We start from the raw sequence: 132,777 nt of genomic DNA, 5'->3' as shown, positions 1-132,777 counted from the left end.
TAAGGAAAGCCCCAGGTTTGTAGAAACATGTGAAATCTTTTAAAAAAAAACCACTAAGGGGGTTGAAACCCCTCAAAAATAATAGAAGCGCTGCCTGTTTCTTTAAGAAACACATGCTCCCAGTGGCTGTTGCTATGCAACCATAACATTTCCAACTGAAACCTTGGTTTCACTCAGTAAAAAACAGTGGGTGGGGCAGGGCCCTTTCCAGGGCTCTTTTAGCTTTTGAGGAAGGACTCACTGGGACCAGATTTGACAGCAACCGCTAGGTTACTTGACACCATGACTCAGTTCCAGATGCCAATTATTGCTGAAGAGCAGCCCCACCACAAAAGCCAGTGTGGTGCAGTGGTTAGATTTTCTCATTAGGATCTAGGAGACTCAGATTCAAATCCCCATTCTGTCATGAAAGAGGCTAGTGGAGTTTTCTGGGAAGAAAAAGAGGAAATAGTAAGAAGAACATTAGATGCCATTCACAAGTCCTTGCAGGTCTTCCATTTGTTACATTTAATGTAATTTGATGATGATGATGATGATGATGATGATGATGATGATGATGATAATAATAATAATAATAAGCCTTTATTTGGCATAACAATAATCATAACACAATAAAAAAACTGAGATAAAAGGTACACAAATACAAAGGTTTAAGATAGAATATAAATTACTGATTGATATTTAGTTGTCATATGGCCCAAATCCCATCCCTTAACGTGCCATCCCAACACCATCTGAGCCTGAGGGATATTGTTTGTTTTTTTTGTTCCTGGACTGCTCTCTTTACAAAACCATTCATGAAATTCCTGCATCTCTGTCTCTAAATACACAATGGCCACACTTCTAAAATTACATTTCAGTTAAATTAAATATGCTTCTAAATGATCATCTCGTTTTCTCTGCATGTTCCTTTTTCCATTTGCCCGTCCAAAATGTCTGCAAGGAACCATGGAAAATTGGCTGAGAGAAGAGAGAGTTTGCGCTAGGGAGAATGATGCCTCTTTTCATTGAATGCACAGTAAATTGGTCTAAGGCAGAAAGAAAACAGATTTCTTAGTGGCCCTTGACCAAAACACAGGGATCAGGATTCCACTGAAGACACAAGAAACTGTCTAACTGCAACAGCTGTTGAGCAATGGCAGAAGTTTATAAAGTGAGGTAGACACATTGGGTTGGATCCAGGCAGCTTTTTTCCAGGGAAAAGAAAGGAGACCCATTTTATCACCAAATGCATAGATGAAAGCCATGAGGGAAAGGAACTGTAATAAGGAAAATAATAGGTAAACGCTGGCTGGACCAAAATGTGCATCAGTTCAGATTCCTACAAATATTTTCTTCTGAATGCTTTGGTTTAGTGAATGCTATACGCTGGGCTGTATATGAATGCCTAAGAAAATGGTAGAGAACGATTAAGAAAAAAAATGTGGTCTGTGAGACTCTGTTACGTCACTTTTGGGGAAAACTCTGAAGCGATGTCCTGCCAGTCTTGGAACGGCTAGAAACTCTATGAGCTTCTGCTGATTCCTAGAGCAGTATGAAGCCATTTCCAGGTTCTCCCTGTAAGTGATGTAATGCCACTGTGCTGACTACACCTCTGTGTCAGCCCTCCAGTTTGTTGCCAACCCTAACTAGGACAGACATATCTTATGGACCGTCTCTCCCCATTCATCTTTATGTACCAACTATGGTCCTTAGGTTTCCACTTTCCAGCTGTGCTTAAGGCAGTAGCCTGTTATCTACCCAAATCCACACCTTTCCTAAGGAAACTCCCCCTGAAACAGGTTAAAAGATATGCTACATGCACAGAACATGAGAACCAGTATGGTGTAATGGTTAAGAGCAGGTGGATTCTAATCTGGAGAGCCATGTTTGATTCCCTCACTCCTCCACCTGAGTGGCAGAGGCTTATCTGGTGAACCAGATGTGTTTCTGCGCTCCTACATTCCTGCTGGGTAACATTGGGCTAGTCACAGTTCCCTCAGAACTCTCTCAGCCCCACCTACCTCAAAAGATGTCTGTTGTGGGGAGAGGAAGGGAAAGGAGCTTGCGAGCAGAGTCTCCATACAGGAGAGAAAGGTAGGGTATAAATCCAAACTCTTCTTCTTCTTCAGATGATGTTTTTACCCACCAGCAATAATTAAATTGGAGAAATTCTTGTTTGCGGAGGTAGTAACAACTAGGAGCTTAGATGTTTTTAAAAGGGGATTATACAGAGTCTCAGAGGAGAAGTCCATAAGTGGCTGCTAGCCATGGTAATTAAAGAGAATCTCCCTGATCAGAGGCAGTAAATACTTGCTAGAAGGCAACGTCAGTGGGAGTCCTTGGCTTCTTTGTCATGTTTATCAGCCGTCCAGGACAAATGATTTGCCACTGTGTGATGCTGCACTAGATGGACCACTGGACTGCTCATGCATTCAGTATATTTAAAATGGGACCCAGTTGCCAGCCAATTGCCAGTCAATGGTGTGTGTGGTGTATGTATGTCTTGCAAAATGTCACATATGAATAAAACTCTTTGCATATTTGTGTTCATAGACCTTTAATGGTGGACAAGGCGGGCTAAAAGAAACACTGTTTGAATATAACAACAGAAGAAATATGTATGTTGTATGCAGTGGTGGGATCCAAAAATTTTAGTAACAGGTTCCCTTGCCAGCCCCTCCTAAGCAAAGGGGGCAGAGGCGTACCTAGGCAAACCTGAGCCCTGGGCAAAACCTGAGTTGGATGCCCCCCCACATGGGCAGCCACCCCACCACGACCCCCCAATTTTTTTTGCACCAGGTCATTTCTAAATCATCATCACATTATAGAAAATGCCCCAACTCACAAATCTGAGCACAGCAATGGTGAAACACACAGGTTCTTTGATAGAGACTGGTGAGATAAAAGGTACGAAAGGCTGAGAATCAATGAATTGCAGTACCTGAAAGGGATTAATCCAGTTCAGGGAGTTACATTATTCGTCGCAATTGCTATATGGAACCTTCACGCAGGATGCCTCTCGGGGAGGCGAGGACGTGGAGGTGGAAAAGCGGACCCAATTAGTAACCCCCTCTCAGCACACACAAATAATTAGTAACCCACTCTCGGGAACTGGTGAGAACCTGCTGGATCCCACCTCTGGTTGTATGATAACAGGCAAGAACCCTCTCCCCAACCTTCCAGATAGCACTTAATACCAAAATATTGGAATTTTCAACATATTCTTTACCAATGTAGATCAGGAAGGTGGTTTTAGTATTGAGATGGTTCAATACTGCTATCAGTCACCACAATTTTAATATTTTAAAATTTGGTCTTAATAACTGGCAATGTGCAATTTCAATGTGCAGACGTGAGCCAGAGGAGAAAACAGTCTGTAGGAAACTTCAGCAACTGGCAGACAGCACAGAGAATCACAAGTGGCACAAAATGGCGGGTTCAGTGGAAATGAAAGTAAGAGCTTCTAAATCGGGCAGGAAAAATAAAACATTTCCCAGACTCTGCACAGAGAAGAGGAAACATTTTCAAAACATTTTCAGTTAAAAAAAAGTCCCTATATTTATGGTTTTCGAAATAAAACATTTTCAGGAAAGATAAAACATTTCCAAACATTTTTTGGGGAAAAACTGTGTGGAATTCCACCCCAAAATGTTTTATTTTGTGACCTGAAAATGTTTTATTTGTGTCAATGTTGTGCATGACAGTAGCTTGACTTGAGTTGGACGCAAACGTTGTTTGGTATGGTGCTATGGGTGAACTATCACAATCATTCACTTTCTGATTGTATTGTCCATGTCCATAGCTGAATCTCCATCCCCCCCAGACATTGCTTTGCATAAACAACAAATTAGTGTATTTAGGTAGCAGCTTCCTACTTCACATCTAACATTCCAGATCATCTAAGTGGGTCTTCAACAATCCCCTTAAGAAGTAGAGCGGATCAAGCATTCTTTTATAATCCACAAATCTCTTTCTCTACCACTTGCCTCTGCTGTTCTTTGACCTTACTCATCTGTTTCTTTCAGATTTTTTTTTTAAAGCATCCTTTTGCTAAACACTCGGACATTGTGTTCCACTGAGCTGGAAAGACACAGCAAGAGAAATTTCAAAACATGCTCCAGGGCTTGCTTGCCTGTTCCAACTTTTAAGAACATTCTCCTTTTCCTGTAATTGAGAGAACAACACACATGACTTTGATTCAAGAGGCTGCAGACCGATTCGCCAGGTTTTGAAAAGAGCAAGACCGAGTACATCTGATCCTGCCATGTTTCACCTCCTGGGCGGGACCTGGGAACCTGGTTCTATTCAGAGGGTGAAACATGGCAGGATCGAACAGGGCTGAGGTTCCCCCAGTTTTGAAAACCCCCATCTCTCCAGTGCTTCCAGTATTTAATCCACAATGATAGCAGACGAAAACAAGAGGGGAGTTTATCGGTGCATTCAATTAAATCAGTCCTATGACTGAGAGTGGAGCTTTACGTAGGAGTGGCGTAGGAGGTTAAGAGCTCGTGTATCTAATCTGGAGGAACCAGGTTTGATTCCCAGCTCTGCCGCCTGAGCTGTGGAGGCTTATCTGGGGAATTCAGATTAGCCTGTACACTCCCACACACGCCAGCTGGGTGACTTTGGGCTAGTCACAGCTTCTTGGAGCTCTCTCAGCCCCACCCACCTCACAGGGTGTTTGTTGCGAGGGGGGAACGGCAAGGAGATTGTAAGCCCCTTTGAGTCTCCTACAGGAGAGAAAGGGGGGATATAAATCCAAACTCCTCCTCCTCCTCCTCCTCCTCCTCCTCTTCTTCTTCTTCTTCTTCTTCTTCTTCTTCTTCTTCTTCTTCTTCTTCTACTACTACTACTACTACTACTACTACTACTACTACTACTACTACTACTACTACTACTACTACCTTGGTGAGAAAACATATGCTCATCAGGCTGGAGGTCCAATTTTCAATTTCCAACCTCTCTAGTTAAAAGGATCTGGTCGAAGTCGAATGTGAAGGACCTCTGAGGCCATTGAAACTAGCTGCTTCCAGTCAGAGTAGCTTTCCGGTGTTGGGATGGATCTAGCCAGATTTCTAATTCAAAATGGCTCTTCTCCTTATTACTGCCCCCTGCCCCGCATAGCTGTAGTCCACACAACATTTCCAATCCCCCCATCAAAGTCTTTTTGAGAGATGAAAGGGGACCCCTCTGTTATAACCTCTAATCCAGCCCCTTCGGTTTTTATATTTAACCCCCCCTAAACCAAGTCTGTCAAGCTGGAAGGATTTTAGATAACCTTACCATGCATACCCTGTTATTATATTAAAATGTCTTCCTTGAGTATGAGGCAAAGTGAATTTTATTTACTTTTATGTTTTCTTTACACGGGGTCACTAAATCCTTAAAACAGAGAACACAGCTGATACCAATCAGAACCATTATTTTCTGGATTCTGTAGAGTCTGTGGTGGGCTACATTTGTTGAGTCAAGTATAGCAAATGCACTTAAGTTGGTTTACATTGTAAGCGAGGCCCTTAATTCCTTCTCGCTATAGTATGATAGATGACACAAGTTACAAGAGCTGGGAGATGCCCTATGCTTGATTGTGACCGAAAAATTACAATTTTGTTGGGTTAAATCAACGGGTCCAAATAAAGAAAACTGAATGCAGTAGAAGCAAAGTCTTTCTTAAGTGATCAAGATCAGGGAATGTGTCTAATCCTACAAGAGTTCAAGAAATTCCACCAGGACTTACCCACACTGCTATTTGCAATTTGGGAGAAAGGGTGGGGCAGGGGAGAGGAATTGTACTCTCCTGGCTGCTGCACGGTGCCCTCAGTAAGCCAGCATGGCCACAGGGAGTGGGTGAGGCTATGGAGCCCATGGGGATTTAAAAGCAGGCTCGCACATGGTCTCACTTCCATCTAGAAGACAATGGCTACCCCTAACCTTGCTGTGTTTGGACAGTATTTGTTGTGTAGACGGTGTTGTCATTTTCTTTTCTGTCACCTCGATGAGCTGGGCATCAGGACAGATCCTTTTTGGGGGAGGTTGTTCCTGCACGCCTGTCTCCCCATTGTTGGGAGCTCCAATAAGAGGTGTTGGGTAGCCACTTAGCCGCACGCCCAGGTGGGGGCAGCCAGCAGGCATACAACTCCAGGTGGCAAGGGGCCACGGACAGGCTGACCCCAGCATGGCTCCCAGTTACTTGACATTCCACGGGTTTCCCCCTGTAGGCAGACTTGGGAGGCGATTCATCAGGAGGCAGGTGGGATGCCCAATGCCACAATCTATTCCCATGCTGCACCTCTGCTCCTTTGCCTGGATTTAATACACAAGCTGCAGCCAGCAAATATTTACCAAAAAGAGAATTGGTTTACCACCTATCCCTCCTTGAACCTGCAAAGTGAATCCATTTCTTTGTCCAAACTGAACACTTACAGCAAGTTACATATCAGACGAATACATAAACATGCACCAATAGCTCCAGGCTGCTAGAGACCTTGCAGAGGTTATCATCCAATCCTGGCCAAAAAACTCTTTGGCCTCCAGGTCTGTTGGCAGCAGTGCTTTGCATAACTTCTGCACATTCTGCTTACTGTTAAATTTCAGAATGCTACAACCTTGTCTACATGCTACGTGTGCCACTAGAACTTAAAAGGAACATTTTTCATCACTGACAGACTTTCCGCTAACTTTCTCCGTAGTTGCCTTACAGGCTCCTTGGTGCAAAATAGTTTACATAAATCTCATTCAGCCGTGGAAAGTTTGTAGCCCTTGGGCAGAGGCGCCTCCAAGACGGTGACACGTCTTGAGACTCTGTCAGCAGCTGACAAGTTTATTAAGGGGTTGATTACGACAGAAGATAAGAAAACTAAGCAAAGAGACAAGTTGGATGGTCTCTTTCTCTGCTCATATGTCTGGAAATTGACAGCTTAGAAATATTTGCAGAAGTTTGGGTTTGGTCAGGCAAGGTGCGCTCACTACGGAGACCCCGTGTGGTACTAAAAGGCCTCCTTGTTTGTTGATTTTGAAACCCAAGTTTAAGTAAAGGAGGAAAACAGATATGAGGGGATGGAGGGAATTCTCAAGCATATGCTCTTAATTGTTGAATACTTTCTAAGGAAACAATCTGGGCACAGAGGAGCTGTAGCTAAATGCCTGGATTGCACGTTGGCCGTCCTAATCCAGTTCTGACTAAACAGAGTTTAGGTATCAGTGCTGGGAAAAGGCCACAGTCTGAATTCTTGGAAGCGGCTGCCAATTAGGTCTGCTGACTAGACAGAAGGAGGCCAAGATCTATGAGGTGGGGCCACAACTCAACTACGGAGCATCTGATTTGCTTGCAGATCATCCCAGGATCATTCCCCGGGATCTCCAGTAAAAACAATCAGGTTATAAGCAATGAGAAGGGTCCTCTAAACTGAGACTTCAGAAAGCCACTTCTAGTTAGACAATGGCCGAATCCTCACTACCGCCTTAGCCAGGTTTCAGAACACAAACTAACCAGGTTTGAGGGAAGGCCTCCCCATTGCTTGCGTGGCAGATTCTGTTTCTGGTGCTAGTTCTCCTCGTTAATCTGCGTTCCAGCAGGACCTGGTTGCAAGTGGCATAGACCCCATTAACACGGTTCAGAGCTGATCCGAGGGGAGGGATGAGGGTTGAAACCCTGACTCGTTTCCAGCCCTGGAGTGTGACGCGGAATTGGGGCAACCGATCAGTGCTGCGATGCGCGTGCAGCCTCTCCTTGGTTTCAGCTTTCTGCTTTTGCGATCGGCCAGCAGAAGGGGACACAAACGTTAAACAGTCAAACGTGTAACTTTGAATCGTTCATGGTTTGCACAGGTAACAATTAACTGTTTGCACAGTTAAACAGTTAAACGTTAAACTTTTACACACTGGTTTTTTTGATCACACCCCTACAAATGTAATGCTCACAAGAGTGGGGAAAAAGGTCCTCGCCCCATCAAGGCATCACGCCAGCCAATCAGGGAGACCGGGCGGCATGCAGTGTAAACCTCCCCATGCCCAGGAATGGGTTGGCCCAGAAATGGGTTGGACCCAGTAAGGGGTGGAGACTCGGAGCAGCAGAGAGGCTGAAAGAGCTCTTTTGCAGAAGAACAAGGCTACCAGACTCGGACCTTGATTTCTATAAGCCCTTAACACCTTGTTAAGGGTTTCTTTTGTGGTTGTAATGGGTGAGAGTTCTCCTGGAGACCTTCATCATGTTGCAACCTGTTCATCAAGCCCTTGGAGTCTTCAGGAGCCAGCCAACTTGCAAAGAAGATTTGGACTTGGCAATATCAGTAGACTGTAAATAGAAGGACTTGAAATGCAACCTGAACAGGACCTTGAATTGTAACGTTAAATGTTGATGTTTTAAAAGTGTTAATTGTAAAGAAAAGTAAACCATTTTGTTGTTTAAATTTGGTTCTTTGCAACTCATTCCAGGTTCTGCCCCACAGAACCCACAGAAGGAGGTTACACGAGCTCGCCTGGTAATGGGGATTGCTAAGAGTTCTGCAACCAGGGCTCATTCTGCACATGCAGAATAATGCACTTTCAAACTGCTTTCAGTGCTCTTTGAAGCTGTGCGGAATGGCAAAATCCACTTGCAAACAGTTGTGAAACTGGTTTGAAAACGCATTATTTTGCGTGTGCGGAAGGGGCCAACGTGTGTCTGCTGTGTGCTCGCTGTGGTGGGGAGGGAGAAACTCCGATGAAGAGGACATGGTTTCACAACAAACAGGTTTGGATCTGCATGCAAATTTCAAGTGGGGATTCGACCAATAGTGACCCTGGATGGGTCCATCATCTAAGCCAGTAAAAGGCAGTTTCATTTATGTGCATGAAGCTGATTGAATTATATCAAATAATGTTGGAAATTATGTACATTTTATGGGAAAATGTGGAGTGTGGAAACAAAAGAATGTGTGAGATTCAATTTGGACAGAGCAGAAACGAAACCAACATGTGAATTTTCATTTTGAAAGCCGCAGGGATAAGAATTTTGAAACCATATATGCAAGGAACTCTGGGAGATGTCACTAGATTCCCATTTTAACTTCAAGAATAATAAGGATTTTATTTTTTAATTTAAATATAAAGCATTGACACAGCAAATGAAGCAGAATCTAGGAAAAAATCATTACATCTACCATACGCAAAATGCTAAATTGGCTGTGCCATTTCCAATGAGAAGTAATTGAACAAGCTGATTATAAATAAAGATGTCACCAATTCTACTTCTCTGTTATTAACATTTATACCATTATAATTTCAACATGCCACTACACTTAAAAATGTTGCACAATTGTAAAAATCAATTGAAATATTTAATTGGTTCTGGAGAAAATTCTACAAAGGTAGTCAGAAAACTAAGAAAAATAGGGCCACATTTTGATTCCAAAATGACTGCCTGAACTAACATTCTTGGGTTCAGGCAGTCTTTAAAGGATTATAGCAGCAAATTCAGAAACCAACCTTTTGCATGTTCATTCCTATGCATTTGAATGCAGAATTCCTATACTTGGTTCGAACAAGCCAGCTGGATCAGATCAGACCAGAGTCCATCTAGTCCAGCTCTCTGCTACTCACAGTGGCCCACTAGGTGCCATTGGGAGCTCACATGCAGGATGTGAAAGCAATGGCCTTCTGCGGCTGGTGCTCCCGATCACCTGGACTGTTAAGGCGTTTGCAATCTCAGATCAAAGAGGATCAAGATTGGTAGCCATAAATCGACTTCTCCTCCATAAATCTGTCCAAGCCCCTTTTAAAGCTATCCAGGTTAGTGGCCATCACCACCTCCTGTGGCAGCATATTCCAAACACCAATCACAGGGTTGGTGACATCTATAGTTGCATCCACGGGCATTGGCCAACTTAGCCAAACATTAGAAAGTAACAGGTTTTCATCGTAATGGCCTCTGTGCAGTCCCATGAGGCTTCACACCCATAAGACTTTTTGTCACACAAAAATGGCCTTTCTGGCGGCCATTACCTCTGCATACAAAATAAGTGACTTAAGGGTACTAAGTTATGTCCCTCCACTCACACGGACAAAGTAGACCTGGACAAAATTTTCCTGGACAAAGCACACCCGAGTGGTGGGCTACAACTCTGGCTTCCTTATTTACCCATGTAAATAACACGGGCCGCATCCCAAAGATGTGGCTGGCGTCTATAGTTGTCCCAATCTACAAAAAGGGTGATAATACAAATCCTTCAAACTATCGTCCTATAAGCCTATTATCTGTAATTGGCAAACTATATGCAAAACTACTCCTTAGGAGAGTGGAAGATTGGGTCAAGCAAGCAGAAGTAATAGGACCGGAGCAAATTGGATTCACTAAAAATAAATCAACACGGATCATGTAACAGTTTTAGCACACTTAGCTAACAAAAGTATAACTCATAATAACCGTAAACTGTTTGCAGCCTTCCTGGATTTAAAAGGGGCATTTGACTCCATATCTAGAGCCCTACTGTGGAGAAAATTGACGCATGCTACACATGGACCCTAGACTACTGTTTCTTATAAACAGCTACACACTTGCACTAGCTGCAGAATAAGAGCCGCAACAAAAGGACCGCCACAGAAAATATCATCACAACCAGAGGGTCAAACAAGGCTGTACATTGGCCCCCACTTTGTTCAATATATTCCTTAGTGATCTAGTGCCAACCCTCCAGAAGGCCAATGGGCATGTTCCCAACCAAGCACTAAACACGTCTGCTAAGCATATGCTGACGACACCGCTCTTCTTTCCCACACTAAAGTTGGTCTCACTCGTCTCTTAAATTGCTGTGCTGAATATTGTAAGAGGAACGAACTGGTAATTAACTATGAAAAAACCAAAATAATGGTCTTCGCTAGAAGACCCCTAGTCATACATGGACCATCAATAACAGACCCATAGAACAAGTTAACCAGTTCAAATATTTGGGCATAACTCTTACTAGCAACCTTAATTGGGCAGTACATAGGAAATTAGCACTCGCTGCAGCTAACAACAGTGCCCTAGCAATTCAGCCGCTTTTCACTGTGGGCCACCAGTATATACCATCCGCATTGAAGGTGTTCAATGCTAAATGCGGCTCTCAGCTCCTCTATGGAGCACCTATTTGATGCGGAGCTATAAACAAAAATATAAACACCACCCACTCCCGCTTCCTCCACAAAATTATGGGCTTACCAAATTGTGCTTCATATGCAGCCCTATGTTTAGAACTCGGCAAATATCATATGCCACGATGGTCTGGCTGAGAACTGTCAGATACTGGCTACGTATCCACTATCTGCAGGATCACTCCAGTTTGTTACACCTCATGCTTTCCGACTATGCAAATTCTAGGTGGCTGAAACTAGTTGAGGGAAAAATCAACACTCTTGGCTTTTCATTAGAGTCATAGTCCCTCTTTCCCTATCAGAAGCATATAGCTGCTTGAAAACTAAGCTATTAGAACAAGAGTATCGGGATATGATAACAGCTGCGGGGAAAACGTGTTCCCCCCTGACCCTGCTTATTCCAATTGAACAAGGACACATGGCCAATTATTTACAGTGGATCACCAACCCTAAATTAAGAAGAGCTTTAACACTGGCCAGATTCAATCTAATGCCTTCTATGCTGCTCTATGGCAGATATCAACAAATTGATAAACAGAGGAGGCTATGTCCATGCAATATGGGTCAGGTGGAGACACTCGATCATACCCTCTTTCATTGTGTAAGGTTTGCAAAATCAGAATGTCACAATCTGCACTTATCCCATTTCTGTATAACAATCTAACTGATGCTCTTAAGATACCTATGCTTTTGAACAACATGGATCCCACAGTGTGTGAGAATGTAGCAAAATTTCTGCTAACAATAATAGACGTAAGTCTAGATGAATACCAACCACTGTCTATGTATTATGACCACATATAGCCAGCAGTAATTTTGCTAGCTTCTGTCAGTATCCGATGACGTTTAAGTGAGTTAACTTAGCTGAAGGAATGTCCTATAGTTACAGAAGGACCATGTATATATTTTAGTATTTAGTATTTTAGTACCAGTGTCTATAATTGTGAGCAATAATGGGCAAATTTTGTATGCTGATTTTGTATGTTTATTTTATGCCAATAAAGGCTTGTGACTCCTGGACAAAGCAGACCTAAGGCCTGGCCTTGAACATTTACCTAAGAGGTGCTCCAGTACCTCTCACAAGATGTGGTCCTGCCAGTGTTTTTTCAGCACCCTCAGTGTCAGGAAGACAAGGCTACGCACGCCCTGGATACGCACCGAGCTCTCTCTCTTATACATTGACAGAACAATAAGTCCATTCAGACAAACACTACATTGCTGGGATGTTTCAAAGGATCCAAGAAGGGCTCCATTGTGTCTGTGACAGGACATCCCTTTGGGATGAACGCTACATTGTGTGTGCGTTTCGGAGGACCCAAGAAGGGGTCTGTTGTTTCTGTCACCATTTTATATTGTTGGGAGACATTTGCAATTAAATTGGCTTACTGCAAGGCTAAGGGTCCTTGTCCAATTGCCATCAGGGCATACCACTAGAGCCCTAGTCATTTCTACAGCTTGGAATCACAGGTGGACCTTAATGACAGATGGAGAACTCCTAAGAATCATCCTTCTAGTGCCTACATGCACCCTCCATGTCAAGACTAGATCTTGTCTCACAGCAAATGGCAACACAACTGTCTGTTCAAAAGACCTTTCATTATCATCTATCAACCACCATCCTTCCAGCCCCTCTCCCATTAGGTGGGGATTTTCCTTCGATTGTCTCCCTTTTATAGAGGACGTCTGAGCTCCTTGTAAGTAGATGCCAGTCATCTGAGTTGATCAGGACAGAGCAGGAGGTCTATGGGGCTATCAAGAAGAGACTTTTTGATAGAGAGTTTCAACAGATGCTAGAGCAGGGGTAGGGAACCTGCGGCTCTCCAGATGTTCAGGAACTACAATTCCCATCAGCCCCTACCAGCATGGCCAATTGGCCATGCTGACAGAGGCTGATGGGAATTGTAGTTCCTGAACATCTGGAGAGCCGCAGGTTCCCTACCCCTGTGCTAGAGGAAGCTAATAAAACCTGTTCCCCGATCTCTCTGGGAATACCTGTGGATAGATTAATTGTAGCCTGGTACCTTTATCTCCTGGTTGAGGCCCGGTGGCATAGAGCAATCACCCGGTGGCATAGAGCAATCACCTTAGCATAGAGCAGGTAATGTCCTGCCTTCTTCCTTTAGCCTTGGACGCCACCTTGGAATTCCACATAAAGAAAGGAAATGCCCATGTGGCATGGGTTCTGTGGAAACAGTATCTCATATGCTGTTGAATTATCCTTTTTATGAGATAGATAGGAAGAAGCACATAGTCCCCTTCCTGCATGGAAGTGAAGGCATTACAGATAAACAGAAGATTATATATCTTTTAAACAGCCACAACTAAGAGCTGTTGGAAGCGGTGGCTAAATTTTTAAATGGTGTTATTTTAACTCGTCAGAAGTTGAAAATGGCTGTTATTGTCTTGCAATGTTAATGTTAAACTATTTATATGCCATTAAAGGTATTCGAAATCGAATCGAGTTGATCAGAAAACATAGATTTTTAAATTGATCCATTGTTTTTAGGTTTACGTTATTGAATTTTATCTCATTTCATGAACTGCTGTAAATTGCCCTGAGTCCGAAAGTGGTGGTGTGGTGAAGAAATCGAATCAAATAAACAAACAAATAAGTAAGTAAGTAAATAAATAAATAATTAAATAAGCTGAAATGTGACTCCTCAGGCAATTAGCAGCAATATGTTTGCCAACTAAGTAGCCCGAAACTCTCTTGCCGCTGGAAAGCCCTATAATAATTCCACCTAAACATCAGGAAAAACCTCCGAACAGTAAGGGTTGTTCAACAGTGGAATGCACTATTTGGGAGTGTGGCGGGGTCTCCTTCTTTGGATGTTTTTAAAGAGAGGCTGGATGACCATCTGTCAGGAGTGCTTTCATTATGTGTTTCTGCATTGCAGGGGGTTGGACTTGATGGCCCTTGGGGTCTCTTCCACCTCTATGATTCTATGATTCTTTAAATAGAAATAGGAAGGGAAACAAACGTTCAGCTATGATCTTCTGGCAGCTATATTCTCACAATCCCACTCCCTGTATACATTCTCCAATATTATTTGTGGTCACTAAATCACCATTCTACAATAATGTGTCTCGCAAATATAAATGACGCGCAATTGTATGTATACATTGTATGTATATCTATTTAAAAATCCTGAACAACAGGCAGAATTAGGGCAAACAAATCTGGACATCCAACAGTGAAAAGCTGAGAAGCAAAACTGTTGACAAAAATAGAAACAAATATAAATAAAAAATGAAGCAGCAAACAGTCACTTATGACTAACTTGTGATAAGACTGGTTCTGCTCAGTGGGTCGGCCACGTTCCTCCCCTCCCTCCTTATCTGTAGCTCTCCCGGGTTCTTTTTCTGTCTAGGAAGCTCCATAGCTGTCTCTCAAGACAGCCTAGAGGTAAAAGCTGGGCAGGGTTCTGAGGTGTCCTGTCATGTCCTACTGCTCCAGGACAAAAGAATTCTTGAGCAAGGCAACGTTCATCAGATTATATCTCACTTAAGCTGTCCCAGCCTGGAAACGATGGATGCAGTTTCAGCGTTCTGAGGAGCAGCAGAAACATTTCAGGGGCGAGAGTGGTAAGTTGCAATCAGCATACCTTTTCTTTCCAAAATGTGTTTCTCTCAGTTTTCATCCCATCCTTCCTCTATGAAAACCTGGGTGGCCTATATAGCTGTCTATCTTCCCAGCAACCTTGTGGAATAGGTTAGGGTGAACAGGGGTGGACTGGCCATTTAACTGATAATGAAATTTCCTGGTGGGTCAATGCCTTACAAGGCTGCTAGCCTCCAGGAATAAGCAAAGTTAAGTTCCAGCAACTCTTCCAGTGCCTCTGGGGCCACGGCTCAGATCTGCAGCAGTATTCTCCATAGGAGTCTCTCAGCTTCACTTGTTTCAGGGCTATTTTCACAACTTGGTCCACCCTTGAGAATGATAACAAAAAGGACCGACATATAACAAGAAACAATGAGTATGGAACTTTTACAAAGAGGAGACAGACAAACAGAACATAGAATGGTGTTCCAGAACTTCAGAACAGCAACCAGCAGACAGTGTAGAGTATTGGTTATGGTGTTACTATATTAGATTAGGGTCTGGGAGAACCAGGTTCAAATCCCCTGTCTGCCATGGAATCTTGCCGGGTGATTTTGGGTTAGTCGGTCTCAGCTTGACTTAACCTGACAGGGCTGTTGATGTTACAATAGAATGGTGGATGGGAGAAGGATGCTGTCAGTTGTCCCTATTACGGGGAACCCCCCCCCCCAGATATAAATAAAAATAAACAAAACACTGATGTGAGAGGTGAATCCAAATAAACACATGGGGACCTTTCTGTGATGCCTATTTTCACCCTGACAAGGATGTGCTTTATATCAGCATGGACTCTCGGGAGCTGGTATGTAAAGAGGGTGTTCTTGTTTACCGTTTTTTTTTCTTGAGAGCAGTGTTAATTTTTTAATTTTATTGTATTTGTACCCTGCCCATTCTGGACCACACTCAGGCTCAGATATCGGCTCAGATTACTCTCAGATATCGATCAGGCTCAGATATCGACTGAACTTTGCTGCTAGATGAAGATACTGGGCAATATAGGAGCATGAGGCAGCAGGCGGCATCTCCACAAAAGGAAGGAGGGTCTTTGTAAACGATGGTAGCTGCTGTCCCTTTGTATAGCCGCTACAGTCGCCTGGGAGAGTCTGATCATGCACAGCCAGTCCTAGATAAATAAATCTGACCTTTTGCTGACCTTATTATCATATCAGGACCAACTGGAAGGCATCTTCCTGTCACACCTTGTATGTCAGGGTTTTATTGCTTGAAGGGCAGTTCATGCAACCCAAGCATAGTGGCTGGTGAACCCAATAACCTTAGTGCTCCCTCCCAAACATGTAATAGTAAGAAGCTCTTCATGCCTAGAAGCCTAAGCGTGTTTACATGCGACAAGAGGCTTCAAAGATTTCCCAAGTAATCCCTTCATAGCAGAATAAATGCAAAGTTGTGACTAATTTGGGGGCGAGGACCCAGAGCAATTAACACCAGTTAATATTCTCGTTTTGGGATTATCCCATCTTCCAGACATTTTAAGCCAAGATTTCAGTGGCAGAACCAAGGCTCTGTAAACAGAAGGTCTCAGGTTCCCTACATTTTCAGCTTGCCTTTCTCAAAAAAAGAGCTATTTTTGTACATGGGTATCTTCTCTCCCCTCCACGTTACCCGTGCATATGTGCACACCGATAAAGCACAACAAAGGAGCTGTTTTGATATTATCTCAGGCATCATTGCATCGACATTTGTTTTGTGTGGCATTTTACTGAACGTGCATATGTCCATACCAGTAAATACGAAACAAAGAATCTGAATACAGTCTTCTGTCACAGAATATTTGCTCTTTTGTAGTGTTCATGCACACAAGCGCCCCTCCCGCACATGCAGAATAATGCACTTTCAATTCACTGTCACAATTGTGGATTTTGCTAGTCGGCACAGTAAAATCCAGATGCAAAATGCATTGAAAGTGGGTCCAAAGATATCAGCGAGGGACCAAAAATATCAGAGAGGCAAAACGAATCAAATTCAAGGAGCTAAAATCAGTGGTTGGTAGCATGTGCACAGTGTTAAATACCAAACGGGCAAACTGAAAATAAAATGAAAGGTTTCTGAGGCCCCTTCCGCACACGCAAAATAATGCGTTTTCAAACCACTTTCACAACTGTTTGCAAGTGGATTTTGCTATTCTGCACAGCTTCAAAGAGCACTGAAAGCAGTTTGAAAGTGCATTATTCTGCATGTGCGGAATGAGCCTGACATTTTGGTTCTACCCCAGAAGCCAGCTAAGATAATTTAGACACACACATATACATTTCATGCTTTCAGACTAGCATATGAGAGTCAAATGTGAGATTTGTCTGAAGAGAAGCTGCTGCTGGTTACACCCTTATAGTCAAGTCAGATAGAATTGTATAATTTTTTTAACAACAGTGTCCCTTTTCTGACTCACAGCAATTCTCCCCACCTTCTGCTACCAGTAAATCATCCCACATCAAACTAAATTACACAGCGACTAATTCCCCCCTTCCATTTCTTGCCTAACAAAAGAGAGTTAAAGAATGCCACCTACATCAACAAACGGGTTGGATCAGGAAGTTTTTTAATGGATCTATTGTTTCTTGAGATGAGGGTTATTTGATATCTCTTAAGGGTGACATGACTGGAACGCCTCGTCTCTTTGAGATCTATCAAAGAGACAAGCGTGTATTGAGGGCATGACCATGTAGGATACTCCCAACCTCTTGTTTGGAGCTTTATCTAGACATTCCGGATGCTGGATCTGGAAGAGGTGTGTCTGACATGCAGAAGTGATCAGAGTGTTAGGCTCATTCCGCACATGCAGAATAATGCACTTTCAAACTGCTTTCAGGGCTCTTTTGAAGCTGTGCGGAATAGCAAAATCCACTTGCAAACAGTTGTGAAAGTGGTTTGAAAATGCATTATTTTGCGTGTGCGGAAGGGGCCATAGACTAGGTGCTGGGAGACTTAGGTTTGAATTCCCACTCAGCCATGGAAGCTTGCTATTTGACCCTGGGCCAGTCATACGCTTTCCGTTTAACCATCTCACAGGTGTGATGTTTTGAACTTAAAATGGAGAGACAGAATGACGTTGTAGGCTGCTTTGGGTTCCCAGTGGGGCATAAATATCTACATAAATAATTCGTGCCTTCATATCCATTCTTCTCCCATGCAAATTTCATCAGTGGTTCGCAGTAGTCTCTCTAAGCATTCCCCGGTGTTGTGCGGAAGTCTCCCGGAGCTGCGTAGAACTCTCGTGGGAACTGAGCCACCCGGGAGAGCTCTCCCTGCTGGGTGGCCCCTTATCTGCGCGGCACCGATACAATGGTTGTGCATGTCCACAATTTACAGATAATGTTGCCGGTATGTCTGTAACTGGTTCCTCCAGGTCAGAGTGCAGAGTGCACCTGCTCTTAGCCACTGCTCTTAGCCACTGCTCTTAGCCACTACGCCACTGCTGCTCCCCTGGGTTTCTTTCCCCTGCTTAGGTGACCTTAGGCTAGGCAGAGTTCTCTTTGAACTCTCTCAGCCCCACCTGCTTCACAAGGGGCTTGTTGTGGGGATGGGAAGCCACTTTGAGACTCCATACAGGAGAGGAAAGTGGGGTATAATAACAAAATCTTGTTGTTGTTGTTGTTGCTCTTCTTCTTCTTCTTCTTCTTCTTCTTCTTCTTCTTCTTCTTCTTCTTCTTCTTCTTCTTCTTCTTCTTCTTCTTCTTCTTCTTCTTCGGACTGTTGTGATGTGTGGATGCAGCTGTCCAATAAACCAAGCTTTGTTGTAGTGTAATTTCCCTATGTGTGTTCCTGATCAAGCGAGATGTATTATTTTAAGATGGCAAGAGCGTGAGGCAAGTCAAGATTCCCCCCACATAAAAAACTAGCCACACTAATAAACCATGTACTGATTTTTCTATGGCGTAACAGGAAGGAGGTGATAATTGATGTAATAATTAATCCACGCTGAGTCACACAAATATCTGTCACTGACATAATTTGAAATTACTTGCTGACCTTTTCACCTCAGATTTGGGAGCAGTTAATTCAGTAGGTGCAAAGCTTAGGGCGAGGCTGGTTGCTAGGAGTCATGAGTTCTATCCCCAGATGTTCAAGGAATCCTTGAGAACCTGGTCTCTATGGTTCTATTTTAGCCAAGTACAAATTTTCAAAGCAACTCAGATAGGAAATCCATCCCTGCATAAAATCCAGCAGGTTGTGTATGCAGCCAGGAGACAGAATTCTCATGATACCAATAGTGAGCAACTAGACCTGAAAACTCATGATGCAAGGATAAGTGATGCAAACACCTACAAAAAACATTCCAAAATCTAGAATAATTTTTAAAAAAACCCCAACAGTTATGAATATACAAAGTATGACAAAACAAACGAGACTGGCAGAAATGTGAGATGGCGGAAAGGTTTTCTTTTTTTTAATTACATTTTTATTAATATTAAAAACATTCACAATCACAATAACCTTTATTGGCATCAGGTATCAGACAGTGGTTATACACTATTATTAAATTATTAGATTTAAAATCATATGTAACATCTATGGATTTTGCCCTCCAACTTGACAGTTCATTAGTAAAAATATAAAATGGATTAAAAGGGTTTAGCCATTCAGTGCAAAGACAAATTTGTAAAACAGATACCATTTGACTATATTTAAGATCCAACGCCAGGAAATGTCTGGCACTTCCCGATTTGGTTCTATTTGCTAAAAGGACATATCCACTCCTCAGCTCTGGAGAATTACTAATTAAAACAACAGGACAATTAAATTTTCCTAATATTAAAATAAGTAAATAAATAACATTGAGCCTATACATATGCATTTTATAATAACTCGATGTGCCATGGCTGGAGAATATTACTCACTTATATATAGTTTATATTTGCATGACATTGATTTCATTCAACTTTGCATTCAGTATCTTTGGCTGAAATATTTTCATTTTGAATTTCAAAGCAAAAAGTTACATTCATACAGTTACACATCTCTTAGGTACATGACCTTTAACAAGTAGCTGGCTAATCTCCCAAGCATATCAGGATCATTACTATTTAGTAATTTTACCATTGATATTTTGGATGGTTTTTTACCCCTTATCGATGGTAATAGGGCTTCTCTCTGTACGTTGTATTTTGGGCAATAGTATAAAATGTGATCCAATGTTTCGACTATGGTGAGACAGAATGGACATTCAAATACATTACAATACAAAAACATCATTTTACAGCAAATATGATATCTGTAAACCCCATAATATTTCTAACATTACAGCAATTTCTAACTAGGGGAAAAAAGAAGAAAGGAAAGGAAAGAAAAACAGAAAAAAAAATACATAGACAAAATTGGCAGAAAGGTTTTCTGCAGATACCCCTGACTCAGGCCGAATCCCCACTGTCAATTAAACCTGCGCTATTCACGGCAATAAACACAGTTTCAGCAAGCCCTCCCCACCACTTACCTTTGGAAGCCGTCTTCATCCTAGTTCCGTCGCACATTCCACCCGTAAGAGTGGGTTTTTCCAGGACCTGGTTAAAGTTGATTCTTTTGGAAAAATGCACGTTGAAGCTAAATCCGAGGGGAGGAGCAGGGATCGAATCTGCATTTGTTTTCGCGCCATTGGAGTGATGAGACAGCTTTCCAGTGAATCAGAGCGCAGTGGGCTGTGTGCGATGCGCGCGCAGCCTTTTTTTTTTGCCATGCGCTGGTCGTATCCACGTGTAAACTGGGGCACGTGAAAGCAGGGACACAGCGAGCGAATGCACACACTTGCGTGCAATTATACAATATTGTTCCCACGTCGCAATGTGGGACTTTGAGCAACAAAAAAAGTTATGAATTTTCAATTGCGGCAGAGCAATGTGCCTGCTCTGATCCAACAGCCAATCACATTCACCAACACCGCCACGTACTGATGTTGTGATGTCACCACGTGGCTGTGTGCAAATTTTTTTTTAAAAAAAGGCTCTGCCCCAACACAACACGATGGCCAATCAGGACAAGGAAGAACATGCCCGCTGAACGGATCACGTGTCGGAGGGGTGTGTTGCTTGGATCTACATTATTTGCATTTGAGATAGACATCTAAGTTTTCAGTGGAGTGGGAAGGGAGAATGTAAGATGGAAAGGTACTGTTTCTTTTGAAACCTGGTTGTATCCATATTTAATTTCTCGGGGTGGGGGATTTGGCCTGATTTATGGGGAAAAGGAGGTTTTACATATCCCGGGTAACCGTGGTGATAGAAATTGCCCACTAGGGCCAGAATACATTCCATAGAATAGTGGTGGCGAACCTTTGGCACTCCAGATGTTATGGACTACAATTCCCATCTCTGGTGATCTCTGGCCCAAAAGGGGATAAGGCGGCCTATAAGTTTAATAAACAAACAAACAAACAAACAAACAAACAAACAAACAAACAAACAAACAAACAAACAAACAAACAAACAAACAAACAAACAAACAAACAAACAAACAAACAAACAAACAAACAAACAAACAAACAAACAAACAAACAAACAAACAAACAAGCTATTCGGCTGGCCTCAACCAGGTCCAGGGCTTTTTTGGCTCTGGTCCCACCCTGGTGGAATGCTCTGTCAAGTGAGACCCAGGTCCTGTTTCTCAGACCCTGTAAAATGACTGAGGCAATAATGGGCTATGACTGAGGCAACAACGGTTCCCATCTAACAGGCTCCCTCCTCTTCCCCCTTTTCCTTTCTTCCTTAATTTCTGGATGTGAATGATTGAGGATTTGGGGGGCACAATTTAACTGTTAACCTTAATTGAGTTAAGCACTCAATCTAGGCTAGACAAATTTTATTGACTTTTGTTATTACTCAATGTTAGAAGCTGCCCTGAACTTTTAAGGGGAAGGATGGCCTATAAATTGAATTAAAGCAACCAACCAAGCAACATTTCCTGTTAAAATTAATAGCTTTCAAATTGTGTTCTGGGAAACCTTCAATGTGATGATCAGCAACAGCGGACAAACTTCCCTGCAAGTTAATTTATCTTGAGTTTTCTCATTCAATCTGGAGTAATGGGGAATGTTGCGTGCATTGTACCGTGCACCCTTCATTCATATGGAAAGGTCACCTCTCGCTAGGTGACTCTGAACAAGATTCCTCCAGCATCCCCTCTGATGCTCATTTGTAATGCGTCAAAGGCAAAAGATAAGATTTCCAGAGGGTGACAGAAAGGATTTGGGTCTTGCTATTTTACCTTTGAGTCTAACTGGGGGTGTTCTAACTATTATTGCAGGCTGCCTTGAACCACAAAGAGAGGTAGGATGTAAATGTTTCCAATAATAAATAAACAAACCCTTATATACTGCCAGAACCTGAACAGCATTCAGACATCAGTAAAGGTAGTCCCCTGTGCAAGAACAAGGTCATTAGTGAACTATGGGATGATGTCATACGAGGCAGACTTTGTTTACAAGGTGGTTTCTTATTGCCTTCCCCAGCTGTCAACATTTTACCCCCAGCAAGCTGGATACTCATTTCACTGATCTTGAAAGGGTGAAATGCTTATCGAACGTTGAGCTAGTCACCGGAAGCTGACTTCTGTCAGGATTGAACTCAGACAGTGGTGGCAAACCTATGGCACGGGTGCCAGAGGTGGCACTCAGAGCCCTCTCTGTGGGCACACATGCACAGAGTTCGTTGGGGGGGTGGGGTGGAAAATCGCCCCACACACATCTAGACCAGGGGTAGGGAACCTGCGGCTCTCCAGATGTTCAGGAACTACAATTCCCATCAGCCCCTACCAGCATGGCCAATTGGCCATGCTGACAGAGGCTGATGGGAATTGTAGTTCCTGAACATCTGGAGAGCCGCAGGTTCCCTACCCCTGATCTAGACTGACCTGAGCCACTGGACACAATGTGTAGTAACCCTGTTAAGTGCTGTTAAACCCCACTGATTTTTCAGGAGAAGAACTAAAGCACAATACCTGGGAGTAAGCTCAGTTGCTGGCAATGGGGCCTGCTTCTAAACCCTCCTAAGGTCCTGATTCACCCATTCGCAGTGTTGCACGGTTGCTTCAAAGCAAAGCCACCGACTATCACCAAGCTTACTCCTGAGTAATGTGAACCTTGGAGCCAACTTTTTTTCTAAACTAAAACCTCAGTATTCAGGTTAAATTGCTGTGTTGGCACTTTGCGATAAATAAGTGGGTTTTGGGTTGCAGTTTGGGCACTCGATCTTGAAAAGGTTCACCATCACTGAACTCAGACATCATTACGAACTGTGGTTGATAAGCCATGCGTTGGTGAAATCCTGGTTAGCTATGGTGTCTTGAATATGGATTGTTCAACAAAGCAGGTTAGTTGCTGGTCCCCAAACCAAAGTTTCAGAGGCCGTTTCCGCACGGGCAGAAAATGACGGCCTGGAGACGGTAAAAACACTGTTTCCAGGTGGCCATTCGCATGGGGGGCGCAGCTGCAGCGCAGCCGTGCCGCCCTCGCACTGCCCGGCTGGCCCGCAGCCGGCGTATTCCCAGAACGCTGGGAAGCGTTCTTTTTGGGAATATGCTGCCGTGAAGCCGCTGCCGAGCGAACGGCAGCGGCTTCACGCCGCCTCCTGCACCCGGCACTTACCTTGTCCCTGGGCCTCCGGCGCGTCAGCCAGGCCTGGGGACCCCTGGCCTGCGCCGCTCGAGCAGGTGCGCAGGGCCAGGGGGGGGCGTGTCCCCAGGCCTCGGCGACGTGCCGGAGGCCCAGGGACACGCCTGGTCGGCCGGGCGCCGGTGCTCCGCGGCGCCGGCGTCCCGCCTCTTCCCGGGACCATCCATGCGGACGGTCCCAGCGTCTTCAGGTCGGCGCGAAATGCACCGACCCAGCCGTTTCCGCTGCTATGCGGAAACGGCCATACCCTCGGGATCTGCCATTTTCTCCAGGGAAAAAGATATCTGTAACCTAGAGATCCGTTGTAAGTCTAGGAGAAGTTGAAGCCCCACCTAGATGTTGACAACTCAAGAATTAGCCAAAGGTACTGTTTTTAGCTTTCCCCACTCCCACCAACTATCCCCTGTAAATCCTATCACTGTATTGAAGGTTTTAAATGGACTATCTTTTGGACTGACAAACTGCTAAGTAATTTATGTACCACCAATCATAATTGCTACTATCGCACGTTGTTCTTTTAGCCAGTCTCCCTCTCTCTTTTCCTTTTTGAATGCTTCCCCTCCTGCAATGTTTCTTCGGCTGCCAACTCTTGCTCCGCTCAAGATGCTATTTTGACAGCTCTCACCCCACTTGTGACCTTTTCAGGCCACTCCTAGATGTCAGCTTCCCCAGGTGCCACCGACATCTGCCGAAGCACCATCTATCAACCCCCTGCCTTCTGTGCAGGTCCCAGTACGAACCTGTAAAGATAGGCCCTAGCATATAGCGTCCCATCCCATGCATGCAATCTCATGATTAATGGAAGAAATGTTCTTTTTCATTTCTGAAAAAAAAATCGGTAGATTGCATAAGAGGAGGCGCCATGAAAACACACGGGAAAAGGGACTCACATTTCTCCTCTTCTCTTGTTGCCACTCACCTCTCTGTTCTAAGCAATCTGGCCTCCCCTTCCCTCCTCCCTTCCCTTTCCCCGCATTTTCCTTCATCCTTCTCTGTTGTTTCTCCTGGTTCTCTCTCTGTTTTTTCTATCCCCCTTCTGAATGCATGAATGATAGATTCGGGCGTGTGAATGGTACTTTATTAGGCATGTTTAATCTCCCAGACAGAATATGTGGCACTGGAGACTATATTATACTATACTACTGTTGTATTACTGTTTTAACACTGTTTTATTGTAAGCCACCCCGAGCCAGTTGGGGACTAGAAATCGAGTAAATCAAATCGCATCTCACTACCAGCTCTGGCTGTTCTCCCTGACCTTGCCTTCTTTTCTGTGTGGCCATTGCCACTGCCGTTTGCTCCTAGTCCTCCTACTCCTGACTAAAATTGCCAGTGTTCACACACAATTTTGGGTTGTGACAGACATCTAAAATTCAACTTGAACTCAGCAGTTGACTTTATGAACATTTCAGATGATGTTTTCAGGATTGCTCTTTCACCCCCTATTTAGGATTTTTTTTAAAAAAACAAGCTCCGATTTTTCTGCAACTCTTTATTATTCTGTCACTGAGGAGTAGCAATAGCTTTTTCACCTGTGTTTTTCGGTCCTCTGTGGCTATTCTGCTAACAAAAAAGATTAGGGTCCAGACTGCCTGATATTTACAAGAAAGCCACAAAAGACTCTGGTAGGTAGACCTCACCCAACCAGACTTTCCCTCAAACACTTGTCTGCATTTGCCAGGATCTAAGACAGGGTGGCCAGATGTTTCACAATGGTGGAGACTTCCCAACCACAACCTTCTGTTGCCACCTCTGCTAAAGGACAATCGTTAACCCTTTCCAGTGATAGCATGTACATACAGCATTCCACACAAATGTACAAATTCCAGATCTCATGGCATGCCCCATGTTGTTGGTGACGAATCACCCAAGGTGATGAAACGCACACACCCTGCGTGCTTTTGGAAGTCTTGTAAAAGGCTCGAAGTCTCGGGAAGCTCTCGACCCACCCTCGTCCATTGTGATGAGTCTGAAGACATTTCGGATTGCGTCTTCGCTCATATCACTGTCGGTTCCTGCGGTCCACCCACTTCAATTAGGGGCCCCACTGATAATTTGCTGACACCAGCAGACCGTGACGCTCTAGACTCCCAGGGCCGGCAGTACCGGTTGGGTGGGAGACACGTTATCAGGTTCTGCTCTTAAATCTTTCCTCTCTTGTTGTGGGCGTATCAACCAAGGAGTGTCTGTCTTATCAAGTACTGGGAAAAAATAGCTTAATCAGCAGTCAATGGAGCGAGGGAAATTCCAATTTGGTCATTTCCAGGGAATGATCATTGTTTCCGCATTCTCTTTTTCCCCTGGAATCTCGAAAGATGGACCTGGTGCTGATAAAGGCCGCCTTTCTCGATGCCACCACCTAGCTTATTCCTGGGGTAGGAGTTGTTGGCGGTAGAAGGGGATAGGGTAGTAAGTCCCGCGGCAACGTGAGGATGCGATGCACGCCTACGAGCTCGTTTCATCATGGCAAGTCGCGACAGGGATCTCCGCGGTTTGGCTTGTACAAATCACCTGGATGTTGCTGGCATGGGAAGATTGCTATGGATTCTGATCAAGGGAGATCAGTCTTCACACCCATGGGAATCTAGGCCCCCGGATCTTGCCTGAATGGAAATATGATGTCACTGTTACAACTTTAGCCCAGTTACCGATGCTGAGAAAAAGGCTGGATTAGAATTCAAGGTATTGGACCATAATTGACAACCTTTAGAAAGCTGACCTATATCAGTGGTGATCTACCAACCCCAAAACAAGAGATCTGTTGTTACTCCAGACCAGGGGTCTGCAACCTGCGGCTCTCCAGGTGTTCATGAACTACAAATCCCATCAGCCCCTGCCAATTGGCCCTGTTGGTAGGGGCTGATGGGAATTGTAGTCCATGAACATCTGGAGAGCCGCAGGTTGCAGAGCCCTGCTCCAGACTGTTCACTGTACACCTCTGGTAAGAGTTCATCTTAGTGTGGATCAAAAGTAATTCAGGCCTGAAATGGTGGCACTGGAGGTAAGAAATATTCTCCCCCTCATTAGGTATGCAACAAATATGTATTATAGTGGGCACTTTTTAATGGTTTATTTCCAAAATTACCATTAAATGTGCCATGTGGTCATCTAAAACACTATTTCCCTCAGGTGAAACTTATTTTTACTGCCTCAATGCACAACTGATAGCAGCAATAGAAAAGATCCCAAAAGTTGAACAAAGGCGGTGTAGAAAATATCTGGCCCTTATTTAAAACCAACCACACCAACCTTATTCTGGGATTTGGGTGTGTTGTATATGTCATATCTACCTCACTTGACTGAAAAAGTCTAGATGGCTTTCCATTGTTGTTGTTGTTGTTGTTGTTGTTATTAAATTTTCCAAATAAAAGAAAAACCTTGACAATAATCATAACCTCACAGACAAGTACATTGAGACCCAACATGGGAAAGTGTTTAAGAGTGGTGGACTCTAATTTGGAGAACCAGGTTTGATTCTCCACTCCTCCACATGAGCTGTGGAGTCCTATCTGGTGAACCAGGTTTGTTTCTCTGCTCCTACACGTAAAGGCTCCTGGGTAACCTTGGGTTGGTCACAGTTCTCTCAGAACGCTCTCAATCCCACCTCTTTCACAAGGTATCTGCTGTGGGGGGGAAAGGGAAGGTGATTGTAAGCCACCCTGGGACTCCTTACAGTTGAGAAAAGGGGGGTATGAATCCAAACTCCTCCTCTTCTTTTTTCATCTTCTTCTTCATGTAGACAAAAGGTCTCATGTAAGCAATCGCTCCTGAGCATGTTAGACCAAGTGTCTGCCCTGGTAGGAAAGGCAGCTTCATGTCTCCTACGATGTGCAGCTCGAAAAAGGGAGAGGCTATGGCTCAGAGCCCATGCTTTGCACGCGGAGAATTTCCCAGGGTCAGTCGCCGGCATCGCTCGTCACAAGGGCTTGGGTAGGAGGTGTTGAAAAAGAAATGTCTTTGCCTGAGATGGAGAGCCGCCGGCAGTCAGAGCAGAGAACAGCGTTGAGCTAGAAGAAAGGTTCATGGGTCTGATTCACAACATGGTCTACCTCCATTAGCAACACACCTGCAACATCACTTTTTTTTGGGGGGGGGGAGGTGAAAACAAATTGGGCTTAAGGCTAGAAATGCCTTGTTCACCTTCCAGTTTTGCCTCTTTATCTGCCTTAGCTGTGGGTGCAACCAACCCGATTGCCTACATACCTGCGGGGCCCCATACCAAAAACAGAAATTAATTTTCTTGCAGGTGTCTTGTGGACGCCCTACACAACAGTGTTGGCTGAACCTTGGCAACGGTTAGTGAACATATCTTGATGCCAACCATGTGTGGTGGGGTGGTGGGATGGGTGATTACGTTGGAGACGCAGTGACAAGACCAGTCATACAAACACATTACTGAGGGAGGGAGGGGAACTTGCCAGGTGATTCCATTCATACTGCTGAGCTGCGTTTAGGATTCTTTTACATACATGTGGTGGCAGAGATGAGGGTTCTTTTTAACACTTTGTGAGACAGGAAATAGAATATTCCCTCCATTGAGTTCTGCACTGTTTTTCCTCCCAAACATTTTGTTAGCAGCCTCAAAATGTTTTCAATGGATCCACCCTTTTAAAACAATTCTCTGGTTGAAATGTTTTGAAAATGTCTTTGGTTGCTGTACCATCTGTTGACTGTTTTCCATGCATCTCTGCTTCCCTGAACTTCTTCCATGGAGCCATTTTTTTGAGCTCACACCATTCCTCCTTGCCTGTTTATTTACAGCATTTTAAAAAAATTTTGGGTGGCCAATCTTTGAAGCATCAAGTATACAAGGAGTAGAGAATCACAGCACAGGACTTTGAAGAACTGAAGCACCAATTCAACACAGAACTCAAAAAAACAGAGGGGAAAAAAATCATGTAATGGTGGCCATGAATCATTTTGAGGGGGTGAGTGCAGGCATACATCATTGTAAAGGGGTGGGTGGGTTTGAAAATGTTTTAGAAACATTTTAGGTGATTTGTGTGGAAAAAAATGCTGTGTGTTTAATCTAGGGAGCCAGTTTTAATATGGTAATGAGCAAGACTGAAATTTAAGGGCCTATTCATGTTGGGATTCTTCTTTGATTCTAGTGTGTGGCTGTAATTCAGCAAGAAAAAAAGCAAATCAATATGGTCACATTTTTATACCTGTGTTATGAACAAGGATTGCCAGGCAATTAGGGGGAGGTGGGCAGTAGGGGCTCAATGTGGAGACAGCAGTAGTGCAAGTGCTAGGACATTCTACCCAGAAGTGACAGTGAGTAGCTCCAGGAATCACCGGAACGCTACAGTTTCACCATAGAGTTTCTGGCGATTCCTAGAGCTACTGCAGTTACTTCCGGGTTGTACTTGGAAGTGTCATCATAATACTTATGATGCTAAGGTTTTTTTTTTTTAATTTTAATTTTTAATTTCTCCTCTGCTGCCAATCCAAGCATTGGTGGGCCATGGGAACTCAGGGAGAGGGATTCGTTATCCTGACTGGTTGCTTAACAGTCCTATTATTAACTCTGTAGGGAGGAAAACCATCTAGTGAGGCCATATATGAGAAAAAAACACATTATAAATATCATAGAGGGAAATGGCACTTGGGGAGGAATTTCCTTTCTCTTATAACATCAAGTGGATCCTGCCGCTCCCCCCCCCCCCTTGGGGTTAGAGGGAATTGATAGCAGGTGCCATCCTTGTGTTAATGTTAAATTTAATATTAATGTTAATTTGATGCTGCATTTTAACGGGGTAGGGTTTATTTTTAATTTATTAGAGCCTGTATTAATTGATACTTCCGGATTTTAATCTGATATTGTGGTCTATTTATATTCTGTTCACCACCCTGAGCCCTTCGGGGGAGGGCGGTCTATAAACCCAATAAATAATAATGATAATGATAATGATAATGATAATGATAATGATAATGATAATGATAATGATAATGATGATGATAATAATAATAATAATAATATAATAATAATAATAATAATAATCTGCAAACACATCTTAAATAAATAAATGTTATGTGATGGACTGAACAGCTCTTCCTCCTCCAAATTTGAGGTCTACATGTGCCCTCTCTTTCAAAGGAAAAGGGGGGAACCTTGCAACCGGGCTTTATGATGTGTGGTTCTGAAGGTAGAGCATTTATGATGTGTGGTTCAGTGGTACAGCATTTGCTTCAGGTGCAGAAGGTCCCAGGTTCTATCCCCGGCATTTCTAATTAAAGGAATCCAGCAGCAATAGATGTGAAAGACATTTGAATGAGACCTTGGAGAGCTCCAATGAATCTGAGTAGACAATACTGTCCATGACGGACCAAGGATCTTATTTATCATAAGACAACTTCACGTGTGTGTTTTTTTCGCATGTTCAACTTGACAAGCCCTTGCATATTCTCCAAATCAGGGACTGGGCAGTCTGAGAGTAATTCCAAGTTGTCGTTGTAGCTACCAAAGGTGGCTAAAATTTGCAGGCGCTTGTTGATGAACAACTTTAGCAACTGTCCCATTGTTTTGAAATCAGCTGAGCCATCCAGAGTCATTTCCTGATTGCCCCTGCGGGTTACTCAGGAAGGCACAAACTATAGCAATTGAGGCTGTATTTATACGCTAAGAGCTGTGTTTTGTGGGTGTGTCAACTCCGACTTCTTAAATGTCTCACAGGATAAAGGAGAACAGAGAGTAAATGGGGAAACTGCTATAGATTCCATATGGTTCCTGCATGAGATGAAATTGTGCCCCTGGTGCCCTAAGGATGGTGGTGTTTTCAACAGGCCAGGACTACCAGTCAACTGCTAATGTGGCCCATGACAGCCAGCATGCCTTAACAGAGTTTTCTGACTGACTCCTCAGAAACATGGGAACGAACTGTTTGTTTCTGTGAATGGTAGTTAACTGGGTTGTCATTTTGTGTGATGGCCCGAGCTATTATTAGCCTGATATTACTGGCTTCCATTTTGAAACTTACCTAAACCCCACGTTTGGGAATCAGTAAACTCAGTTTGCAAAGTATTTAATGAAAATCAGTTCAGAGTTGTTGGTTTTTTGTTCAAACACCTGCCATAAATCTCAGCAGGCAAAACCAGGAACCAAATAGAGACCAGTGCTAGAAAATAGAAGAGCCAGCGTGATATAGCGGTTAAGAGAAGAGGACTCTAATCTAGGGTACTGGGTTCGATTCCCCTTTCCTCCATATCAAGCCTGCTGGGCCAGACATAGAATTTTCTCAGCCCGCTTAGATGGCAAACCATCTCTGAATGTCATTTGCCTTGAAAACAGTTACCATAAGTCAGCTATGATTTGATGGCGCTTTCCATCACCACACTAGGAAATAAAGGACAAAATATAGACGACAATTCCAGCTGGGACACGTATCAGTAAATATGGATTGTTCCTCTTCAATGAGGATAGCGATTCTTTTCCAAATAAGTTCTTTCCAATAGGCCGACTTAACAGCGTCATTCTGTCTATCAGCTCCTCGGGTTCCGGTTTCGAGGGTGGGGGTGGTTTGTCTGCGTTTACCTGACAATTTCCAAGTTGCAAAATCCCTTCCGCGTGGCAGGAGCTGCTGCCTCTTTATCGTGTTTTGTGTCATCTCCCCACCTTCCTTGCATGGCTCGTTGAAATCACCTTTAATTAACCTAATTAAACATTATCGCAAATACGATTGGAAGTGCTTTGGTGACAGGAGGGTTAGCCATGTTGCGATGTTTTGGTGAGGCACGGTGATGAGATTTGGAGACGATTGCTGCGACTTTGCCCAGAAGAATATGACGCTTGTGCGGCCATTTGCATGCTCTCCAAAATACTTTGTTGTGAAGTCCTGTAGTTCCTCGTGCCGTTTGTCCAGATCTTTTGTTTTCTTGGCTGATGTAAGTCAGGTTGGAAGACAGTAGACCAGATTTACCCCAGCGGCTTTCAACTGTTGACAGGGCTGAAGTATTCATTATGGGTGGGGTTCAGGCTCATCTCACCCAATTCTACAGCCCACCGTCCTGCACGGCTTTTGTCTTTGCAGGTTTCCTGACCCCCAGAGGCCCAACTCTCCCTTACTGACTAGCAGAAAACCAAGAAGGGATGCCATCTTCCAGGGGGGACCTGGGGATCCCTTAGAATCACAGCTCCCCTCCAGACTTGAAGAAGAAGAGTTTGGATTTATACCCCACTTTTCTCTCCTGTAAGGAGTCTCGAAGTGCCTTACAAACTCCTTCCCTTCCTCTCCCCATGGCAAACACCTTGTGAGGCAGGTGGGGCTGAGAAAGTTCTGAGAGAACTGTGACTAGCTTAAGGTCATCCAGCAGCCTTCATGTGGAGGAGCAGGGGAACGAAGCTGGTCCACCAGGTGAGAGTCCATCGCTCATGTGGAGAAGTGGGGGATCAAACTTGGCTCTTGAGAGTAGAGACCATTGCTCTTAACCACTACACCACACTGACTATACAGATCCATTCCACTGGAAAAAAAATGGATGGCTTGGAGGATGAACTATATGAACCCCCATATGTCCCTACTCGGCAATCTGCTGGTGGTTCCTGGCCCCTCAATGATACGGCTGGCCTCCACGCGGACCAGGGCCACCCCGGCCTGGTGGAACACTCTTCCTCCAGCTGTCCGGGCCCTGCGGGACCTGGATGAATTCCGCAGGGCCTGTAAGACTGAGTTGTTCCACCGGGCCTTTGGAGTAACCAGCCATTGATGGTGCCCCCCCCGTTCCTGTTCTCATCTCTGTTTACATCTTTTTTTATTGATGGAGCCAGCAGTCTTCCCATTTAGGGAGGGTTTTAAAAATGGGTTTTGCTGGGTGCCTCGACTTCGATTTGAAATTTTGTACTAACCGCTGTTTTTAAAGGGGATTTAGTAATCTATTTATATTGGAGTTTACTTGTTTAGCTTTGATTGTGTTTAGTTGTATCATGATTTAACTTTGTTGTACACCACCCAGAGCCCTTTGGGGATAGGGCGGTATATAAAACTAAACAATAAATAAATAAATAAATAAATGAATGAATAAATACATACATACATACATACATACATACATACATACATACATACATACATACATACATAAATACATAATACATCCACCCACCCACCCATCCATCCATCCATCCATCCATCCATCCATCCATCCATCCATCCATCCATCCATCCATCCATCCATCCATCCATCCATCCATCCATCCATCCATCCAACCAACCAACCAACCCATCCATCCATCCATCCATCCATCCATCCATCCATCCATCCATCCATCCATCCATCCATCCATCCATCCATCCATAAAACTAGGACATTGGACCACACTGAGGTCCCTGTCCTCTCTTGGTTCCACCCCTCAAACCTCCAGGGGTTTCCCAACCTGGACCTGGCAAGTCTCCAGTCTCCTATCAGTGACCAGGGGGACCTGGCAGTCCTGGAACCAAGACTGTTGACTTCTGTGATTGTTTGTGATTATAAAATACAGCTGTTGAGACTCCAGCTTGAAGAAGGTGACTGATGTGTGGGGAAGAAGGATTTTGAACCCTGCTGGGGAAAACATAAGGATACCTGCAAGGGGGGAGGTGAGCGATTAAGAAGCCAGCCTTCTTCTCCCCCTGCACTGGCCTCTGCCTTCTAATTGCAACACTGGAGATTGTATTTTCTATCCTTACAGAACTGGGGAGAGCCAGCCTCCTCCTGCTAGGCCTCCCATTTGCATTAAATTACGTGAGTCTCACTCCTATTCCAAATAGCCCAGAAGATTTACGCGCACATCAAGCAGCATAATACCAACTCAGATCATTGGTCCATCAAGCTCAGTATCACTTGCTGTCATTGGCTGTGGCTCTCCAGGTTCTCGAAGAGGGGGGCTTTCCAGTAACCTGATATCTAAGATCTGCAACTTCTAGGAATTGAACCGGGAACCTTCTGCATGCAAAGTAGGAGGCATCTGAGCCACAGCTTTCCATCTCTTCCTGTCTCCTGGGCTCCCACGAATTCTGGAGCTGGTGTTTCTTTCCTCGCTGAGCAAAGAATATAACCCACATATGTGCCAAGAGATCAGATAAGGATCACCTAGACTTAGTTATCTGCACCCCATTATCAACCATGTGTGGCATATTCACACCCACCTTGATTTCACAGAGGAACACAGAGGTATTCCTTTTTAATGCTCCTTGCATCAGGGATCATCACTTGCTGGCTTCAAGGTGGGTCCTTGTAATCTCCCAGAATTATGCCTCATCCCCAGACTACAGAGAACAACAGTTTCCCTCGAGAAAATGGATGCTTTGGAGGACAAGCTCTATGGCATTGGACTCTATGGCACTCTATGGTATTGGACTATGGCACTCTATGGCATTGGACTCTATGGACGGACTCTATGGCACTGAGGTTCCTGTGCTCCCCATGCTCCAGCCCCCAAACTACAGGAGTTTCCTGGCCTGATTTTGGCAACTCTACTTCCTTATCCCCTGCTGATGTCTAGGGGGAACTGAACCTGGCAACCTTACCTGATCCCCACTTCCAAACAGTATGCATGGCTGAATGCTCTTCATCATGGGCTGCATTTGTCAGTTGGGGCAACAGTTTTGTTTAGACACACCAGAGAAATGTAACCATCTAAGTCCGTGATGGCGAACCTTTGGCACTCCAGATGTTATGGACTACAATTCCCATCAGCCCCTGCCGGCACGACCAATTGGCCAGGCTGGCAGGGGCTGATGGGGATTGTAGTCCATAACATCTGGAGTGCCAAAGGTTCACCACCACTGGTCTAGGTGCTGGCACTGTTGAGTCCAAAATAGTTCTTTCTGGCCACAGAGCGTGAAATGGTAAGCTGGGCTGCAGAGTTGGGTAATAACAGCACTTGAGTTAAGCAGGTAGCAGCGCACACAGTACAACCCAATAGAAATTACACCGAAGAAGTCAGGGCCTGCTCTGAAAACTCTGCCGTCTGCTCTGAAAACTCATTCTGCAGCAGCCAGAGTTTTCCGAGCAGGCTGCAGTTCCTGATGGTTTCAAATCACTGCCATTCAAACGAACTTGTGTATGTTTGGAAGCACAGACATATGGAATATATGTCCCACCAACCGTGAAACTTATTCAACACTGGTACACGTGGATTCCGGTTAGCTTATAGAGATTCTGCATGGAGGAATTTGTGTTGTATCAGGGAATATTGCTGGGTGGCACTGAAAGGTGGTTAGAATGCATCATTGCTAGAAATGAGATCCATTATCTGCCCGTCAACCATGTGAACATGTAGCTACAATTGTAGCTTTGGAATGGGTGCTTGCCTTTTCGGTTCCTTCCAGTTCTCAAACAACTCATTCTTGATCTTTGTGGGGGAATGGGGGGAGAAAAATATTGTTGCAATCTTAACAGGTGCTGTTTTGTGATAATTAGATAGCTGTACCTACAGATGGGAAAGAAAGGCCTCCATTGTGTTGGACTCTAGACAAACAAGTCACTGACTTGACAAGAATGACGAAAAGGAAGGCACAATGGCGGACAGGGAGGGCTGTGAGGGAAATGCTACTTACCGAGGCTCCCAGTGGCCTTTCCCCATCATGGTGGAGCTAAAGCAGACACCAAGCCCTCAGTGAATCATGGAGGGAACAAACAGGGTCAAATACCATCTTGGCGTAATTGTGGTGAAGTCACTGGTGTTGCTCAAGCGAGTTCATTTAACCCTGAGCGCTTCATCCCTGGCAAAATGAAGACACCAGTCCTTTGTGTGAAGACCACAGGAAATGGGTTTGAGCATCCTGTCTAGGATTTCCAGCCTCCAGGTTAAGAGTGGTGGACTCTAATCTGGAGAGTGGATGTTTCATTCCCCATCCCTCATCATGAGTGACAGGTTCTAATCTGGTGAACTGGGTCTGTTTCCAAACTCCTCCGCATGAAGACTGCTAGTTCCCTTGGGATAGTCATGGTTCTCTCAAAGCTCGTTCAGACTCCCCTACGTTACAAGATATCTGTTGTGGGGAGGGGAAGGGAAGGCAATTGTAAGCGATTTTGAGACTCCTCAAAAATAAAGAAAAGTGGGATATAAAAACCAACTCTTCTTTAGATAGGGGCTGCAGATCTCCCAGAAATACAACAGTTCTGTAGACTAGGGCAGTGGTTCTCAACCTTCCTAATGCTGCGACCCTTTAATACAGTTCCTCATGTTGTGGTGACCCCCAACCCCAACATTTATCCATTTTACAGATGGAGAACACTGATGCAGAGAGTCTTAGGCGACCCCTGTGAAAGGGTCGTTCGATCCCCAAAGGGGTCGCGACCCACAGGTTGAGAACCACTGGACTAGAGATTAGTTCCTCTGGAGAAAATGGCTGCTTTGAAGGGCGGACTCTATGATGTTATACGCTGCTGAGCTTCTTCCCCTCCTCAAGCCCTGTTCTCCTCAAGTTCCACCCCATAATCTCCAGGAATATCTCAAACGAGAGCTGGCAACCATAGAAAGGCCCCAGAGGGCTGATGTTCATAATCCAAGCTCCCTGTAAAGATTGGATGAGGTTTGTGAAAGAAAGGACTTGGGGGACAGTTAGTTGTGCAAAACAACCTCTGAAAATGTCTTCATATTTTCTCCTCTCATGATAATTTCAAGACACGAAAACAAGGAATGATACATACATTGTCAAGCATTGATGTTATGTCTCAGGCGCTCGTGAGACGTTGATGGTAAATGAACAACTGTGAAGTAATATCGTCCGATTAGTAACTTAGTGGTAAACAACCAAGCAGATGGCATACACAGGCAAAAAGACTGAGAAGTGTTTCCTTAAAGGATTTCATAACTTGCTTTAATATATTTGTTTACCAGCAACGATGCTCCGTCCCCAACAGAATAAACACTGAAAAAAGAATGAAATTCTGGAGCCAACCTTGCTCGTTGTTGGAGCGGAGTGGGAAGTTTTATTCCAGTTTGGTGTGGCTTTGTCCTAATGCAGATTGGCAAGGTGTGCAAAACAGAGGGGAAAATATGCACACATTCCAAAATCCGAATAGATTTCCAGCATCTGGCTCCAAATGTTCAAATGTTGAGTTTACAATTGTGAACTTTAAAATATGAAGACCTTCATTTCCCCAATATAATAGTTTATGGCACTGAGGTGGATGGTCTAGGCTAGCCTGACCTCATCTGATCTGGGAAGCAAAGCATGATCAGCCCTGGTTAGTATTTGGATGGTTGACTACCAAGGAATACCAGGGTTGTTCAGCAGAGAAAGCCAATGGCAAACTACCTTTGTTAGACTTTTGCCTTGAAGACCTTACTTGGTTGCCATGAGTCAGCTGTGGCTTCACGCACACAAGTTTACACTGTTCCCCTACAGCAGGGGTGTCAAACTCGCGGCCCTCCAGATGTTCATGAACTACAATTCCCATCAGTCCTTCCCAACATGAGCATTGGCTATACTGGCAAGGGCTGATGGGAACTGTAGTTCATGAACATCTGGAGGGCCACGAGTTTGACACCTGTGCCCTACAACCTCTAAATTGCATCATATCCAATACTGGAATGGTTGTGAATTAGGGGTGGACAGCTTCTATATTTTAGGAATTCTGTAGAACACAAAGTCTTCCTGGATGATCGAGCTCCCATAATAAATAGGGGATGGTTCAGAAATTTGATTCATCCCTCAATTTTAGAAACAAGGAGGTCTTGTTTCTGAGGTGTTTCTAAATACTCCATTTTTTCTGTATTTATTTTTGAATGTTGCATGATGCACGGTGCCTGCACAGTTTGGTATAATTTTCATTTCATTTGCATCTTGTTCTTCCCCAATATTCCCAATCTGCATAAGCACACTGATAAAATACAACCAACCAATAAACTGCATATGAAAGTATACAAGACTCTATCAAAATTCTTGTTTTCCCAATTCCCAGGGGCTCTACTCATGGCATTCTAACACACCTGTATCAAGGAATGGAAGCATCTTGTACACTACAGGGAACATCGTATTTGCTGCCTTGGTCCCTTTAGAGAAAGGATAAGGTTTAAAATGCAACATATAAAAATACAAGAGGCTATGTGTGTTCAGAACTGTCCTTCCAAGGGACATGCATCATGCTATCTTCCTCTATTTTATTCTTCCAACAGCCCTGTTGAGGTTGGGTAGTATTTCATGAGTCCTTCTTGATCCAAATGGCTCAGATCACAGCAAATGAAATCAGAGGGTTCGTCTGCCATGCCTTCTCTTGCCAATTTCCTTCAAAATCGGGAAGAGCGCTTCAGGTGGAATTTGAGAGTCCCTTCCTATCTCACCTGAAGTGATCTGAATTGTTTCAATTGTGAGAGAATGTACGTGCAGCTTTTTGAAGGCTCTTTCTTGGAAGCTGGCTCCACCTTTCCAGCTCTTTTTCTTGTCCGCCTTGTCTCAGGCAAGATAATCCACTGAGCCTGGGGAGAGGGGAGGGCAGTGGGAAAGACCAAACAAGGCGCCTTTGGAAATTCTGTGTGCTGTACTCGGCCCACGTGTTTCCCTCATGCTTGGAACATCTTCGATCACTTTGGGTGAGATCAAAGGATCTCTGACACTTTCACCCCAAATCAGCTGAGTTGTTCAGCTTTATTATTATTATTATTATTATTATTATTATTATTATTATTATTATTATTATTATTATTATTATTATTATTGATTCCACAACTGCCAGATCTTTAGCTGGTTGTTGGCCTTCATTACAATTCAAGCCTCACCCAGAAGCCTAGGAATTTGTAATGTATCGGCATAGTATTCATGCGGATGATTATTATTATTGTATTGTCGAAGGCTTTCACGGCCGGAATCATTTGGGTGCTGTGTGGTTTCCGGGCTGTATGGCCGTGTTCTAGCAACATTCTCTCCTGACGTTTCGCCTGCATCTGTGGCTGGCATCTTCATCTTCTGATGGTGGTGGTGGTGGTGGTGGTGGTGGTGGTGCTGCTGCTGCTGCTGCTGCTGTTTGTTTGTTTGTTTGTTTGTTTGTTTGACTTTTATACCGTCCACCCCCGGAGGGCTCTGGGCGGTGTACAACATTTCAATATAACATAAATAAGCAAAAGGAGCCCTCTCAATAAATTAAATACAATATAAGATAAAATAAAATAAAATAAGGGCTCTAAGCATCGAATTAAGACCATGATGGAAAAGAGTGGGGAGTGTGAATTAATAAAAGCCTTCATCCCTGTTTACTTTTTCTGTTCCCTTCTACTCTCAACCTTCTCAGCTCTGCAGCAAGTACATGGTGGGTGGGCCTCACCCTGGGTGTGCCCTGCCCTTTGCCAGATTTGTGCCTTTCAAGAGTGAGCAACCCTACCCATGCATTGACAGACAAAACCCAAAGAGATGTAATATTGGCATGAAAACAATTTTATTTTGATAAATGAGCAACTCTCTGTGCTTTTATTGCATCTTGCTGAGAAGTGTAAATGTGAAATTCCTTGGCGGGTTGTATCTGGGCTACAGGGTGCCTGTCAGCCTTCCGCCTTGGACGTCATTCACATCAGGGAGCAATTCACATCAGAGAATTTGTGTCTTTGGAATCACCCACTCTTCAATCCGTTTCGGTTCTAGAGCAAAATGTAGTTATCTGCTCTATGAATGCGCAGGTAGATCCAATCCCATATCTCCCATATCTCAGTACCCATATTTTCTTTCTTTCTTTCTTTCTTTCTTTCTTTCTTTCTTTCTTTCTTTCTTTCTTTCTTTCTTTCTTTCTTTCTTTCTTTCTTTCTTGCTTTCTTTCTTTCTTTCTTTCTTTCTTTCTTTTCTTTCCTTCCTTTTCTTTTCTTTCCTTCCCTCTTCCTTCCTTCCTTCCTGCCTTCCTGCCTTCCTGCCTTCCTGCCTGCCTTCCTTCCTTCCTTCCTTCCTTCCTTCCTTCCTTCCTTCCTTCCTTCCTTCCTTCCTTCTTTCTTGCCTGCCTGCCTGCCTGCCTGCCTGCCTCCTTCCTTCCTTCCTTCCTTCCTTCCTTCCTTCCTTCCTTCCTTCCTTCCTTCCTTCCTTCCTTCCTTCCTTCCTTCCTTCTTCCTTCCTTCCTTCCTTCCTTCCTTCCTTCCTTCCTTCCTTCCTTCCTTCCTTCCTTCCTGCCTCCCTCCCTCCCCCTCCTCCCTCCCTCCCTCCCTCCCTCCCTCCCTCCCTCCCTTCCTTCCTTCCTTCCTTCCTTCCTTCCTTCCTTCCTTCCTTCCTTCCTTCCTTCCTTCCTTCCTTCCTTCCTTCCTTCCTTCCTTCCTTCCTTCCTTCCTTCCTTCCTTCCTTCCTTCCTTCCTTCCTTCCTTCCCTGACCTTCTCCTTAACAGGCTCAGGGGGACTTACAACGATAAACGTTTTGTCCATCCAGGTTCTGTGCTTACTTTTTGGATGTGCCTTTTTACCAGCAGAAAAGCTGGCGGATCCTACCCTAAGCCAACACTGAACCAGTGCCTTTCACAAGGTCTGCAGACATCCAAAAGATGCAGCTTCCCCCATCGCTATCATTCCATGCCTGGAAAAACTGCACCCATTACATTTCTGCCTATTAAGTACCTGTTAAGGCGTTCAAAAAAGGGTGGAGGTGAGGGGAGCCCTAATTACCCTCTCTGGTTCTTTGCAAAACAGCAAATTGCCCTCTTCCTTGTTTCAGTCGGGCTATACACAGGCAACATTTCCTGTCCTCTGATTTATCACTCTCTTCTGTGCTCCCACAAGAAAGGAGGAGAAAAAGGATTCAATGCTTTTGCTGATCTGGTACCTTGAAGTGTGTCTGGATGAGAACACTGCCCAGAAACCATCTGGACACTGCTTAGATGAGAGCTTTTGAAAATGGAGTGGAGAGCAGGACGAGCGGCCGTAGACGAGTCGAGCGACTGAGCCAATCCACAGAAGGCAACAGAACAAAATAACACCAGTTCGTAGTCTTGCAGCCTCCGTGACCTGAGAGGAATTTTCTTCTGGCCTCCAAACTGGTCAGCTGTCTGCATGTGGGGATAAAGATTCCAGAGAGGTCGCCAGGTTCATCCGCTGCAGCAAATTAAACAGGAGCCCAGTGACACCTTCAAGACTAACCAGATTTATTCCAGTGGGAGCTTTAGTGAGTCAGAGCTCCCTTCATTAGATGTGCAAAAGCTGATGTTCGAATCAACACTGTTAGTCTTGAAGGTGCCGCTGGACTCCTGTTTAATGCTGAGCGTCAACAGAATCACAGACACTGAAAGTCAGGGTTTGAGCTCTGGTGTCATTTCTGTTCTGGTAAAAAAACGGAAGTGGCCTAGGTAGTTCTAGGAATTTACCATAGAGTTTCTGGTGATTCCTAGAACTACCCTATGTCACTTGGTTTTTTTTAAACCAGATGTGATGTAGTGCAACACTGTGGGTTTTCTTCTTTTTCTCCTGCTGTTTTTAAGAGCAGCAGTGCTAACTGGAGAAGGGGGTAGGGCATCCCCTGGCTCCCATGGGGGGAATGGAACCCGTAGCTGAAGTGCAGCGATTAATGCACTATGTAGTTCTCCTGACTGTATAGCCTAGCTTGAAATAGCATTGTCAGAACCATGCCTGGAATGCCTAGGAGACTTTGGGGGCTGGGCATGAAAAAAAAAAAAAGATCCTGAGGTATTACTTTCTCTTCTAACTAGAACCCAGAAGTGACATCACCAACACTCTAGGATTTTCCCTAGTCTCTATGATAAAAAAAGATCAGAAAGATTTTGATGGCATTTCTAAAACCACTTCCAGGTTTCAGGTGGAAGTGGTGTTGATGAGTCCCCAACATTCTCCTCCCCCACCCCCATTGCCCTGGTAGGGATGGTAAAACATTGATGGAAGGTTGCCCACAGATTGGAGGCAGATGGCCAAACTCGCTTTACATCTCCCCCAATAATTCTTCTAGTGATGCAACCAGTTTTTAGATGTTTTCTCCCACAATAGCAATAATTATGCACGTACTTGATTCCAATTGTGATTTACTAAGGATGAGGCCATGGCTAAGTAACAGAGCATGGGTATGGCATGTTGAAGGTCCAAGGTTCAATTCCTGGCATCTCCACTTAAAAGCAGTAGGTTGTAGGAGAAGGGAAAGACTTCAAGGTGATATGCTGGAATGCTGCTGCCAGTCAACTGATCTTGATAGACCAATGATCTGACTCAGTATAAGACAGCTTGGAAAACCACCCAGCTAACTTCACGTGGAGGAATGGGGGATTGAACCCAGTTCTCCAGAGTAGTCTCTGCCACTCTTAACCATTACACCATGCTGGCTCTGTACAACTGTTTTGCCCTTGAGGGATTTTCTGGAGCAGAATCCTTCTACAGCTCCATCAGGAATGTGATGACAATGACATGATTGCCGGAATATTATTGATTGCAATGTGTTCTCAAGGAGTTGCTTCCAAGCGATCAGATGTCAGCTTAGGATGCCTGGGGTGGCACCACTCCTAAAGTGCTAGACAAAGAAGGTAGGCTGGTAAGGAGCTGAGGGTGGATAAGACACCAAGAAAGATGGCTAAACATGGCAGATCCAGGTGTGGCTTCTTCACTCTGTTCACATCTGCCCGGCAACCTGGGCAACTGGCCACAGCAGGATAGGTGATAGACGGGAAGGTGAAGACGTGTGCCAAAATCTGCTGAACTTGTCCATCAACATTCTAGTCTAACACCCATCCCAGCTTCTGCAGGCAGGTATATAAGCGAGGTGACTCCCTCGTCACCGGTTATCTGTCAACGGCTCCCAATCCTTCTTGTGTCCCATTTCTGGAAAGCTACTGACTTCTCCTTGGTTATTTGGTTTCCTCTGGTGTCAGCAAGGCCCACCATGGTGGGGCAGCCAGTGGTCCAACAGCAAGGCCTTGTAGCCACCAGGCAAGCCCACCTGTTTATGCTTCTACTGGCGTTGATGGGTAAGGAAATCTATCATTTTATCCTTTTGTGGTAGCTGATTCTTTTGTTGTGAAAATCTAGCAAGTTGTAGACCGGGAAGAAAAGAAGAAGCAGGAGAAAATCTAGCAAGTTGTAGACCTGGAAGGCCAAAACTATTGGGACTTGTTCCTAGCCCTGGGACAGAAGTGATAGGAAATATGGTGGTGCATTTGCCTTGGTCAGGAGCTATGAATCAGATCTACAAGGATAGTAGAAAACAGAGATATAGGATTCTGGAAATCTATTTCTACTTTAGCCTCTTGTTTAGAATCCCTTTTAGACCTACTGATTATTATTGTGTTGGATCAGAACAAATGTCAAATGTCTGGCTTCACACAGTAGCCAATTAGATACCCCAGGAGGCCCCCAAGAAGGTCGCAGAGGCAAAGTTTCTTCCTTCTTTTGTCCCCTAGTGACAGGCATTCAGAAGGAAATACAGCATCTGAACATGGAGGCTTCATTTAATCATCACACGTCATTCAACGTATCAAAGAAATACGAAGAACCGATTAGCAGGGACATTTTTGGCAGGGCAGAAATGCATCTGAGACGGTCCATAGCTCAGTGGTAGAGTGTGTTCAATCCCAGGCCTACCCAGTCAGAGGGTAGGCAACATAAAATGCCCTGGATGGTGTGAGGCTCTGGAGAACTGTTTACCTGTGAGGGGAAGTTACACTGAACTCTGTGGCTCTACACATGTGCAGTTGCTCTGTATATCATTTCTAGAAGTTACATTTCTTAGTGGGATGATGGCCGGCATACTTGCATGTGGGCACAAATGCGAATGCTCCAGCGTTCAGCCTCCTGTATCACCTTCCATATCACACACACCTGCAGCCGCTGAGTTGGTTTTTTAAAAAACTGTAATCAAATTTTGTCAGACAATGATATATCTTCGTGTCGGTCTGTAATGCCCATGAACAGTCATTTTTAAATCAGTGGAGGAATGACAAGGAAAATGACAGGGGAAACGAACACAATCTCACAAGGGACAAAGCAGAGCCTTCAGAAGTAATGAGGGGAACAGGTTGTAGATGTGAGTTTCATGTTCCTATTTTCATTCTGAAATGTTGGCAGGCATATGGTAATTCTTGCTCAGATGTACCTTTTTCTTTTGAAAACCTTGCCACTTCGGGGACAATTTACCTCATGCTTGTCTTACAAATGTTTCTATTGCCTTCCTTTTCAGTGGTTTCTCCTGCATTATTTATTCACGTACATAATTTGTATGCCTCCTCTCCAGAACCTGCTTGAGATAGCGCACAAGGAGAATAATAAAAACCAAACAAGCCAATTAAAAAAATTTAAAAAATGTCATACAATAACTTCCTATGGCCCAGGGGCAGTTTTTTTAGTCTTCCAAAAAATCACTGTTTCATATGACACTGAAATGTGTTTCCTCTTAAGTCATCACCATATTTCAGGCTATGTGGAGATATAAATGCCATATGGTTGCCCCACAGAGAATCCGGGAATAAGCAAGGGTTGAAATAGCAATGCTGTTGTGAGATAGTCACTTTAATTCCGGGTATTGAGGTAATGTGTGCATTTATACTTCTGGATTCTATTTTTGATAGACTGGCAAGACTTTCACCTCCAAATAAATTTTTCTAGCAGGCAATCTGACAATCCTGAACTGACCTTCTAGTTTTCCTTCAGCTTTTGCTTAACGTGAAATGAGGTAACCAAATGACTTATCTTTTATCTTGTAATTCTGTAATTCTGACAGAAATTTTAGGGACATCATGTAGGGGCAGTGTCCCCACCCTAGCATTTTAGCCCATGTGTAATTGTTCTTTAGGATCACCTTTTTAAAAACATACAGAAAAGTAACCATCATAGCCAGTGGTGGGATCCAAAATTTTTAATAACAGGTTCCGATGGTGGTGGGATTCAAACAGTGGCGCCACCGCACACGCGCACCTCCAGTCCCTATTGGGCAGGGAGGTTGCTTTAGTAACCCCTTCTCGGCACTCAGAAAAATTAGTAACCCCTTCTAGAGAAGTGGTGAGAACTGGTTGGATCCCACCTCTGATCATAGCATGTTCATAAAATGCCCTGGATGGGATCCAGTTGTTTTTTCACAAGGTTGAAAGTAGGAAGGTCCTCAAATAAGGATATGCTGGTGATCACGTGACCTGAATGGACAAAAAACAGGCGGGATCAGGCTGCAGCAAGATGAAGGATCGGCTGACATTCAGTGAGAAAGCTAACTGGATCCCAGTTGTTTCAATTTTCATCTTGAACATACCCAAGAATGAGCCTTTGAAACTTGTTCTTCTCCCACAACAAACACTGAAATCTCTTCTTTTACTTTTTACTTCATTTCAAATTTATACCCTGCCCTTCTTCAGCAAGCTGGGCTCCTCCTCCCTGCAATGCTTGATATGGCACACTTGGAACTGTCCTCCAAATCTGACTTATATTTCACTTTAGAAGAAATTTGGTAGAAATTTGGTAGAAATTTAAAGTAGGGATGCCAATTCTGGCTTGAGAAATTCCTTGAGAATTTGGGATTGGTTCCTGGGGAAGGGGAAAACAGAAGTGATGGCCTGACAAGAAATTGTTGGAAAGTCTATGGTCCCCCGCCCCTCTATGATGTGGCTGGCTTCTACCCGGGCCATGGCTTTTATGGCCCTGGCCCCGGCCTGGTGGAACACTCTTCCTCCAGCTGTTAGGGCCCTGCGGGACCTTGGTGAGTTCTGCAGGGCCTGTAAAACTGAGCTGTTCCACCGGGCTTTTGAGGGAGTTGGCCGCTGAGTAACTGCCCCTTCTCGATGCCCATGTACCATCTGCTGGTCCTCTCCCAGGGTTAGGACCGGGCGCCACCTACCAAGCGGTCGATGGGTTATACTGCTGCTGTTTTAATTAATTGATTCCATGGATGTTAATGATCGTTTGATTGTCTTGTGCACTGGTTTTATTGTTTTATTCTTTTGTTTACATGTACACCGCTCTGAGCCCTTCGGGGGTAGAGTAGTTAAGAAATCAAATTATTATTATTATTATCATTATCATTATCATTATTATTGTAGATTCGACATCTGCCAGATCTGTAAGCTGGTTGTTAGCCTTCATTACAATTCGAGCCTCACCCAGAGGCCTAGGAAGTTGTAATTTATTGACATAGTCGTCTTCTTCTTCTTCTTCTTCTTCTTCTTCTTCTTCTTCTTCTTCTTCTTCTTCTTCTTCTTCTTCTTCTTCTTCTTCTTCTTCTTCTTCTTCTTCTTCTTCTTCTTCTTCTTCTTCTTCTTCTTCTTCTTCTTCTTCTTCTTCTTCTTCTTCTTCTTCTTCTTCTTCTTCTTCTTCTTCTTCTTGTGTGGCAATGGGAAGAGAAAGCTGCCAGCAGGAGATATCCTGTGGTAGCAGGAGGCCTAGAAAACCTGATGCCCTTCCACTTTCCCCTTAAATTTCACTTGAAGTAAATTGGGACTGAGAACTCTATGGCATGAGTTGCTTTTGCATCTTTAAAATACGAAGCATACAACTCTTAAGGTTGCCAGGTTACTTTGTCTTCTTCCAAGTAACCTGGAGGCGGTTTTGATTTCAGCATTCCGACAGCTGGAATTAAGACTGCGAGACTCCTGCTGATCTTCTCTTGCACTCTGTTTTGATTTATTAGTCCATTCATATCCTGCCTTTCTTCCATCATGGAACAAGGCGGAGAAGAACAAGTTCCTTGGGAGACCGCCAATCAGCCCCCTCTGACCGGACACTTTCTCAGCTCAGCTTCAGGAGGGGTGCTACATGATGCGTTCTGTGAATGAAACCATAAGGATTTTTTACAATCAGTATTGCCAGTGTAACTTCTTTTCAAATGTTCACCCCACCTCACAGTGGAAATTGTGATCATGTGTGGAAAATATCCTTTGTATTCCTGCCATGTCACCTCAGTTGCTATTTCCCGACTTCAAGCAGGGTTGGCAACTCCTGCTTGGGAAATATCTGGAAATTTGGGGGTGGAGCTTGGGGAGTGTTGAATTGGAGAGGGGAAGGGCTACATCAGGGTATAATTCCATAAAACCCGCCCTCCAAAGCAGCCATTTTATCCAGGAGAACTGATCTCTGTTGTCTGGAGAGAGACCAGCTGTCATCCTGGGAGATTTTATAGACAATCCACCGGGGGTTCTGTGTCAGGAACACCTAGATTTTTTGTTGAATGTCTCTTTCCTACCAGACATGTAGGGGACAGTTAGGCGCTCAACCTGACCTTCCTTTGCACCTTATCTTTGACAGCCTTCTCATGGGCCCGACCGTAACTGCAGACAGTGTTTCCAGCACAGTTGCAACATACACTTATATAAAGACGTTATCACACAGGCAGTTTTATTGTAGATCCTGTTCTTAATTACTCTATTAACTCAACTGCTGCCAAGCAGTCTCACAACGATCTATAAACGTCCATCAGCACCAGCTCTACTTTGTTGAAATCGTCAACGTTTTGTTTCTTAGGATGCATACAGATCATTTTTGGGCAAGGGAGTGGCAGAGGCAGGTGCATTACCCCTTTTGAACTATGGTGATCACTGTGCAAACGTAGGCATAGGACAGGGGTAGGGAACCTGCGGCTTGAGAGCTGCATGCAGCTCTTCTACCCTTGCACTGCGGCTCCACGAGCGGAGCCGCTGGCCCCACCCTTGCCCACCCTGCAGGCAGCAGGGCGGGCGCACCAACTGCCTGCAGACGACCGGGCCGCGCCACGGGCTTCCCCTCTCGCCTGCCCTGTTGGAGCGGGGTGGGTGCTTTCCCGGCGGCCGGCAAGGCCGAGCCGCTGGCCCCATCCTTGCCCGCCCTGCAGGCAGCAGGGCGGATGCATCCATGCGCTTCTCAGAATGAGCGGAGTAAAAGGTAACCCCCCCCCAATATATACAGTGTTATCTTTATTTTAAATGTCAAAAATTATTTGCAGCTCCAAGTGTTTTCTTTTCCCATGGAAAACGGGTCCAAATGGCTCTTTGAGTGTTAAAGGTTCCCTACCCCTGGCATAGGAGAACCTTACACACTGTGATACACCTCTGAAGATGCCAGCCACACATGCAGGCGAAACATTCGGAACAAGATCTACCAGACCACGGCCACATAGCCCAGAAAACCCACAACAACCAGTTGAATCTGGCTGTAAAAGCCTTCAACTTTCTTCCTTCATTCCTTCGTTAGTTTGTTCGTTCATTCCTTCCAACCTTGAATTCTGTGTTGGGGTTTGACACACATTCTCGACAGGATTTGTGGGTATATTTGGGGTGATAATAATTATGAACAAGCAGCCTATATGGAATCTCTCTTTCTTTTCTCCTCATATACTGTTTATAAACTGGACCCAATCTTGGGTGGACATCAGGAAAGAAACTTGTGTTTCATCAGTAATGATATCCCATGTAAATGAAGCAAGCCTTTATTGGCATAGAAATATCCCATGTACTATTCAGTAGATGCCAGTGAAAAGCGAAGGGCTAATTGTATAGCTTTCTTACAAAAAAACCTCCAAAGGGATAATGACACCTCTGGTAAAGTGTTTTAAGAATAATCCAGACTGTTAAATACCTGTTATTACTAAAATTCTTTGATGTGTCTACTACTACAGGCTCAATACCCTTGGGGTGGAATGCGAGTGTCATGATACCTCTGTAATAAAGGGATAGGATTTTGCCATTCAACTAACTACAGACCTTCTAGCTCTATTAACATTCTGGCAAAATTATACGTCAATACGTGCTATAAAAACTCGGTCGACTCCGAAAGATCATTTCCCAGAGAAAGACGGTGTTAACGTGACTTTGAACAACTATGTTGTGCTCGCTCATCCTGTATATAAATACGTCATGGTAAGAACTTTGGGGCCACTGACAGGGAAAAATGGGGAGCAGCTTGGGCGGAGTAAGTTGGGGCAGAGTTCCAAATTGGAATGCAGAATTCGTTATCGCCAGGAATCTTTTCCCATAGGATTGCTCCTTTGAGTCCCTACAATTTATTTATATTTATTTATTTATATATCAGATTTAATACACCACCCAATCCAATTAGCAGCCTGTGTGAAATAAGCTAGGAGGGAACCCTGTGTCAGCTGAATATGATGTCATGGAATGCACATATGAGCTAGGTCTGAAAACCATGGTAAATAGCCTTGTTTCGAGGAAATGTCACCAGGATTCACCAATATGTGAAATTTCATACATTCTGACTGTCCCAACTGATTGGGGACTTTCCCTGTTTTCTAATTCCTTGTTCTTAGTAAATTGCTTCCTGATTTTTATGCCTGTGGTGTGTTAGTTGTCATTCTTCAGGGATCCTTTTGCAATGCCAGTGCGAATCTCGGTTCAGTTTCAGAGTTGCAAATGGGCGCGTTTGCCTCTAGCATCCGTACACGCATACGAACTCTAAGCTGCTGTGCAGCAGTTTTCATACGTTGTCAATCACCTCTTGTTATGCCATTATGTTTTTCTTGTTTTACCTTTAACCAAAACAAACACCCTCCTAAATCTTTCAATGAGTGGAAGACAGGAAATCATGGAGAAAACGAATACTGCGCAGAGAATGGAGAGTAGAGCCTTCAGCAATGTTTATGTAACCCCCATGCTCAGAATGGGTTGACCCAGAAAGGGGTGGAGACTCAAAGCAGCAGATGGCTGCAGAGCTCATGTAGTTGGAGGAGACAAGGCTACCAGACTCGGACCTTGATTTCTATAAGCCCTTAACACCTTGTTAAGGGTTCTTTTTGTGGTTGTAATGGGTGAGAGTTCTCCTGGAAACCTTTATCATGTTAAATCCTGTTCATCAAGCCCTTGGAGTCTTCAGGAGCCAACCCACTTGCAAAGAAGAATTGGACTTGGCAGTATCAGTAGACTGTAAATATAAGGACTTGAAAATGCAAACCTGAACAGGACCTTGAAGTGTGATGTTAAATGTTGATGTTATATGTTATATGTTAAGAAAGTAAACCAATTTGTTTAAATTTAGTTCTTTGCAACTGCTTCCAAGTATTGCCCCACAGAACCCACAGAAAGAGGTTACATTTACGTCAGGCAGTGATGCAAGTTATCAGAATTGGAGGTGTTACCAGCATGTCTCTATTTTCACCTGTCAAAATAATGGAGAATAAGAATTTTGATTTAAACGGTTCTTTCATTTTGGATCCTTCTGTGTTCTGGTGGACATTCTAAAACATGCCCTGCTGTTGATTAATCTCCTTTTTTGAGGGGCTATGAACCTCTCAGGAGCAGGCAAAGGATTCGTGGTTTGTGTGGTGGTTTTAGTTTTCCCTTGCAATGTTATTACTGTAAGCTGCTGAGGTATAAATCTTTCAGTTAATGAAGGTAGACTTAGGTTGGAAGAAATGAACACAATTTATTCGCACCTTAAACTTGTTTGTGTCACGCCGTACACCTTTTCACAAGCCTTTAATCCTTTTGTGTGCGGAACACACAAGCGCAAGACAGAATGGTTTATGTGGCCTTAAAAACTACAAATCCATCACGCAACGTGACTACGACTGAAACACAAGTGCACCAAAACATCTGTGGCCTCGCTGTGCAGCCAGTAAGTGATGACGCGGAAGAAACTGATGTACAACGAACACCTGCCAAACTTCAAGCTACCAGCCAGATCTGTTTCCGCAGAATCTGTCTGCTCCGGTTTGGGACTGCAGGAGATAACTGCTCCGACTTTAGCTTTATTTTGTAATGTAGGGCCTCTGTCAGAGCCAGCAACGCTCAAACAAGGACGGCAATCCACAAGGAGACAGGTTGATTGTTTTCAACCAACTCCGTCCAACCTCAAGAGGAATCCCAGTCTGAGATCCCTTCTCCACGCCAGCGGAATGTTTCTGCGAACATGGTCCACAAATTCCGACCAGCTGTGCTTTGCGTTACCTCATCCTCACAAATCTCAACCAGATGGTTCCAGTTTTGAAATCACAGCACAGAGTGTTTGTCTTTCTGCTCGAGCAAAGAGTCAGGCCAAGTTCTTGTGAGCTTGCGAAGTTTTCCAGTTCTCTGTCAGACTGTTTTTACAAGCGGTCCCACGAACCCCGTCGACCTCTCTCTTCACCTGTGGATAACTTTCCATTGCATATCTGCCAGAATGTTTCCCTGCCCACCTTCCTTCTTTTTAACTTCTCCTTGATGGTCTATTACTTTTACAAGTTCTTGGCTTCCTCGTTTCAGCTGGCTCAGCCAATATTCTCGCCAGCTTGTTTTTAACACTCCTGCAGGATACATTTTTTTTCCAGGAACATTCCTTCTTCCTCTCACAGACATTAAATTACTCTGCCTCCCTCTGCGTTTTTTTTTCTCTTCGCCGACTGCCTCCAAGTTCTCGTTTTTCTGCTTCACCCTTTGATCTCGGTAGATTATTTCTGTGTGGTTGTGGTTTTGCAGAGATTTCGATCAGCAGCACTTGAATGTGCTTTGATGCTCCCGTGTATCCTAATTGTAGCTGCTTGTTTTTGGAAGCTCTCGGATTTTTCCACCAAAACGTGAAGGAATTGGTGATCCTTTGCTCGCGTTACTGTACCAGCTTAAAATTTGTGATCTGGGGGGGATGGATCCACTCATCCAGTTCTCCTCCTTATTACCACCTTCATCCAACATGGCTTTTATCAATGTAGACCACACGAACCCTCCAAAACCTTATTTGTGGACAAAGGGGAATTCTCCTCACTTTTTCACCAGCCAAAATCTGGCTAGATTCAACCTAGAGCAGTGATGGCGAACCTTTTCGAGACCGAGTGCCCAAACTGCAACCCCAAACCCACTTTTTTTATCGCAAAGTGCCAACACAGCAATTTAATCTGAATACTGAGGTTTTAGTTTAGACAAAACGGTTGGCTCCAAGGTGTGCATTACTCAGGAGTAAGCTTGGTGGTAGTTGGTGGCTTTGCTTTGAAGCAACCGTGCAACTTTTCAAATGGGTGAATCACAACCCTAGGAGGGTTTACTCAGAAGCAAGCCACATCGCCAGCAACCAAGCTTACTCCCAGGTAAAGGATCACGCTTCAGTTCTTTGCATGAAAATCAGCGGGGTTTAACAGTGCTTACAGGGTTACCTATACTGCTTCCCCAAAACTGGGTCTTAGGTTTAATGCTAATAATCGAGCCCAGCGGCCCAGGCCAGCCTAGATGTGTGAGGGGGGGGGGACTCTGTTTGCACGTGCCCACAAAAAGGGCTCTGAGTGCCACCTCTGGCACCCGTGCCATAGGTTCGCCATCACTGACCTAGAGCTTATTTGTGCCCTTTGTAAAGGCAAGATTCTAACTGAATCCTGTTCTTGCTAGATCGAATAGTAAAAAAAAAAACCATGGCTCACATCTGTCATGAAAGCAGCAAAGCCAAGTCATCCAGAGAAAAAGTAGGGCGTTCTACTCTCCATGAATGCAGGAAAAGATGGCTTTGTACATTGCCCCAAAGAAATAACCACTCTAAAATGTATCAGTGGAGGATTGAATATGCTTTGGGAGGAATGGGATGTAGAAGTCAGTCACTGGGGGAAAAGTATAGGAGAAACGATCTCACATAAGTGATTAAGTATACAATCTTGGAGGGGAAGAGAATTTCCAAACAGTTGGCAACTCTATGTGAAAAAGTCATCTGATCCAGCTCATGTTGGGCTAGCTTTTTAGTTCAATAGTTCTCCTTCCTACAGTCCCGATCCCAAATATTTGCACTAATAGACTATCTGGTTTGGTTCAACTCATAGTCAATCTACAGTGTGATCTGGTTATGGGAGTTCTTGCAGGAAGCTCCTTGGCCACACCATTTTGTTTGGTGACCAGGAGTCAAAATGGTGATAGGAATATCTTGCATAGTTATCTTTACAGTTTTGAGTTGGGTTAATGTTGGGAAATAGTCAGTTTCAATTCAGTTTTTGTTTTGAGGGGGATGTCTGTGAAGCTACGATGATACAACAAAAGAATCTGTAATATGCAGATATTTGTGTTGTAGCTTCACAGACATCCTCCTCAAAACAAAACAAAAAAAGGAAAAACGACACATGCCTGGGATCGCCAGGCAAAACAAACTTTGTTCATGTACTTTTTACAGTGAAATCACGTGCGGATGACCTGCAAGCAGAGGAAACCTCCGTGCAAAACCTTCACCAAATGGCAGAGGCAGGGGAATCTCTGCAGCAGCCCACAAAATGGCAGGCACAACTTTGAAATTGACAAGGGCTCTGTCGGCCAGCAGGCAGGAAAAAGTGTCTTGATTGAGGAGAAGTCGATCTATGGCTACCAATCTTGATCCTCTTTGATCTGAGATTGCAAATGCCTTAACAGTCCAGGTGCTCGGGAGCAACAGCCGCAGAAGGCCATTGCTTTCACGTCCTGCATGTGAGCTCCCAAAGGCACCTGGTGGGCCACTGCGAGTAGCAGAGAGCTGGACTAGATGGACTCTGGTCTGATCCAGCTGGCTTGTTCTTATGTTCTTATGTTCTTATGACTGGCAATGGTTGTGTTCTTCATGCAGACTGAACACAAAAAGCCAAAATGGATCTTTTAAAAATGTTTGCAGGACATTTTATTTCTGCTGTGCAGAAAAGACCAGTGAAAAAGTTGGTTGTATCACAAAGTGAGGGAGCTGACTTAACCTTTGGGGTTTGTCATATCAAATGAGAGCCCTGGAGGTCCCTCAATTACTTCCTTCTGTGACAGCAGCAGATGCTCATCCATTTTGTTGTCTGAGTTCCTGGTCTGTTTATCTTATAAGGAGGAGTCCATATTCTGATCCATGACACAGCTGTTAAACCATTTTAAAGATGAATATTGCCATCATAGGCCTAAGCATTCTGTCGCTGGGTGTGGCTTCCTGTTGCTAGAAACTAAAGGAAGTAGTATTTCTGAGAACATGAAAATGTTAATCTTTGAACATGTATCAGTCAGTCAGTCGACTGATCGATCAGTAGAGCAGGGACTCTAGGACAGACATCCTGTATAAATATACCCATTTGAAATGGTTTCCTGATGGCAGGACGAGTACAATTTTTATATAATTTTAATGGCTGGATTTTTGTTTTGTTTCATGATTTTATGTACTTCGCTTTGTACAGTGACAGTTTTTCTGTAGAGGTCATCTATGGATTTTCAAACAAAACAACAACAAAATACTAGACACTAGTGTCATTCATGTGAGGACCAAATGCTATGTTCAGAGATTATATATACCTCTGACCACGCAGGGATACCCAGCCTATTATATCACAGCGCTCACAAATCCTATACACAGGAGAGCCTATATGCTGGCTAGATTTAACATCATGCCATCTCCGCTACATAGAGGAAGACTTAAAGGTCTTCCAAGCGATAAGAGGTTCTGTACCTGTAGCATAGGACAGCTGGATTCCATCCCACACATTCTCCTGAACTGCATATTATACCAAGAACTCCGATCCAGCCTGCTATCCCAAGCTATAGATCCTATGATTGATTATACTGAATCAGATAAAGTAGTTATGCTTTTAAATTGTCAGGATTTTCATTGTTGCTTTATAGTGGCAAAGTTTTTGTCAGAAGTTTGTAAACTGAATATACCTCTGACTGCTTAGTGCTACCAACACATGGGAAAGGGCAATATTGTGGATATTGTGACTGTACCCTCTTCTTGATGACCTCTCCCAGGTATGGCTGCAGGTCAGGGCACAGTGAATTGTGTTGAACAGCTACCCCTCCCGGATCCTGCTGTGAGAGCTAACAGGGCCTCTGATCGCTGTGGAACACAGTGCCTGAGGGATGATGTGTAGCTCAGGGGTTGTGTCATTTCACCTCCTTCTTTTCTCACTGTGTTAACAAGGGTACCGATATCATCTCAACAAGCCTGTGCCAGACGAGTGCCGGCATGGAAAGGTCATTATTGCCAATGAGAAAGGCGCCCTAATAGTTTCTTGAGTTGTTTCTGATGATGTTATAATTGGGTTTCAGGGCGTTGGTAAATGGGTGGGGGAAAGTAAATTAAGGCTTTGCTAAATTAGTTTTGAAGAGGGAGATTGCCTTCTGAGTACCGGGCCTTGATGTGGAACGGAAAGTGTGATGCCATGGCAGAGAGGCAGACCTGATCTGATCAAGAGGGACAAGAAAAGATCCATATTCCAGACACTGGGGAATTCTGGGCCATACCTGTCTATTGTATCCGATTTGTGACTGGCGACAGGAAGGCATGGATCTATGTGGGTTGGGATGAAGTGATGGGTTGGGCTGGGAGCCAGCTTAACTGCCCCACCCTGGGCACTGCTGCATTTTTCCAGAGCCAGGGATCCATACACAGAGGCAGCCTTCTGGTTCCTTAATCTTGGATAATTGTGGCCTTGATAGAAAACCAAACACAAGTCTGGGCTGACTCCGTGGAAAAGAAGACCAAAAGGGTTCTGGTTTTACACTGAGAAAATGGCAGAAGCGTCGCATTTCAGCTAGATGAGCTCCTTACTTTGATATTTACTAACTCTGTGTTTTGCTTTTGTGGTCTGCTCGGCACTCAAATTTATCGAGATCGTTCATCCCATGCTTTAAATCCTTCCCCATTTTTCTTCAATTTCCACTTTGTTACATGCCGAACCTACTTATTTTTGGGTTTTTTTTAAACCTAAGCTTTTCTTTAAAAAAGCAAAGCTCTTTGGAGCTTTTACTGAAAATATCCCACTCTCTATAAATGGGTGCAGGGAGCTAACAATGGCCTCCCAATGGTTCAGGGGGGTTGGCATGTGGTTTGCTTTCTGTAGTGAATATTTAGGAAGGGAAGGGGTGGACCTTCCAGTTTTCTTTGGACACAGTTTGGATTCAGAAGCATCCACCTGCAATGATGAATAGATACCCACTAGGGATTCCATATGGCTGGTTGGGAATATAAATCCAAATCTCTTAGGCCTCATGACCCTTGTAGGGTTTTTTGGATCACCTCTTACCTGTGCCTTGTTGTGTTTCAGGTGTGCAGCATATGGCTGGTTGGGAATATAAATCCAAATCTCTTAGGCCCCATGACCCTTGTAGGGTTTTTTGGATCACCTCTTACCTGTGCTTTGTTGTGTTTCAGGTGTGCAGCAGAATCGGGCATCCAGAGGTGAGTGCATATTTATCAACAATCCAGCATACTTCTGTCTCTGACCATCTTCTCTCCATTAGGACTTTGTAAGGGAGTGTCTCTTGCCTTTTCTCATTCATTTTGTTCCATTTTGAATATACTGTTCTGCTACCTTCGTCTAGTGATTTCCAAAGTATCTGCTGCAAGAAATAGATTAAATGTAGTTTCTGAGGGCCTTAAAGACTGATCCGGAGAAGAAGCTGCCTGCTGCATCTCTGATTAAATCTCCACTCTAGCTTTACGCCCTCCAATCAGCACATCCCAAAGGCAGTTATGTTTTCATATTCTATAGAGTAGGTTGTCCATTGCTTCTCTGCATGAATTGCTGCTCTGGCTTTGTTTCTTTCCAGTCAAGCTGTTCTGTGGGTAGATAGTTCTTTCCTGGTTTTGCATCAAGTGTGATTGGTGCATCCACTTGCTTCTGATCCAGGAATCTAGATGAATGACCTTCTTTCATCATCCCATCACTGACCTTCTTTCATTCATCCCATCACTGGATGAATAATTCCTGTGGGCTTGCCTTCTTTCCAATCACAATAAGGATAATGGCCATGGGAACAATGACTTTTTCTGAATGCATCATAAAACTCCAGGTGAAAAGATTGTCTGAATTGGTTTGACTGGATCTAGGAACAGGCCTACAATTTTTGTGCCCCGGAGTTTGAATTATTGGCTCATTCCGCACATGCAGAATAATGCACTTTCAAACTGCTTTCAGTGCTCTTTGAAGCTGTGCGGAATAGCAAAATCCACTTGCAAACAGTTATGAAAGTGGTTTGAAAATGCATTATTTTGCCTGTGCGGAAGGGACCATTATGGGCCCATTTGCAACCAGCAACAAGGTCTAGCTTAACCACTGTTATTTTCTTCAATGGGGTTGTCCCACGACAGATCATCACAATTTTTGAGCAGATATGCATAATAATTTCCCCTTTTAAAACATTTTTAATTCTTTTTTAAAAATGATTATTTTATTTTTTTGAAAAAGGGGAAATTGTAGAGTGAAGCACATCCCTGTCTGTGTTTATATCACAGACATAATTCATGGTTTGTAGATGATATTTTTAATCAGATTATTTGTGCATATAAAAAAAAATTACCGAAATGTTGTCCTTTGCAATGATCGCAAGCAATGAACTGTGCTTTCACTTTTTTATTACAGCTAGCCTAAGATAAATAACTTTAATAAAAGTTTTAACATGCCATAAACGTTAATAGCCATTTAAATTATCTGTAATTATTTTATATAAAATATATTTTGAATGGAACGTCCTTAATTTGAACTTTTTTTCATTTACGCCTAGTCTACATGATACTTAGTAGCTTTTAACATTTATTTAAAGTATCATTTTGAATTTAATGACGCTATATTATTAATATTTCTTTCTTTCTTTTTTAAAATAAAGCTTCTCACACAGTAGACCAGTGGTGGAATTCAGCCTATTCGCACCAGTTCGGTAGAACCGGCAGCTAATTTTTTTCTAGTTCAGAGAACCAGTTCTAATCCCACCATTGAGTTCCACCACCGGAAGTTCGGAACCAGTTGTTAAATTATTTGAATCCCACCACTGCAGTTGACCCATTTTTTTAAAGCAATGTGGACTATCGTGGCTTCCGGGGCCCTTCTAGGATTAGGGGCCGTGAAACTTAAGCTTCATTAGTTTCATAGTAGATGCACTCCACCTGGATCGGTATGATCTCAGTGCCCTACACAGAGCTCCTGAATCATAACTCTCCAAGTCAGTCTGAATTAACTTCTTCTCACCCTTGCAGCCTGTGGACAGCCTCCCATCAGCCTCAACCGGATTGTGAAGGGACAAGACACAGTGCCGGGAGAGTTTCCATGGCAGATCAGCTTACAGCTGAACAAAAAGCATGTGTGTGGAGGGTCTCTCATCTCCGACGAGTGGGTGGTAACTGCAGCACACTGCTTTTATCAGTGAGTAGATGGGACTGGGAAACCTGAGTTGCTGATACCCCCTTGGCCCTGCTGTCTCTCACCCTAGAACATCTGTCCACCCTACCCCATACGTGCCATTCTGTTTCCAGGTTTAGGGATCTGTCCCAGTACCGTGTCGTCCTGGGGGTCAACCAGCTCTCCAACCCTGGCCCACGGGCATGTTGCTTGGAAGTGAAAAAGGTCATCGTCAACCCAATGTACGCCGGCCAGGCTTCCAGCGGGGATATTGCCCTTATCCAGCTGTCAAAGAAAGTCCAGTATTCAGACTTGATCTTGCCCATCTGCCTGCCAGATGCCTCGTTGACGTTTTCCCCAGGCAAACTGTGCTGGGTCACTGGCTGGGGCAACTTGCGTTATGCAGGTAGGTGCAGGAGTGGTAAAAAAATATGCTGGAGAAAATGGAGATTTAGGACCAGCTTGACAGTGACAGGGATGTGGGGCAACCCTAATTCCAGAAATGAGAGGTACTGAAGATCAAGGATTCCTGGTAATCTTGTTATGTCTCCTACCTGCCTACCTCATAGCATAAGCATAAGCATTTTATTGTCATTGTGCACGCACAACAAAATTTACAGCAGCATTCATTATCATTGCTATGGCTGTCATGCAGGCCTCTTCCATACATGCAGAATAATGCACTTTCAATCCACTTCCAATGCAATTTGCAGCTGGATTTTGCTGTGCGGAATAGCAAAATCCACTTTATGACGCCTGAGGCTGAGATTAAGCTTGGGAGAGCCACTCTTATCTCACCTCAATCTCGGGTTCTTTTCCCTCCTATTAAACTCCAGACCAGCTGATAGTTCAAGGATTTATTGTAAAAGTTCAAAACAAAGAAATAAAACATAAATGCAGTGAGAGATTCTCAACTGGTTACATTCCTTTTGGTTCTTTGTCCCCATTCCGGGAACTCATGGCCCAGAGATGCTTCCCTGACCACGTCTCAAGATGGAATTCAAAAACCTTTGTTTTCCCCTTCTCAGGAAAACTCTGTTCAGGCCATGAGGTAACTTAGGCCTTTGAAGTTTCATCCTAGCACCTCTGCATAGTTTCCTGTCTTCCCTCCAGGAGATCAAAAGGCAAAGATGCTTTTCACAGTCATATGTGACTTCCCTTTACTGTAGCGATAGCATCTTCCATGACACACTTGCAAACCATTGTAAAAGTAGATTGAAAGTGCATTATTCTGCATGTGCAGAAGGGGCTCCGATGTGCCAACACATTAGCTGAATTTTATATAGTTCATGATAAATTAATCAAATCAAATCATCAATTGAATGCATGAGTTGAAACGGAAAGAATGATTTACTCTTCAGATTTATGGTTTCATTCTTAGGCAATTTAGTGCATCAACTGTGAATACTCCAGCAGAGGCACCCAACAATTAAGAAAAAGAAAATCTTTATTCTAGTTGGTAGACATGCCATAGCAGGGGAGTACCAAGGTGGGGTGAGGGAATTAATATTTTTAGCAGGCGTTGCCACCCGTTTATTTATTTTATTACTTTCCTGAAACATTTATTTCCCAACTGTCTCTGAGGTTTATGGAGACTTACAAATCCAAAATCATACAAAATGCAGTACCCCCTCCCCAAACCCACTCCCCACCTAAAAATGCCTGCAGCATACATTAAAAGCCTTAGATTTATGAGTAATCGCATTGCAAATAAAGGGAAAATGAGGTGAAGAGATTGGGAAAGAATATATGGTGGGATGAGGATATGATAGTAACACCAGATGATACAAGTGATCAATTTTTTGGGGGTATAATTCGGATTCAGGTTTATTTGGGCTGAAATGTTTTGGCAAAGTGGAAAAAAACCCAATAACAATATGGGATTTTTTTTGGGGGGAAGGGTAAAAAATGGTGAATTTTTTTGCTTTAGGTTGTATTGTTGTGTTGGTTTTATTGTACACCTCCATGAGCCCTTCAGGGTAGGGAGGTTTATTAAATTTAATAAATAATAAATAATAATATAATATATGTAATTTTTTCAAGTCTCTGCTGGGGTGTTTTTCAAGATAAAGGCACCAAAGTTGCAGCATAGCTAACACCCAAGTCTGGTAAAGTTTGGTTCTGGGGGTTTGATTTTTTATGAGCCCACACATTTTCCTTCATTGTGGCACCACATCTTCCTTACACTCCATCATCCCCCGACACCCATTAAAAAATCACTCAGCATTTGCTGCAGCAGTATTGAGAACACTACATTTAACCGTCATGGCTAAAAGCCATTGATTGTTTTACCAACTTGTGTGTTATGAACTCAGTGGCTTGATGAATGGCAGAAGTTGTGTGGGAGTAGCTCAGGAGGGTGGGATTTAGGAATCTCCGGTTCAGTGGTGTACGGTGTTGTCATTTCAGTTGACCTTCCCTCCCCACAAACCCTCCAGAAGTTGCAGGTGCCCATCATCGACACCAAGACGTGCAGTGAACTCTACCGAACCAACATGGGTCTCGGCCTGACCCCACGGGTTATCAGGGATGATATGATCTGTGCTGGGTTTGCTGAGGGTCGGAGAGATGCCTGCAAGGTGAGAGAATTACAGCTAATTAGGGTGGGCAAAGGTATGGCATTAGAATCTTGCTGGATCAAAACTAAAGTCACATTTGCCTGTCATCCCTCTTCCCAAATGGGCTAGTCAGCTATTTCCTGGAAGCTCACATCAGGGCATGTAACTGAGAACTTTCCACAGCTGCTGCCCCTCCTGGTGTTCAGGACTGGTTCTGATTCAATTCCATTTGGATAAAATGGATCTAGCATCACTGGGGCTTTCCCCACTACAGAAGGGAGCTAAGGTCGACTCTGTTCCCTTCAGTGGAGGGCGATTCCAGGCTGTCCCCACAGCAACTGAGTTGGCCCCCTGGAACCGAGCTAAGTGGGCGGGATCATCTTGGTGCCTGTTTCGCTCCTCGATCGTGATTGGCGCTTGTGTCACGGCGGGAAACGGGAGCGTTCTTTTTTTTTTTTTACAGTTTTTACAGTTTACAGTTACATGCGCTTTCTGCCCGCCACGACTCTCCCATTCTGTGCATGCCACAAAAGCGGCTCGTGATTGGTTGAACGGATGAGGTGTCGTTTCGATGCTTCCCCACTTCGAAGCTTCGAAGCGTATCGACCTTGTTCCGGCAGAAAAGTGTAGTTCATAACTGCGACAAGGATGTCACAGTTCTGGGGCGGGGGGACTGAGACAAAACAATGTTGAGCTTGGTGGCAGTGGGGATTCACTGAGGCGAACCTAGGTAGAAACCAGTTCAACTCTGTCAGTGGGGAAAGCCCCACTGAGGCCGTAACTGGGATGACCTTGGCTAGCCTCCACTCTTGTCAGATCTTGAGAAGCTACACAAGAGAAGCTTGGCTCTGGTTAGTACTTGGATGGGAAACCACCACGGAAGTCCAGGGTTGGCATGCAGAAGCAGGAAATGGCAAAATATCCTTGTTTGTCTCTTGCCTTAAAAAGCCAATAGGGTTGTTGTATCAGCTGCTGCTTGATGACAATTACCACCACCCACATCTTTATCCTCCATATATTTATTTTTAGAGCAACCTAAACCATTGGCCACCACCCTACTTTGGGTCAGTAAATTTCTTAAGATGCCCTGTGTGGAAAAAGAACTTTCTTTTGGATCTCCTAAATCTCAGTTTCATTACATGTTCCCCTTGCTTTAATTCCATTTGAATGAGAGATAGGGAACTGACTTTTTCAGATATTGGATCCAAGATTACTGAGAGCCCTGTAATCATATGTAGTGAAAGGTGCCCTGCTCATAATGTTCCGGATATGGGTGGTCACCATCTTGTGTAAAGGAGGCAATCTGCATATTTTAAGCAATGTAAATATGATAATAGATGGCATTATTTTAACCTCTTGATCTATATATTTTGGTAGTCAAGTTGATATTCTGTTTGAAAGCTACCACGCCACATAGACTTTTAGAAAAATTACTGTAAGATAATAGTTCACAGGAAATTGCTGGCCTTTCACTGTCAAGGGTAAGTTGTTATTGTGATAGCTCAAGCACTTTTGATGTGAAGATCACTGCATTTTCAAACCCATTTATCTGCCTGTAAGTTCTTCAAAAAATTTAGGAGCATCATTTCCTTTGGAAAGTGTTTTTGGATTTTCTTTGCTCCATTCATAATTTGTTAGTTCCCCCCCCCCCCCATTACATTCAGATCTTGTAATTTAAACACCCAGTCTTGGCTTTTGATATTGGGCCTTTCCCCACTTTTCCTGCTGCCGCCGTTGCTGCGCGATGCTCTGAGCGCGCAGCATCCCTGGCGCGCGTCCAGCCATCCCCACGACCCCGCGCTCTGCGCAGGGTCATCCAAAGGCGCCGTTTTCGCCAGCACCAGGGATGCCGCGCGCTGAGGGGGTGCAAGAGCGGCAGTGTCAGGGCGGCTGCACTGTTGCCGCCCCTGACGTGGGGAGTGCAGTGGGACCCCGTGCTACTTGCGGAGAGTAGCGCGGGGCTTAAGGTAAGTGGGGAAAGGGCCATTGTTTGATCTTTCCAGAATTTAGCAACACAGAAGTTGACCTTTTCAGAAGTTAGGTATAACAGAAATATACTAGATTAAGATTTGGATCCAGCCGTTTTTTTCATTCAATCCCCCCCCCCCATTTCCCGTCCTTATGGTAGCCTCCATATATCAAAGCAGATCTCATAGATATTTTTGTGGCCAAAGGGGACCTTCTCCTCCCTCGTTCACCAATGGAAAAGCTGCTTGGATTCAAACCTATATATCAGTCTTAACTTCCTACAAGTTATTGAATTGGCTGCTATGGTTTTCTGGCATGTGTGGCCATGGTCTGGTGGTTTTAGTTCTTAACATTTGATTGCATCTGTGACTGGCATCTTCGGAGGCATGTCATGGTGGAATGTGTTTCTCTCCATAGCACAGAGAATCACATCTCTCCATGACATGCCTCTGAAGATGATCTCTAGGGGAAAGATGACACTGTAGAAGAATGTTTACCCCAGGATGAAATCAAGCTATTGAGAATCGGTATACTGAGGAAGATACCTTCGAAAACGCATTCAGACGCGTGGTGCGATTCTATGCAAGATTCTCATTTTTCCATGTACCATCTATGAATGGACTCAAGGCACAGGAGATATCAGCTCTGTTGTGAAGTTCAATTTGGAACATACAAAACAATGGAGATATAAAATTTCTGTTGGAATTGAACAGTGTGGTCTCATATGGACTTGTGAATGACTGTTTGCTAATACAGCTAATGAATAATTATGTAGTTCCATTCTGAAACCATACAAAATATGGACATACTAAGAAAAATTTTTTTTGGAACTAATTAGTTTAGAGTCACATATGGACCTTGTCATTATATCTTGCACGAAATGATGAAATTGTATTTTGATATGATTTATTGACACTGGCACTTTATATATATTATGCACTTTAATTTTCTTATTATAGTATATTAGAATAAGGTTAACATTAGTGTAAGTGGATTTACATGTGTGCATTAATAATGAAAAATAACTTTGAGCAAATGTTGCTTTGAATTTTTTATTTATTTATTTATTTATTTATTATATTTGTATACCGCCCTCCCCGAAGGCTCAGGGCGGTTTCCAACAACATAAAAATTTAAAACATCATAAATATAAGTTAATTAAAATACATAAAATATTAAACTAGAGATGGCTTCAACTATTCTATTCTATTCCCCCTTTTATGATGTCTACATACAAATGATGTCTACATAAATGATGTCTACATACAAATCCAGGTCAGTGTGCCAATTTTGAATTTTTGAGTTATGCCTCTGAAGATGCCAGCCACAGATTTGGAGCTAAAACCGCTAGACCATAACCACACACAACCCAGAAAAACCACAACAGCCAGTTGATTCTGGCCATGAACGCATTTAACTATACCATTCCTTGGATGTTAACTAAAACATTTCTAGTGCACCTGGTAGCCCATAGTCAGTATAATCACTTAGTTTTTGAATTTCACAATTGAGCCATCAGCAATCTCATTGGGTTTCAACACTGATCAGCCAGTCTGAGGCCCTTTCCGCACGGGCCATAAACAGCGCCCTCGGCGACGTGCCGGATGGCTGCAGAGACGGTAGGTCGACCAGGTGATGGCGCAATGTGGCGCTGTCGTCCCGGTAGTTTCTGGGACCGTCCATGTGAACGGTCCCAGAGGGGTTGGGTCGGTGTCATGTACGCCGACCCAACCCCCACTGTGGCCGTGCGGAAACGGCCTGAGATTCCATGCTCAGAACTTAATTCCCAAACATGTCTTGGCCCAGTTTGGATCAGAACAACAGGTATTCACAACTGCAAAGTAGTTGGAACTATGATATGAAACACTGGGACCTTAAAGATAAGGAAGTTTAATGCCCTTTTAAGCCCCCCCCCCCCCAAAGCTCTAGGGCCCCTTCTGCACATGCAAAATAATGCACTTTCAATCCACTTTCAATGCACTTTGCAGCTTGATTTTACTGTGTGGAATAGCAAAATCCACTTGCAAACAATTGTGGAAGCGGATTGAAAGTGCATTATTCTGCATGTGCGGAAGGGACCTAGGGTTTACTTTTTCGTCAGCTGGGGAAGCATTAATACTGATGTTCTATGCAGTAATTTCACCAGTGGTGATGCTTCTCAGGATCATTTCAAGCTGGGAAAACTGTGCAGAGGGAGGGCTTAAATTTCTTCTCTTTCTATATTATAGTACTAAGAGGAATAGGACCAAAATAGGTTGGTAATGAGGTCTGAGCACAGAATCTGCAAAGAATGTCTGTTTGACTTGAGTGGAATAATCACATGAGGGACATGGCCCCTTCCGCACACGCAAAATAATGTGTTTTCAAACCACTTTCACAACTGTTTGCAAGTGGATTTTTCTATTCTGCACAGCTTCAAAGAGCACTGAAAGCAGTTTGAAAGTGCATTATTCTGCATGTGCGGAATGAGCCCATGAGAACTTTGTAATGCATACATTTATGTTTACTGATTTCTGTTATCTTGGTTCCCAGGGCGATTCTGGAGGTCCCATGGTGTGTTTTGTTGGTCATTCCTGGGTCTTGGCTGGCATCGTCAGCTGGGGAGAAGGATGTGCTATCAAGAACCGTCCTGGTGTGTACAGTCGACTTACATACTACCAAAACTGGATCCACAGCCACATTCCATCTATCAAATTTGTCAAAGACCCAAATGGCCGTGAAGCACGGGATTGTCGACCGGATTCCAAAACCTTAAAGGGTTCCAAAGTGTACTTATCTGGCCGTGCTTTCTCCCTCGTTTCCAGCTTCTTGATGTTACTGATGTGTCTACTGATTCTTATATAATCAAGAGACAGAGAGCAATTTCCTTTCCCCCCCTAACATCCATTTACAGAACATTGTTAAAGACACTTTAACCTTCTGGTTACCTCTCTGACTGAATTTGTCTAAATGAAGAATCAGTCAAACAACTTGGGTTTTATTGTCTCTTTAAAAGAAAAAAAAAGTATTTTTCTTTCTATTTATTGTTGGAAATTTCTTTTTAGCATACCTGCTATCACCTTCAAAAGAAACATTTCAAGAACTGATTTGTAGCACAAACAAATCTATTAAAATAATTCATGTTCGTCAACCCCAAAGGATGACTTTAAATTGGGTGGCAGTGGTGGGGGAGGTGAAGATTTCTGCAAGTTATGTTTCATTCTTCGATATTAGATGAAAAATAAAAGCACTGTTGAACAGGCTAAGTTTTTCGCTGCAAAATAAACACTGGCAGGACTCGTCGTTGCAAGACTGCACATTTCGCTCTGGGAGTAGGGGGGTGGGAATCAACAGGTAGCTGTTTGCCCTGGACATCAAAAACAGATTTATAAACCCCTTGTTTGGAGCCACCATACATATTCTGATGGCAGGGCTGCCAACCTCTAGGTAGGACCTGGCGGTCTCCTGGAGCTACAACTGATGGTCAGATGACAGAGATCAGTTTTCCTGGAGAAAATGGCTGCTTTGGAGCATGGACTAGATGGCAATATTCTAGGGTTAGTGGTAATCTATATTCCAGATACAGCGATTGTTGTTTCATCAGCTCCCTGCCAGCATGGCCAATTGACCATGCTGGCAGGGGCTGATGGGAATTGTAGTCCATAACATCTGGAGTGCCAAAGGTTCACCACCACGGTTCTAGGGTTTCCAGCCTCTTGGTGACTGGAGGTCTCCTGGAATTCTGCCTGATCTTGAGCCTTTAGTGGTCAATTCACCTGGAGAAAATGGTGGCTTTGGAAGGTAGACTCTGGGCGATTCTACACACGAGTAAAATAGGTTCGACCTAGTTCCCTGAGAAGGGTACTGACCTAGGTTGAAGCCATTGTTGTTCCCCATTGCAACCAGCTTGATCCCAGCTCGGAGGGCGGAATCATCCTGTGCCTCTTCGCCGCTCCGTTCCGATTGGCTACTGTTCTACAGCCATGTTCCGTCTATGCCCACACACATAAGAAAAACTGCCACAGGAATGGAGGGACAAAGGTGGCGCTTTTTGATTGGCCAGCTGCACGCATGTCCAAACACTCAGCTGTGATTGGCTGAATGGGGACTCCTGGCACCAGAGATTCCAAGACTTTACTGGAATCGAAGCTGAGTTCGAAGTGGTTCCTGAAAAGTAGTAGTTCCCAACTGGAGTCGGAAATTTGACGGTTACACGGGGCGAAGCTGGTACAAAACCACGTCGATCCCAGTGATTGTGCGGAGCACTTAGGTCGAACTTAGGTCGAACTTAGGTCGATAACGCAAGTGCAGAATCGACCTCTATGGCGTTCTACCCTGCTGAGGTCACTTCCCTCCAAACTGCCCCTTCCCTAGGCTCAACCTCCAAATCTCCAAGAATTTCCCAACCTGGAGATGACAATTCTCAATGGTGGACTGTATTTGCTTTTGCAGACCACCAGACAGGGAAACCTCCTCTTGAGGGTACCTTAGCATACTTTAGAAGTATCAGATTTTATTTTTTAAAAACTTCTAGGTTTTCTCTGGAAAAAAAAGAACCATTTGGCTTCTGGCTATGCTTGTGGGCTGTGATCTATCATGGTTCACAAAAACTCCCAAAGGTGTAGGGATCTCCATTGGGTGATGCCTTTACATGTTAAGGGAGCTCTGACTATCCACTGGAACTGCCCTGCAAATGAGGAAACTACTTCCTAGGCCATATTACTCTCTGCGGTTGTTGAGGCAGATCAACTTTGCAAGCTGTTTGGCATCTCGTTTACTTTTTCCTTTTCTTGGCCTCGTGCTCAGTTTCATTTCAGGTTTTCTTTGGCACCGAAGTTTCCTAAACAAAGTTATTGCCAATTAAGATAAGATAAAACATTTGCAAGAGGAAAGTGTGCTGGATCAAAGCCCGAAGCACGTTGCCAATCCCAGATAAGCGGGCTTGCAAAACCGACATAGTGTCAATCTCTTCATTTTGTGCCAGGGTTGAGCTGGGCACCTCATAGAAGACTGGCAGCGAGCTTTCCATGCCCAAAGGGCTTCCTTTTTACTGGTACACAGAAGAAATGGAACCCCTTGCATGGCCTCTGCTGTGGCCTTGTCAGTGAAATTGGTAGGACAAGTTTAGTTGCAGATGGATTCATGTTAAAATTTACAATGATGAAAAACCAATAGTTCTAGGGGCTTTCCCCACTACAGAAGGGAGCTAAGGTCGACTCGGTTCCCTTCAGTGGAGGGCGATTCCAGGCTGTCCCCACAGCAACTGGGAGTTGGCCCTGGAACCGAAAGCTAAGTGGGCTGGATCATCTTTGGTGCCTGCTTCGGCCTCGACAGGGATTGGAGCTTGTGTTACCGCAGGAAACAGGAGCGCTTCTTTAAACAGTTTTACAGTTTACAGTTTACAGTTACGCGCTTGCCTGCCACAACTCTCCTGCTTCAAGCGAGATGCCACAAAAGCTGCTCGCGGATTGGTTGAACGGATGAGGTGTCGCTGATGCTTCCCCACTTTGAAGCTTCGAAGCGGTATCGACCTTGTTCCGGCAGAAAAGTGTAGTTCATAACTGCGACAAGGATGTCGCAGTTCTGAGGGGGGGGAGGAACTGAGAGAAAACAATGTTGAGCTCGTTGGCAGTGGGGATTCACTGAGGCGAACCCAGGTAGAAACCAGTTCAACTCTGTCAGTGGGGAAAGCCCCCGATTGAAAAGTTTCACTGATTCCAATTTGTAACCATATCTGCTTTTTATTTGCCAGTGAGGTAAAAGTAAAGATGGGTCATTACGGACCCATGGGGTGATAACTGCATCATGTTGTTTACTAGGCAGGCTATTTTTATGGGATGGGTTGCCATTGCCTTCCTCAGTCGTCTGTGCTTTACCCCCAGCATGCTGTGTAACTGTTTTACCAAGCTTGAAAGGATAGAAAGCTGAGTCAACCTTGCAGTTCTCATCACCATCCTGAAGCTCGTGGCCAACTTTGAGACCCATAGCATCATTTTCTGAGGAGTTATTATGTGGTGATCACCACAGATGAATGTACACATTGATGAAGATGTATAATTTGGAAACTGTATATGCTGCTTCCTCATGACTGCTCATTGAGTAAAAACATACACGAAAACCTAGAAAAATAGGGATGGGTCCACTAATCTGTGAGTCGTGGCGATGCACTGCTACAGAGCATGCCCTCCAAAGCTGCCATTTCCTCCACGGGAACTAGCAAACTAAGGCTCATCCGGCACATGCAGAATAATGCACTTTCAAACTGCTTTCAGTGCTCTTTGAAGCTGTGCGGAATAGCAAAATCCACTTGCAAACAGTTGTGAAAGTGGTTTGAAAACGCATTATTTTGCATGTGTGGAAGGGGCCTAGCTTGGCAATCAGTTGTAACTCTGGGAAAACTCCAGGTCTCACCTGAAGATTGGCCACCCTATTTGCTTCCTCATCCTGGGAAAAGAACCAACCAGACCCAGCTACCAGTTTCCTGTAAGTGTGAATCATTAAACCCACACTGGTCACCAATAAACTATGTTGCTTGGCTCCCTGCTGTAACGATTAGATCACACTTCTCATCTGAAACAAAGCAACAAAAAGACGTAATAGTGCTGGCTGCTAACACACTTTCAATCGACTTTCACAATTGTTAGCAAGCGGGTTTTGCTGTTCCGCACAGTAAAATCCAGCTGCAAAGTGGATTGAAAGTGGATTGAAAGTGCATTATTCTGCATATGCAGAAGGGGCTTAAGGGTAAGAACATAAGAACTAGCCTGCTGGATCAGACCAGAGTCCATCTAGTCCAGCACTCTGCTACTCGCAGTGGCCCACCAGGTGCCTTTGGGAGATCACGTGCAGGATGTGAAAGCAATGACCTTCTGCTGCTGCTGCTCCTGAGCACCTGGTCTGCTAAGGCATTTGCAATCTCAGATCAAGGAGGATCAAGATTGGTAGCCATAAATCTACTTCTCCTCCATAAATCTGTCCAAGCCCTTTTTAAAGCTATCCAGGTTAGTGGCCATCACCACCTCCTGCGGTAGCATATTCCAAACACCAATCACACGTTGCGTGAAGAAGTGTTTCCTTTTATTCGTCCTAATTCTTCCCCCCAGCATTTTCAGTGAATGCCCCCTGGTTCTAGTATTGTGAGAAAGAGAGAGAAAATTTCTCTCTGTCAACATTTTCTACCCCATGCATAATTTGATAGACTTCAATCATATCCCCCTTCAGAAGTCTCCTCTCCAAACTAAAGAGTCCCAAACGCTGCAGCCTCTCCTCATAAGGAAGGTGCTCCAATCCTTCAATCATCCTTCTCTGCACTTTTTCTATCTCTTTGATATCCTTTTTGAGATGTGGCGACCAGAACTGAACACAGTACTCCAAGTGTGGTCGCACCACGGCTTTATATAAGGGCATGACAATCCTTGCAGTTTTGGGGGGCTCTCCCAAATCCAGAGAGAGCCCCCCAAGGCTGGTACTCAGGATGGAAATACCTGAGTACCAGCACCTTTTTAAAAAAGGGGAAAAAATGCACTGACTAATCTCCTCCCTTTCCAGAGGTTCAGTTATCTTGCTTCCCCAAACCACTTTTACCACTAGATACACCTCTCCCTTTAATGAAAGTCTAGGAAAGCTGTCTCCCATCATTCTCTGCTCTGAAGCCTTCGAGTGACGCTCAAAAGTCTGGTTTCCTGTGAATTCCCCTTGTCCAAATTTGGGAATCCACCTTATCCCGCCCTGCGCACACAAAACCTCTCGCACATGCACGCAAGGGGTGAACAATAGCAACACATCTGCGCCAAGAGTTCTGGAAAGGATCTCAGCTCTTGGCTCGTTCAGCGGCTCCCTCCCCCCCTTCCCCAACGTTCATTTCCCGTCTCACTGTTACCTCCCCCCCCCCACCTTTCTCCTTTCTGGGCTATAAATCCAGGATTTAAAAATTGTCTGCTGATCCTTGGCTTGGGGCGGGTGGGTGGGGGTGCTGGTGGGCAGGCGGTGGGGTGGGAGCAGTACACAACCTGCATGCCAGACGGAGCAAGGCAGGAGGGTGGTTGGAGGAAAGATCGAACTCTGTCCATTCTTATAAATAGGGAATCAACGTTTGCCACTGAGGAACCATAAGACAGCATGAAGGTAATGGGGGCACCTGAGGGGGAGGGAAGGGGGTTGTGATGATGGAGGGCTAACCTTGACTCTCCCTCCCTCTGTTCTGCATTTTTTCTCCAGCTGGAATATAAATTGCTTTTAGTGACAACCCATTTAAATTCGGATACTGATTTTATTTTACTTGTTTTACTATTTTATTCACTGCTCAGCTGACTCACAGCCACAGGCCCTTGGAGTATGTGGCCCCTCCCGCACATGCAGAATAATGCACTCTCAATCCACTTTGAAGCTGGATTTCACTGTGCGGAATAGCAAAATCCACTTTCGAACAGTTGTGAAGGTGGATTGAATGTGCGTTATTCTGCATGTGCGGAAGGGGCGTGTGCGGAAGTTGATCACTCCTGTCTAGTGTCGATTTGCAAACAGGGATGTGGTCGTTCTGATCTGGGATGGGGTGCCAAACGGGCTTGGGGGTTCTTGTTCTGTATTCCTGTTGTCATTCTTTTACATAGCACCAACCGCAAGGTGGCTTGCGAACTGAAGAAAGAGAGGGGAGGGAAAGGATGCCCTCTCGAAGGAGTTTGCAGTCTAAGAGAAAAGAATCACAAGATAGAGGGGGAGAGGATTACAAGTGCCAGGAGAGGAATAAGAGAGTAGAAGCGTGAATGTGTGCAAATGGAATTATGTACACAATTCAATGCGTTCTTAACTGGGGATGCATTCTCCCTAATTCCGGATTGTTGGGGGGTGGAGGGAGGGATGGTTATGGAATTCACAGTGGTGAAAAAGAGGCTCTCATGCCTCAATATCATTTTACATTTTCCACAGTCGACCTGTATATCCAAACTTGATTGATTTTATGGCGAAACTTTGGTGAGCCCCTGTTGCAAGCTACCTTGCTTTTTCTAAGAGTGATCTGGGGGGTTGCTGGCCCAAATTTTGCCTCTGCCCCAGACACTCAAGGTGCCCTTGGGCAAGACATTCTGATTCAGTCACACTTCACAATAAGGTAGGCTGATCAGACGTTCCGCTTTTGGCGGGACAGTCCCGCCTTTAAACATTTTGTCCCGCGGGTTCTTCAAATTGTCCCGATTTTTGGGAGGCTGCCGCACTGACTTCTGGGGTGCAAGGCAGTGCGGCAGCTCTCCGGCCAAGGCATCGCCATTGAGCAGCTTCTGGGGTTTTTTAAAGCTATTTGTCGCCGCTTCCGTGACAGGGCGGGAAACGGCAAGCCCCAGAAGGCAGTGTGCGGCCACCTAGCCCCCCGTCCCGGTTCACAAAGGTGACCATCTGGTCACCTTACAATAAGGAGATAACACTATTGGTCTGTGTTATAGTCCTCTTCTGCACATGCAGAAAAATGGACTTTCAGTCCACTTTCACAATTGTTTGCAGGTGGATTTTGCTATTCTGCACTGCATTGAAAGTGAATTGAAAGTGTATTGTCGAAGGCTTTCAATGGCCAGATTCAACTGGTTCTGGAGGGTTTTCCGGGCTGTGTGGCCGTGGTCTGGTGATGCCAGCCACAGATGCCAGTCTGAAGATGCCAGCCAAAGATGCAGGCAAAACATTGGAAACAAAATCCACCAGACCACGGCCACACAGCCCGGAAAACCCTCCAGAACCAGTTGAATTGAAAGTGCATTATTCTGCATATGTGGAAGGGGCCTTACTGTGGTCACCTTAAGTCAGGTGCAACTTGATGGCAATTTGCAGGTGCATTTGCACATGCACACATGTACACACAGAAAGGCTAGAAGCATACTTTTGGAAACAGAAATGGTGAACCCGTCCAGCCAGTGGTCCCAGGAGGTGCTAAGCAATATTCCCAAAGCCAAGGCACAGGGGTCATATATCCAATTATTTGTAGCTTCCAATCATTTGTATCTTCTCCTTTCCCAGGAAATTTTGAATGTTGTGATGTGTGACAGAGTGGATAACATCTGATGCATGTAGCATAGTGCTCTGGAAAGTTACCTTATATGAGCCCCATTGAAACAGAGGGGAGTTGCAGAATGTTATATTTTATTTATAACCATCTTATCTCCCAATGTGGACCCGAAACATCTTGCAACATCAGTGGCGTAGGAGGTTAAGAACTCGTGTATCTAATCTGGAAGAACCGGGTTTGATTCTCCGCTCTGCAGCCTGAGCTGTGGAGGCTTATCTGGGGAATTCAGATTAGCTTGTACACTCCCACACACGCCAGCTGGGTGACCTTGGGCTAGTCACAGCTTCTCGGAGCTCTCTCAGCCCCACCTACCTCACAGGGTGTTTGTTGTGAGGGGGGAAGGGCAAGGAGATTGTAAGCCCCTTTGAGTCTCCTACAGGAGAGAAAGGGGGGGTATAAATCCAAACTCTTCTTCTTCTCTTCATCATTCTCTGTCCCTCTCTTTTAGTCTTGCAACAATACCTTATGAGGTATGCTAAGGTGAGAGTCTGTGGCTGGGCCATGGTCCCTAAGCAAGCCTCCATAGCAGAGTGCGCATGCAAACATGGGTCGCCCAGATCGTAGTCTGACACTTGAATCATTATAACAAAGTCCTGTCCTCTTGCACAGCTCCCATTCATTTCAGTGGGATTGGTGCAGGAGACTTTCCTGTTGGATCATGCCCCACGTCTACATGGGGTGGGGCCGTTTGAATTCTCCAACTGTATGGGGCTGACTGAAATAACTGTCCAGGAATTCAAGACGAAGAAGAGCACTGGGGCATTTGGACAGCTGAACTGGAGCTGTGAGGTTGAGATTTCTATAAGCTGTAAGTTTTCTTATTGCCAGTATTCTAAGGCCATCTTGGAGGGGAGCTCTCTCCTCAGCTTTTTGATTATGTTTTAGTGTTTGCCATATTGTTTCCACAAGTCATGCTCTTTCTTTCAGGCCTTTCTGATTCTGTTGGGATCACTGTTTCCCCTCCTTTTCCTTGTCCAGCTGCCCATTGCACAAGGACAGGCTATCAATGCTCAAGGTAGGCACCTTTGAATTCAGAGTCCACCAGTGCTCACGTGGTCATTTCCATGTGAGGAACATCCACAGCAGTTATTGATACTTAACATTGCAAACAACAGGAAACAATTGGTTGTGGTGGTCTGGTGGACCTTGTTCCTAACGTTTCGCCTGCATCTGTGGCTGGCATCTTCAGAGGTGTATCACAGAGAGAAGTCTGCTGCACACTGTGTCTGGACTCTGTGATACACCTCTGAAGATGCCAGCCACAGATGCAGGTGAAACGTTAGGAACAAGGTCCACCAGACCACGGCCAAACAGTCTGGAAAACCCACCACAACCAGTTGAATCTGGCCGTGAAAGCCTTCGACAATACAACAGGAAATCATGTATTAGACAAAGCTATCTTTCACTCACAAAAGTTTTTATTGGAATAGAACTGATTAGTCCTTAAGGTACCGCTGGTCCAGTGTTTAATGTTGCTATGACAAATTAACATGGCTACTCTTCTGGATTTATATTTCTGGGTTGCTAAGATCTGATGGACAGGCAGCCACTCCTGCCATTTGAAGAGCAGAATCTTTTTCATCTGGATAGTTTTGGAAGGCCTATCACTTTTGAGACAGTTAACTGCTGTGGTTGAAACTGAACATAGAATGGGAAACAGGTTTCCCCAAGTACCTTCCAGCATGTAGAGCAGGAGTCTTCAAACTATGGCCCTCCAGATGTTCATGGACTACAATTCCCATCAACCCCTGCCAGCATGGCCAAGTGGTAGGGCTCATGGGAATTGTAGTCTATGAACATCTGGAGGGCCATAGTTTGAAGACCCCTGATGTAGAGGGTTGACTTCATCATTTTTGGTTCCGTATGGTTGGTTGCTGTGCAAAGTGAAGGGATGCATTTCCCATTCAGCATAAAAAGAGGGATGAGGGTTTGGTTTAGATCAATGCACTGGAAGCAAACTACAAGGGGCACTGCCAGACCTGTTGAGGATTGTCTTGGTCCTTTAAGCAGAGAACCAGCTCTACGTGCTGAACATAATGGTCTGGTGGTAAGCTCCAATTAAGGCTATATCCCAGTTGAGACTGGCCTGCACACGCAGAATAATGCACTTTCAACCCACTTTCACAATTGTTTGCAAGTGGATTTTGCTATTCCGCCCAGTAAAATCCAGCTGCAAAGTGCAGTGAAAGTGTATTGAAAGTGTATTATTCTGCATGTGCGGAAGGGGCCTATGATAGTCGACAAGTAACATAAGGGAAGGTTGAAAAAAAACTTCGGAGAGACTTCAAGAGGATGTGAAATTGTTAAGAAGCGGTGGAGGCCACCGCTGCGGACAGTGTGAGGCCAATTCAAAACTGTCCCTGAAAATCATACGGCTTGAGGCACTGGGGTTAGTGCCAAGCAACACGATTCAAAGTGAGCTGGGACCCGAAGCTCAAAGGCCCTTTCCCCACTTACCTTAAGCCCCGCGCGACTCTCCTAAAGTAGCGCGGGGTCCAGCTGCACTCCCCACTTTAGAAGCGGCGAGAACACAGCTGCCTGTCTCGCGCTCAGCCTGTGTAATTCCTGGCGCCTTTTCAAATGGCGCCTTTTGATGACCCCGCACAGAGCGTGGGGTCGTGGGGAAGCCGGGGCGCGTGCCAGGAATTGCGCGTGTGGGAATTGCGTGCAGCAACCCTCTGACAAGGGTAAGTGGGGAAAGGGCCAAAGACATTTTACATTTAATTTTAAAACAAACTTTTCTTCGTTGGGGCAGCCCAGCAGCAACAACACTGTGGAGAAGACGCCTTGCCGCTAGATTGCGATGACATTTACGAGCAAGGTTCAGTGACGGATGGCGTCTACCTCATTTACCCCGCGGGACCCAACGTGCCTGTGCCCGTGTATTGCGATATGACCACAGACGATGGAAAATGGACGGTAATTGACGCAAAGCGGGATCCATCGCCAATGGGATGGTGCCTTTCAGCACAAGATCCCACTGCAGTTGTTGAAAACACCACAGTGGATCTAGTGTTTGGATTGAGATTTGAGAGGTTAAATTCCCATGCAGTCACTAGACTCACCAAGTGACTTTAAGACCAGTTTCCCATAGTCCTGTTCACATGTCACAGTGAACATATTTACATCCTATCTGTACACATGTACATGGTTTGGTTCAGTGGTGGGATCCAAAAATTTTAGTAACAGGTTCCCATGGTGGTGGGATTCAAACTGTGGCGTAGCGTCAATGGGGCTGGGTGGGGCATGACGGGCGCTGGAAGCAACTCCTGGGCGGGCTGTCGCAGGACACAGCCGGGTACCGTCCTTGGACGGGAAATGAATGCCCGCAGGCGCAGGCTGCCACGCACGCCACTGCACCTCCTGCTAGACTGCTTCAAGTTCTGCGCACTGCTGCTGAGAGGAGGGGCGTAACTAAGGCAAAAATCACGTGGCAAAATCACCAATTAGTAACCCCCTCTCGGCACACACAAATAATTAGTAACCTACTCTCGGGAACCTGTGAGAACCTGCTGGATCCCACCTCTGGTTAAAAAAAAGCCAACTTATGTTCACTTTATGGATGAAACTAGGGATCAGTACCTGGGTAAATCTGAGGCTAGTTCAGCTCCACATGTGTTGAATATAACATAATTATTCAACATATGTATACAAAATCATGTATGCGCTGTACATGGATTGTACAGGTGTTCACTGTAACCAGCATGGTGTAGTGGTTAAGAGAATATGCGCGGCAGACTCTAATCTGGTGAACTGGATTTGTTTCTCCGCTCCTCCACATGAAACCTACTGGGTGACCTTGGTCCAGGCACAGTTCTCTCAGAACTCTCCCAGCCCCATCTGTTGTGGGGAGGGGAAGGAGCTTTTGACCCGCTGATGGGTTTGAAAGGATGGTGACAGAGTCCTGTTGTTTCCCCCACAGTTAGAGGGAGGAGAAATGGGAGTCACAATTTGGGAGGGGAATGGTCATGATTTTGGGGCAGAAAAGTATGTGGAGAGACCTGTGACACAATGCACACAAGCTCCTGTAGAAACCTGCAGGCAGCCTTGTATCATCATATATCTCTATGCAGTTTGGGGTGTCGACACACAAAACATTAATGACTCCTCTGCTCTGTTTCTCCCCTCCTCTCTGTCATGTTCAGATTTTCCAGAAACGCTTCAATGGTACCACCAGTTTCTTTCGGGGCTGGAACGACTACAAATTTGGCTTCGGCAGGGCAGACAGTGAATACTGGCTAGGTAAATATAAAGGGAAGGGGTACAACGCTCTTTCCCTTTTTCTGGAGTAGGCCAAGAATTCTGTGCTCAAGGACCTCGTCTTCCCCCAAACTTTCTCTGGCCGGCCTCCTTCTCCTGTTCCTCCAATTCTGGTCTCCGACATCTTCATTTGCCAGAATCTGCTGGAACGCCATCTGTTTGGGTCTCTTCCTCAGGCAGCTAAAATATGTTCCCTGGCCCAGACAATTCCAGCACTAAGTGCGATGGTGTTTACAATGGTTATGGGCCAGAAGACACAGCCAAGATCCCCCACGTTTGTCTGTTCTGCTCTGCTCCGTCAGCAGACAGTAGGTCAGACAGTCCACAACTCCCAAGGGGAAGGACGAATGGAACATTTAAGGGCTCTACACACCTAACAAATGCTATTCTATGTACCCTTTGTCTCAGGACTGCAAAATATTCACCACCTGACCCTTAAGAACAAGTATGAGCTACGTGTGGAGCTGGAAGACTTTGAGAACAACACGTCCTTTGCCAAATACGCAGACTTCTCACTCTCGCCCAATGCCATCAGTGCGGAGGAGGACGGTTATACACTCCATGTCTCAGGCTTCACTGATGGGGGAGCAGGTAAGAGCCCCAGATTCTCAGCTGCCAATTCTTACTCTCTGCAATGATTTACTCCATTCCCCTCATAGCAATGATGTGATAGCTGGCTTTGAACACATGGCTCGAATCCCCAAAGATTTTCTTCAGTTTTGGAGAGGGTCAAAAAGTGGCCCCCGACCCAACTCCAGTTCCCAAAGAGAATCTGTCCTTTGAATCTAGCTTGCTTCTCTACTGGAAAACAAACAAACAAAGGGAGGGCTCTTTAGAAGAAGACTTAAGAGTTTGGGATTTATATCCCCTCTTTCTCTCCCCTGTAGGAGACCTCAAAAGGGCTTCACAATCTCCTTTCCCTTCCCCTCACAACAAACACCCTGTGAGGTAGGTGGGCTGAGAGAGGCCTCGAGAAGCTGTGACTAGCCCAAGTCATCCAGCTGGTGTGTGTGGGAGTGCATAGGGTTAGGAGAAGAGGAGAATCTTACATCTCCAGGATGTTGGATTACACCCCATCAGCCCCTGCCAGCATATCCAATTAGCCATGCTGGCAGGGGCTGATGGGAATTGTAGTCCATAACATCTGGAGTGCCAAAGGTTCGCTACCACGGGCATAGGCTAATCTGAATTCACCAGATAAGCCTCCACAGCTCAGGTGGCAGAGCTGGGAATCAAACCCGGTTCCTCCAGATTAGATACATGAGCTCTTAACCTCCTACGCCACTGCTGCTCCTTTAGTCACTCAAAAAGGGATCATGGTTGCTGCATGAACTAAAATCATGTGAGAAAATGGATGTGGTGAGGAAGAAGAGGAGTTTGGATTGATATCCTGCTTTTCTCAACCGTGAGGAGTCTCAGAACAGCTTTCAATTGCCTTCCCTTCCTCTCCCTACAAGAGACACCTTGTGAGGTAGGTGGGGCTGAGAGAGTTCTGGGAAAACTGAGACTAAGGTGACCTAGCCGGCTGCATGTGGAGGAGTAGGGAAACAACTCTGGTCCTCCAGATTAGAGTCCACCTCTCTTTGGCCCCTTCCGCACACGCAAAATAATGTGTTTTCAAACCACTTTCACAACTGTTTGCAAGTGTGATTCTTTTGCCATTCCTCAAGAACAGCTTCAAAGAGCACTGAAAGCAGTTTTAAAGTGCATTATTCTACATGTGCGGAATGAGCCTTAATCACTACGCCATGCTAGCTCTCAGTGAAACAGAGCTGAATGGATCCAGTTCCAGAGGCCCATTATTGAAACCAGTATTTCTGAGACATGTGTCCTGCTACCTTTCATCTTGAAACAGCACGCTGAGATCCCTAATCAGATAGCCTCCATTCATGGGAAAGCTATAGCAGGATGGAGCACCTAGCTACCAATGAATCTACTCTTGAGTTAAAAAAAAAATCTTAAATTGGATGGGTTTTATAATTCTAACTGCACTCATGAGCTTCTAGGAAGTCCATCTTTCTGTGATTTCTCTGTATTCCCTCCAGGTGACTCGCTATCCTACCATCAAGGCCAGAAGTTCTCCACTTTTGACCGCGATCATGACCTTTACGTGCAGAACTGTGCAGCACTTTCCTCGGGCGCTTGGTGGTTCAAGAGCTGCCATTTCTCCAACCTCAATGGCTTCTACCTTGGTGGGGCTCACCTCTCCTATGCCAATGGTCTTAACTGGGCTGCTTGGAAGGGCTTCTACTACTCCCTCAAGAAAAGCGAGATGAAAATACGCCGTGTCTGAGACCCAAGATGACCAGTGGTCTGATGCCATCATGGCACTAGGCCACTGGAGAGATGATGCAGGCTGGTTGTCCATTTAAAAAAATAATCATACTGTGGAGAGAGATGGGAATCTGGGATTGGTTCCATGGGGGACTATGCGTGCAATCGGACTAACAAACAAACTTTTCAGCACTCATAAAAATACAGCTTTCAGAGTTCTTTGGACAAAAACTGAAGACTGTTAAACCAGTCTTAAGACATGTTCAAGTGTATCATGAAGACGGGTTGCCATTGCCATCATTTTAATTAGGAAAGGGATTAACAGTTTCCAGTAGACTAGCAAGATAATGAGTGGTTTGGCCTAAGAATGAGTGATAGAATGGCAGAGAATGGGAAGGAGATGTCAACCAAAAAATTTACCAGAATCAGCAATGCTTTGGTACCTCTTGGTTTTTATGTTTCAATAAAGCCCCATTATCCGAAACTACGATGCTTGAGAGGCTAATGCAGTTATAAATGGAGAAGACTAGAACAGGCTATACTTAAACTGGTTCCTAATGTCATAATTTGTCCCGTTCCTTTTTTGATCCTACCCAGCTATCGAATCTTTCAACCTTGGTCTTTTGACATCTGGCAGGAAAGGTTTATAGCAGCGGTTCTCGACCTCAGGTCGGGACCCTCAGTCGTAGAACTGACGATTCTTTCTACAGGGGTCGCCTAAGTCTCTCTGCATCAGTGGTTCTCCATCTGTAAAATGGACAAATGTTAGGGTTGGGGGTCACCACAACATGAGGAACTGTATTAAAGGGTTGCGGCATTAGGAAGGTTGAGAACCACTGATCTATAGTGCATATTGAAATTATTAGATGGACAAGCAGGCTGAATACTTTTTCCCATCCCCTCCAACCTTCTCTGGTGTCCTGCCAGTAGGTTTGTTTTGACTTCCATTTGCTCACATCTGGAGTCTGTCCACTGCAGGTCACCTGAGGCCTCAGTGCTGTAATGGCTGAGTTCTAATGAATCCTGCTGTTCTTTTGGCATTTCCATCTTTTTTCTTTTTTTTGGTCTTGGGGCTGTAATGGGAATGGGAGAGAGACCTACATATTTGGATTCTGTCCTACAATTAGTGAAAGAAAAAAAACACACACGTTCCTGGCAGAAAAAGAAATGTATTTCCCAAAATATGACTCAGGCTGGTGAGCAGGAATATACTTTCTACAGCCATAAAAGACAAGGCACTTGGGATCAAACTGAGAAATGTCTCTGACTGTAATTCAGCCAAGTACCTCAGAAGATATTGCCCCCTTCTCTTTACCTCTGGGCACATTGAAAGAAGAAGAAAGAAGAGGAGTAGTTTTGGATTTATACCCCCTTTTCTCTCCCATAAGGAGACTCAAGAGGCTTACAATCTCCTTTCCCTCCCCACTCCCAAGAAACACCTATGAGGTAGGTGGGGCTGAGAGAGCTCTGAAGAACTGTGACGAGCCCAAGGTCACCCAGCTGGCATGTGTTGTAGTGCATAAGCTAATCTGGTTCACTAGATAATCTTCCACAGCTCAAGTGGCAGAGCGGGGCATCAACCGCCAGTTCGGTTCCAGGGATTGGGACTGCACCTCCCCTAACCAACCACTATGCCATTGCTGCTCTAATAGGCTACCAAAGGTGTGAGCAGAGGCTTTTCTGAGGTTTGGGCTTGCTGCAGCACCAAATCCACACAGTGTACACCAGAGAGACTGAGTCATCAAGGTGCTGCAAATTAACACAATGTCCCACAACCAGGAGGGAGGGATTTAGTTGAATCCCATTAAAAAAAAAACTTAGCTTCGTTGCATAGCAAACCCCATCTGACAACTCTTTTCTGCAGAAGATGAGGGCAGAATCTGGCTACCAGAAAGCACTTTATTGAGAGAGCTGTATAATGGATTGCTCTGTGCTGGCACATTCGTCCCAAAATGCCCAGCAGTGATAGCAATGTCACCAAGTTGCTCCATAACAAAAGCTATTCTTACAGCACACCCCAAGAAAGAGGAGGCAAACCTAGTTCCCCAACCCCTCCATTTAGTTTGCTTCCTCAAAGTAGGTGCGAGAGAGTAAAAGTGGCTTGCTAACCTGAAACAAGTCTGACAAACCCCTCAGGTTTGTTCCCATCTCATGAGGGAGTAGCATTAGTGGAAACAAAGAAGGTCACATTACCACCTTTTTCTCCCATCCCCAGTGAGTTTCTAACCCCTTGGCAATCCCTGTCACACAGTCAAACCACGCACAACCACTAGGGCAGTGTTAACTCTTAAGTCAGAAGTTGTGGATAGAGCAGTGATGGCGAACCTTTCGAAAGACCGAAAGCCCAAAATTGCAACCCAAAAAAACTAATTCTATTTATCGCAAAGTGCCAACACGGCCATTTAACCTGAATGCTGAGGTTTTAGTTTATAAAAATCGGTTGGCTCTGAGGTGTGCGGTACTCAGGAGTAAGCTTGGTGGTAGTCGAGGGCTTTGCTTTGAAGCAACCGTGCAACTCTTCCAACAGGTGAATCACAACCCTAAGAGGGTTTACTCAGAAGCAACCCCCAATGCCAGCAATGGATCTTACTCCCAGGTAAAGGATTGCAGTTTAGTTCTTCACATGAAAATCAATGGGGTTTAACAGCGCTTAACAGGGTTACCTACACTGCCTCCCCAAAATTAGGTCTTAGGTTTAATGCTAATAATCAAGCCCGGCAGCCCAGGCCAGCCTAGATGTGTTGGGGGGGAGGGGGCACTCTGTTTGCGCGTGCCCACAGAGAGGGCTCTGAGTGCCACCTCTGGCACCCATGCCATAGGTTCGCCACCACTGGGATAGAGGATCAAATGTAAAAAAAAATCATCTCCCTTATCCCTAGGAAATATTTCTGTGACAACAGAAAGCAGGTGCAGCCTGTAGTATAATCTACCCCCTGGCTGCAGAAAAAAAGGGTAGGCCTCAGGCCAGCTTTGTTGCCAATCCTACAGTGAGTTCTGCTGACCAATGAGACACCTCTGGTCTGACATATCCTCTTCCCCCTCTTCAACCTCCACGTTACTTTCAGACAAGCTTTGGGCCTCCTGTGCCCTACGCTCCCCTATGCTTCTCCCTACGCCTGCCCCTACTCCGCCTCCAACCACTGCAAAGGTTCCTGTTCCCGCCAAGGCCCCAATGGCCACTGTGGCAGCCGGTCCAGTGGTCAGCACAAGGGCTTCTGCAGCCAAGATGGCGCCTGCCACACCGGCTCCAATGACCCCGCCTGCCAGCCCTACGGCACCCACTCCAAAAGCAACTCCAGCCGTGAGGGCATGGTTTCTGTAACGACGGCCGTAACGTTCCAGGAAATCCTTAGTCTCTCTCTGCAGGAAGGACTCCAACAAAATTTTGGTTTCTGTCTGTTCTTGTTCGTCTCCCCGTAGTGTTGCCTCACACTGTTTGACCAGCTCTTGTTCCTTTTCCCTGAGACGCTGTGCCATGGTGCTGGGCAAGATTTTTAGGCCCGCAAACAGCTGGCGTGAGAGCTGATCCTGAAGTGAAAGAAAGAACAGGGTTGCGAAAGAGAGTTGCCAAAAGAAGAAGGCAGAAAGAGAGGCTGATTCCGCATGGGCCAAAAACAGCGGTGTAAAAATGGTGTGAAAACAGTATAAACCAGTGATGGCGAACCTATGGCACGGGTGCCAGAGGTGGCACTCGGAGCCTTCTCTGTGGGCACATGCACAGAGTTTGTCATGTGGGGAGCGGCCGGCACACACACCTAGGGCTGGCCTCAGCCTCGAGCACACCGCGGTAAGACCGGGCGGTGAGCAGGGAGAACTTGGCTGGTGGGCCTGGTGCCTGTGTCCGGGTGGCTGCTGCCTGGGGGCGGGGGGCGCAGAGGAGGCAGAGATGCTGGAGAGACACAGAGCGGTGTGCGCGGGACTTGCTGGAGGCTAGAGCAGGCTGGCCCCTGCTTGAGCGGTGGGGGCAGAGGAAGAGGGAGCCAACCGGTTTTTTCTAAACTAAAACCTCAGCATTCAGGTTAAATTGCCGGGTTGGCACTTTGTGATAAATAAGTGGGGTTTGGGTTGCAATTTGGGCACTTGGTCTCAAAAAGGTTCGCCATCACTGGTATAAACCCTTTTACACCGTTTTCACACCATTTTCACACTGCTGTTTTTGGCCCATGCGGAATCAGCCACAGAAAAGTCTATCAGCACCAAAACAAGTCCTTGCTGTAATCAAAGTAATATATCACATCCCTCCCAATCCATGCACTTAACCAACGCTTTCCCCAAGCTATCTATCACAATTCCTTCTCCAAAAGTCCAACCCATGCAGCGAAGACATTTTGTTCCCAAATGCGCATAATGCTTACTGACACTCAATCTCATTTGCCACATGACTGTCTGCTCAACCAGCTGGGAGAGAATTTCTCAGAACTCTTCAAAATCTGCTCTGGTTTTGTGGTTGTTCGGCAGAACTGGACAATGTTGCTGCTCAACCCCCAAACTGTCAGGTGACTGTTACAATGCGCAACAGACTTCCCTTTGTGACACACCTCTGAAGATGCCAGCCACAGATGCAGGCGAAACGTTAGGGACAAGATCCACCAGACCACGGCCACACAGTCCGGAAAACCCACCACAACCAGTTGAATCCGGCCGTGAAAGCCTTCGACAAGACCATGTCAGGTGACTATTCTAAAAGCTCCCAAAGCACCAGAAAAAAACTCTCAGCTGTTCCATAAATATCTGCCTCAAATCATCAGTCAAGCCTGCCACCGGCATCCTAGTCCCCAAATTAAACATTCAAAATTCCAGGTAATCGCCTTTCGCCAATTATTCCTTAAACGCAGTTCAACCTTGTCTCTCCTTTTGGCCCATACCTGCTGCTTGATGAATTCTGCAAATTCTCTCTGCAGGGAGTCTTTGGTCTTCAGGTTGGCTGAGGCAACGACCATCTTAAAGGAGAAAGAGGAAGGGTCAAAAAAGATGATTAATGGGGTATCTTCAGCAATGCCCCCTCAATACTCATGGCAAAAAGAAGCAAAGGGAACATATGAAGTAGTCTTACAACAAGCCAGATCTGTGGTCCATCTTGCTCAGTACTGTCTACAAGGGTAGACGTGACCATAGATTAGTTAGAACTTCAGCCTCTTTGCTCATGAACTACAATTCCCATCAGTCTCTCCCAACATGAGCATTGGCTATACTGGCAAGGGCTGATGGAAATTGTAGTTCATGAACATCTGGAGGGCCGCGAGTTTGACACCTGTGATATAGACCAAGGTTCTCCAACATGGTACCCGGGTGCACCATGGCGCCTGCCCACTGAACATTTCAGAAAGTGGGTGACACCATTATAAGGAAGGGCTTGTTATTGGCTTCCTTCATTCAAATTTAAGGGTTTTCCCCTGGAAGATGAGGAGGATTGGTAAATAACTGGGCTTCCTTTAGTCACTGTGGTTCCATCCTCCCTTCAGAATTTTCCTTCATCCCAGGTGGTGGTGAAGAGGACGGTATTCCACTTGCTTTCCCCTGCCCATTTTGGATTTTGCTCTACCTCTGTGGCACCACGCCTCCTGTGAGCACCACCCTTCTTAAAATTCCAAAGGTGCCCACAAGCTTCAAAAAGGTTGGGGGTCCCCGATTTAGACAAATAAGGCAGTTGCCTTCCAGGGTGCCAAGTCAGATGGAAGTGAATGTCTATGTTTTATTTTTAGACGATTAATTTAAATTCCAAGTATACAAAGATAAAAGTACAGGACAGGGAATCTGGTACCTGCACAGCCGGAGCAAAACCAAGTTGTTGCTGTTTTATGATAGGCGAGAAACACTACAGAGAGAGAAAGGAGAAACATGGCTGAAGAAAGACTATCAAACCTGATTCCCAAAATGATATGCAAAACACTACCCAACTGCACCGCACATTGTAAGTTCATGGTTCCTCCAAGGAGCTAAAGGTGGCATACATGGCTGTCTCCCTTTTACCTTCACCACAACCGTGTAAGCCAGGCTAAGCTGAGAGAGAATGATTGTCCCAAAGACCCCCTCTCCTGTTATTTTACAAGCAAAAACCTAGTCTGGTTTTCTAACCAAGGGACCCAATGTTGTTGAATGTGTTGGTGCTACTGGAATTCTGAAAACAAGCAGAGGACACCAAACAAAATGGCTACCATGAGAGTTGGTGAAATCTATCATAAAATGGCCACTATAGAGGCTGAGCAGTGGGAGGTTTCAACAGAAGCAGGAGGTCCTCAGAGTGGAAGATTTCATCAGAAGATAATCAAGGGGTGAAAACTGTTCTGATTTGGACAGAGCAAACAGGGCATTCTTTACCTCTCACCTTTATCTTCGATGCAAGTTGGGCTCCAGTAAGAGCTGACCCCGTCTGGTCTCTCTTTAAATAGGTACCAGCTGATCGGGCTAAGTGACTTACATAATCCTCCAAACATTCCCGAAAATCTTTATCCATGTCTAGAGGAGAGAAAACAAAAGGTTCTTCAGGAATGGGAACTGAGTTTCACGAGGATAGAGATGACAGGAAGACATTTATGGTCCCCAACGCCATTAAAAGAAAACGTAATAAAAATTAAGACTGGCAACGTTACGTGAATGTATCAGAATAATAACTGGAGATTGCCATTTTTTTCTCCTGTGCTTTTAATTAAACTTCAACTGTTCCTTCAATACTGTATCCCCCCAAAAGACATAAATAACATCTATTGAATTTCAGCTTGGTAAGAAGCAGTGGCGTAGGAGGTTAAGAGCTCGTGTATCTAATCTGGAGGAACCGGGTTTGATTCCCCGCTCTGCCGCCTGAACTGTGGAGGCTTATCTGGGGAATTCAGATTAGCCGGTACACTCCCACACACGCCAGCTGGGTGACCTTGGGCTAGTGACAGCTTCTCGGAGCTCTCTCAGCCCCACCTACCTCACAGGGTGTTTGTTGTGAGGGGGGAAGGGCAAGGAGATTGTAAGCCCCTTTGAGTCTCCTGCAGGAGAGAAAGGGGGGATATAAATCCAAAACTACTCTTCTTCTTCTTCTTCTCCCTTCTTCTTCTTCTTCTTCTTCCTCTTCTTCCTCTTCTTCTTCTTCCTCTTCTTCTCCTCCCTCTTCTCCCTCTTCTCCCTCTTCTTCTTCTTCTTCTTCTTCTTCATGATGTATTAGTGTTCACCTTGTTAGTATATTGGTAAGCTTATTGGTAAGCACCCCTAACAAACCCTGCTGATGTTTAGGGTTTTCCCCCTACGAAGGACATAAAATACAAGATTTCTGTCGGTATAAAGGGAATTGATGGAACTGACACTCTCCCTAGTGGACGGATGAGGAAACAACTCCGAGTACCCACCGAGCTAAAGCAGATCACCGACATCAGGATATGCAAGCATCTGGTAAGAGAAGGAAGGGACCATGGGAAAGTCTTACCTGCCAAGGTACCCTCAGTTCCAGTCACCAGCTTCTTGCCAGGAAAGGGCATTAAGTAACAGTGGGTGTCGCTGCTTTTGAGGGTCTCCAGCGCTTGGGGGTGCCTGCAAGTATTAGACTCCAGTTTCTGAGAATAAGAGACAGGGAAAAAGGATGAAACGGAGCAATTTTGGAAGCACCATCCAGAATCAGGCTTTCTTCTTGGGGCGGATGGCAGATGGACCCCTACAGACCCCCATGCTCTGTCTATCTAACAGTGAGGATCAACAAGCCAACGGTGAGAAAATTAAAGCTGGGGCTATTTCTGCCTAGATGTTTTGCTCTCCACGCTTGTAGCTGCAACGTCGAGCTCCAGGATGTTGTCAAAACAGAAACTGGAATCCTCCGTGTGTTGCCAAAATCAAAATGATTGCAAGGTTGGTTTGACAAGCACATCAGACAATCCCAGGTCGAATCCCCACTACCGTCTTAGCCAGGTTTCAGAACACAAACTAACCAGGTTTGAGGGATGACCTCCCCGGTCGAATCCCCACTACTGTCTTAGCCAGGTTTCAGAACACAAACTAACCAGGTTTGAGGGATGACCTCCCCGGTCGAATCCCCACTACCGTCTTAGCCAGGTTTCAGAACACAAACTAACCAGGTTTGAGGGATGATTTCGGCCGAACCATCTTAGCCAGTTTTAGTCAGAACACAAACTTGTTCGGTTCAGGTTTGAGGGATGACTTCGTCGGTTCATCAGTCTTAGTTGTTTCAGAACACAAACTAACCAGGTTTGAGGTCGTTTGTGTTCTGAAACCTGGCTAAGACGGTAGTGGGGATTCGACTGGGGAGGTCGTCCCTCAAACCTGGTTAGTTTGTGTTCTGAAACCTGGCTAAGACGGTAGTGGGGATTCGACCCCAGTGAACCAAAACAAATTTCTGAAACTTTAGCAGGCCAGGCTGATAAAGGTGGGGAAAGAGAGTAGCATACAGCATTACTGCCTTGCCACCATCTTGATGACTCAACTTTATCTCTCTGATATCTCCATCCTTCCTCCAAGGAGCTCAGAGGACCATATATGGTTCTCCTTTCCCATCTGTTCTTAGCAATAATCCTGTGAGGTATGTCGGGCCAAGAGAGAGTGACTAGCCCCGAGACTGCCGGGTGCACTTTGCTGCAATGTTAAGAGTTAAACCCAGGTCTCACAACTCCTATACTGACTTCTACACCACATGGGGTTCCAACATTAATCCCTAATTCTGCAATACCCATCCAAACCACACCATCATCTTTGGATTACAACCAATGTGCCCCTCACCACTTTTACCTGTATGACTTCCTGGAGGTATGCCTGACCTGCCTGGAATCCAAAATTAGGTGGAAAATACCAATCACGGACTAAGATATCAAGTTGCTGCAACACAGAGAGAAAATCATTGGTTCCACATTTCCAGAGGTGTCTTCTCCTTCTGCCACTCTCAAATGTGGCCTGTCCAGGTGACTGCTAAGGTCACAGTTACAACGGGAACAACCCCCCGGTCCTAGGCTCATTCCGCACATGCAGAATAATGCGCTTTCAAACAGCTTTCAGTGCTCTTTGAAGCTGTGCGGAATGGCAAAATCCACTTGCAAACAGTTGTGAAAGTGGTTTGAAAATGCATTATTTTGCGTGTGCGGAAGGGGCCCTAGATTCCAATCCCCTAAATTAGCAAAGCAGCTTCGTGGGCTATCATAACCTTTTGCAACATTTGCAAAGATAGGCTAAAGGAGAAATTAGGCATAGGAGAGCAGACGAGGTTTACTACGTCATCTGTAAGCAAAAAGCCATAATGTGCAGACACTGGTGTGCTCTGATGTCAATAGGTCTGCTAAGAATATGTTTCCTACTGTTTTGTTGGTGCCCCAAGAGGCTGCTCCTCAGGCATGAATAATCTCATGGTGTGAGGCAAGGCAGATGGAAGGAAGTTTCTCTTCATCTCCCAAAATACCAGAACTCAGTGGTATTCGATGAGGCTGACAAGCTTCACAGCTCACATAATTAAGAAGAAGAAGAGTAGGAGTAGGAGAAGATTGGATTTATACCCCACCTTTCTTTCCTGTGAGGAGACTCAAGGTGGCTTACAATCTCCTTTCCTTTCCCCACAGCAGTCACCTTGTGAGATAAGTGGGGCTGAGAGACTTCCAAAGAACTGCCTATCCCAAGGTCTATCCCAAGGTCACCCAGCAGGAATGTAGGAGTGTGGAAACACATTTGGTTCACCGGATAAGCCTCTGCCACTCAGGTGGAGGAGTGGAAAATCAAACTCGGTTCTCCAGGCGCAGCGATGACCACTAACTTAAACAGCACTAAAAGGAGCTTAGACAAATATTTTTGGGATACGTTCAACAGGGGATAGTCCTATTGGCTGAACTAAAGCTTCATTTTCAAAAGGAGCATATCATTGAATACTCGTTGTTTCTAGGACTTCTGGCTGGCTACAGTATGAAACAGGAGCTGGATTAAATGGATGATTTATAGGATTCAGGAGCCTTGTGGGGCAGAGCGGTCAGCTGCAGTATTGCAGTCAAAGCTCTGCTCAGGTCCCGAGTTCGCCCCCAATGGAAATTGGGTTCAGATCGTCAGCTCAAGGTTGACTCAGCCTTCCTTCTTGCCAAAGTCAGTAAAATGAGTACGCAGCTTTCTGGGGGTAGAATGCAGACGATTGTGGAAGGCAATGGCAAACGACCCTCTAAACAAAGTGCCTAGTAAACACGAGGTGACATCACCCCAGGGTCAGTAATGACCCGGTGCTTGCACAGGAAACTACCTTTACCTTTCTATGATTTAGCAGAGGGCTTTTCATATTCTTATGCACTAGTCTGGGTGGGCTATCAGCTTCCTGGTGAGATTTTGCAAGCTTAATTTTTTTTTTTTAATGGAAGGGTGTCATCTGATTTTCTTTTTTTTAACAAAAAGTTTTATTGTTACATTATTGCATTAAACATTACATATTAGACATTCTAATAATAAACATTCAAACACAAACAAATCACATATCACATTGCACATTATACATTACACCCTACTAACTCGACATATATATGCTCCAAACCAAAATAAGAAAATTTTCTATAAGGAACTCATGGATGTATCGCTCATTTACCAATATGAAAATTTGATATGTCTGGGAGACTTCAATGGGGTAATTGATCCTAAAAATGGATAAAACAGATTCAAAAAAAGTTAGAAGTAAGGGGATAGATAGAGAAAACTCTAAACTACCTAAAACCTTCTTTGACATGTTAGAAAACTTAAATTGAAAGGACGGGGATAGATAGAGAAAACAGTAAGGGGATAGATAGAGAAAACTCTAAACTACCTAAAACGTTCTTTGAGATGTTAGAAAACTTAAATTTAAAGGACGGGGATAGATAGAGAAAACAGTAAGGGGATAGACAGAGAAAACTCTAAACTACCTAAAACCTTCTTTGACATGTTAGAAAACTTAAATTTAAAGGACGTCTGGAGGGAAAAATGGAAAACAGTAAAAGACTATACGTTTTTCTCGGGTGTCACCTGATTTTCTCACCAGATGTTATTTTGGGACTCATAACCCACCCAACTGATAAATTATACAGGGTAAATCAATGAAGCCAAAAGGGAGAGGGGAGCAGAGAGGAACTTTGTTGGCACGGGTGTGTGTGGAAGAGAAAGCGGAGGGTTGACTGGAAGCAAGAGAGATGGGGGTACCAGGCGGAGGAGGACCGGGCCAGAGGAACAGAGACGGAGTTCAGGAACAAAAGAGCTCTTTATCTGAACGGCGAGACTCAGGACATGGATGGGGGGCGGGGGAGAAAAGGAGAACATGGCCTGATCTGTAAGGGAAGGAAACGGAACAGCGGATGGTCTTTACCTGGAAGGGTTTTAGGCCGCAGGCCTGTCCCACCATCTCAGCTACATACACAAACATCTGTGGGGAGAGGAAGCTGGTGAGCCTGAGAGAGCCTGCCATTATACCCAACTTGCCCCTCAGCTAACTCAGGGGTGGCATGCAAGGGAGGGGAGGGGGAGGGGTCCCGGCATCTGGACATGGCTCACCCACCCAAGTGGAGGGAGGGGGAGTCGAGGGAGTGGGAGGGGTGGCATGCAAGGGTAGAGGAGTGAGGGAGGGGAGAGAGTGAGGGGTGGCATGCAAGGAAGGGGGAGGGGCCCCAGCATCTGGACATGACCCACCCACCCTAGCGAAGGAAGAGGGAGGGAGAAGGAGGGGGAGGGGTGGCATGCAAGGGAAGAGGAGTGAGGGAGGGGAGAGAGGGAGGGGTTGCATGCAAGGGAGGGTCCCACTCCCTTTTCAGCTACTCAAACTTGTCAATTTCTTGCAGCATTTGTGCTCCACTTGGACTCTTCCCAGGCAAAGATGGAGTACCAAACATGGGGTCCTCTGATGGTATTGTTGATTAACCCACAGAGGGAGGGAAGCTGAGAGAGCGCGGCAAGTCACACCTAGTTTGGTCTCAAGGCAAGCTTCATGGCTAAACAAGACTGTGAACTCTGGTCCCTGTAGCTCTACATCCTCTGCAGCCCCTCTGAGGCCCCTTCCGCACATGCAGAATAATGCACTTTCAATCCACTTTCCACAATTGCTTGAACGTGGATTTTGCTATTCCGCACAGTAAAATCCAGCTGCAAACTGCATGGAAAGTGGACTGAAAGTGCATTATTCTGCATGTGAAATATCTATCTGATGCCCCAGCCCTGGCCCATTCAGAAATTATCCCTCTCTGGGCCAGCCTGACCATATAGTAAAAAAAAAAAGGTATTAGGCTTTAAGGGGGTGCCAAATTAGACTGAAGTTAATTTCTTCCCTTTAATAGTTCAAAGACATATCTCTATGGTATCTCTAAACTTTTCATTTTTCTCTACATTGATGGAAACAATTATGCATGGGGTAGAAAATGTTGACAGAGAGAATTGTTTCTCTCTCTCTCACAATACTAGAACCAGGGGGCATCCATTGAAAATGCTGGGGGGAAGAATTAGGACTAATAAAAGGAAACACTTCTTCACGCAACGTGTGATTGGTGTTTGGAATATGCTGCCACAGGAGGTGGTGATGGCCACTAACCTGGATAGCTTTAAAAGGGGCTTGGACAGATTTATGGAGGAGAAGTCGATTTATGGCTACCAATTGCAAATGCCTTAACAGATTGCAAATGCCTTAACAGTCCAGGTGCTCGAGAGCAACAGCCGCAGAAGGCCATTGCTTTCACATCCTGCATGTGAGCTCCCAAAGGCACCTGGTGGGCCACTGCGAGTAGCAGAGAGCTGGACTAGATGGACTCTGGTCTGATCCAGCAGGCTAGTTCTTATGTTCTTCTTATGAGGGATCACAGTTGCACTATGGCGCCCAAACCCTTGCCCATCCCTGCCCATCTGCCCACACCCCAGGGATACCAGGACAGCAAAACACTAGAACTTAACCTTGTGGCCATCTCGGGGAATTATTTTTTTCCCACTGGTGAGAATGGCTGGGGAATTTAGGGGGCTGACTGTCTTGCTGGTGTGTGGCTTGGCTAAGATTAGGGATAGACAAAATGTTGGGCTGAAATGCCAACATCTCCTCCCCCCAAAAGTTATTTGCATGCCAGTAGACAACACAGGGTGACAGAGATGAGGGTTAACTTGGCCGGACACACCGGGGGCAAACTGAGCCCCTGACACACTGCCAACACTGCAGGGGTTCCCCACAGTCCCTTGGGCACAGAACTGGGATAAACAAAATGGCCTAGTGTGCCCCTGTTTGGCATACCTACCAGGGCTTCCTTAGCCCTTTTCTAGATGATGGCCAATCTCTTCCAGTTCACCGAGTCTGGTTTTTCAACCCCCTCCCCAAACCTAGTAGAACTCAGCCCCTATCCGCTTTTCCAGCCCACACTGGAAAACCAAAACCTGATTTCTGTATCATTCCCACCCACTTTGCTCCCACCCTTTATAGCCCCTCGCTCACGTCCAAGTATTCCAAATCTGTGTCCTTCATCATGGTGAACACATTGAATATCTAGAAGACAACAGGGAGACAAAAGGGGGTCAGAAATGAGAAGCAACCAAATGCAAGGAGACTAGAAGACAATGCATGGGAAGACGAATAACTCAGGAACTACAATTAGGGACCCTACCAGCATGGCCAATTGGCCATGCTGACAGAGGCTGATGGGAATTGTAGTTCCTGAACATCTGGAGAGCCGCAGGTTCCCTACCCCTGTTCTAGAAGGAAACTCACCTGGTAGGAGCTGAGCAGCATGGAGAAGGCAGAGAGCTTGGTGCTAACGTCCGTGCTTCTCACCAGATCCAAAGACCCCTCACTGTCTATCAAGAACAAAGCTACCTAGAGAGAGGGAGAACGAGATTATTGGACTCCCAATGATAGAACTGAGATTGGTTTTGACCAACAAGTGTTATCCTTTTCTTGCTCAAAGATGGGAATTTTCTGGACAGAAGGCATAAAGAGTTTTTATCGCTCATGCTCAGAAGAGAGTATGAATGTCATCCAGAAAAGTTTAAGCGAGCCCTCTAATGCAGCCCTCTGATATTTTCCACTGGATTTCAGTATTTCAGGAACTCTAGTTTGAATAAGGGCTTTTGTTCCTCTCATTATCAAGAGAAGTCCCTCATTTGCCTCACTATATCTTACTATGTTTTCTAGCAGTGTGCTTCATGGCAGAATGCTTCAGGCCCATCCTAGTGACTTCCAACAGTTTTATAGCATTGTGGTGCAATATTACACACTTTGCTGTATTGTCATCCCACTGACTCAGGAGTAAGCTGGGCCCAAATTTAAGCAGAGAGTACATGTTACCCTTTGATTGAACCCGGTACAAATTTTCCCCTGAATTTTCCAAGTAGGTTTTGAAAGTGATTCCTGGTTGAGCACAAAGTTGTCTCAGATAGCCTCTACTGGGGGCTATTCCTAACAATATCCCTAATCCTCTTGCCCTTTTTCCCACTTACTGCTCACCTGTTTCCTAAACTCTTACCTTCCCCTGTTCACTGGTGATCCAAAATGGCTGTCTCCACAACCACACCCCTTTGGTGGTGCTGTCTGTCCCAGGTCGCCACTCAAATCCTGTCAGTGGTTCATCTTCCTGACCCATCCATGATGCTTCCTCTGCTCCCTGCCCACAAGAAAGAAGTGAGGAAAATGGAGACTCAGTTTTAACGCAAGAAGAGCCTTGGGTACCAGGATGGTCGGGATCTCCTGGCTAGGAATGCTGTATAGGGCAATAGATCCTGCAGATCAGGTGCTTTATCTCCACTGTTAAAAGAAATGCAGACATAGCTGTTGAGTTTTTAAGAGAAGACTCCCCTGTTGCAGGGATCTTTTCGTTTTTATATTAATATTTTAAACAGAACTTCGGTGGCAGCCCTGGAGGTCACAATCCAGAGCACTGTCAATTTCATTCCTGCTAAAACCAAACCAAACCAAACCAAACCAAACCAAACCAAACCAAACCAAACCAAACCAAACCAAACCAAACCAAACCAAACCAAACCAAACCAAACCAAACCAAACCAAACCAAACCAGGAACTGAAATTGATGAGGAGTTTTCAACAGCAAGAAGAATAGGTTTTTATCCCCTGCTTTGCTCAAACTTTAAGAAATCTCCACGTGGCTTACAATCATCTTCCCTTTACCTCCCCACAACTTTCTGAGGTAGATGGGGCAGAGAGAGTTCTGAGAGAACTGGCCCAAGGTCACCCAGCAGGTTTGTGAAGGAGCAGGGGAAACAAACTTGGCTCATGAGATTAGAGTCTGCCGTTCACGTGGAAGAGTGGAAAATCATACCTGGTTCTCCAGATTAGAGTCTGCCACTCTTAACCCCTACACCATGCTGGTCACACCACAGCAACGACTGTTTCAGCAAGGGCAGTAAAACCCCAAACCAATATGTCCTGGCAATCAGTCCTGATCTATCTGCTCTGATCTACTAAATCTATCTACTCTGATCTACTACATTTTTTGATCTAGCAATTTCACATGAAGGATTGATTCTCTTGCTATTCAGAATCTGCCACCTGAGCTGTGGAGGCTTATCTGGGGAATTCAGATTAGCCTGTGCACTCCCACACCTTGGGCTAGTCACAGCTTCTCGGAGCTCTCTCAGCCCCACCTACCTCACAGGGTGTTTGTTGGGAGGGGGGAAGGGGAAGGAGATTGTAAGCCCCTTTGAGTCTCCTACAGGAGAGAAAGGGGAGGATATAAATCCAAACTCTTCTTCTTCTCCTGTGTGATTGAGCAAAAAATGCCCCTAAATCCCCATGAGCTGGAACTGTTTAAAATGTCTGATTCCAAAGCATGCTATCACCTGGCTTCGCCAATAGAAGATGAGGTAAAAGGTAAAGTTTCCCATTCAGTCGTGTTCGGCCGTGGGATACCATTGCGATCAGTGATTTTATAGGTAAGCCTCTTTGTGGGATAGTTTGCCATTGCTTTCCCCGGCTATTCTTTACCCCCATGCTATGAGCTAGATACCCATTTACCGACCAAGAAATGGATGGATGGCTGAGTTAATCATGAGCCAGCTGCCAGGATATCTGACCCACAGGGGACTCGAACTCCTGACCGTGTGAGTGGCAGTGCAAGCACTTAACCACTATGCCATGTGGCTCCTCAGAAGATGAGGACATTGCCCTTATTATGAGCTGCAAATCTGCCTGTGATCGTTGGAAAGGCTTGGAAGAAAAAATACTGCAGAAAATCAGTTAAGAAATAAGGCTTCTAAAAAGGAAATTCTAAAGTGCAAGAACGAAAGAACGGGGCAGTTTAAAGGAGCATTTAAAATGGATGGTTGTTATGATTACGCAAATCAGGGCATCTGGAAAAGTTTTTGAGGACTTCGAGATAGAAACCTGGTATCAGTCGGCGACTACAGGTACAGCATATGCCAGCTCTCTTTCTTACGCTCACCATGTTTTGAAGCCTCCGCAAGAGGAAATTCTGCAGGAAGGATTTGCCACGCCGTTGCTCCCCAAAGATGGCGATCAGGCAGACGGGAGCGTCTTTCACCTCCCCTTGCTCAAAGCAACTGCTCAGGGCCTCCTCATTCAGGAACAGATTCCCTTCATCATCCAGGCCCACCAGCTGCACAGCTTGCTCTGTTGACTGGAAAGAAGCTGCCGGGACCTCCTGAAAAAGAAAAAAAACCCTGATCGGTTAGAACCAGCCCTCCACAACAGGGTGCCTTCACGTGGTGCCAACGTGGTACCTCCCAAAACCTTTCCGGATTCCTGCCATCTGTATTTAGAAAGTAGGTGGAGCTAAATGGAATGCATGCCTAAAAAGGCTTGCGATTGGCTGTGTCGGTTAAAATATCATAAAAAATAACAAAAATCCCAGATTTGCATAAGAATTGGGGGAAAAAAACCCCTTGGGGATTAAAGCCCTCAAAATTATAGACGCAGCGCCTGCAGCTTTGAGAAATACCCTGCTAGGCAACCACAACAGCATTGTCAGTGTGTAGGGATGAGCCGCTGACCCAGCAGAACCGTAGGCAGAGTGCTTGGCATGCCGGCCCAACTACGGCCTTCTGGTCGCACCCGCTCCCCCATCCCCCCCCCGGTGAGTCACAGGTCATGAACTACCTGGCTCACAGCCACCAGGTGTCCCAGACAAAGGGATAATGGGGCCCTTGCCCCCAGGTGTGGATTAGGCCCAGACACGGACGCTTCCTCCTGCACGTACCAGCCCGATGAGATCATGCATCACCTGATGATCTCCCGGTCTCCCGGCCTCCCGCCGATCCACCCCTTTGCCCGCCCCCAGAGAAACCCTAATAAAAGGTGCCAGGAACTAGCAGAGTTGCCAGGATCACGGACCCCGCGCTCCCGCTGCTGGCTCTCTCCACCAGATGATATCTCCGCGTCTCGTCTCGTCCTTACGGTGACTCCGCGGGCACGACTACATCAGGGTGCTTGTGGGTGCTTCATTCTGGGCCTCTTGATCACCCTGAAAGGGGTCTTTTTGCTATTCTTCCTTTCTCTCCTGTCTGCTTGGAACTACAGATAACAGAGGCATCTCCGGCCTCCCCGGCCAGATGGCTTTCTGATGGGGTTTGGCAAGTGCCAGTCACACAAATAAGAACATAAGAACTAGCCTGCTGGATCAGACCAGAGTCCATCTAGTCCAGCATTCTGCTACTCGCAGTGGCCCACCTGGTGCCTTTGGGAGCTTACATGCAGGATGTGAAAGCAATGGCCTTCTGCTGCTGCTGCTGCTCCTGAGCACCTGGTCTGCTAAGGCATTTGCAATCTGAGATCAAGGAGGATCAAGATTGGTAGCCATAGATCGACTTCTCCTCCATAAATCTGTCCAAGCCCTTTTTAAAGCTATCCAGGTTAGTGGCCATCACCACCTCCTGTGGCAGCATATTCCAAACACCAATCACACGTTGCGTGAAGAAGTGTTTCCTTTTATTAGTCCTAATTCTTCCCCCCAGCATTTTCAATGAATGCCCCCTGGTTCTTGTATTGTGAGAAAGAGAGAAAAATTTCTCTCTGTCAACATTTTCTACCCCATGCATAATTTTATAGACTTCAATCATATCCCCCCTCAGATGTCTCCTCTCCAAACTAATGAAGTAATGAAGGAGTTAATTGTTGCATGCTAATTAGTTAGAGGGGTCAGAAGTCAGTGACCAGGTAACTGATCCCTATTGGCCAGGCAGATCTGGTATGGGCTACATGCCAGTCTGCACGTAGACATTAGATATATGTATTCTTTGTTACACTCTGCACGTGCTCAGTCGCTAAGTCTTAGCCATGTGATAGTCTAAGCAGTAAGCTGGCTGTTGGAGCTACCTAGCTAGAAAGATGTTTCTTGTTTTTCTTCCAAGTTACCCTTCCCTGTAGTAAGTAAACTTGATTTCAGTAAAGCTGCTCCGATCTACTACATTTTTTGATCTAGCAATGTCTCTGCCTCCTTATTGCATTAACTCCGGTTTTTAAGTATTTTTCCACACAACACTTTCTATCTCCCCCCTGACCTTGGTGGGAATCTTTCGCTCTCTTACACCTTTCCCACTCTTGTGCTACATGGGAAGGGGCAGGACAGGGGGTGGCAACAGAGTGATTATACTGTGGGGAATTGAGTGACAGGTCAGAGCTGGCTTCTACAAAGCTAGGTTCAAAGTGTCCATTTCAATAAAGCTTCTCATTCATGAAATCCAGAGCCTGTCATTGAATAGGATCCTAGATCTGACAAGTATTGGCAGCAGACCGGTTTACAACTCTACATGGGTCATGCAGGGGTAATTTATGGGAGAGCTGCGAGTAGATCATTCACGTTATTTATTCTTGTGTTAATATGTTGAATAGTTTGAGCTATTAGAAAATAAAGTTCTACTAATAAATCTGCTGATGTAACTGACGTTGCTGTTGTAGTGTGAAGTAGGGACCCTGAACGATCCCCAATTGGGCTCTCCTATGGTACCGCGTTGTTCGCTTTAAAAGAAGAGTTCTCAGCATTTGCTGCTTCTAGTTGCAGCTCTGCTGCTAAAGGAGCACATCAGTACTTTGCTGGAATTCCTGTCTCAGAGGACTGTTGCAAAGTAAGAAAACAATCCAGTTTGCTACGTTTGGCCCAGGGTTGGTCATTGTTAGCATTAAACGAGTTGTTTCCTTCCCCCCTTTTAGTCATTCTTCCCTTGGGTTTTAGTCTTTGTTCTAATTGGCTTCTAATTAGCTTTAATAGCACTACTATTTACCAAGTTCTAGTGCCAAAATGCAATCTTGTCTTGCAGAAGTAAAAGCTGAGCAGAGCCTTTTATCAGTTTTTTGTGTAGGCTGGGACGCGAACAGTTCAGAAAATACCCTTGGAAAAGAGCCAGAGCTGCAGAGGACAGAGTTACCTTCCCGCGGCTGCCACCACCATGCTGATCCCCAAGCAATCACTTAACTTACATTGCTCACCTAGACCTGGCCACTTATTACTATTCAGCAGCAACCTGCACACGAAAGTTAGTGCGGAAACAGTGGTTAAAGTCTCAGATTAGTATCTGGAGCGGGACAAGCTGGAACGGGTCCAGAGGAGGGCAACCAAAATGGCAAAAGGTCTGGAATCCATGCACTACAAGGAAAGACTTAGGGAGATGGGGATGTTTAGTTTGGTGAAGAGAAAGTGAAGAGGTGACATGATAGTCATGTTTGATATTTGAAAGGATGTCATGTTGGTGTCCCTCACCAACAAGCTTGTTTTCTGCTGCTCCAGAGACTAGGACCAGGAGTCATGGGTTCAAGGGGAAGGAAAAGAGATTCCATCTAAACATCAGGAAAAACTTCCTGACAGTAAGGGCTGTTTGACAGTGGAATGCACTTCCTCTGAGTGGGTGGGTAGGGAGGAAGGAAGGCAGGAAGGCAGGAAGGAAGGAAGGAAGGAAGGAAGGAAGGAGAGAAGGCCAGGAGAATCTATGGGGGCTACCAGGGAAAGAAAAGAGGAAATGTTGGGGGGAGCAAAATGGGGAGCAATGTTGCGGGGAGCAAAATGAGACGACCACCTGAAAACCCTTATGATAGTCAACTGGCTGGCCTCTGCATGGGGGTCAAAAGCTGCATAATGGAGTCACATACTGAGAAGATGGGGGAACTCCTCAAATATTCAGAAAAAATATGAGATTCATAAACCATAAGAACATATGCAGTGCCCTGCTGGATCAGACCAGTGATCCATCTAATGCAGCTTCCTGTTTCACGCAGTTGCCAAGGTGCTGCTACTTCCTCCCAGCACTGGTAATCAGAGATCAGCCCAGCTAGTAGCTACTGATGGTTACTGTCCTCCATGGATCCATCTAATATTCCCATTTAAAAGCCATTGACACTTGTGGCCACCTCTGTGCCAGTGGCACTCAATTCCACAAGGTCTGCCTAGAAGGGGGTCATACCAGCTCGCTTTCCATCTCTAGGACAGGCATCTGACTGATTTTTTCCACCAGGATTTTCAGCCGCGTGTCTGTCTTCATCCTCTCTCGGCTGCAGAAATGGCGGCACTCGGGGCAACGATACCCAAGGGATGGTTGACTCCAGTGGACCGAGATGCAGTCTCTGCAGAAATTGTGCCCGCAGTCAATGGAGACCGGGTTGTTAAAGGTTTCCAGGCAGATGGAGCACACAATGTCCTCTTGCAGGTCACGGATCAAGCCTCCCAGGGGCTTCTTTGTGGGGAGCTGGGGTGAAGGTGGCCTGCAAGTCACACAAAGGAAGTATATCATTATAGACCAGTAGTGGCGAACCTATGGCACGGGTGCCAGAGGTGGCACTCAGAGCCCTCCCTGTGGGCACGCGTACACAGAGTTCGTCATGTGGGGCCCGCCCGGAAATCACCCCCCCCCACACACACACATCTAGGCTGGCCTGGGCCACTGGGCACGACATGTAGGTAACCCTGTTAAGTGCTGTTAAACCCCACTGATTTTCATGGGAAGAACTAAAGCGCAATCCTTTACCAGGGAGTAAGCTCAGTTGCTGGCAACGGGGCTTGCTTCTAAACCCTCCTAGGGTCGTGATTCACCCGTTGGAAGTGTTGCACGGTTGCTTCAAAGCAAAGCCACCGACTACCACCAAGCTTACTCCCAAGTAACGCGCGCCCTTGGAGTCAACCGTTTTGTCTAAACTAAAACCTCAGCATTCAGGTTAAATTGCCATGTTGGCACTTTGAGATAAATAAATGGGTTTTGGGTTGCAATATGGGCACTCGGTTTCGAAAAGGTTCGCCATCACTATTATAGACCCATATGAGGATTTGCTGGGGTGGGCGAATAAGGGAATAAACAATTGTCAAGCTCAAGATCCCTAAACGTGAGGGATGAAACAAAGGGTGCATAGGCTCAGGTTTTCTAAAAATGTTATGGTTTTTTGTGGGGAGGGGGGGGGGCTAAAGAAACAGTGTCCAAAACCATCAGATATGTTCTTAGTTGTAGAGGTAACAAAGCTTCATGTGGTTAAGCAAAGGATTCTGGGAACATCTGATTCTTTGAAAAAGGATTCAGCGGGACTCAGGAGAACTATATGAGAGTCACAGTCTTTGGACACTGTTCCGAACTGTGGGAAGGGACTGGGGCCCACTGGATGTTTGGTCATGAAACAGCTGTTCTTAAGGTAGATGGAGAAAGGTGATGTCCAGTGAGAAGATGTAGGAAGAGAAGATGACAGAAACAGCAGATATTGGAGTGGGGAGCAAGAAAGAGACAGAGAAGAAGAAGAGGAAGAGTTTGCATTTATATCCCACCTTTCTCTCCTGTAAGGAAACTGAAGGTGGTTTACAAGCTCCTCTCCCTTCCTCTCCCCAGAACAGACACCTTGTGAGATGAGTGGGGCTGAGAGAGTTCGGAGAGAACTGTGACTAGCACAAGGTCACTTGGCTGGAATGCAGGAGTGCAGAAACACATCTGGTTCACCAGATAAGCCTCTGCCACTCAGGTGGAGGAGTGGGGAAATCAAACCCGGTTCTCCAGATTAGAATCCACCTGCTCTTAACCGCTCCACCACGCAAAGGAAAAGGAAATTCTCTGATTAAATCAACTTCAGGAAGGGAAGACTAGATATAGGGGAGTTTACCAGCTAATCTCTGACTATCACCCTCTAGATCAATGATGCTCAAACTTTCATACCTTCCTTCCTACCAGTCACTTTAGTAAATAACCTGGGTCTCACCATGATAGAAACAAAAAAGTTTACATTTCCCCCCCAAGGAGAATGTTTATATGTTTACAGGTATTCTCTAATGACTACCAGAGAGTCACAGATGGACAATTCATGGTAGTGGGGTCAGCAGAAGTCGGCACATCATTCTTGCAGATAGGCACAGAAACTGATGGAGAGCGAATTCTTGGCAACTGTGATGAAAACCCTACATTTCATGGGTGGTGTTCGTATCATTGCTTAGAACAATTGTGCTAGACTATTGGCATGTGTTAACTTTATTGTTTCAGCAACCTTATCTGCTTTCTGCAGCCAATTGTGTCTACTAAGGGCAGAAAAGATGGTTAGACATTTTGCAAACAAAAAACTAAAAATAGAACCTTGAAAGTATCTTGTACCCATGTACTCACAGACAAACAAAAATCATTAAACAACTCACAGTTTAGTGTTTGTGTTTCCCATGCTGCAGCTAACAGGGCGCCAACTACCTCTGAGATAATTTTCCGTCCTCCTAAAATATAAAAAAATCATAGCAAAGTGGTGCACGGTCTCCTCCTCCTATTAACTGTTAATTTTTTAAATTTTATTTTATTTCAACCATATAAAACAATATTACACAATACAAAACAAATTTACAATAAAACTTCACATAACACATCCATATAACACATATATCTTTTCTTCCTAATTCTTTAACTGGGTGAAAAAAAATTCCTTTCTCCACAAATTCTTATCTTATTCCGCAAAATAATATACTGCTACTCCCTAGCAGCCTTAATTATATGTCTCTAGTTAGAAAAAAAAATCCATAATACAAGCAAATGTTTTTGTATATATATTCAAACTCATATCCCTTCATATATACTCAAACGTAAATCTATAATCAAATACAAATATATCTATCTTATATCTTATACACTTGCTTTTTTAAAATTACTATTATATGTATCCAACTAATCCGTTTCTACAGTAGATATTTTTATATTATTATTAATTCACAATTCTTATATTCTCATTAACTATCCTTATGACTTATCCTTTTTACATGTTACAGTACTTTACAATGTTAACTGTTAATAGGTCTAATTTATATTATTCTATGTATGTATTTGGTGGGATGGAGAATAGGGCACACTATAGTCATGATTTTTGATTGATCGTAATTGAGGATGCGGTTCTCTTTGTGCCACCGAGTGAGTACCATAGTACAGATAATCTAAAAAGGCATCAGAATGTGTGTTTTTTAAATGTCTGATGAATGCATGTATTTCGGATCTGAAGAGAAAAAAAAGCATTTCAAATGGGACTCTAAAATAATTAGTTGCTATTTAGCCTGAGATCTCTTCCCCACCAATAGTCAGAACACATTTTTAAATTTTTATTTCTGGAGAAAAAGCATCAGAGGAATAGCTACTGGTTTCAGCTGCTAATATCATTCTGAATGACCCAAATTGGAGGACACAGCCTGACCCCTTTTTCAACTATCAGTAGTCACACAAGCCTTTTCATTAAAAAGAAATGAGGAGAAACCTGGCCTGAGCTAGGGAAAGGGGAGATGGCAGAGAGATTGGTAGTGTTGTCAGTTCCAAGATACTAGAGACACAGTATTTTTTTTAAATTAGAACCTGTCCAAATTGCACCAAATAGCATGAAGTCTTGGGAGTTCTTCTCAAGCATTCTTCATCAGGCTGGATGCTAAAAAGAGGTGGGGGAGAAGACATTGCAGACCCGAATTGTAAAGCCTCTGCTCCTCTGTGCAATGCCAGCAACTTACAAGAATGTGGCACTCCCAAATCCTGGGTTGGATCAGGCCTCCATGCACTTTCTAGAATGGGAGATGAATTTTGCAACAGTGGGGGTCAGACCCAATGAACTAAGTGGGTCAGTGGCAGAGCACCCACTTTGGCCCCTTCCGCACACACAAAATAATGCGTTTTCAAACCACTTTCACAACTGTTTGCAAGTGGATTTTGCTAATCCGCACAGCTTCAAAGAGCACTGAAAGCAGTTTGAAAGTGCATTATTCTGCATGTGCGGAATGAGCCTTTCTGTGAAGAAAGGTTTAACATTCAACCTCCGATACCTTTATCAAAAAGGATCAGGCAAGCAACTCGAAAGACACTGAGATCCTGGAATGTTGCTGCCAGCCAGGGTAGACAATACTCTCTTGTACAGTCTGACTCGGTATAACTTTATTCGCAAGGTTACTCCTTATTCACAAGATTATTTTCTAACAGACACACACATGTACAGAAAGTAATATATTTTAATCATAGCAGAAGGCCCTTGAGGTTGAAAACTGCATGGTCTTAATTGGGTCATTTGATATTGACACAAACAATGTACGTTGCACTGTTACGATTTTTATGAAGTCTGTATTTTTGACCGGAGATGTTTCTAATGGTGCTATTTGTGTACACCTTGTAATAAATATTTGTTTGATTTTAACTTAACCCTTGTGAATAAGTGTACACGGTTGAGCAGGTTCCCCTTTTCCTCAATGTACACTGAATTACGGTTGAGCATGTTCCCCTTTTCCTTGTCGGTTCTGGCTCAGCATAAGACAACTTCATATGGGGCTAACTTTTGAGCAGTCACAATATTTGCGGGAAGAAAGGGCATTTCTTTATGTCAGTCACTTGGCCACCAGCCCATTCTCACATGTAAGACACAGGCCCCTTCCGCACATGCAGAATAATGCACTTTCAATCCACTTTCACAGTTGTTATGCAAGTGGATTTTGCTATTCCGCACAGTAAAATCCAGCTGCAAAAGTGAATTGTGCGGAAGGGGCCATATTCGATTTGAAAACGACTCTCATTCAACTGGCTGTGGTGGGTTTTCCGGGCTGTGTGGTCGTGGTCTGGTGGATCTTGTTCCTAATGTTTCACCTGCATCTGCGGCTGGCATCTTCAGAGGTGTTTCACAGAGGGAAATCTGTTATACGTGGTATAAAACCTAACACAACCAGTTGAATCCGGCCATGAAAGCCTTCGATTCTTTCACTTTTTCTCCTGCGCAAGTCACCCATTCTGAGCCTGTATTCCTAGCCTTATCTCTTTTGGGGAGAAAACGCCACTAGATACAACTCTCAGTACACAGCCATCAGTGGACTGTACAAAAACAGTGTACGAAAACAACACAAGACAAACCACCTTCCCAAACCCCACTTGGAAACTCAGTGCGCCCTCCTCTCCACAAACGCTTCCTCAACATGGCCCATGAATTTAGTCCGTCTTCTCCATCTGCATACATTTTGCAATTAAAAAAAAATACAAAAGTGCTTTTAGGGGAAAATTGAATATTTCGGTGCATTTGCCAAAACGAATCATTCTGGAGCTCAGCTCCAACCAGACGAATGTGTCTCCCCATATCCCAACTAACTGGTCAAAGAAACTCAGACGCCAATGAGTTGAGGGGGGTGGGTGGGATGGAAATGCGATTTCCCCTTTTCTGCCACATACCCATGACACCGCATCGGCTCAAGGGCCTCTTGGATCTACCTCTCTCCCGGCAGAAGCGATAGGAGAAGCCCCACCTCCCTCCGGACCCTGCCCCCTCCTTTTTACCTGTCCCCGATCGGGATCTGCAGGTTCTTCAGTGACCCAGGACGCAGAGCCAAGAAACGAAAGCAAAAACATCTTGCAGCGACTCTGGGCGCAGCTTCCTGCTTTTTGCATTGCTTTTTGGAGAAGCCGGGCCGGAGGCAGCGCCGATTGGCCGGCACTGGGCGGTGGCGCAGGATGCAATGGGCAGAGGGAGAGAGTGGGCGGGGCGAAGAGAAGGGAGGCGGTTCCGTTCCGACGAGGTTTAATGCAAGCATAACGTTGCGAAGGCTTGGGAGGCGGAGGTAGCAGTTCAGCTTGCCAACCTCCAGGGGGGGCTGGAGAGCTGCCAGAATTACAACTGCCCTCCAGATGCTGGAGAGCAATTCCCACAGAGAAAAGGACCAGAAGGGAGGGCACACTTTTATGGCACTGTATCCTCGGAGTTGTCAGCCCTAGTGGCAATCCTAAGGACACTTCTTGGAAGGAACCATAATGGAATAGCTTGTCTCCTGAATTCTGTAAACACTAGCGTCTTTTTTGTTTTTGTGTATTGTTTGGCTTCCTATGTAATCTTGTTTTAGCGGATTTTATCTAAAGGTGAAGGAAGTCCCCTGCAAGTTTCAGGTCATTACTGACTCATGGGGTAGCATCATATCACAACGTTTACTAGGCATACTTTGTTTACGGGGTGGTTTGCCACGGCCTTTTCCAGTCATCTGGGCTTTAGCCCCAGCAAGCTGGCAACTCATTTTACTGACATCAGAAGGAATGAAGGCTGAAGGGATTTAACTCAGGTCATGAGCAGGCGTTGGACGTCAGTACTGCAGTTTACCACTCTGCACCAATTTATCTACTTGCTATTTTTCTATCTTTAAAAATGTTTTTATATGACTAATGGCTAATGGCTAATAAAGGTAATGATAATGACTAATGGCTAATAAAGGTAATGATGATGATAACAGCTTGTATTAGATTTAACTTAACTAGTACCTGTTTGTTTTTCTTCTTCTGCATAACCTACCTCTTGAGGGTTTGAATGGAAATAAAATGAGGGTGGAGGCGAACCGTTTATATTATCTTGTGCTTCTTGGGGGAAGGGGGTAATAAGCATGGGAAAAAGATAGAAATTAATTAGTTTTGCAGTCCCCCATATCCACATTTTGCAATGTGGATATGGATTTTCGGTTTCTATCTTGTTTTTCCAACTAGTTCCAACTGATTTAGAGGGGTTTACAGTTCAGTGGGGAAAGGAGGAAGCATATCGCTGGGGGCATAATCGCCTTCTTTAAACTGCCCCCCCCCCTTAGCGAAGAAATTAATTTTGGAGTTCTGGACCAGATTCTTACCACACACAATGACTCCATCCAAATTTGCAATTTACACACTTACCTCCCCGTGTTTCCCAAATAGAGACCTTCTGTTTACAACACAAAGCGTCATTGTGATCCATCACATAGCTGCACAGTGGCAGACCTCAAAGTTGCCCTGTTTCAGCAAAAAAAGAGAGGAAGTTTGAAAGAGAGGCCTCAGTGTGCAGCTGTTGAATTGCAATTTGTAGGCAGATTCGACATTCTCAGTTCTGGTTCCAGCAGGAACCGAAAATGGCTCTCTATAAACAGGAACTACCCCTCTGTAGACATGACGGTACATTCCAATTGTTCAAGGACCACCTCCTCTTGTATTGTTCAGGTCTACCTCAGAAGCCCCACTTTCTGTGTCCCCTGGGGTTGTCAGTCAGCTCTGAGTTGGGAAATACCTGGAGATTTTTAGGATGGAGCCTGAGAAGGGAGAGGATCGGGAGGGGCAGGACTTCAATGAGGCATAATGGCATAGAGTTCTCCTTCCAAAGCGGCCATTTTTCCCCAGGTGAATTGATCTCTGGTGCCTGGAGAACAGTTGAAATAACAGGAGATCTCCAGTCGCCACCTGGATGTTGGCAACCCTAACGCTCCCACCAGTACAAGGTGAGGAGAGGCACCCAGGCGAGGCAGCCAGGCGAGGCGGGTGGCAGCCAGAGAAACATTTTTTTTAAAGTCGTGTCATTTCATCTTTGGCATGAGTGTCATTCACCATTAGTAGGGTCACTTCACCATTGAAGTGTTTTTACAGTCTGCTCTATCTTATTTTGAGAAACCCTTGTGACATTGTGAATTGTTTCATGAACTGTGTACACTGGTGGGCGCTCAAAGAATTTGCCCACAACGTGCGAGCGACCAGGTGCGGAACCTGAAGTGAACAAGTGGAAGGGAGTGAAATAAAGTGTCTCCTTCCTGCTGTCTTCACCGGGACCACTTCCAATCTGGGACTGTGCAAAAGGTTGGCTGGTTTAGCAATTTTTGAATAGAACGGGCCTAACTCATTTTGGGAATGGGACCTGTGTGAGGCCCCCCTCCCCTCCCTTGCATGCCACCCTCCCTCCCCTTCCCTTGCATGCCACCCATCCAACTCTTTTCCCTTCCTCTTCCTCCGCTAGGGTGGGTGGGCCATGTTCAGATGGTGGGCCCCTCCCTTCCCTTGCATACCACCCCTCCCTCCCTCCCCTTCCCTGGCATGCCACCCCTCCCCTCCCTCAATAACTGTTTTTATAACATCCTGCAGACATTATATTTGGACTGCACAGAATCCACCTCGGAGAGATGGCATAGAGCTGTTCTGAACAATTAAAAGCATAAATAATAAACTGGTGTTCCAATTCATTATTGGCTGGGTATGGAGCACACAACAGCTCTGGCTGGATCTTTCACTGTTATGACTGGATCTTATATTAAATATAGCCCTGCAACACCTCCTGTCTTGGATTTCTGGGCCTTTCTTGCCTGGTGTGATCATAACTGCATTTCCTGCTCCCTTAAAAACCAGGCAGGATAGGCTATTATAGCATAAAGGACTACAGTATAGAGCAGTGATGGCGAACCTTTTCGAGACCGAGTGCCCAAATTGCAACCCAAAACCCACTTATTTATCACAAAGTGCCAACACGGCAATTTAACACGAATACTGAGGTTTTAGTTTAGAAAAAACTAAAAAGGTTGGCTCCAAGGCACAGATTACTCGGGAGTAAGCTTGGTGAAGCAACCATGCAACGCTTCAAATGGGTGAATCATGATCCTCGGAGGGTTTACTCAGAAGCAAGCCCCATTGCCAGCAACTGAGCTTACTCCCAGGTAAAGGCCTGCCTAGATGTGTATGTGTAGGGGGGTTATTTTCCACCCCCCACATGATGAACTCTGTGCACATGTGCCCATAGAAAGGGCTCTGAGTGCCACCTCTGGCACCCGTGCCATAGGTTCACCACCACTGGTATAGAGGTTGGTACCTTCAGCACTGTATAATTCTTGATATGAAAGTAGCCCATGAGTGTGTATCCTTTTGTGGTTTTGAAGGGTTTTTTGCTGGTTCTAGCCACAAGTATTACTTCCTAGTTTATCATCAGTAACTTTTAGGCAGAGTCCTACATTAGGTGAAGGTAAATGTAGTTCCCTGTTGAAGCATCAAGTCATTGACCCATGTAGTGACATCATATATGACCCATGGGGTGACATCATATCACAACATTTACTGCACGGACTGTGTTAATTGGATGGTTTGCCATTGCTTTCCCCAGTCATAGACTAAGATTTGTGTTTTAGCATAAGCAGTTTCATGCTTCCTGTCAAGAAATGACCAGGACTAATTAGTCAAATTCAACGCTGAACGTTTTCAAAATTATTAGTGTAATGTTTACATAAGTGAAGCTCTAAAAGTTATACTTTCCGTATTTTGATAATAGGTTAATTTGTTAATTTGTTAATAAGGAAGAGAAGCCTACTTAACTATTCGGCGAACATACTCCCCATTATGGGAGAATTTAAATAAGAAAATTTAAGAAATATGCCGTTAGATTGTAACGATGTATTATTTCCAACTTTATATACAGTAAGGTTTTTTATGTATAATGCAAGATATCTATTATTGTATTATATTTTAATTTACTAATAAACTTATTAATTAAAAAAAAAAAGAAATGACCAGGACTTTGATAGTGGGGACTCAATGAGATTAGCTAAGTAAATGGAGAAAGATTCTTTTATCACCTATTACAGCTGCTGTAAAAAGTGATTGTGCTTATCTATTTATCCTTATTACAGACTCTGTGTCTCGCATTTCATGGTTTTTTGACCCCACTAATTGCATTTTTTCCTTTATATCCATGAGCATGCGTATCTACCAAGTAAGAGCAGTTTTTCATGACATATTGGATGAAGAGGGTTCTAGACCACCAAAGTTTCTGTCACCATAGGTATTTAAAGTGACACACAAAAAATCCTTTGTTTTGTTTTGAATCCAAATTCATCCAAGGGAAACAAGTTTTCAGTGTGAAAATTATGCCAATTTTGCCATCTTGTCGATTAGATAATAATTACACCATTTTCCTTCTCATGGCAGAGTGTCCCATAATAAAATTGATTTAGTGACTTAGTACATTTTTATTCCTCTGTTCCTCCAAGAAGGTTAGGGTGGCATACATCAGTCTTCTGTACTCCATTTAATCCTCACACCATTAACCATATAAAGTAGGTGGATTCTAATCTGGAGAACTGGGTTTGATTCCTTACTCCTCCACCTGAGTGGTGGAGGCTTATCTAGTGAACCAGATGTGTTTCTGCACTCCTACATTCCCTGCTTGGGCTAGTCACAGTTCTTCAGAACTCTCTCAGCCCAACCTGCCTCACAAGGGGTTTTTTGCTGGGAGAGGAAGGACAAGCAGCTTGTAAGCCACCTTGAGCCTCTTTACAGGACAGAAAGGTATAATTCCAAACTCTTCTTCTCTAGGTTAGGCTGAAGGAAAGTTTCTTACCCAAGATCTCTTTGTGATCTTCATGGCAGATTTCAATTGGTTTATTTTTCCTGCCTCACCGGCTGCAGCAAATCAGAACGCCAGAAAAACGGGACAGTTCGCGCGTGCACAGCATTGCCGGCAAGGAAAATGAAAGTCTGCAATACTGCATTACTGTTAATCTCCACCCTGAAAAGTTTTTATGTGGAAATTAAATGGATAACAGTTGCTGAGAAGGGCTTCAGTGTTGCCTCTGATTCCAAGACTGAAAGACCACGGAGCATGAGTGAACAGGAAGCATTTTCTCTTTGTTTTGGATGGTCATTAATCAAAACCACATCAGGTGAGGGAAGGAAGAGCTGGCCAAAGGGAGTGAATGAAATGGAGTAAAACACAAATAGCAACAGCAAATAAACGCCAAAAATAGAAAAGAGGCTGGTTCACCTGTGTGATTTACCAGGTTGGCCTCTCTTTGGAAAGCACTGTTTGGTCATGCTCGTGTGCCTTTCAATGATATCTGGGATGAATTACAGTAATACTCCCGAAGCGGGGGATTTCCAAAACACTTCAGAAGATTGAATCACTGCAAATCTACTCAGGAGGTTACTTCCAGGTACTGATGCTTGCTCAGGGATATGCAGCGCCATCCTAAACAGAGTTACACCTTTCTAAGCTCATGGGTGGCCTTGGGATAATAGTCACAGGTCTCTCAGAACTTTCTCTCTCCTACTTCACAAGGGCCCCTTCCGGACACACGAGGCGACTCAGGTTCGACTCGTGTTGGCGGAATCATTACCTGAGCTCGAGTCCTCCCGTTCCTCCGCACAGTAGCCGACTCGTGTCTCCGGAGCCGAGCTCAGAGGGCGGGACCACCTCCCTATGCTGCGTTTCAATTGGTTGCTGAGTCCCCCGTTCTGCGCATGCCCAAAGCTTTTCGCGCTGCCACGAGTCTCCCCTTCTGCGCATGGGCGAAATACTTAGCTGTGATTGGCTAGATGGCAGAGTCGAGTTGACGGAGATTCCGCACTCCGTCAGCTTCGGCTCGAGCGCAACCCGAATCCGCCAGTCGACTCAACTCCCCAGTCGAGCTCAGAAATTCAACGGCAAGAGGGGGGTGAGTCGAGTCAGTCATGAGTCCGACGCTACGTCTGTGCGGAGGACTCGGGTCGGACTCAAGTCGATCTAAGGTCGACTCCTACCATGCGGAAGGGGCCAAGGTGTCTGTTGTGGGGAGAGGAAGAAGTTTGTAAGCCACCTTGAGTCTCCTTACAGGAGAAAAACACAGGGTATAAATCTAAACTCTCCTCCTCCAAACTCTGCTTAGGATTGCACTGCTAGGTTTGCAAACAGTTTGCTTCTGGGCACAATTTCTTGGATCACTTGGAGTCTCTGTACTTGGGACTGCCCCTGGGGGACAACCCAGAAACTCCAACTTATCCAGAATGTGGCAATCCAACTATTTTTGACACAACTATATCGACTGTTTCTGAGTTCAATCCAAGGTGCTGATTATGTGTTTTAAAGGCCTTCATGACCTGGGATCCACATATTCGAAGATCCATCTCCTTCCATACGTTCCTGAAAACCAACTGCAAGCTTCAGGCAGACATCTGTTAACTATCCAACCACTAAGAGTGGCACATCTGGCACCAACCAGAGGCTAGGCCTTTTCTATTGTGGCCCCTGCTCTGAGGAATGGGCGCCCTGAAGAGGTGAGGGGAGGTCTCTCCTTGAGATGGTCAGAGGCAGTGAGGCCTGAGTGATACTAAAATGAACAGTTTCAAAACAGCAATAAAAGACCTAAAAGCCAATACAAACTAGCAGAACAATGGTTTTAAAATCCCTAGCTAACTTGATCTTGTAGTCAGCTGTTGGATACAGCCCAGTAACAGCTTGACCACTGCAGGGAGAACTAGGCTGGGTTTTATAGAGAATTCTGTTGCTTGGAAATCGCCTCCCAACTATGCCAGAGTCATGTTTTTGAATTGATTCACGGATCTGTCTGCTGATGTGACATCAATGGGAAATTCACCAAATAGCAGCCGTCGAGTCGCCGGTGGCAGCCATTGCAGCAGAGGTGAGCGACACGAGGCAAAGAGGAGGGGGACATTCAGCTCATAGGGTGCAGTTGCAGGGAGCTGCAACGATTGGCCCGAGCTGAAAAAGGTGGGAGCAGCAAGACGCATAAAAGTGCCACGCTCCGAGCCTCGGCCTTCTTGGCTAGCCGAGGCTCAAGAGCGACGTGACCCACCCACCCTCCCTAGCTGCAATTGTTAATAGTTGACTTGTTGTAATGGTTTATTGCATAACTGTGCTTTGTCGCAGCCCGGCGGGTTGGCAACGGAATCGCAACATCTGGGGGGAGAAGCTGAGCCCGGCGGCTGGTCTTCTCCATGATTGGTGCCCTTAACAAAGGGCGGGGGGGGGTGGGCCAGTAAGCAAGCCGGTAGGTGGGGGTGGGGTGGGGTGGGGTGGGCCGGTAGGTGGGGTGGGCCGGTAGGCTTAGCCGGTGCCCGCTACCCCCAGCAGGAAGGGTTGACACCAAGGGGTATCCACTCCGGTGGCTCCCAGCTTCCTGCCCAATGCCCTATTTCCAAGCTTTGGTTTGATGTGTTTATTTGCCGGGGAAGGGTCTACACCATCTGCATGCAATAGAGAACACCTCACGTCCTTGTGGACCAACCTGTAGGGCTACCTTGGAATTTGCACCTATTTAGGGTAATGCATAATGTCATATTTGACTTTCAATGTCTAATGCAATATTTGACAATCAGAACCAATCGGAGGCCAAGTTCCTTCCAGAAATTTAAGGTTTTTGGTTTTCTTCCACCTTGACTTAACTGCCACATTCCTCTTTGCATGAATGTAGCTGCCCCTCAGATATGTAGGAATCCACTTCACTTCTTCCTGGAGTGAAAGGAAGCTGTCTCGTGAGTTTCTAGCTGAACGTCCAGGAAGAGTTTATCAGAATAATTCCACAGTTAACAGTAACATACAACTTCCTGGGGTATGCTCAAGTGAGTCATAATAGGGAGGGCAGAGTACATATACCGAAGAGGATGTCGCTTCAATTTTTCACACCTGGCTTTATCGCTCTGCCTTGCTGCTGTGTCAGCTGGGAGTCAGTCGTTGCCAAAAGAGGTCCACAAAATGATGACATGGAGTGGTTTGGGAATGAAGGTGCTCGCTCTTCTTGCTCTTCAGACTGGTAAGAGAACATTTCCATCTCCACATTTGCAGAATTGGAGAGTTTAGAATTAAGAGATTCTTCCTTCTTGTGGAGTTCAGGAATGATCAATCAGCGCAGAAGTTCCAAGGTTCAATTCCTGGCACCTACATTTTTTTAAAAAGCCTCTCAGATAATAGCAGGCAGTAGGGAAGAAATTTCTCTGAGATACAGGTGATCCACTGCTGGTCAAAGCTGGAGGAGGATACATTAAGGGTGTCTTCATATATTCACTTGCTAACATTTTAAATTAAACAGGTCTCCTCAGTACTCTGATCAAGTCAATCTATTTTGTTTTATTTACCTCATTTATACTCCTCAGTGGGGACCCCAAAGCAGCTTATATTTATTCTACTTCATTCCATAATATCCTCACAGCATCCCTCTACGTTAGGTTACGCTGAGAATGAATGTCTCCCAGTAAATTGCCCAGTAAGCGTCCACGGCAGAGTAGGAAGTTCAACTGGCTATCCCAGATGGTAGTCTGCCATTTCAACCGCTACACCACAACGACCCTTAATGGGGCTTACTCACACCCAAGAATGTGCTCCTAGGATTGCACTGTAAGATCTGAAAATGACACTATGCAGAAAGAGGGCTGCTGCTTGACCTTATACTGTCCCTGTGTTGCGTTCTGTACCATCATTGGCACTACCGATGTGACATCTTTCGGTATTGTCTGTCCCCTCCCGGCCTTGGGACTGGGAGCCATCATTAGTATTATTAATATTGTTTTTCTGGGTTTTAGAATGCTGCTTATTCTGAGTTATGTATTTTAACTATTTATCACTTATTTATTGTGCACGTTGTTTTAGTTGTGATTTTGTTGTACACTGCCCAGAGCCCTTTGGGGGTGGGCGGTTTATCAAATTTTAATAATAATAATAATAATAATAATAATAATAATAATAATAATAATAATAATAATACGCTTCCCCCCAAAAAAACTTTATTTAGAAATTGTCATAATACATGAAAATAAGTTTTGTAAATTAAAGTATAAAGATTCATACTGATTACATTGTAGAATTTTTAAAAAACACACAAAAGAGACAATTATCTCATAGCCTAAATTATATCTTACAATAATCAATTTCACTCTGTTTAAGAAATTGTACTTAACTCTATCTTACTGAATAATGACTCCCCTTTTCTGGGAGTCCTTGTCAACTTAACATTACACAATTTACTTAAACAGTTCCTTTCTAACTAATTTCTAAGGAGCAACAGTGGCGTAGGAGGTTAAGAGCTCGTATATCTAATCTGGAGGAACCGGGTTTGATTCCCAGCTCGGCCGCCTGAGCTGTGGAGGCTTATCTGGGGAATTCAGATTAGCCTGTACACTCCCACACACACCAGTTGGGTGACCTTGGGCTAGTCACAGCTTCTCGGAGCTCTCTCAGCCCCACCTACCTCACAGGGTGTTTGTTGTGAGGGGGGAAGGGCAAGGAGATTGTAAGCCCCTTTGAGTCTCCTACAGGAGAGAAAGGGGGGATATAAATCCAAACTCTTCGTCTTCTTCTTCCTCTCGTTATTTAACCGAAAGAATATTCAGTAAGATAAAGAGAAAAATCATTACCTCCTTTGCAATGCTGATCTATTATATACATATGTGTACCATGATGAGTTTCAATCATTATTTTACTTTCTCAAAACTATATATTTTTATATTTTAAAAAGAATTCTACCACAGAGTTCCATAAATCTTCATTTTTCCTGCTTTTTTTCTGCCTATAATAATAAAGACAGTAAGTCTAACTCCATATACGGCCATATTTTTTTGTAACCAATAACTGCAGCGAGAATTATAATAGCAAAATTTTGGAAACGGAGAACTGCCCTGTGTATAATGGTGTGACCCTAGACGTTTATGTAAAAGGTAAAGCGCTGGGTCATTACTGACCCATGCAGTGACCTCACGTTGCACCGTTTATCAGGCAATCTGTGTTTTATGGGGTGAGTTGCCTCTCCCAGTCATCTGCACTTTGCCCCTAGCAAGGTGGGTACTCATTTTACCGACCTTGGAAGGCTGGGAGGCTGAGCCGACCTAGAGCCGGCTACCTGATGCCAACTTTTGTCGTGATTGAACTCAGATGGCATGAGCAAAGCTCTTTTACTGCAATGCTGTGGCTGACCACTGTGCCATGGGGCTCCTCATATAAGCTTAACTGTTGGAAATAGGTGTTTTCTAGATTATTGTGCTGTTCGCCTTTGGCATGTTTAGGGGGAAATTTTGAGAGGGGTTTGAATGCCAGTGTGCAAGAGATGTTTTGCTCATTTCACTTATCCTCTGTAATACCAGGAGCCACTCCACTCCAACTTGATTTAATAGCCCAGAATGCAAGCTCATCAGAGCTTGCAAGCTAAGTAGGGTAAGCCACAGTTAGTACTTGGATGGGAGACCACTAACACAGTCCAGGAGTGCTATGCAGAGGCATACAATGGTAAACCGCTTCTTTTAATCACTTATGAACGTTAGGGATGAGGTCACCATGGATTGGTTGCAACTCAATGGCCCTTCCTTCCTTCCTTCCTTCCTTCCTTCCTTCCTTCCTTCCTTCCTTCCTTCCTTCCTTCCTTCCTTCCTTCCTTCCTTCCTTCCTTCCTTCCTTCCTTCCTTCCTTCCTTCCTTCCCTCCCTCCCTCCCTCCCTCCCTCCCTCCCTCCCTCCCTCCCTACCTACCTACCTACCTACCTACCTACCTACCTACCTATAATCACACATATCCATAAAACTACAAAACTGGAAATTCACTGTAAATCATCATCATCATCATCATCATCATCATCATCATCATCATCATCATCATCATCATCATCATCATCTTCTTCTTCTTCTTCTTCTTCTTCTTCTTCTTCTTCTTCTTCTTCTTCTTCTTCTTCTTCTTCTTCTTCTTCTTCTTCTTCTTCTTCTTCTTCTTCCTGTTACAAAGTTGCTCCTTCCATTCATTCCAGCGAGGTAATACCTTGTGCAGCTGTCACTGGTTTGCAGCTAGCGAGAAAATGCAGCTGAGAATACAATTCAGGCCCTTTAATCCTCCACAAAGGCCTCAGGACAAGACAGGAAATCTACCTTTTTCTCTTCCAGCATTGTAATACCTCTGTCTTGAAGGGAATAGTTTCATAGGTGAGTTTCAAAGTAGGCCTGCAAATGTCTGCAATCATTGATTTGTGGTGGCAATAAAATACAGAAAGCAGTTTCTATACTCTATTTAAATGGATAGTTATTGCACTGCTACCAAGCACAAACTTAGTAGCTTGACCTTATTGCATCATCTATTTTTACACCTACCCCTTTTCTTCTTTTAGCCCGTGATGACCAAACAGAGCCATAGCCAACATAGATTCTGTGGTTCACAGCCAACAGCTGACCAGTTCCAAACTATGTCTGCCATCAGAATTCAAAATGAAATCAAATCTGTTTTAGTCGAAAGAGAGAAACTGGGAATGGTGCAGGAGGGGGGGAAAAGCTGCTCTCCACAGGCCTTGGGAATTGTCCGATCAGACCATTGTGCCAACTATTTGTACATTTTGTGCAACCCCAAACATCGCAGAGCATACACTTTGGCTCGTTTTAACGCTCTGCCTAACGCTATGACTCTTGGCAGGTATAATAACACTCCATATGAGAACAGGTTATGCCAGTGTAATATGGCCGCTATTGAGACTGTTCAACATGTACTCATTGAATGTCCAATGTAATGAAGTCGTTAATGCTCTTATATACATCTGTCCATTGATAGAGAGCTCCAAACGATGTTAGCTACCATCTGTTATGAATTTCTAATTAACGGTTCCTGTGATCTTGTATGTGAGAATGTTGCAAGTTTTTTTGAGGAACTATTTGGTATATGCAATCATTGCCTCTATGATAGTAGCAATGGCTAAATTATTTTATGTGTGCATGAATGTTGTGAATGTTCAACGCTGTTTTAATGTATTTTAATATTTGAATGTTTCAGTTAGTAGATTCATGGCCGACATAGATTCTGTGCCTAGAGAGCTCTGGAATCTGTATCCCCAGACATCAGTTATGGGGGGAAAATGGCGGCTTTGGAGGATGATTCTGTGGGACCATACCCTGCTGATGTCCTTCACCTCCCTAAAATCTTCCCTCTCTAGTATCTGCCACAAAATCTCCAGGAATTTTCCAGCTTGAAGTTGGCAGCTTGGAGTTGGCAGCTTACTGGGCTGCAGTAAGGAGATGAATTAGGATGTGATTGAGCTGTGCGCTCTCACCCTAAGGCTGTAGAACAGTGGTTCTCAACCTTCCTAATGCCGCAAACCTTTCATACAGTTCCTCATGTTGTGGTGACCCCCAACCCTAACATTTATCCATTTTACAGATGGAGAACACTGATGTAGAGAATCTTAGGCGACCCCTGTGAAAGGGTCGTTTGACCCCCAAAGGGGTCACGACCCACAGGTTGAGAACCACTGCTGTAGAATTTTGACTTGCTATGCTCAGCAAAGGACAAGAGAGACCCCCTCACTTCTGCAGGAGTCTATCACGTACCCTGCAGCTGTGGAGAGGTCAGCATAGAAACCACAAAACGCAGCTGTCAGACTCGTATTAAGGTGCATGAAAGACACTGTTGGCTTAACCATCCTAAAAATCTGCAGTAGCAGAAGATGCTCTAAACAAAATTGAACATAACATTTTATTTGAAAACACTGAAATTCTGGACAATTCGGAAGGTTACTATATCAGACTGCACAGGGAGGTCATTGAAATCCACAAACACCAAGACAACTTCAACAAGAGCGAAGAGACTCTAAGAATTAACAAAGCTTGGCTACCAGTACTTAAAAACATGGACTGAAAACCCCACCTGCATTACAGTGCACTCAACCACACCTTTGCATAGCAAGTTCCACCCAAACACTTACTGATCAGTTCCTCACCTTGGGACATGGACAAATAAACTTTCCCTTCTCACTAGACACAGTGTGTAACAGACTTCACTCTGTGATACACCTCTGAAGATGCCAGCCACAGACGCAGGCAAAATGTTAGGAACAAGATCTACTAGACCATGGCCACACAGCCCAGAAAACCCACCACAACCAGTTGAATCTGGCCGTGAAAGCCTGCAACAATACATTTATTTGTTATCTTTAATCCTGTCAATAGATTGAACTATTAATGAAAAGTCTTGAATATGGCATCTGCACACTTTGCCCGAACACTGTCTTTTTGTTATATGGAAGTGGGGTGTGAGAAAATGGTTGCTGCAGACCAAGAAACCAATAAAAGGACACTGTGAACTGCCTTGCTAAGCTCTCCAGGTTCATGATGGCCCATCTCCCGATGTGCCATAAACCCACGTGTCAAGACCGACACAGTGGCTTTCACAGTGCAGTCTGGAATCACTGATTGCTTGTGAATGAAATGATGAGGCTGGAGATGTCCCAGTTTGTTAATTAAATGCAGGGGCAAATCAAGTGTCTGGAATAATTGACTAGTTTTATCATTTTTACTTTTTTTTAGTATTAGTATTGATTTACTGATATATCAATATGGTCATTTTTTTAAAAAAAACATTTCTTCATTTAATTTCTTTACCTATCTTAAAGAAAACAGATTAAACAAAAAGAAGTAGTAATATTATATTCTAGACAGATACATGTTCTTTAGAAGAAGAAGAGTTTGGATGTATATCCCCCCTTTCCCGCCTGTAAGGAGACTCAAAGGGGCTTACAATCTCCTTGCCCTTCCCCCCTCACAACAAACACCCTGTGAGGTGGGTGGGGCAGAGAGAGCTCCGAAAAGCTGTGACTAGCCCAAGGTCACCCAGCTGGTGTGTGTGGGAGTGCACAGGCGAATCTGAATTCCCCAAATATGCCTTCACAGCTCAAGCAGCAGAGCGGGGAATCAAACCTGGTTCCTCCAGATTAGAATGCACCTGCTGTTAACCACTACGCCACTGCTACACCTTTAGGTCATTTTTTCCTCAAATTATATAAATGTTGGTTTTTCAAAATATTTTACATGTTGGGAATATTAACAAAATGTGAAAAACATTGATCTAAAATTTAAAGAATTTGTGAAATACTAAGTTATAATAAGAAGAATTACCCTAACTAGAAGCTGTAACAAACTATGTATGTGAACATATATGATTTCATTCAACTGTAAAGATTATATTGATTAATTTTATGTAATAGTTTTGTACTTCAATAAAGTTTATAATTAATTTTTATTTTAAATCTAACTAAAGATATGCAGGAGCAGGAAGGCCATGGGCAATTGAAATGATATGGTAGGACAAGAAGCAGGGAGTAATTGGCAGCAGGGAAGAGGGCGAGAATGCAAAGCAGTTGGGGGAGTGTGTGTGCTCGGGGGCAAGACTAGGTGAGCTGACTGCATGTGGGGGGAGGAAGTCTGGGGCAAAGCTGTGCCCACTGGCAAATCTGCCCTGCTCTGACAGCGAAGCAAAATTAAAATCGTAGTATAAGTGGATTTGCTTGCCATGGAGAGAGTGGAAAGTAAAAGCGGGGCTAAGGGAAATATATCCTGCCACCACTCAGCAAACACCTTGTGCATCATTGGCCTGTAAATTGTAATTTTGTATATTGCATAATTTCCTATTGAATCCTTGGTTTGTATCAGCAATTTAGAACTGAGGTGAATTTTATGATAGTATAAGTTCTCTTGTGTATGCATTTGGCTAGATGCCATATTAAACTTTAACGAACTAACAAGATTCCCTAATCCAAATCAAACAGTGCTGATTCAAAAGAACCTGCATTTGCCAGTAATTTCTATTCACACAACTTTTAAATTTCCAGGAGCCGTTTCCTTGTTTGCATCTGGTCACCCAGCACTGTCTTTGTTAGGAAACAGCGTGGTTCTGATTTATCCTGATCTTTGTGTCCTTATTTTGCAGTTGCCACAGAAGCCCAGCCACAACCAGGTAAACAACATCTTCTGCAATGGCTTTTAATTTAGTACTGGCTCTTACCTGGATAGCCCAAGTCAGCCCAATTGTATTGGATTTTGGAAGCTAAGCAGGGTTCACTGTTGTTTATATTTGAATGTGAGACCACCAAGGAAGTCCAGGGTTGCCACACAGAGTCAGGAAATGCTAAATCACCTAATTGTCTCCTGCCTTTATAACCCTACATGGTCATTGTAAACCCTACGGGTCACTGCAGCATCAGCTGCAACTGGATGGCTCTTTCCACCTCAACTGTTTATGTTGCCTGATTGACCAGTTCCACTGGAGAGACCTCCACCCCCAACCCCCCCTCCACAAAAACCAACTGGGTCCTGAACTTCCTACTTCTATGTGGATCTCATTTCCAGCTTATTAAGAACATAAGAACATAAGAACAAGCCAGCTGGATCAGACCAGAGTCCATCTAGTCCAGCTCTCTGTTACTCGCAGTGGCCCACCAGGTGCCTTTGGGAGCTCACATGCAGGATGTGAAAGCAATGGCCTTCTGTGGCTGTTGCTCCCGAGCACCTGGTCTGTTAAGGCATTTGCAATCTCAGATCAAAGAGGATCAAGATTGGTAGCCATAGATTGACTTCTCCTCCATAAATCTGTCCAAGCCCCTTTTAAAGCTTTCCAGGTTAGTGCCCATCACCACCTCCTGTGGCAGCATATTCCAAACACCAATCACACATTGCGTGAAGAAGTGTTTCCTTTTATTAGTTCTAATTCTTCCCCCCAGCATTTTCAATGTATGCCCCCTGGTTCTAGTATTGTGAGAAAGAGAGAAACATTTCTCTCTGTCAACATTTTCTACCCCATGCATAATTTTATAGACTTCAATCATATCCCCCCTCAGACGTCTCCTCTCCAAACTAAAGAGTCCCAAACGCTGCAGCCTCTCCTCATAGGTTGCAGTTTGGCTAATTAGCAGGATCTCCGTGGAGATGACATATTATGCCCATTCTGAAGAGGTTCCATCGGCTTCCCATTTGTTACCATTGCCTCAGTTTATGTGTTGGTTGTCAAGATATGAAGCCTCGGCGACCTTAGTTCTTTCTTATCTGTGTGGCTGATCTATTGACTTGCCCATCTTACTCTCTTCTCCAGTTTGCGGCCGACTGCCCGACAACCCTCGAATTGTGGGTGGTTCGGAGGCAGAGATTGGGACCTGGCCATGGATAGCCAGTCTGCAGCTCATAGACTCACCTACTTGTGGGGGGACCCTCATCTCATCAAAATGGGTGCTCACGGCTGCACATTGCTTTGACAGGTGAGTGGACAGGAGACCTGGCTCCTCCTTTCCAATAATGTTATGAGATTTTATTCCCTCTCACAGAAAAACTAGGAAGCTTGGCTGCGAATGTCACCTATTCTATTACCAAGCAGTCATCTGTCATCTATGGGCCATCTTCTGGTTCTATGGGCCATCTATGGGTCACTGGTGCCCCCCTCCCATCCTTGTTTTGTTTACATCTTTTATTGATGGAGCCAGCAGTCTTCCCATTTAGGGAGGGTTTTTAAAAATGGGTTTGGTTAAGTCTCGATTCTTTTTTAAACCTTTGTAGTAAACCGGGCCAAGCCTAAATGGGGATCTAGTAATTTAATATATTGGAATTTAATTGTTTAGTTTTGATTGTATTTAGCTGAATTATGATTTAACTTTGTTGTATACCACCCAGAGCCCTTCGAGGATAGGGCGGGATATAAAACTAAACAATAAATAAAATAAATAAATAAACCTTCATAAGCTCTTAGACTTAGGCCCTACAGTCCTCCCTGTAGTCTTCTGGTTCTTGGGCTCCAATCTGTCTCTACCAGTCTACTGCCCTTTTCCCCAAAATTCAGTTTCTCCAAAATTCATTTTCCCATCATGCCCTTCTGCTAATGCAGAAGAATCCTTACCCCAAGCGGCAACACAGAATGTGCTGTGAGGAAGCCCCTGCTGATATCTCCATAAGCTTCTGACCTTTCCTTCAGGTCAAGGCAAGGTGTAGTAGCAGCCAGGCGAGGTATGCACAGACACAAGGGGGTGAAGCAGGCAGCAAGGTGTGAGTCACAGAAAGGAGCTGCTGCTCATTGCTTAAACTACCCACTGGAGCTCAACATGCTTCTCTGGGTTGCTGCTTGCTGCTGCAGACCCCAATGCCACAGGTGGATTGAGTTGACATGACTGGCTATGGCCTTCCAGCTCTCGCACCATAAGCAATCACTTAGCTGAACCTTGTGGATAGGACGGTCCTGCTCCTCCAATCTTTTCTAGGCTCTACTTGCCCCCATTCTGCCTAAGCTGCTTAGCTGAGATCTGTCCAAGAGCATTGAGTGCATCCTCATGTTTCCCCTGTATTCCTTATCACTCTATGTTTCTTTCCAGTGGTATCCGGGATCCCTCCTTGTATGTTGTTGTGTTGGGTGCCTACAACCTCTCAAACCCTGGCTCTGCACCAGTCGCTGTGAAGGACATCATTATCCACTCCGAATACTCCAGTCATGTGGATGGTAATGACATTGCTCTTCTGGAACTGGAACATCCTGTCAATTTCACCAACCGTATCCTGCCTGCCTGCATTCCAGGACCCTCCATTGTCTTCCCCCCCATGATGGGGTGTTGGGTTGCGGGCTGGGGAAACATCAAGGAAAATGGTAAGAGAGTGAATGGGAGGATTCCTGTGTTTTTCTGGGACTTAGCTAACAGCCCTGAATCATGTCAGGATGGAAAAAGGAGCAAAATGTGCAGGAGCCTGGGTGGTGATTTGGTTAACAGCAGCTGGATTCTAACCTGGAGAACTGGGTTTGATTCCCCACTCCTCCATCTGAGTAGTAGAGCCTTATCTGGTGAACCAGGTGTGTTTCTGCACTCATACATTCCTGCTGGGTGACCTTGGGCTAGTCTCAGAATTTCTCAGCTCCTCAACCACATCAAGAAGTGTCACAGAGGAGAGGAAGGGAAAGGAGTTTGTAAGTCACCTTGAGTCTCCTTACAGGCGAGAAAGGTGGGATATAAATCCAAACTCTTCTTCTTCAAACTCAAATCTTCAGGTGATTTGCAAACCCAGCATCATGATGGTTTTGAAGGAGAAGAAGAGTTTGGATTTATATCCCCCTTTCTCTCCTGTAGGAGACTCAAAAGGGGCTGACAATTTCCTTGTCCTTCCCCCCCTCACAAAAAGCACCCTGTGAGGTAGGTGGGGCTGAGAGAGCTCTGAAAAGCTGTGACTAGCCCAAGGTCACCCAGCTGGCATGTGTGGGAATGCACAGGCTAATCTGAATTCCCCAGATAAGCCTCCACAACTCAAGCGGCAGAGCTGGGAATCAAACCCGGTTTCTCCAGATCAGAGTGCACCTGCTCTTAGCCACTACGCCACTGTAATTTTGCAACTGAAATTACAGATGTGCACAGATGTAAATAAAAGTCTAGCACAACTTTCAGCTTTGTATCTCTTGGATTTTCAAGGAAAAGATAAGCACCATATCAACATTTATCTGTTTCACTATTTGATAAAGGAAATGATTAAGAGTTCTCTTTTAATGGATGGGAAGAGATTTCTTGGTGACATCAAACCAGTCAACTCTGAGCGCAGCTGACTTTTGCTACAAACTTGTAAAACAAGTTATTTTAGAGATTAACTGTGGAATGAACTACGATTACTGTTCAGGATACCTCACTGCTCTAAGAATGTCAAGGTGATTCCATCATATTATGTCTTCATCACAAACACTCCTTGATTCCTTCCAGACAAGGCAGACTTCTTTGCAGAGGACAATGTCACATTTTCCCAGCGCTCAAAATTCCAAGATGGATAAAGAAATCTGTACATTGGGGCTACATAGGGATAGAGGAAATGTTTCAATAAACCCTCTGCAGAAAAATCTGAAACGTTTAAAAAGTTATGGTCTAAAAAACTCAAAAAAGGTAAAAGGTAAAGGTGGATGGACCTGTGGATGGACCGGACCATCCTGTGGATGGACCGAACCATTACTGACCCATGAGGTGACATTACATGCCAACGTTTGCTAGGCAGACTGTTTATGGGGTGGCTTTCTATGGCCTTTCCCAGTCATCTGCACTTATTTTACTGACCTTGGAAGGAATGATGTGTCCAATAATGAGCATAGGTGAGTGGTGTACGTGTGTGAGCACTTGAGATAGAAGATGAGGAGAAAGGAAGCTAGCAGAGTAGCTGATAGAATGGGGAACAAGCATAGTGAAAGGAAATAGTGGGAATATTTATTTATTTATTTATTTATTTATTTATTTATTTATTTATTTATTTCTATCTATCTATCTATCTATCTATCTATCTATCTATCTATCTATCTATCTATCTATCTATCTATCTATCTATCTATCTATCTATCTATCTATCTATCTATTATCTATCTATTATCTATCTATTATCTATCATCCATCCATCCATCCATCCATCCATCCATCCATCCATCCATCCATCCATCCATCCATCCATCCATCCATCCATCCATCCATCCATCCATCCATCCATCCATCCATCCATCCATCCATCCATCCATCCATCCATCCATCCATCCATCCATCCATCCATCCATCCATCCATCCATCCATCCATCCATCCATCCATCCATCCATCCATCCATCCATCCATCCATCCATCCATCCATCCATCCATCCATCCATCCATCCATCCATCCATCCATCCATCCATCCATCCATCCATCCATCCATCCATCCATCCATCCATCCATCCATCCATCTATCTATCTATCTATCTATCTATCTATCTATCTATCTATCTATCTATCTATCTATCTATCTATCTATCTATCTATCTATCTATCTATCTATCTATCTATCTATCTATCTATCTATCTATCTATCTATCTATCTATCTATCTATCTATCTATCTATCTATCTATGAATAAAGAAATAAAGGAAAGGCCAGTGGGTAGAGGAATACTGAGCAAAAGAAAAGCAAGAGAGGGTGAGAATGAGAGTTCCCTACCTTTGTGATTGCTGGTGGTGAATGTTGGGACTGTCCTTGCAGTCTTGCTTACTCAGAGTTAAGGATTTCTGGGAAGGCCAATACAAGTTGTTTTTAGCTTGGCCAAGAATGGCTGAAAAGCGTAACTGTTCCCACATTTACAATCTTCTTTGGATAACTTAAGAACAATCGGTGTCATTTTGCTGTGCCCCCGCCCCCCCCCCCCAGTGCCCTTTTGGTTAGACAGAGTGGCTTTGGAAAAAAACAATTGAATAGCAAATGATACAGCATAAAATGCAAACTATCAGACAGGTTCAATACATGAAGTTCTGTGCATAGTTTGTATAACATTAAAGAGAGGCTAGATGACCATCTGACAGGAGTGCTTTGGTTGTGTGTTTCTGCATGTCAGGGGGTTGGACTTGATGGCCCTCGGGGTCTCTTCCAAATCTATGATTCTATTCAAATTAGGTTGCACAGTTCAGGGAGACTGGAATAAAATAGTCCTTTATTGATCCCCTATCCCTCTTCCTCCTCTGTCTCAGTTCCTCTCCCACCTCCTGAGCTTCTACAGGAAGTGCTGCTTCCACTTGTGGATAGGAATACATGTGAGGACCTTTACAGCTTCCTTCAATTGAGACGCCCGATCATTAAGGATGACATGATATGTGCAGGATACATGGAAGGGATGAAGGACGCTTGCCAGGTAAAAAGAACACACAAACGACCTGCTCGCTGTGATACAAATTGAACCAATATGAACGCTTCCCTCAGGCCTCACATAGAACAGAAACACCCTTGTTTCTATGTGATGGGGCACCACTTGGTGACTTGTATGTGTCAGGAAGCCATTGCAGATTAAACACCCCAGCTTTCAGGGTCACTTCAAATGCAATGATGGCACCTGTCCATGGTACTGCAAGTCATCAGCTGTCAATGGATGACTTCATGATGATTATCTGTTAGTTGGACATTCAGACAGTCCATCTAGTCCAGCTTCGTCTGCTTGTTTTGCAGGGTTCATCAGGTGTTTTGGGAGCTCACATGCAGGGATGTGAAACCACGGGCTTCTGTTGTTGCCTGGTGCCACCTGAGCCCACATGCATTTTGCAACCTCAGATCTAGTAGGATCTTGATCCTCTTTGATTTGAGATTGCAAATGCCTTAACAGACCAGGTGCTCGGGAGCAACAGCCGCAGAAGGCCATTGCTTTCACCTCCTGCATGTGAGCTCCCAAAGGCACCTGGTGGGCCACTGCGAGTAGCAGAGAGCTGGACTAGATGGACTCTGGTCTGATCCAGCTGGCTTGTTCTTATGTTCTTATGTTCTTAGATTGGTAGCCATAAATCGACTTCTCCTCCATAAATCTGTCCAAGCCCCTTTTAAAGCTATCCAGGTTAGTGGCCATCACCACCTCCTGTGGCAGCATATTCCAAACACCAATCACACGTTGCGTGAAGAAGTGTTTCCTTTTATTAGTCCTAATTCTTCCCCCCAGCATTTTCAATGTATGCCCCCTGGTTCTAGTATTGTGAGAAAGAGAGAAAAAATTCTCTCTGTCAACATTTTCTACCCCATGCATAATTTTATAGACTTCAATCATATCCCCGCTCAGCCGTCTCCTCTCCAAACTAAAGAGTCCCAAACGCTGCAGTCTCTCCTCATAGGGAAGGTGCTCCAGTCCCTCAATCATCCTTGTTGCCCTTCTCTGCACTTTTTCTATCTCCTCAATATCCTTTTTGAGATGCAGCAACCAGAACTGGACACAGTACTCCAAGTGCAGTCGCACCACTGCTTTATATAAGGGCATGACAATCTTTGCAGTTTTATTATCAATTCCTCACACTCTGCTGGGTTTTCAAGGCAGGAGATAATTGGTTTGCTATTGCCTGCCTCTGTATCATAACCCAGGTATTCTTGGAGGTCTTCCATCCACCTACTAGCCAGGGTCGAGGCTGAGAGTGTGTGACTGGCCCAAGGTCACCTGGCAAATTACTATGGGAAAGTGGGGATTGCAACCTCAGTTTCCCAGATCCTACTGTGACACCTTCACCCCCACACCACACTGTCTGTCTTTTTAACCTCAACAGAGCAAAAAGCAGCTCTGCCAGGGAAATGATTTGCATGAGGAGAATGGTGTAGGGCACTTATCTGACCCTGAATCTTATCATCCCCTGCCCATGGTTGCTATTTAACCTTTTCATAACCCTACAGATTGTTACTATGTACTATATACTGCATCATGTGTATCTAAGACAGACAAAACAGGACAAAAAAGAACCCCCACCCCAAAACAAATATGCATATATATTGTGTGTTTTGCGCAGTGCTTTCTAATGTTTTCAGTGGCATGAGTCCACTCCCTGCTTGACAGCAACGGTTCACCATTTCAAGAATGTTTCCTTCCTTGTGATAAGAATTAGCAGCTACACGTGCGTGTCTGGGGTGAGGAGGAATCGTACTTCAAGGCCTCTGGAGGAATGTTGTGCATAGGGACATTTGCACTTCCCCCCACCCATTCCCATGGTTGTGTTACTGCATTGCAGTGTGTTGGACTTGATGGCCCTTGGGGTCTCTTCCAGCTCTATGATTCTGTGGAATCTTTTTACATGTGATCTTCATGTCATGCAGAGACATAATGGGGGCAGGAGTTGCTCTCCCTGCAGCTGTATTCCCAAGTACAGGATGCGGTTGGGGGCCTATTTCACACAATTTCTTGTACTTATTTCAGCTAGTGCTACCAAGCCCCTGGTCCGAGTGGGAATCCCCCACTGATCTCTCCTTGTGATGCTGGTTAGTGACATACCCCAATTCTATGATAAATCTGGAAGTGATATACCACTGTTCTATGATAAAACCACAGATTTCCCCATGATACCTAGAGCTACCTATGTTGCTTCCATTTTTTTGTATCCAGAATGATGTAACGTCACAGCTAGTGTTGCAGCCCTTCCCATCCCCATTCATAGGCCTATAGCTGGTTGTCACGCACTGCCTCTGAATTCTAATGCCAGGCCAAGCTGCGCATGACTGTGGGTCATGCAGGTCCAATGATCTCCAGGGTAGCCTTTTGGGTGGTCAGTAGCAATACCTCTTCCTTGTTTATCAGCAGAATAACTGCTTGAACCCAATCTTTACTTTTCCACATGGGAATTAAAAGAAACTGTTTGCTTCTATGCTGTGACCTGCGTAGTAGGAAATATTTATCATCATATCCTCATTCTAATTCAGTTGCTATAAAGCAGTGTTTTCCAACCTTTTCGACATCACGGTACCCTTGACCTCACTCTTCATATCTCACGGTACCCCTGCCATCCTCCCCCACCTTCCCCTCCCAGTTCCCCTGCTTGCCACCCCCCACTTTCCCCTCCCAGGGTGAAGGGAAGCACGGGGGTGGGGGGGTGGGATGGTGGGTGGGAAGTGGCTGCTGACCTTGCAGCAGGCCCTACCCCCTGGGCCAGCTCCATATCCTTGCTGGTGCTGGTGGGAGACTCCGCAAAAGTGAGTGGGGCCGGTAGCATTGCCGCGGTACCCCTGGGACATGCTCACGGCACCCCAGGGTACCACAGAATCCTGGTTGGGAATCGTTGCTATAAAGTGTGAAAGAAACCCTACGCAAACGGTTTTGCACAACCCAAAAAGGATGGAAATAGGACCATCTTGACACAGATTAGCTCACAGCATCCTTCTGGTATTTTCAGTGGAAGCAAAGAACTTACAAGAAACCAGGAAAGGGAGGAAACCCAGATCAGGAGGGTAGAAAACTTACTGGGGCTTAATGTCCCTGTCCTATCAGAGCCTGTGTGGTGGTTAGAATCTTAGAATGTTAGAATGTTAGAATCTGTCCCAACTCAGTCATAAAAGGGTTAACTTTTTGTATGTTAACAAGTTGCTGTAGTCACGGTTCGTGACCTGATCTATTGATTAGCTATGGGTCAGCCCAATAGCCATTGCTCACATGTTAGTGAGCCCATACATCAGAAGTTATAAAGCAAACTTGGCTTCTTTGTTTTGGAGAGGACGACAACATGTGAGAGAAAGGAAGCCATGTGCTGAGACAGGAGGACAGCACATAGCAGGATGTAGCCAAATGCATAGTAATGTAGACAAGTAACAGGAAATAAAGGATTTCTCATTTTATCTCCATGTAATCCTTCCTTATGGTTAGTAAACGTATATATAAAAAGCAACTGAGGTCGATTCCGCACTTGCGTTATCGACCTAAGTTCGAGCTGCGTCAACCTAAGTGCTCCGCACAATCACTGGGATCGACGTGGTTTTGTACCAGCTTCGCCACGTGTAACGGTCAAATTTCCAACTCCAGTTGGGAACTACTACTTTTTCAGGGAACCACGCTCAAACTCAGCTCGATTCCAGTAAAGTGTGGAATCTCTGGTGCCAGGAGTCCCCCATTCAGCCAATCACAGCTGAGTGTTTCGGGCATGCGTACAGCTGACCAATCAAAAAACGCCACCTTCGTTCCTCCGTTCCTGTGGCAGTTTTTTAAATGTGTGGGGATAGACGGAACATGGCCGTAGAACAGTAGCCAATCGGAACGGAGCGGCGAAGAGGCACAGGATGATTCCGCCCTCCGAGCTGGGATCAAACTGGTTGCAGTGGGGAACAACAATGGCTTTGACCTAGGTTAGTACCCTTCTCAGGGAACTGGGTCAAACCTATTTTACTGGTGTGCGGAATCGCCCTGAGAATCTGTCTCTTCTCTTCTGCTCTGCTAAGTATATGGTTGGAGTGTTTTGCTAGAGTCAGCTCCCCACATTTATACATCCAACAAGGGAACGAGAATGCTAAGAGTTGGCCTTTATGTATATAGATTTATTTTTAATCAGTCCTTCTTTGGACATCTTTTTTAAAAATATTTTTACAAGCCTTTATTGGCATATCTTTGGACATCTTGCTTTCTTCATCACTAGAACAAAGATCTTTAAAAAAAGCAAAACAGGGAAGAAATAGGCTTTCTTTTCATTTATTACAATACTAAGAATGTGGAACCAAATGTATTTTATTTGATTTATTAACTGATTAATCAATTAAATTGATTTTCTATGAAAACCCCTGTGTCAATAACTTTTGAGCTCCTGAGAGAAGTGTCAGAACTTCCATTTTTTAACTTTACTTTTTGAAAAGCTCACAGGTAATGATAGAAGGGAAATATTCTTTAATGCTATTCTTCGTTATACTAATACCCCAGAAAGAAAGGAATCTTCCATGAGCTGAAGATGTTGTCTGTGGCTGGATGATTCATTTGGTGAATAGAGGACTCCTTGGAGAATGTATACAGGGCAACTTGGGGTTGAATCCTACCGCCTTTTCCAGTTGATCTTGACACATTCCCTTGCTAACTGTTGTCCCTGTCCTGTGTGATGTTGGCCCTGAGGGTTCAACAGTCCTCAAAATTGCCCTTTTGGTGGACTGCCCTATTTTCTTCGTTTGCTGGCATAAAAGCTGGTGAGATACAACCTACTTTTGGTATAGTGCTGCTGTAGTGTAACCACTACAGGAATATATTATATTAACTCTTTTTGTCTTCACAGGGAGACTCTGGAGGACCTCTTCTTTGCCCCTGGGATGGGGACTGGGTCCTGGCAGGTGTGGTGAGCTGGGGAGTTGATTGTGCTGCCCCTAGACGCCCTGGTGTCTATGCTCGTGTCGCTGCTCACAGCCAATGGATCTTGAGGCATGCCCCAGAAGTGGCCAGCAATTTAATCTCAGCAACACATTCCTACAGCAGAGGTCCTGGGCTCCTAGTGCTCCTATTGCTTTTGTTAAGCATAAGCACTATGGTCAGTGTTGTATAACATGAGAACATATCTGGATGGTTCTTACTGGCTCTGCTCCTGTTCTTTCCTTTATGATTGCGAGCCTCTGATTAAAAATGCTGAAAAAAGACAAAGCAAAGGCAAGATAAAATGCAAAACTATAAACCAGTGGTGGCGAACCTATGGCACGGGTGCCAGAGGTGGCACTCAGAGCCCTCCCTGTGGGCACGCATGCACAGAGTTCATCATGGGTTTTTTTTTGGGAAAATCGCCCCCCACACATCTAGGCTGATCTGGGCCGCTGGGCACAATGTGTAGGTAACCCTGTTATGTGCTGTTAAACCCCACTGATTTTCATGGGAAGAACTAAAGCACGATCCTTTACCTGGGAGTAAGCTCGGTTGCTGGCAATGGGGCTTGCTTCGAAACCCTCCTAGGGCCGTGATTCACCCATTCGAAGTGTTGCACGGTTGCTTCAAAGCAAAGCCACCGACTACCACCAAGCTTACTCCTGAGTAATGTGCGCCTTGGAGCCAACTGTTTTTTCTAAACTAAAACCTCCGTGTTCAGGTTAAATTACTGTGTTGGCACTGTATGATAAATAAGCGGGGTCTGGGTTGCAGTTTGGGCACTCAGTCTTGAAAAGGTTCACCATCACTGCTATAAACAGTAGTACTGACTTTATTGAGAGTGGTTCTACCAAAGCTGTCTGGGAAAGCACTGTCGTTGACCTCTCCTGGTTATGAAGCTCCTGTCCATTAGAAGCAAACGTAGGTTACAATTTGGAGGCTTTATCAAATTTCACCTTGTCCGTACTAGTCAAAGTTAGCATAAACACACGTTTGGATCCAACTAGCTTCTTCACTGAAAATGGAAGGGTGGGATCCATTTTGCTAGTGGTTATGAGACTCGTATGAGCAAAAGCTGTATGAGATGGAGACCATAATTAGGGCAAGACTGTGTGAAAAAGCGGGCTGGACCCAACTCATAGTAATAGCGTTGCCAAACTACAGGTGGGGCCTGGAGATCTCTTGAAACAGTAACTGGTCTGCAGATATCAGTTCCTCTGGAGAAAATGGCAGTTGCGGAGGGCAAATTTAGGTCATTACGCTCTTCTGAGATACGTCCCCTCCCCAAATCCCACCTGCCTGGGTTACATCCCCAGAAATATTCCAAGTCAGAGTTGCCAGTCCTACATAGCAGTGCCTAACCAAAAAAAGAAAAGAAAAGAAAAAAAGAAGCTGTTTGCTAAGAAATTTCCCTTGTTCCCAATGAATCCTATGATCTGTATACATTTTTTTTTAGAAAATAAAGCAAATCGGTTACCTTCTGCCTTTTCAGCCAGGGAAATAACTCCCATCCCTGAAATTTCCAATGAACTTCGGCTGCTGATGTTTCAGACCTATAAAGACAGCCATAAAAGATAGAAACCAGAAGGGTATGAAGGGCAGAAAGGAGTTTTCCTCAAGAGGCCAGCATCAAAGGTCGTACTTGCTTGAGTGTGTTTGGAGTTATAAAAACCTCTTTGTGTTTGTCTCCGTGCGTTTCAATTTATATAAAATTCTTTGGGCACCTGGTTCAGTGTGGTGCTGTGTTACAGGAACGGGGGTCGAAGAGCACCCGCAATTCAGTTGTCTGCATTAATTTGTTTCGATACCTTAACATTAAATTATTTTGTACCTATTCAGTCTGTTGAGTCTTTCTTCTAAATTGTCATGTGGATGATTTGGTAACAGGGAAGATATTTAACAACAGAACAGGTAAAGCAAAGTTTGGGTTGAAACAGAATAAGTAGGAATCATTGGGTGGGAAGGAAGTCCTAAGCAGATCAACTGAGAAGTGAGTTATTTAATGGGGTTTATTCCCAGAAAAGTGCCTGTCAAATTTCAGCCACCATCTAGTCCAAGCCTTTATGAACATTTTTAAATACAGAGCACCGAGACAGCATGGTGTACTGGTTAGGGAAGGGGGGTATCTAACTTGGAGCTTGCAGGCACTTTTGGAATTTCCTTGCTGAATATGGAGTTGATTTCTTCCCAACGAAGAAAGAAGAACATTTAGAGAGGAATTCTAAATCCAGTGGGGTTCATTTAAGGTGCTATGATCCACACTAAGCCAGAAGAAAAGACAGTATATGAGGCTCTTAAGAGCTTAAAGACCAAAATTGTGCCATGTTGCTGATCCCAAGACAGACCATGGGATTGCCAGAATTAATTTGCTGGCAGAGTGCATTCCAAATCAAGGAAGATCTTTCTAGAAACTACACATCAATCGTGTGTAGAATGGAGACTAGCCAGAGGTGGGATCCAGCAGGTTCTCACCAGTTCCCGAGAGTGGGTTACTAATTATTTGTGTGTGTCGAAAGGGGGTTACTAATTGGGTCCGCTTTTCCATCTCCACGACCTCGCCTCCCCAAGAGGCACACTGCCTTTGAACGTGAAGGTTCCATATAGCAATTGCGACTAATAATGTAACTCCCTGAACTGGGTTAATTCCTTTCAGGTACTGCAATTCATTGATTCTCAGCCTTTCGTACCTTTTATCTCACCAGTCTCTATCAAAGAACCTGTGTGTTTCACCATTGCTGTGTTCAGATTTGTGAGTTGGGGCATTTTCTATAATGGGATGATGATTTAGAAATGACCTGGTGCAAAAAATTTTTTTGGGGTCGTGGTGGGGTGGCTGCTCATGGGGGGGGGCATCCAACTCAGGTTTTGCCCAGGGCTCATGTTTACCTAGGTACACCTCTGCCCCCTTTGCTGAGTGGGGGCTGGCGAGGGAACCTGTTACTAAAGTTTTTGGATCCCACCACTGATGACTAGCAATATGAAATTTTAAACAGTACTTAGAAAGAACAGCGAGGGATCAGTGAGGAAATTTGATTGATGGCAAAAATTCAGAAATTGGGGGAAATATTAGTGTTAAATTAAAAGTATAGAAGGATTGAATTCATTAATTATCACAGGGTTAATGAGGAGGTCCTAAATATTCACTGAAAATTAAATACAGGCATTCCATTGAACCCTGAGAACTGGAGAGGCATAAAAAGGAAATTTGAGAGTTTCCTTGGAAACAAAGAGAAAAGGATAGATAAATGCAAAATGGAAACAAGTGGCCTCTGGTAGAGAAGAGGTGAATGGATGTCAGATAGTCAAGGAATGGAGGAGTGCCTCAAGAAAAACAAGGTGAGGAAGGGAGAGAGTCTAGAGAGAACT

At 44.7% G+C, this 132,777-nt stretch overlaps 4 protein-coding genes across 6 annotated transcripts; 3 read left to right on the top strand and 1 right to left on the bottom strand.

The window, feature by feature from the left end:
* The first annotated feature begins 14,453 nt into the window (after nt 1-14,453).
* Nucleotides 14,454-64,919, top strand: LOC125444881 (serine protease 27-like). 2 transcript variants are annotated; one of them, XM_048517631.1, is made up of 6 exons: nt 14,454-14,676; nt 55,190-55,216; nt 57,011-57,176; nt 57,287-57,558; nt 59,538-59,731; nt 64,211-64,919. In XM_048517631.1, the coding sequence occupies exons 1-6, from the start codon at nt 14,625-14,627 to the stop codon at nt 64,520-64,522; spliced, it is 1,023 nt and encodes a 340-aa protein (XP_048373588.1). In that variant the 5' UTR covers nt 14,454-14,624; the 3' UTR covers nt 64,523-64,919. The 2 variants fall into 2 exon arrangements, with proteins under 2 accessions (XP_048373588.1, XP_048373587.1); XM_048517630.1 differs by lacking the exon at nt 14,454-14,676 and adding an exon at nt 41,996-42,159 and having other exon boundaries at nt 59,562-59,731.
* Nucleotides 64,920-69,633: 4,714 nt separating this feature from the next.
* On the top strand, nt 69,634-78,536 carry MFAP4 (microfibril associated protein 4). Its single transcript, XM_048518388.1, has 6 exons — nt 69,634-69,781; nt 72,633-72,720; nt 74,461-74,624; nt 75,851-75,947; nt 76,374-76,556; nt 78,011-78,536. The coding sequence occupies exons 1-6, from the start codon at nt 69,776-69,778 to the stop codon at nt 78,256-78,258; spliced, it is 786 nt and encodes a 261-aa protein (XP_048374345.1). The 5' UTR covers nt 69,634-69,775; the 3' UTR covers nt 78,259-78,536.
* A 2,527-nt stretch (nt 78,537-81,063) lies between these two features.
* On the bottom strand, nt 81,064-108,769 carry RNF112 (ring finger protein 112). 2 transcript variants are annotated; one of them, XM_048518270.1, is made up of 15 exons: nt 108,685-108,769; nt 105,237-105,332; nt 100,739-100,810; nt 98,544-98,841; nt 94,577-94,795; nt 92,645-92,782; nt 91,891-91,995; nt 91,618-91,668; nt 89,524-89,580; nt 86,958-87,044; nt 85,648-85,774; nt 84,565-84,695; nt 84,001-84,054; nt 83,105-83,179; nt 81,064-81,767 (listed from the first exon to the last, which is right to left on the bottom strand). In XM_048518270.1, exons 3-15 carry the CDS (start codon nt 100,759-100,761, stop codon nt 81,222-81,224), a joined length of 1,911 nt encoding a protein of 636 aa, XP_048374227.1. In that variant the 5' UTR covers nt 100,762-100,810; nt 105,237-105,332; nt 108,685-108,769; the 3' UTR covers nt 81,064-81,221. The 2 variants fall into 2 exon arrangements, with proteins under 2 accessions (XP_048374227.1, XP_048374226.1); XM_048518269.1 differs by lacking the exons at nt 105,237-105,332; nt 108,685-108,769 and adding an exon at nt 103,869-104,057.
* A 2,985-nt stretch (nt 108,770-111,754) lies between these two features.
* Nucleotides 111,755-129,783, top strand: LOC125443988 (serine protease 33-like). Its single transcript, XM_048516425.1, has 6 exons — nt 111,755-111,871; nt 118,779-118,805; nt 119,937-120,099; nt 121,201-121,469; nt 124,331-124,491; nt 129,338-129,783. The coding sequence occupies exons 1-6, from the start codon at nt 111,814-111,816 to the stop codon at nt 129,599-129,601; spliced, it is 942 nt and encodes a 313-aa protein (XP_048372382.1). The 5' UTR covers nt 111,755-111,813; the 3' UTR covers nt 129,602-129,783.
* The last annotated feature ends 2,994 nt before the right edge of the window (nt 129,784-132,777 follow it).

Source organism: Sphaerodactylus townsendi, linkage group LG15, assembly GCF_021028975.2.
Source record: "Sphaerodactylus townsendi isolate TG3544 linkage group LG15, MPM_Stown_v2.3, whole genome shotgun sequence".
Lineage (NCBI taxonomy): Eukaryota > Metazoa > Chordata > Lepidosauria > Squamata > Sphaerodactylidae > Sphaerodactylus > Sphaerodactylus townsendi.
The sequence above is the reverse complement of the archived record's forward strand: the minus strand, read 5'-3'. Positions and strand labels throughout refer to the sequence as shown.

Excerpts from the sequence above, each read along its gene's own strand:
- RNF112 (XM_048518270.1), bottom strand. The coding sequence starts at position 100,761 with ATGGGAAACACAAACACTAAACT. Across the intron at positions 98,842-100,738 it reads GGAAACACAAACACTAAACT|GCCACCTTCACCCCAGCTCC; the intron begins GTGAGTTGTTTA and ends TGTGACTTGCAG. Across the intron at positions 94,796-98,543 it reads TAGAGATGGAAAGCGAGCTG|GAGGTCCCGGCAGCTTCTTT; the intron begins GTATGACCCCCT and ends TTTCTTTTTCAG.
- MFAP4 (XM_048518388.1), top strand. Across the intron at positions 72,721-74,460 it reads ACAGGCTATCAATGCTCAAG|CCCAGCAGCAACAACACTGT; the intron begins GTAGGCACCTTT and ends TCGTTGGGGCAG. Across the intron at positions 74,625-75,850 it reads CAGACGATGGAAAATGGACG|ATTTTCCAGAAACGCTTCAA; the intron begins GTAATTGACGCA and ends TGTCATGTTCAG.
- LOC125443988 (XM_048516425.1), top strand. The coding sequence starts at position 111,814 with ATGATGACATGGAGTGGTTTGGGAATGAAGGTGCTCGCTCTTCTTGCT. Across the intron at positions 118,806-119,936 it reads AGAAGCCCAGCCACAACCAG|TTTGCGGCCGACTGCCCGAC; the intron begins GTAAACAACATC and ends TCTCTTCTCCAG. Across the intron at positions 124,492-129,337 it reads GGATGAAGGACGCTTGCCAG|GGAGACTCTGGAGGACCTCT; the intron begins GTAAAAAGAACA and ends TTGTCTTCACAG.
- LOC125444881 (XM_048517630.1), top strand. The coding sequence starts at position 42,075 with ATGGTGGGGCAGCCAGTGGTCCAACAGCAAGGCCTTGTAGCCACCAGG. Across the intron at positions 57,559-59,561 it reads GGGCAACTTGCGTTATGCAG|TTGACCTTCCCTCCCCACAA; the intron begins GTAGGTGCAGGA and ends TTGTCATTTCAG. Across the intron at positions 59,732-64,210 it reads GTCGGAGAGATGCCTGCAAG|GGCGATTCTGGAGGTCCCAT; the intron begins GTGAGAGAATTA and ends CTTGGTTCCCAG.